General features: G+C 43.4%; 5 protein-coding genes and 3 long non-coding RNA genes across 13 annotated transcripts; 4 read left to right on the plus strand and 4 right to left on the minus strand.

The window, feature by feature from the left end:
* Positions 1-1,508: 1,508 nt before the first annotated feature.
* On the minus strand, positions 1,509-7,086 carry LOC140699317 (uncharacterized). The gene is made up of 2 exons (XR_012077375.1): positions 6,938-7,086; positions 1,509-2,142 (listed from the first exon to the last, which is right to left on the minus strand). It is a non-coding gene; the product is annotated as an uncharacterized lncRNA (long non-coding RNA).
* Positions 6,969-25,992, plus strand: NPFFR1 (neuropeptide FF receptor 1). Its single transcript, XM_072971366.1, has 4 exons — positions 6,969-7,455; positions 16,457-16,771; positions 20,662-20,761; positions 23,078-25,992. Exons 1-4 carry the CDS (start codon positions 6,975-6,977, stop codon positions 23,952-23,954), a joined length of 1,773 nt encoding a protein of 590 aa, XP_072827467.1. The 5' UTR covers positions 6,969-6,974; the 3' UTR covers positions 23,955-25,992.
* Positions 25,993-26,660: 668 nt separating this feature from the next.
* Positions 26,661-30,291, minus strand: LOC140699319 (uncharacterized). The gene is made up of 3 exons (XR_012077378.1): positions 29,485-30,291; positions 29,333-29,388; positions 26,661-27,824 (listed from the first exon to the last, which is right to left on the minus strand). It is a non-coding gene; the product is annotated as an uncharacterized lncRNA (long non-coding RNA).
* A 7,526-nt stretch (positions 30,292-37,817) lies between these two features.
* PPA1 (inorganic pyrophosphatase 1) lies at positions 37,818-61,872 on the plus strand. The gene is made up of 11 exons (XM_006212878.3): positions 37,818-38,014; positions 40,293-40,351; positions 48,728-48,781; positions 49,599-49,718; positions 51,669-51,755; positions 52,812-52,938; positions 55,299-55,426; positions 55,705-55,790; positions 59,821-59,890; positions 60,902-60,944; positions 61,534-61,872. Exons 1-11 carry the CDS (start codon positions 37,951-37,953, stop codon positions 61,563-61,565), a joined length of 870 nt encoding a protein of 289 aa, XP_006212940.1. The 5' UTR covers positions 37,818-37,950; the 3' UTR covers positions 61,566-61,872.
* On the minus strand, positions 47,939-48,359 carry LOC102536687 (large ribosomal subunit protein eL39-like). The gene has a single exon (XM_072972330.1). The coding sequence runs from the start codon at positions 48,092-48,094 to the stop codon at positions 47,939-47,941; it is 156 nt and encodes a 51-aa protein (XP_072828431.1). The 5' UTR covers positions 48,095-48,359.
* LOC116282348 (uncharacterized) lies at positions 61,053-74,215 on the minus strand. 2 transcript variants are annotated; one of them, XR_012077376.1, is made up of 4 exons: positions 74,082-74,215; positions 73,609-73,688; positions 68,548-68,725; positions 61,053-61,320 (listed from the first exon to the last, which is right to left on the minus strand). It is a non-coding gene; the product is annotated as an uncharacterized lncRNA (long non-coding RNA). The 2 variants fall into 2 exon arrangements; XR_012077377.1 differs by lacking the exon at positions 61,053-61,320 and adding an exon at positions 64,767-64,870.
* Positions 74,216-74,382: 167 nt separating this feature from the next.
* On the plus strand, positions 74,383-88,779 carry SAR1A (secretion associated Ras related GTPase 1A). 3 transcript variants are annotated; one of them, XM_072971370.1, is made up of 8 exons: positions 74,390-74,510; positions 74,904-74,981; positions 77,829-77,902; positions 78,029-78,148; positions 78,713-78,778; positions 81,809-81,912; positions 84,706-84,837; positions 86,282-88,779. In XM_072971370.1, the coding sequence occupies exons 3-8, from the start codon at positions 77,845-77,847 to the stop codon at positions 86,396-86,398; spliced, it is 597 nt and encodes a 198-aa protein (XP_072827471.1). In that variant the 5' UTR covers positions 74,390-74,510; positions 74,904-74,981; positions 77,829-77,844; the 3' UTR covers positions 86,399-88,779. The 3 variants fall into 3 exon arrangements, with proteins under 3 accessions (XP_006212941.1, XP_072827471.1, XP_015102165.1); XM_015246679.3 differs by having other exon boundaries at positions 74,904-74,964; XM_006212879.4 differs by lacking the exon at positions 74,904-74,981 and having other exon boundaries at positions 74,383-74,510.
* A 2,968-nt stretch (positions 88,780-91,747) lies between these two features.
* TYSND1 (trypsin like peroxisomal matrix peptidase 1) lies at positions 91,748-98,550 on the plus strand. Of its 3 annotated transcripts, none has more exons than XM_072971367.1 (4): positions 91,748-92,921; positions 94,660-94,790; positions 95,822-96,007; positions 97,605-98,550. In XM_072971367.1, the coding sequence occupies exons 1-4, from the start codon at positions 91,762-91,764 to the stop codon at positions 97,820-97,822; spliced, it is 1,695 nt and encodes a 564-aa protein (XP_072827468.1). In that variant the 5' UTR covers positions 91,748-91,761; the 3' UTR covers positions 97,823-98,550. The 3 variants fall into 3 exon arrangements, with proteins under 3 accessions (XP_072827468.1, XP_072827470.1, XP_072827469.1); XM_072971369.1 differs by having other exon boundaries at positions 95,822-95,910; XM_072971368.1 differs by lacking the exon at positions 95,822-96,007.
* The last annotated feature ends 4,404 nt before the right edge of the window (positions 98,551-102,954 follow it).

The raw sequence follows: 102,954 nt of genomic DNA on the forward strand, positions 1-102,954 counted from the left end.
GGACAGGCTTAGGGCTTGTGGGTTAGTGTGTGACTTGGAAAGAGTAGAGCTGGGGTTTGAACTGCAAGACTGGCTTGGATGGGAGAAATGATTGCTTTTTCCAACTCACAGGTTCCTTCTCCCATAACTTTCCTGTGAAGAGCCTCTGAGGACTACAAGTGCAGAAGTCTTCATTTTGGTCTTTCATCCCTCCAAAGCCATGGTGTTGTGGCTGGAGCTTTTGCTAAGTGGACTGGCAGGTAGCTAGTATGCATTACCTGAGAGAGGACCCCAGTCTCCCCAACTAGCCTGCCCCTGTGCCTGAAATCCCACCAGAAGGAGAGCATTGCTTTTGGTTAAGCATCACCTTCTCCCTGTGATCTTATTCCACCCCTAACAGGATTGCAAAGGGGGTTCCTATAGACCAAGTGGAGAGGTTGGATGGGGCTCTTGCTGCTCACAATGTGGTCATCGGATGAGCAGCATCAACAGCACCTGGGGGTGTGTTAGGCTAGAGTCCCTCCCTAGACTTCTGAATGAGAATCTGCATTTTAAGCCCCACCTGATCCATGAGCATGTTTAAGTTTGAGAAGCTTGACTTTTGAGTACTTTGAGATCCCCTCTCACCTTCTCAAAGTCCCTGTAATAGACAATGCCAGAGTGTAAATTTCAGAAGCGAAAACCATGAATCTTATAAATATAGGATGATCATGTGTCAAAGATTTTATTCACCTCATTAATGAATGAGGGAACCCAGAAGATGGTAAAGCTGGTTCCCAGAGTATCTGTATAGTCTTTTAAAAAAAGAATGTTAGAATAAGATTGCTGTTATGCCCAACACGGATCAGCGTCCTACAAGGCAATATATAGTCAATGTTGAGGGGTGGGGAAGGATAAATTGGGATTTGGGGATTTGCAGATACTAACTACTATATATAAAATAGATAAACAGCGAAGTCCTACTGTATAGCACAGGGAACTATATTCAATACCTTGTAATAGCCTATAATGAAAAAGAATATGAAAAGGAATATATATATGTATAAATGAATCACTATGCCATACACCAGAAATGGACACAACATTGCAAATCGACTATACTTCAATTAAAAAAATTAGTCAGCATTGGGGCTGACTTTCTTTTCCACTGGACAGAAATCCACGAGTTAACATGTAACTTCTCAGCATCAGTCCTTAACTAATAACAGAACCACAGTGGTACATTCCTGTGGGCAAGCCTATTAAACAGAGCCTCACACATGCAGTTACCACCATGGCTCCATCTCTCGGTTTTGGGTACTGTTTCCTAATAACAGATTCCCCTGGGAGGATGTTAATATTCCCAGGACCAAGTTGACCATCTGCTCTGTGTTTCTGTTGAAGGACAGGAAACACCCATAGCTTGAGGGGAGAGGCAGGAGCCAGAGGTGCACACAGGAGACCAGGAGATAAAAGCTGCTAAAATAAAATTTATGCCAGCAGCTCACCCTGTGTCTATGACTGTGCTGAGTGTTTTCTCCACAACAACATAGGCAGCTGCTGTTTTTATTTCATTTTTACGGGTGACACTGAGGACCGGGGAAGATGGAACCTGGCCAAGGTCAGACACTAATCGATGGGGCAACCAGGAACCAAACCAGAGTCCATGTCCCTCAGCATCAGTGTCCAGGGCCTGGAATTGGTTTACACGAGGAGCCCCACCTCGTCTGGAGGAGAGCTGTCCACCTTTCCTGAGAGGCTTCAGCGTCTTCCTGAAGATGTGTTCTTCTTGACACCATGGAGACTCACCTGTGAAGCCCTCACCCCCCCAGCCCTGGGTGCAGGACCCAAGCCAGAGAGATGGAGTTCCTCAGGGTGCTCCGGCCCCTCCTGAGGAGGGGACTTCTTCTTACCCTGGGTTCTCCAGAGGAGAAGGTAGACCTCAGAGAGAAAGTTCTTCTGGTCCAGACTTCTCCCATCCTATAGACAGGAACATGGAGCTCCAGAGAGAAGGTTCCAGAGGGTAAGTGGAGTACTTGCCCAAGGACGTGCAGGGGGCTGGTCACAGAATGTCCAAGTTTCCTGGCTCTGGCCCTGAGTTCCTTCTGGGGCCCTTGGTGTGTCTTGAGCTCGTCTGCTTAGCACTCACAGCCTCTCCTCCTTGGCCCCGCTGCCCTGGCTGTGCTGTGGAAGTGAGTCAGCCATTAGAACTGTCGCTTTTCAATATAAATGCAGATAACAACCCTTCCTTGAGGAGAGCTCAGTAAGACGCATTTTAAAGCAGTTCGAAGGAAGGAAGCGATCCTCACAGCCAGTTAAGAAGAGGGAGGGGTACCCAGGAAGGGACCCCCCTCTGTCCCAAACCTCAGCCTCTCTGCAGCTCCCCTGGCCTCCTCACTCTTCACAGGGACAGTCCCTCAACCACGACCAAACAGATGTTAAAAATGCTGGCAGTGTGCCAGGCACCTGCTTTCCAGGGGCTGTATTGCCAGTAGGCTGAAACCCCTTTCCCTTTCCTGTGGATTCTGAGTCTTGTCAACATGGTGGCAACACCAGTGGCCTTCCTGGCCCCAAAGGCCTGAATACATTTCCAGCCAGGGAGATAGAGACCAGGTCTCCCACTGGAGATGCTCGGAGATAGCCCACAGGGCGCTCTGCGGCTTTGTGCCAAACCTCCTCCTGGGCACCTACCAACTCCCTTAGGCATCTCAGAACACACCACAACCCTGCTTAGAGGAGAGGGAATGCCTGTGACAGGTCAGCACAGGCCTCGTGCATTCCACCCATGCCCAGGAAGGATGCTAGGATGGGCACACTGCAGCCAATGACAAGGGGTCTCAGCTCTTTGGGGTGGGAGGAGCGGTTATAGGCTCGATAGGGAGACAGTTGTGGGAAGAGAAATAGTACTTCAGTCTCAAGACGGTGGTTCTCAAACTTTGCTACACATTAAAATTACCTGGGGATCTTTGAAAAGTACTGATGTAGTGATTTAATTGGTGTAGGGTATGGCCTGACCATGGAGGGGTGGGGCTTAAAATCTCCCTGGGCGATAGTAACAGGGAAATGCTGGTCTAAGAGCTATTCTAGAGATGTAGGAGCAGAGGATGGAACAAGAGACAGGGTGATGGGCAGGTGGGAGGAATAAGGAATGGGGTAGCAAGAGATGGCCAGGCAGTGGGGACAGCACAGGCGAAGGCATAGTGCACCTGAAGAGGAATGGGGGATGCTCGGTGAGGAAAGTGTGGGTGATCAAGGACGACACAGGAGTCAGGGCTGTAGGTTGTGAGGGGTGGGCTTGTATGGCATGTGAAGTTTAGGTGTAATCTGCAAAGTACCTGGAAGCCCACAGGAGGGGCACAATTAGATTCATAATTTGGGAAGATCATTTGGAACAGTATGGGGGGTGGACCACAGGCAAAGCGATCATTCATTCATTATATCTCCTCATAGCTGACTGTGAGCTCTCTGAGATCAGGACCCTTGTGGAAGGCAAAAAGCCAAAGAGGGGCTAGCTGTGGGTCTCCACCTTGCCTGCGTATTAGAATCACCTGGAAAGTTTTGAAAAAGTACCGATGCCTAGGCCCTAACTGTCAGAAACTCTGATTCAACTGGTCTGCACTAGGATCCCAGCCCTGGTGATTTTTTTCTAAAGCTCCCTCTTGTGTGATTCTCATGTGCAGCCAAGGTTGAGAACCACTGGCCTGGAGAGATTTAAGAAGTAGCAAAAGGGCTCTGAGCTGAATTCAGTCCACAGATGTATTTTGTTTGGCCTGCATAATGTTTAAAAGTAATTTTGAGTTAGTTGCCCAACTATTTAAAATTGGGAGTTGAAATCTTTCATGAAAAATACCTGGGTTTCTGGCTTCTGAAAATTCGTAGAAGTTGGCAACCCTGAGCCTGCATTCCAATGGCAGTGATCTGGAGCGGAATGGCAGAAGCCGGACAGGCGTGCCCTAGGGGCCACACCAGGTCATATTCATTTATGCATCGGATCGCCTGCGCAGCCCCTGGGAGGCCCCTGGGTCTGCCACCTGCTTTATGTTCATGCTGTGCAGGTGGATATTTTTCCCTGGGAAGACAACACAGCAGGAGGAGAGGCCAGCAGGGGAGGGGAGGGATGATGAGCCCGCTTGGCAAGAGGTGGGACTTCCAGGTTGGTGTCCACTGAGAGCTAGAAATGTGGGTACTCGAAGGCCAGATCAGTGATTGCCAGATGATTTGCTTCTAATCCCACCTCCCTTTTCACATTGATGCCCAGAGAGGTTGAGCAACTTGCTCAAGATTGCACAGTAAGCAGAACTTGCTCTAGAACCGGAGACTACTGACTCCCAGACACAGTATCACACAGCCTAACACATGGCACACTGCCAGCCCTGGACCTCAGCCTGGTTGCTTGGCTATGCTTCACTTCCTCCAAATTCACCACAGCCCATTAAATTTTCCCTCTCTTGGGTGGCAGCTACTATTTTGTTTTCCCCAAGGAGAAGGGCAGTCCTTCAGTCATGTTGTTTTTCCTTTGACCTCCCTCAGTGCCACCCAGAAAACTCGATTCTAAGAAGGTTCCACACACCCCTCCCCACTCCCTTCAGACCCTTCTCCAAGCAGTTGTTCACGTTGATTCCAGTTGGCACAGGAAGCTCTCCTCCCTTCAAGGACCTTCTCAATCGCACTGCTTTCCTGCCACCTCCTGGCATCCAGCTTTCCAGGCGGACATCAATTTCCAGGAAGGTGAGGCTTTCTGTGAAAAGACTCCCTAGGCCACAGCACGTGAGCCTAGCTACAGCTGTTGGGGCTGGGGAGGTGGGATGGGGAGCAGCGCTCCTGAAGATGAGAGTGAGGCCAAGGTCTTGGCCAGAAAGGACAGAGCAGGAAGCCCTGAAGGGCAAAGAAGTGGTGGGGCTCCTCGAGATGAACAGGGATTGCTTCGGTGCCCTGGATGACTGTGCCCATAATTTCTCAGATTCTTCTACAGGGCCAACAACCTTGAAGTGGGGGCAGCAGGGCCAATGCCCTAGGATTCCAGAGAAATGTTCTGCTTCTTTCCTCCACTGTCCAGCTGTGCAATATTGGGTAAGGCATTAACATCACCTGTAAAATAAGAGCGATGATGCCCTTGCTTGGCTGAAGATTCAGGGCTGGGACATACCCCAACTGATGGTCAAGTGAACCTAGCGGGAAGGCATGATCTGAAATAGATCAGTGGTGGTCAGGTTTCCTGGGAGCCCCTTTGGAGTAGGGAGAGGAGAGAGAAGAGACACTTTTTAAATCTACATGGAAAGACCTTTACCCAATCTATCTGTTCAGCCTCCACTCATAACTTTGGGGATAAGGAAGGGCACTGTGTCGGGGGCACTTGACTTTTAATCCTCCCAGCAGTCTTGAGAAGATGATACATTCCATTTTACGGAGGTGGGGGGATGTACTTAGGGAGCTTAAGTGACTAATCCAGGGCCGCACAGATAATAAATAGTGGAGGCTGAATTCATATGCAGGTCCTTCTATCCATGGCACTTCCCTGCCTGCCCCTCAAAGGCGGGGGCACTGAGGTTGTTTTGAATGGTGCCAGGTGTACTCTGGCATAGTACAAAGTTTCTGATGGTGAAACAGAGAAGTCTGTAGAAGAGGAGGGAGAAGGAGGGAAAAGAGGCTCTATGATCCAGAACCATTCAAATAAAAATGATGGCAGGTGGGGGAATTGACCACAAGCTTAAGTTAATGCACTAGAATGATGTGGCAGCTGAAGAAAGAAGAAAGGGAAGAGGAAAGGAAGAAGGAACAACAAACAAACAAACAAACAACAAAAAGGTGAGACTAGACTATTCAAAGTCTAGTTCTCAAATAAACATAGCTCATAGTTACTGAGCACCTGCTAAGCCAGGCACAGTTGTAAGTGTTTTACTATATGGTAGGTACTATTATTATCCCTATTTTGTAGATGAAGGAAAACTGAGGCAAAGAGGGGCTATATAACTTTCTCAAAGTCACATATACAGTAAATGGCAGTGCTGGATATAGATTTTACAGCTGTGTCCTGAACTCTGCATTGGTCAAGGGGGTGTGATATGACCTGTCAAGATTTTGGGTCCTGACTCTCAGGGAAACTTCAAGAACTGTACTTCCACAGGAAGGTGGATTCGAGATAATAATGATACAATAAGTAACATTTATTGAGCTCTTACTCTCTGTCAGGCATCATTTCCAGTGCTTTCCATAGAGGAGGTCCCTTCATTTTCATAACTCCAGGGGACAGGAATTATTATTCCCATTTTACAGATGAAACTGAGACAAGTCACAGGAAGCAAAAAGCTCAAAGAAACTCAAGTGTTTCATTTGCAGAAGGGCAGACTTGAGAGGGCGCCCTCCTTTCTTCTGACCCTATGAAGGGTTGTCCCCCAGATAGAGTGATTTGAGGGCTGAAGTACCACTGCTGGCCATTAGCATCCAGGTGGCTGCCCAGGTCAGGGTTACGCTCAGTGACCTTTAAGGCCTTTCTGGTTCTGACTCCACCTAGAATAAACCCCTAAGCCCAAATAAAGGGAGGAATGAGCCATTGACTTTCTTTTATTTGCCTGGAACCTGGGATCTTCATTCATATAACAAAAGAAGGTGGCCTCCAATCCAGCTCAAAGGGCCATTTGTTGGGCTTCTACTACGTGCTGGGCAGAATCTTTGATATCATTTCATTTATTTCCCTCAAAGCCATTTCACAGATGCAGAAACTGAGGCTCGGGTATAGGTAAGACGCTTGCTCAAGGGTAAAGATCTGATGAGCGCCTGGCCCTCAATTCCAGATTCAGTGGTTATCCACTGACGTATTGTCCCCAGTCTCCTTGCCTTCCTGTGTATCATAGCTGCCCCTTTTCCCCTTCTCAGGAGGGCTCCAGGGTCCTGGACACCAGGGTAAGTGGCTGGGGGGCAGGGGGCGGGTCAGGCTGGGGTGAGAAGAAGAAGGGGAGCGGGGACAGGGGCACAGAATTACCGGTTATCATTGCCAGATCTGCAGTGGGCAGGGGGACATGTCCTCTACTTTGGAGGGGTACTCTGTCCCTGCTGAGGGAGCCGCATCAGGAAGGCGGCCCGGGTCGGCGTCGCTCCGCCAGGCGCGGCCGGCAGGGGGCGCTGCGGCGGCGCAGGTATGCCGGGTGCCATGGCGACGGCGCCGCGCGAGCCCCCTTCCTCTGGCCTGGGAAGGCGGGCGGCGCGCAGCAGGCGGCAGAGCCCGGAGTGTAGTTGCGCTGCTCCAGAGCCTTCGGCCCCAGCCGCTGCCCGACCGCCTCCGGGCGGCGAGGGGAGCGAGACTCCGGGCAGGGCTGGGGCCTGGGAGCTCACGCCCCACTGCCCGCTTCCGCCCGGCTCTCTTCGAACCGAGAGCAGAGGCAGGGGCGCGCGCCAGCAACCCAGCGCCGGAGACCCCCTGTCCCTTGCCTGCCGAGAGCGGCAGGCTGCCTCCCTCTGTCGAGACTGTCCCGGAGCAGGCAGGAGTGGGCAGCATGGAGGGTGAGTCACCCCGGGGCTGGGCTGGGGCTCGGAGAGGGTGGGTACTGACGGAGGAGCGGTGAACCAACGGAAAGGAAAGGGGCTGAGGTGTCTGTCGCCGACGGCTGTCCCAGAGCCCAAAACTGTGACACTGTGTGTGAGTTAGGGACAGCCAGACACTGAGAGAGAGCGAGAGGAAGACTTAGTGCTCTGTAGTGTGTGTGTGAGAGAGACAGAGACAGAGGAAGAAAAAGCCCTGGAAGCCTCTGTCCCTGTGTGTACAGCATATTCCCTCTTGCTTGGGCAGAGGATCCTTTGAAAGTAGGTGAGGACAGCTTGCCTGTTAGCTTTAGAGGAATTGTCATCGTCTTTGCCTGCTTGAAGGGATGGGCATGGTGGGGGAAATGGAATTCTAGACAAGCTCTCTATGCAGAATTTCTCTCCCCGGAGGAAAGGAGAGAGAACTATGGACCTGACCTCCAGGATTTTAAGGGATAGGGGCTCTAGGCATAAGGATGCTTGCTCCAACCTTACCAGGTGGGTTCACACCCCACTCTCAGCTAGTGTGGGCAAGAGAAACCATATTTAGTCCAAGAAACTGGAAGACTGAGGGTGGGTCCACTGGCTTGCTGAGTGTCTTTGCTGTGGTGTCTAAACCTCTCTGTGCCACTGGTTACCCATCTATTGAATGAAGAAACTTACATTTAGCTGGCTTCACAGAGTGGCTGCGAGGGTAAAATAAGACAAGATGTGTTAAACAAATTCATACCCATAAAAGAAGGCTGCTCCAGGAGGTAATGAAACCCAGAAATTCCAAGCAAGTAATTGCAAACATCGCTGGCAAAAAAGAAAAGGGAGTTTATAGACCATCATGTGCAGCTGCACTTGTAGCTTCCCAGTGAGCTAGGGTTTGAAAAGCACACACGCACAAGATGCAATGAGGAATGCAGAACCCAAGATGAATCTAGAAGATTGGCAGGATCTGGAAGAATAGTATTAGCACAGCACCAAAGCCTGAGTGAACAGAAGCCAAGGAAAATTGGCAAAGAGCTTTCAAAGTCTAAGTAAGGATAGCAAAAAGAAATCTGCTTACAGGAGACAATAAAGCAATCACACATCTCAGAATTTTTTTCAAAGGAGGCCGTCCTGTACACTTGCAAAGATATGTGCACAAGAATTTTCATCATAGTGAAAACTGAAAATCATCTTGATGGCCATAAACTAAGTAAATTAAATAATGAGAACACCTGCTATGGCTTGCTATACAGACATTAAGAACTGTGTTTAGAATTTTATTTACTGACTTGAAAATATGTTTACTGCCTACTGTGAGTAATTTTTTTAAAAACAGGTTTTAGAACATGTGCAGTATGATCCCCTCTATGCAAAATTACATAGGCTTATTATTGGATATATGTGTAAAATATATACAAAGAGATGATCACTAACATCTTTGTTTGGATGCTCATGCTTCCAAAAGCATACCCTAAGACAAGGAGCTGATGCCCAGAAGCAGAGGCAGAAGAGTGAGATGGGACAGGGGGAAAAGGCAAGAACTGGAACCAGGTGTGTGAAGGAGCTGGGTTGAGCCATGGGCCCTTGGGGTTCTGTCTTTCTGGACACCTTTTGAGAAAAGTGCAGAATGCACTGGAGATTTTCCCCGTTCGGGATGAGGAGAAGACTACTGTTTTTTTCCTCTCCGTTGGGTAGGGTTGTCCCACTCCCACACTTCTAGGTTGTTCCCATTGTGGCTTCAAAGAAAACAAAGCAGAGAGAGCCCTAGTGCAGGCTTGCTGGGGCGCTGGAAGTGCAGGGAACAGTTCACCCAGCCAGAACCTTTGGGATGTGGCTGGGAGCATCACAAATGCATCGGCCATGGGGGTCATCTCTGGGTGTGAAATTTCAGGGATGTTTATTTTACCTTCTTCTTTTGTAGTGGTCAGAGCTGTTTTATAGTAAGCATATTTTTTAAAAAAAAGCATTTTATTTTTCAAAAAGAAAGAAAATAATGCAGTGGTCATGAGGAGCCAATATTAGTTCTAAGAACAAATCAGGCTAAACCTACCACATTTCCTCTTACAGACTGGGTTCCTAAGAGGTAGAAAGATGAATTAGGACATTCAACAGGACCTTGCTAAGATCTCTCACGAAAGCCCTGTGAACCATCAGAGAGCTGTGGAAAGGGGGCTGGAGGACTGACAAACAGGGCTTTTATTAAGGCTTAAATGCAGCCCAGAGATCCCTTGGACTCTAACCTTGACATGACATTAAATGATTTAGAGGGACAAAAAGAGCCCTAAGACCCACACGGCAACAGATTCAAGATTTAAGATTAAGATTTAAGGGTATCTCAATAATCTGGAATGCTGGATCAAAACCAAGAAAATGAAATGTAAAAGTAAGTGAAATGCAAAATCCTGAATTTAGATCCAAAAAAATTAATTGCATACATTTCAAATAGGGGAGATCTGGCTTGTAATCTTGAGGAAAATTACTAGGGGTCAAAATGGATCGATGGTGAGATGAACCTAGAATTCCAATTACCAAGGAGACTGAAATGTTCAGGGTGGGAAAAAGGTGAGGAGGGGGAATGATCCTGGGGACAGGGGCTCATTTTTATTCTGTCTGGCTCCAAGGAGCAGAACTGGGACAAGTTGGGCGAGTTATAGTAGGACAGCCCAACTCAACAACAGGAAGACCTTTCTACCGCTCAGAGTTGGCCTAGAAACTGTGTCCTCACCAGGTCTTATTACCCATCCTGAGCGAGGAGGTCTGACCTGCTGGGTTACTGACTGGAGGGCAGAAGTGGGGATTCTTGGGTGGCTGGACCAAAAATATGGTGGGGTTTCTGAGGGCCCAGGAGCCTTCTCCCAACGCCTGCAGACAGACACTGCAGTCTGCCCAGCCTCCTGCAGAGATGCTGGGAGCAGCCGGCAGCCGCCTCCCAGGCCTTCCCCACTGGGCCTAGGCCGCCACGGGGTGCTGCGGGTCAGCCAGCAGAGGGCAGCATTCCCCACCCACTCCCAGCCAAAGCCTAGTCTCTCTCGTGGCTTCCTCAGAGCCCCTGGCAGCCTTCACAACTACCTGCTGGGCCCAGAGCTCTGCGGCTGAGGGAGGCCAGAAGCTGGCAGATGTCTGCTCACACTGCATGGAGGTGGGTGACTTGTGGGGAAGGCCCATGCAGGGGAAGGAGGTCACTGGGGAGAGGTGAGGAGAAATGAAAAGATTTCAGTGTAGGAGAAAGGGAAGTGCAAAAAGAAGCTTGTCTGGGGCTCCTGTTGGCTGCTCCAGGGGCTCCTCAGCCATTGGCCTCTGCCAACCCAACGATTCTCGGAAGGCTTGCCTGCTCTTACTGAGAAGGGGCTGGGCTTGCAAAAACCCGTGTTGCGGTGCTGGGTGCCTGGGATGTGTGGGCTTTAACCCAGCCTCCAGAAGGGGCAGAAGCGAGGTTGCAGGTCTCAGGAGCCTCCTTCCTCAGCAGTGGTCCTCCTGCACAGCCACCTTGCACAGCCACACTCTGGCCCTCACGGGGCATTTCTCTCTCCAATCTGAGTGATAGAAAGCTCACCCCAGTGTTCCTTTAAAATTGCATTTTTTTTTAATGACAAGTGAACTTTTTGTCTCATTAGCCATTTGTACTGCTTTCTATTGTGTTCTGCAGCCAGTCCCCAGTGGCTCTTGGCCCAGGCTGTGTTCACTCAGGTGGCTCTCAGGAAGTGGGTGCTGAATGACGAACTCAGGTCTCTAGTTTGGGGCTAAGCTCCCGTATGGTCCCAGGACAGACCAGCAGGTGGTGACAATGATGAGAGCTGTGAACACCAGGAAGTACCCAGACGGAGTCCGTGCTCAGCATCTTCATTTTGGTGTTGTTTTCGCTCTCACACATCTTTCAGGCTTGCAGGGAGGCCCACACCCTGGTATTGCGCAAAGTTCTCTTCACACACTTTCTCACTCACTCCCCAGCACAACCCCTTTTCAGTACGAGTGAGCTTATCTCCATTTTACTAGTGAGGACTCTGGTTTCCAGAGAGGTGACATGACCTACCCAAGGTCATAGCCAAGAACGGTCTGTTTCCAGTTTAAAGGTGAGAAGAGTAAGCTCCCACGCAGATGAGGAGGTGTCTTCGTCTGCTCGGGCTGCTAAAACAAAATACCACAGACTGGGCGGCTTAAACAACAGAAGTTTATTTCTTACAGTTCTGGAGGCTGAAAAATCCAAGATCAAGGTGCAGATCCAGTGTCTGGTGAGGGCTGCTTCTTAGTTCATACACGGCCATATTTTCCCTGTGTCCTCCTGTGGTGAAATGGACAAGGCAGCTCTCTGGGGTCTCTTTGATAAAGACACTAATCCTGTTCATGAGAGCCTGCCCACATGACCTAATTCCAGCTGACCCTTGAGCCACACAGGCTTGAACTGCCCAGGTCCACTTATACACAGATTTTTTTCAATAAATGTGTACTGCGATACTACATGGTCTGTGCTTCGTTGACTCCATGGATGTGGATCCTGACACGGAGGGCTGACTGTAAAGTTACATTTGGATTTTCCATTGGTCAGGGGTCAGAACTCCTAACCCCCATCCGTTGTTCAGGGGTCAGTGGTACCTCCCAAAGGCCCTGCCTCCAAATACCATCACACTGGGGACTAGGTTACAGCATATGAATTTCGAGGGGACACAAATATTCCGTCTATTGCCTGTAGTCACCAGGAGAGAGAGTTGGGACTTCCCAGTCTGTGTGTCCACTACCTCCAGGGTCTTTGGTCCAAGTCCTTTAGCTCTGCAGTTCCCAGGCTGGAGTGTGCATCGGAATCACCTGGAAGATGTGTTCAAACAGAGATCCTTGGGTTCCTGGTTCCCTAGATCAGGGGTGAGGACTGGGAATTTGCATTTCTAATGAGTTCTAGGTGATGCTGATGCTGCTGGTTGGGGACCACACACTGAGAACCAGTGCATCCCCATCTTCTCTCTGGCCCCAGATTTTCAGTGGCTCAGAGCTTGATCTCTGAGATCATTACAGTGCCCTGGAAGCAACGATTATTATATCCCAAGACCTCCAGGAGGCTCCCCTAGTAGGGAAATGGCTTAACTGGGTTCAGTGGATGAAATTTTCACAGGCTGTAATGTATCCACAAGGGCACCAGGCAGATCTCAGGAAGGAAAAGTCCAGAGTGTTAATGAAGTCCCCATCTGCCGGCACGGGGCCCACGTTGGGTAGAAGTCCAGGGGCGCTGCCAGGAATAGGAAGGAGTTTTTTCTCCTTAAGAAAAAAAATCAGTCTACAAGGCTGGAAATTGGCCTAAGTGTAGAGACTGATGTCCAGGCTTAGCCAAGGGTCCAGGGATGGGCGGGATTGCTCCCAGACACTGCTCAGGAATAGGCTTTGGAATATGAGTTCACTAAGCAGTTCCCTGAGCCTGGTGAGAGGCAGTAGGGGAAACAGAGAGACTGGAGTCTAGCCAGGCAGGTTCTGGCAACTTCCTCTACCCATCCACACCCTCAGATTTCCCCAAGTCATGGGGGTAGATTTTGAGGCTCAGCAAGGGTGACCTGTCTGGAGAGGCTCCCAACAGACTCTGATGGAGGTTTTTCCGGAGGACCCTGGAGAAGTCCTTCCAACACCAACAATGCCGGCTTTGAGCCAGACCCTGTCACCTGATGCCAGAATCCACCCTTCCTTCCTTTTCCTCTTCATACAAATATTTATCCACTCAACAACCATTTAGTGAACCATTTACAATGGGCAGGCACTGACGAGATGCTGGGGATATGGCCACCAACAAGAGAGGGAAGACCCCTGCTCTCCAGGAGCTGACTTTCAAAGGTGGAGGAAAAAACAATAAACCTGGAAAGAAATAAAATATTGGCAAATTGAAGAAAATAAACAGGATGCTGTAAGAGATAATAGTGGTGCACCTAAATTCAATAGAGTGATCAGGCCAGGCTTCTCTGAGAAGAAATAAAGGAGGGGAAGAGGCAGAGGGAACAGGAAGAGATAAAGGCATTGAGGTTGTGAAGAGCTACAGTGTGTAGGAGGCATTGCAAGGTGGCCAAAGCACAAAGGACAAAAGGGAGAGTAGCAGAGGGTGAGGCCAGAGTTATGGCAACAGGCATCAGACCTTGCAGTATAGAGTTTGGATTGTATTTGAGATGCAACAAGGAGTCTAGGCAATAATCAGTGGCTGCTGCTGGAAACATCGGTGAAAAGCTGATGGGAAACTTGACGGCGGGCGTAGGGGTTGGGGAATCAGGCTGACATCACGTAAGCTCACTGATCAAGCTTAGCATTAAAGAAGAGACCACCAGATACAATCTGGGCAGGCTTCTAGATCTAATTATCATTTCCAGAAATACAGGGGACAGAGAGTAGAATGTGTAAAATGACATCACCAGGGAGCAATCAGCAAAATCCTGTCTGCAAGAAATTTTACGGACAAATGACTCAGATATTTATATGATAAGTAAATTGCAGATGACAGAGAAACAGGAAGAACCTAGAAACTAAGAGAGGCTTAAGAACCACATCAATCAGAAGCACTGTGGAGATGGTGAAGGATTTTATAATGATGGACCCTCATGAATCGTGATTCCCTGTGTCCACTCCCTTTTCAGTGTAATGTTGCCACTCCTATCTAGAGGTGGAAACTGCTTCTCCTTTGGCTTGAGTCTGAGCTGGCTTAGTGACTTGCTTTGGCCAACAAAATGTGGCAGAAGTGATGATGTGAAAATTCTGGAGCCTAGGTTTTAGGGAGCCTGTGGCTTCTTCCTTTGCTCTGTTGGAACTCTGAGACACCAAGCTGTGAAGAAGCCCAGTGTAGCCTCTTGGAGGATAAGAGGCCATGTGGAAGAGAATTAAGGCACCACAGCCCCCCTATCACCAGTCATATGAGGGAGGTCATCTTGGACCTGCCAGCCCCAGTTGAGCCATCAGATGACCAGAGCTGCATGAGTGATTCCAAGAGACACTTGCAGAGGGAGCACCCAGGTTACTAAGCCACAGTGCCATGTCCCTAAATTTTGGGATGCTTTGCCACATAATAATACATAATAGAAACCGAAATCTTGTTTGGCTCCTCACTCAAACAAACCAATTATTTAAAAAATTCTGTTACCATCAGGGAATTTTTAATGCTGGTGCTGGAAAATTGATTATATTTTGACATAATTGTTAATTTTGTTCGGTGTGATAATGATACTGTGTTTATGGGGGGTTTTGAATCTTAGTTTTTTAGGGATACAATCTAAAATGTTTATGGATGAAAAGAAGTGATGTGATCATGTGCTTCAAAATAATCCAGAGAGAGGTGTGGGTATGGATGAAACAAAACTGGCTTTAAGATGATAATTGCTGAAGGTGGATGATGTATACGTGGTGATTCTTTATATTCTTCTCTCTTGTCACAGTTCGTTAACCTATATACTCTTGTATATGTTCACTATTACATTCTTGTCTGTACACATTTGACATTTTCTATATTAAAATAAAGACGTTCAGGTACGACTGCGTGCCGCTGGCCTAAGCGAGAGTGTCGTTTCTTCCTCTCACTGTGCACCAGAAACTTCCATCTATCCCCCCTCCACTGGCAGGCCCTCCGCCTGCCACCCAAGTGTCCCTGAGACCCTGAATGTGCCAGCTCATTGGCTTGTGGTCCCCCAGGGTCTCTAAAGCCTCCAGATCCCAAGCTTCCAGTGGGCCTCCGGGCCAGCGGCCGAGCTCTGGATGTGACAGGAGATTCTCCAAAGACTCTCCATCCGCTGGAACAGGCCACAGTCAGTCCTGGAGGAAGGCAGGAGGAGAGTTTACAAGACAACATCGTGAGTCACCACAACTAATGACTTCCCAGAAGAGCTGTGGTTGGACACTGAACTGCTCCCTTCCAGACATGTCTGACACCTGGGATGAATTAGGACACACAGAGCAGGGCCAGCTCTGTGGCAGACTCCTGTGCCCCTTGAGTGAGACATGGAACCCCTCTGATCCCAGTTCTCCCATTTCAAATGGGGCTAATACCTAACCTGTTAACCTCATGGGGTAGCTGGGAGGATTGGATAAAATAACAGATATGGAAGTGCTTTGTTAGATGCTGTTCAAATGAGGCAGCTGATACCACGATGGGAGGAGGTAAAGGGTGGGTTGTGACCTTGGCTTTGGATGGTCTTCCAGAGAATTTAACACATGTCTTTGCTCCTTAGCCCTAGTTCAGGATCCCCTTTCGTTCTCCCTTCCTCTACTGCTGTCTTGCCTTTGCCAACTAAATTCTGTGGGGGAGATGTTGACGAAAGATATCAAAGATCTCCCTTGAGGGTGTAATACTCAGGATCCCAAAAGAAAACAGGTGGTGCACTCAGAAAGCGTTTAAATGAAGAGAGTTGAATAGAGAGACTTTAGAAGGGGGCGGGAAGGGTAACAGAACCAGCAAGGGATGGTGACACACCCAGGGACTGGCAATCATAGGAAGCTGTCGGTGCAGAGAGGGAATGGTCACTGTGGTCCAGCAAGAGCTAAAGCCATGGAAGAGGAGGCACCCAACAGGAGTTCTGCCCATAAAGACAGCCCCACGGGCATACCTGGGCCAGGCAGGGAGGGAGTCAGGAAGTGAATACCTTGACCTCTCACTTCTCCATTCTGCCAGTCTCCTTCACTGCCTCCCACTGGCTGAACCCAGTCAAAGACCAGAGGGCAAGGGAACCTGGGTAATGTAGTCCTGAGAGGTCATCCTCTGGGGCAGAGTGAGCTGAGAAGGTTGGAGCCCAGATGGGCAGAGGGGAATAGTGTGCAAATGGAGAGTAACCAACATTGGGAAATGAGTCGTGGACAAGATGGGGTGGGAGGTGTGAGATCACAGTTTGAGTGACCATGGGTTGAAAGTCCTGGATCATCCAGTTGCAGTTGGAGTTGAGCACATGATCGGGGTACCAGGACATGATCAGGGTTTGGAACACAGAAGGATCTCACCAATGGTGAGAAATCAGTCTTCTCTTCTCCGTCTAGGATCCTGACCTGTGTGCTCCTTTGCTCCTAGGGGAGCCCTCCCAGCCTTCCAACGGCAGCCAGCCCCCAAGGCAGAATGGGAGTGATGCTGAGGCCACCCCAGCTGCAAACTTCACCTTCTTCTCCTACTACCAGCACTCCTCCCCAGTGGCGGCCATGTTCATCGTGGCCTACGTGCTCATCTTCCTCCTCTGCATGGTGGGCAACGCCCTGGTCTGCTTCATTGTGCTCAAGAACCGGCACATGCGCACTGTCACCAACATGTTTATCCTCAATCTGGCCGTCAGCGACCTGCTGGTGGGCATCTTCTGCATGCCCACCACCCTTGTGGACAACCTCATCACTGGTGAGTGTAGGCAATAGAAGCAGCAGGAGTACCCCTCTCCTCTAAAATCCTGGCTGGCCTGGTCTCTGGGCCAAGATGCCATTGTCTCAAACTCTCAAGACAGTCTTGTGGCTGAGGGATTAGACTAGAAGTAATAGTTGCAACCAATTAATCATTTCCTTTGTTCCAGGCATTGTGTGATATATTCTTCCTCACAACAGTCTGATAAAGTATGCATTATTATTACCCCCACTTTATGGATGAGAAAACTGATGCTCAGAGCAATTAAGGGATGAGTCTGTAGTTACACAGCTAGGTATCAAGTCCCACATTCTCACGTCCACATTTCTAACCACTACACCATGCAGTCCTACTCTCCCAGGTGGCTGCCATGGACAGAACTAGAAGCAGTGGGAAGTGGTAGGGGGGCAGGTTTCCTCTGAATAAGAACCTAAAAATCCACTTATTTGAGATGTTCTCTAACAAAAGAGAGTTCTTTCCTACAGATAGTGAGCTCCCTGTCGCTGAGAGTGTCTGTAAGTAAAGACTGGCCGACCATTTAGCAGGGAGTTGGTAGAAGGGATTCAAGCCAAACTAGACCACCTGACCTAAAAATTCTTGCCTGTTCATCCTGCACACATCAGAAAGATCCCAATGCCATCATCTCTCTGTCTGTGATTTGAAATTCTTGTTTCAGAATAAGGCTCCAAAGACCCCAAGACTCTGGGTGGGAAGGACTGGTTTCCAGAACTGTGGGGACCCTTAGAGGTCTGAGCCTGTAGGCTTTGAGCTCAGAGTTCCCAGGTGCTCAGCATCCAGAGCCTGGACAGCCCCGTTTGGAGTGACTTACCTGGCTTGAGGCAGGGGGAGGCACAGCCCATGTTTCTGTTGGTTCCGGGACCCAGGAAGTGGAGTCAGGGCAGTCGGCGTCCCCACAGCTCTGCTGGCTCTGCCTAGTGGGATCTTTAATCACTGCTGAATCCCAGGGTTTTTCAGGGCTGCTGAACTGAAATGGCAGATCCTTCTCCCTCCCAGCGCGTGTAGACACACACACACATGCACACACTCATGTGCAGAGATGCACACACATACAGGCACATACACGCTCACCAGTCAACAATGACATGGTGAGGTCACTAGTTGGTTAAGGTGCTGTCTGCCAGTCCTTTCACATGCCTAAATTTAAGAAATTGTTTGAACAGACAACACATTCATGTGGTTCAATAGTCAAAAGATACCAAAAATTATCCAGTGAAAAATGTCCTTTCCACCCTGTGCTCTGGTCTTCCAGCTCTCTCCTGGGAGGGAACCAGTGTTGCCAGTTTCTTGTATCACTTTCCAAAAAATATTTTATATAAGTACAAGCACTTTTCAAAAATATTTTATATATGTGCAAGCAAATTAAGGAAATGCTAACTTCTAATTAGTCATTTCTGCACCTTTATTTTTTTCTGCTTAAGAATACAGCATGTAACTTGTAAATAGGACACATTAAAATTAACTTACATGGAGCTATTCCATACTAATAAATGAAAGAGATTTCCATTCTTTTTATGACTGCTTAGAATTGCATTGTATAGAGGTACTACAATTTATTTAGCCAGTCTCTTTTTGATGGGTATTTAGCTTGTATCAGATAGAATCTTCTGCAATAGAATAAAACTTCTCACAGCTTCTTTTTTCCCTTTGGTTTTGTTTCTGTGTTCTGTGAGCACAAGTGCAGAGAGTTGAATTCCTTGTATCCACTGTTCGGGGTACTATGTGACTTCACTCTACTGGAAAGCCCCTTGTTTATTTGTTATTCATTCCCTTCTGTACCCTTACCCAACTCCAAATCCCCTTTCCCCACTGATGGATGTTCTATTAAATGTAATAGTTTGTAAACTTTCCTGCAAAATGTGCATTGTGCATGTGTTCATGTTACACATTTAGGTATTTTTGTTAAGGTATAATTTAATATACAAAAAAACCACCCTTTTTAGTGTACAGTTCCACAAGTTTTGACAAACATGTACAGTCATGTGAACACCACCACAATTTAAGCTATAGAACAACTTCTTTGGCCCAGAAAACTCTCTCTTGCCTCTTTGTGGTCAGTCCCTGCCTCCACTCTTTGGTACCATTGATCTGTTTTCTTGTAGGGACAGAAAATACTGTTTTGCCTTTGTAAGAATATCATATGAATGAAACCATATGGTATGTAGCCTTTTGAGTGTGGAGGGCTTTTTTTGCTTTGATTTATTTTCTTTAATTTTTATTTTGAAATGATTTTAGATAAATGTACTGAAAAGTTGCAAAACTGGTATAGTGTTCCTATATACTCTTCACCCACCTTCCCCTAATATTACTATCCTAAATAACCATACTGCAATGATTGAAACCAGGAAATTAGCACTGATACAATACTATTAACTAATCTGCAGACTTCATCTGAATTTTACTCATGTCCCCACAAATGTCCTTTTCCAGTCCAGGATTCAACTGAGGACCATACAGTGTATTTAATTATTTTTTGTTTGTTTCCTCCAACCTGTGACAATTCCTTGATCTTTCTTGATGTTCATGACCTTGACACATTTGAAGACTACTGATCAGTTATTTTGCAGAGTGCCCTGCAACTTGGGTTTGTCTTTTCTTATAATTAGATTTGGTTAATGCATATTTGATGGGACTACCACAGATGATATATTGATAAAGGCACATGATATCTTTATGTATCCATGGTGGTATTAACTTTGATCACTTGGTTAACGTGGTGTATACCAGGTTTTTCCATGACAAAGCTACCATTTTCCCATTTATAATCAAGTATCTTATGGGGAGATACTTTGAGACTATGCAAATGTCTTGTTTCTCACTATACTTGTGCCCACTAATTTTAACATCCACTTGATGGTTCCTGTCTGCAACAATTATTACTGTTGTATTTCCTCAATGCTGATCTTCCACTTATAGCATTCCTTCTACATTTATTCTATTCTGTGGGTTATAATCCAGTACTATCATTGTTTTGTTGCTTAAATTGCCCACAGTTTGACTATTGGGAGCTCTTTCAATTTGGCTCCTGTGTCCTTTCGACATGCCAGAAAGTTGCCAACACATGGTGTCAGGTAACTACGATGTGGACCTGGTTACCAGTCCTGAGAGCAGGTGGGACCCAGGTCTCATGAGAAAGCAGAAGCTCAAGGATGAGAGTGAGGATGTCAGGTAGGAGGGACTAGAGCTGCTTATATCTCCCCCCAACCTGAGAGTCAGGGTTGATCTATCCTAGTGGTTCTCAGCGTTGGCTGCCACTGAAATCTCCTGGGTAGATTTGAAAAATATGGTTGTCTGGGCAGCCCTTCTCTCTCTCTGTTCAGAGACGGCCCACACTCTGTGGAGTGTGTAATTACTTTTGATCTGAGCACCCAACCCCCACACCTCGTGGCCTTTCTCTTGCCTTTCAATGTATCTGTCTGAATAAATCTACCTTTTCTCAAAAAAAAAAATGGATGTCTGAGTCTTACCCCCAAAGATTCATATTGTAACTAGTCTGGCATGAATCTGGGCACTGGTTCTTTTCTAAGCTCTCAGTTGATTCTAGTGAGCAGCCAGGGTTGAGAACCACAGGCCTAGAACCTGGGGCAGGGCTATGGGAACAGAAAGCCAGGCAGGGCTGGATGGATCTACAGCTCATGGAGAGAAATCATCGATCAATATAAAGACTGTCTCTCTAATAGTCAGGACTGTCCACAGTGGTATGGGCTGGAAGGTCCTCACTCCTGAAAGTGTATAAGCTGAAGCGGGATCACCACCTAGCAGGACATGGAGGAAAGACTCAAGCCACTGAGGGAACTAGCCTAATGGTTCGAGATCTCTGACTCTTCGTGGGCGAGGCATTTCTCACTCTCCGGTGGCCTCTGTCATTGCAGGGTGGCCCTTCGACAACGCCACGTGCAAGATGAGTGGCTTGGTGCAAGGCATGTCAGTGTCAGCTTCTGTTTTCACACTGGTGGCCATTGCCATGGAAAGGTAAGAGGGTTCCTGGCTTGGTTGTCCTGGGCTGACTCAGTCCAGGCACCGGGATAAGCCGCTGTCTCCACTGCTGTGCCTGCCAGAAAGCTGGAGCTGCTCTGTGGTCAGCGGGCCTCAATCCAGAACCGCAGAGGGAGGGTTGTGGGGCTGACTGCCTTCTAGACTTGGCGGACTGCAGAGGATACTGCCACCTCCTTCTGGAAGGCCTGGAGGCAGCTCCTGAGGAGATTTAATAGGGACTCCTGGGCCCTAAGAGGAGCTAGAGGGCAGTGCTTGTTTCCCGAGCAGTAGGAATCCTGCCACCCATGAGTCTGAGCCGGGGGAGCCACTTAAGGGGTGGGCCTCACTGTGGCTGGAGGAAGTGTTTCTTCTCCTTCACTCCACCTCATGGCCTCCTTGCTGGTCCCTGACTCTCCCTCTGCACCATCTCCAGCTACATCTGGTCTTTCAGCCTCAGATTCCATCAGATGCCCTGGTAAGCATGGGTCTGCTAATGGAATGGAGCCAGGGACCAAGGAGGCTTTCTTTGCAAGCAGTACAACTGACCTAACTGCAGTAGGTCCTCTTCCCCTCCTCCCTCTCATGAGCCCTTTCAAGAAGGCTTCACACCACGTGCTTCTCCCAGGGCAAAGGAGGCTGGTAGGTAATCTGGAGGGCTGCCTAGGTGTATGACCTTGGGTAAGTCACTTAACTACTCTGAGCCTCAGTTTTCTCATCTGTAAAATGGTTAATACCCTACAGGGTGGCTGGGAGGCTTCAGTGAATTTCTGTTTGTAAAGCTGATACCACCACCTAGCACAGAGCCCAGATGTCAGCTAATTATTATTATTCGATTTCCTCCTTATACCCACACCCTCCTCCTTGTCCTCTTCCCAGTAGGGGCACTTACTAGCTCCACCCTTTCTAGAATCTAGTGTCCTTATCCTCTCTCTATCTGTGCCCTCATCCAATACAGTCTTTTGTGACCCAGTGAAGTAGGCATCTGGGGAGACAGGTAGAACTGGGTTCCTGTCTATGCAAGGCCACTAACTAGCTGGGTGACTGGGGTAAGTCTTTCTTCTCCAACCCTCATTTTGTTATCATTTTTAATGATATGTGAGTGGGCAACATCTCCCAGTGGTGTTTGCAGTATTCTTCAAGTTCCTGTCTCCTCCAGGCAGCCTTCCTGGTCTGTCCCGGGATTCTCTTCCATCCATTAAGTGCTGTTGCACTTATAGCCAGTACTATATGCTTTAAGAATTATTCGTTCCCTGGCAATGTCTTAAGTATGTGATGCTATGAAACCAGTAGGCCAAAGTCATGTAGGTTGAGGAAACAAGGCTTGAGACAGACCATGGGAGAAGCAGAAGACGCTGTCAAGTAGGGAAAAGGGTGGGGAGGCAGGAGAGCAGGACACAGTTTGGTGAAGTGGAAAGAGTACTTGGCTAGGAGTCAGTGCTAGATCTGTGTTCTAGTGCAGGTTCAGCCCCTGAATTGCCATGTGACTTTCCTTGACTAATTATATTGTCATCTTTGGCCAGGAGAACTGGGCACAGGTATTTTTAAAAATGCTTAAGGAGATTCTAATGCAGGGGCCTACAGCTGCAGGTTTAAATGCATAGTGGAGTAAGACAAATCTGGGTTCAAGGCTGCTTCTTGCTACCTGCCATCTGTGTCACCTTGAGCCAGTTGCTTAACACCTCTGAACCCCAGTTTCCTCATCTGTAAAGTAAGGGTGTAATAATAATCACTGCTGAGAGGTCCTAATGAGGAAATGGCGCAGTCCTAAAACTGTGGAGGAATTGTTGGAAGGACGCTGGCCAAGGTGACATGGAGACAATCTGTGATGTAGGCTCCACTTGAACACCCAAGATTTTCTAAAGAAGCCATAAACAGAGACAAACTGTTTTCTTTGATTCATCTATCCAGTCAGCCTACTCCAGGACAGAACGTTGGGGCTGATGGCTCTGCTAGCTGTGGGATAATCGGTTTATCCCCCAAGGTGCACAAACAGGATTCACTCTTACCCACACTGCCTGCAGTGTCCCCCAACCTCCATTCCCGACCTGTAGGGCCCGGGTTTTCTTGTTTTTGCTTTTTGCCTTTGTTCCTCGGCTCTCAGCTGAGGAGATGGCTGCCCCACGGGTGAGGAACCAATTAACCTACGAACAAAGGAACTTGGTTAACGTCTGAGCTGTTCTTCGATGCTGCCTAAGGTGCGATGACGAATGTAAAGTGCCCCCACCCCGCCAACCCTGGGTCAGAGTTAGCGCTCATCCCGGGAACCACTGGGATCCGCTCAGACCTCCGCTTCTCTTTCCTCCGCCGCCGCAGGTTCCGCTGCATCGTGCACCCTTTCCGCGAGAAGCTGACCCTGCGGAAGGCGCTGCTCACCATCGCGGTCATCTGGGCCCTGGCCCTGCTTATCATGTGCCCCTCGGCTGTCACACTGACGGTCACGCGCGAGGAGCATCACTTCATGGTCGACGCCCGCAACCGCTCCTACCCGCTCTACTCGTGCTGGGAGGCCTGGCCCGAGAAGGGCATGCGCAAGGTCTACACGGCGGTGCTCTTCTCGCACATCTACCTGGCGCCGCTGGCGCTGATCGTGGTCATGTACGCCCGCATCGCTCGGAAGCTGTGCAAGGCCCCGGGGCCCGCGCGCGCCGGCGAGGAGGCGGCGGGGGAGGCCGGGCGGGGGGCGCGGCGCCGGGCCCGCGTGGTGCACATGCTGGTCATAGTGGCGCTGTTCTTCACGCTGTCCTGGCTGCCGCTCTGGGCGCTGCTGCTGCTGATTGACTACGGGCAGCTCAGCGAGCCGCAGCTGCATCTGGTCACCGTCTACGCCTTCCCCTTCGCCCACTGGCTGGCCTTCTTCAACAGCAGCGCCAACCCCATCATCTACGGCTACTTCAACGAGAACTTCCGCCGCGGCTTCCAGGCTGCCTTCCGGGCCCAGCTCTGCCGGCCGCCCTGGGGCAGCCACCGGGAGGCCTACTCCGAGCGGCCCGGCGGGCTCGTGCGCACGCGGGTCTTCGTGGAGGTGCAGCCCAGCGACTCGGGCCTGCCCTCCGAGTCCGGGCCGAGCAGCGGGGCCCCCAGGCCTGGCCGCCTCCCGCTGCGCAACGGCCGCGTGGCCCACCACGGCTTGGCGGCGGAGGGTCCCGGCTGCGCCCATCTGCCCCTCACCACACCCGCCTGGGATATTTGAGTAGGACACGGAGGGCAGGCCCCTGAACCCGAGGGCCCCGACTGGACATGTGACACCTGGGCATGCTAGCAGCCAGGTGCGGTGTTAGAAGAGGGTGCCGCTTGCCTCCCTTTCAAACACAAGGCAGTGGGCGGCTGCTGGTGGAATCTTCTCCGCCACCTTCCCGTCAGAGACGGAGGGGAAAAGTTTCTCGGAAACCCTTCTGCGTGTTAGGAAACCCTTCTGCTTATTATCTCACTGAATTCTCACAACACTTTGGGAATAGGCGTTCTTTTTCCCCTTCTACAAACGTGAAACTGAGGTTGAAAGAGTTGAGGCTAGCCCCAACTCCCAGCTGTAAATCCTAGAGGAGCCTGTGTGACTCCAGTGCCTGGATGGTTTTTCCCATCTCCAGCTGTCTGCAGAATGGCCCCGTAAGGCAGACCACAGTGAAATATGTAAATCCTACTTAGGCAGCTCGGAAGACTCAAAAACCAAAGCTGGCCTGTCCATCTGATGCTTCGTATCTGTGTCCTGGAGTCCCGTATGTATGGCTGAAGCCACTCCCCTAACCCCTTCCCAGAAGAATATGGTGTGTCCTGTTTAGGTTTGTCTTGTTTGTTCCAAGAGGTGTCCAGGGCCATTCTCTTCTCCCCAAAGTACCATTAACAGGATTTCATGCCTAAGCAGCTGCCGAACAAGCCCTGGGGAGCCTGTGTCAGTTGCAGGTACTATGGGTCTTGCCCTCTGGGTCTGAGCCCAGAGAAGGGGTGTCTCTGTCCTTCTTCACCCCATAGGACCCACCACCATCACCCTGGCCTATTGTGAGATGAGGATTCACAGTGTGACAGGCAGCAGCAAGGCCACAGGAAGCATCAGTTTATTTATTCATGGAAAGGCGGACATAGCACCCACTTTCAGCCTTCAGAAACACATCTCACTGAAACTATAAGCACAAAGCCTTCCCCAAGATCTTTTCCCCTGCTCCCTTCAGGGGACTGCAGGGGACGGAGTGGGGGCAATTGGCCTATCAAAGCTAGGTAGCCCTCTGGGGCCTCTAGGAGGACAAACACTAAACATCTCCCCAGCATGGATAACTCGTGTACCCTAAAAAGGGTTAGGGACCAGGAGGGCCCTTGTTTGCTCTGGCTCTCACCCAGCACACCTGCATCACCTTCTCTCCAGGTGATAGGAGGAATTGGGATCGCCCTGTGATCCTTGCAGGGGGCCAATAATATGCATTGACTGGATATTTCCCCTCATCTCCATAGAAAATGCACTGTTGCCAGAATTTTATTGAAGGAAAAAAAATTTACAGGGCTCAGGGCAGAGAATGTGGTTCTGAGGCTCCACTTGTTTCCGTAATCAACACACAATGACTTAACCTTGTTTATACCTATACTAGATGTGGGGGCATAAGAAAATTCCGAAGCCATTGCACAGTGTGTTGTCCAAACATGCCCCCAGGCACTGTCTCATTTGATCCACACAGATGAGGCTGCAGGAGCTGTTGTTTCCATTTTACAAACAAAGTAACTGAGGCTCAGTGGGACCAAGGTCATGGGCCACAGAGGGGTAGGGTTTGGGTTAGAATTTGTCTTCTGATGGTTTCTTCCTATGCCACTTCTTCCCTCTCAAGGAAGATGGATTGGGCAGAGCAGGGAGGAGAGCTGGAAATTCCCACAAAGGCTTTCTGCCTGATGGTGAACCAGAATGCTCACGGAACCAGAATCCTCACCCTCAAGCTCTTGATCTGGGAAATGAGAATTTATTGTGTTTACTCGTGGCATATCTGAACTGGGCTATTTTGTGTAAACAGTATCTATAACCCATTGAGCAGGCTGCCAAGATCCATCATGACCCCGCCCTGGCCAAGGTGTCTGGGAGTGATGGATGAAGGTCTCAGGAAAGGGTGTGCCGTCCTGTCACTTATTAGCTAGTGCATGTGTGGGCCCCATTTCTGGTGCTGTATCAGTGTTATGTGTCACATAGGCCAGAGAATTCCCAGCTGCTTGCTGTAAAGAACTCTGACTCCAGGCTCTAAAAACAGATCAGGGAAAGGGCGATCTTAAAGCCAAATGCTTGTCCCTGTGGGCGGGTGGGAGGGGGATCTTTTGGGAGAGACCTGGTCTCTCCTCTGGCATGTGTTTCCCCCTTAGCATGACCACCTCAACCACAAAATCACAGCCTTTGTAGTGGGGGGAGAATGGGGCACCTACCCAAGTCAACCTTCCATCAAGGCCCCATTGTTCTACTTTCCCACGAAGATGTCATGCCTTGAAAGAGAGGGCCTACCAAAAAACTTGCACTAGATTGTAATTCATATATTTTGCTATTATTTTTATTTCTTAAAAAAAATCCATCAAAGTCTATGCCTGCTCATTCAGAGATCTGATTTGAATCAGGCATGACTTAATGCTTTCATGAGGGGTGAGGCCTTGTGGGTACCTGTGGAGGGTGTGGCAAAAAATATACAACATAAAATGTAGCATCTAAGTATTTTTAAGTGTACAGTTCAGTGACATTAAGTGCCTTCACATCGTTGTGTAACCATCACCACTATCCGTTTCCAGAATGTTTTTAACATCCCAACCTGTAACTCTGTACCCATTAAACAATAATTCCCCATTCCTCCCAGCCCTGGGAACCACCATTCTACTTTCTGTCTCAGTGACTTTGACTACTCTAGGTACCTCATACAAGTGGACTCATATAGGGTTCGTCCTTTTGTGATTGGCTTATTACACTCAGCATGATGTCTTCAGGGTTCATCCATGTTGTAGTAGGTGTCAGAATTTTCTTCCTTTTAAAGGCTGAATAATATTCCATTGTATTATATACCAATCATTATCCATTCATCCATTGATTGGCATTTGGGTTGCTTCCTCATTTTGACTCTAGCGAATAATGCGTAGAGTTTTAAGATGTTGGAAGTAGTTCCTGAAAATAGTGCCTGTGTGAACCTGAGGACAGAGACCCCGGGTTGGGAACCCAGGATCTCTCCTAACAGCGTTTACAGGTGATGAAGCAGAGGCTCAAGGGAAGCTGTGATTTGTCTCATTCCCCTCTGGCCACCCCCCGACCCCAACCCCAACCCCAGCTGCTTTGAGCTTCTGCTTTACTTCTTGATAGAGTGGCTAGAAAACTGTTTGCTCCCTCCATGAAATGATATTTTATGAAGCCATTTTATAATTATAGCTTTATTATCCTCACTGGAATCCCGTGACCCAACACCTGGCTCCTGTCAGGGGCCCTATACAGCTATCCCAAGGCACAAAAGGGTAAGACTTCTCCTGATGTGCCATCCTTTGCCCTCAGGCTGGTTGGGTCTCCTAAGGTGACCGCCCTTTCACAGGCAGCAAGTTTGGAAATGAATTGGATGTGTGATGGGGGAAAGGGCCAAAGGCCTGTTGACACTGAGCACCCCCACCCCAGAGGAGCTCTTGGACGGACTCGGTGTCCTGTCCTGCCATTTGCAGCATGAGCGGTCATTCTAATCATGGTCTCCACTGATGAATGGCCTGTTGACTTCACCAAGACCACGCAGGACTTAACAGACCAACATAAGCTGGAGGTGGATGCCCGGCCTGGACCCCACAAACCACAAGCTGCCCAGCCCTATGCTGAGAACTTTCTCTTGGGGCCTGGAGGACACTTGAGTTGATTTAGGTTGGAATGGAGGGCGGAGTTGGCAAAGTAGGATGAGAGCCCCCCTATCATTAGTCTACTGTGTATTCATCCAAAAATCCAGGTGAGAGCCAAGCCATGAGCTGGATGGACAAAGCATTGCTATTAAACTCTGTACCTCTTTGCATCCGTTTCCTCAGCTCACCCCTCAGAAATGCCACTGAGGAAAGATCGATGAGAAGGAGGTGACCCAAATAGGCTTCACTGCAAGCAAACAATGTTGAATCAACAATAGATTCTTTGTTAAATCACCCAATTCTTTATGTTTATGGCCTTTTATTGTTGGTTTTTTCTGTCTCTGGACAAACACTCCATTGTGAACATTTTACAAAATTTAGATTAAGCAAAGAGAAGAAAATAAAAAACACCCAGATCCCACCACGAGCTAAGCATGGAGTTATTTTCTATGCATATGTAACTATATGTTTTAAAATTTTGTAACAGCTTTATTAAGCCATAATTTGCATTCAGTAAAACTCACCCATCTTAAGTGTAAATTTTGATGAGTTTTAGCTATTGTACACAGTTGTATAAACACCATTATACTCAAGATATTTCCAGCATCCCCGCAAAATTCCCTTGTGCCAATTTGTAGTCAACCCTTTCCCCTACTCCTGGCCCCAGATAACCACCCATCTGATTTTGGAATGTCATATACATGGTACAATACAGTATGTAGCTTTTTGAGTCTGGCTTTTTTCACTTAGCATAATCCTTTTGAGATGCAACCATGTTGTAGCATGAGTCAGTAGTTTGTTCCTTTTTATTGCTGAGTAGTATTCCATTGTATGGATATATGATATTTTATTTGTCCATTCATCAGTTGATAGACATTTGTGTTGTTACCAGTTTTTATGAATTTATAAATTATGAATAATGCTGCTATGAACATTCATATACAAGTCCTTATATGTATATATATTTTAAATTCTCTTGGATAAATACCTAAGAGTGGGATGGCTGGGTTGTGTGCTAAGTGTATAGTTTAACTGTGTAAGAAAGTGCCAAAGTGTTGTCCAAAGTTGTGCCATTTTGCATTCCCATCAGCAGTGTATGAGAATTCTAGTTGTTCTTGCCAACACTTAGGCATATCAGTCTTTAAAAAATTTCCCTGATGACTAGGGATGCTGGGCATTTTTTCATATGCTTATTGGTTATTCTTGTATCTTTTATATAAAGTGTTTTCAGACCTATCTTTAAAAATATGATTATAATGAAATGTAATTATACAATATGATTATATTGTAGAGATTTTAGTACAAAAATTTGCCCTAAGTCTAAGAGGAAATTATCACCAATAGAGGATTTTTAAACCTATCAAGAATGGGTTTAAAGCACTATAGATCCTTTGAAAGGATCCTATGGATGGAATGTGATAGAAGGGGAGGGCTATTTTAATAGGTGATTAGGAATGGCATCTCTGAGGAGGTGACATATGAATACAGATATGAATGAAGTGAGAAAGGGAGCCATGTGAATAGTTGTGAATATCGTGTGCAAAGGCCCTGAGATAGGAGAGGGAGCAATGAGGAAGGAATGAATGCAATAAAAATGGTACTGAATTTCAATAATTATACTTCTGGTCAATGCAAAACATTTGCTGAGTGCCTGTGAAAAGCCAGGCACAGTACTAAGTGCTTTGTGTCTGTTATTTTTTTCTCACAACAGACCATAAGCTGTATGAAGACAGGAGCTATGCCTGTTTCACTCACCTTTGTGGGCCCGGATCTAGGATATTGCCTGGTACACAGAAGGCACCGATGAATGTCTGTTGAAGGAATGAAGTAGTTAAATAAACATGTGTTTCTTATTATTCTCATATTATAGATGGAAAAACCAGTCTCAAAGAAGTTAAGTAACTTACTGAAGGTCATAAAAGTAGATGGTACTGAAGCTGAGACTCAAATCTTGGTGCATCTGACCAGGAAGCCCCGATTTTTGCTACTCCCCCAAAGCTGCTATGGATTCTCCTTCCTATATATGCTCAGCCAATTCTCTCCTCCCCCTACCATGAGGGTAAGATAAGAGCTGGTCCCTCAGTCAGGATCCCAGAATAACAGACACGTGGAGCAGAGCCAAAGTAAATCTGTAGCTCTGACATAAAATCTGAGAAAGAAATGAATGTCACTGTAAGACTCTGTGGAGTCTCTGAGGTTCCAAATAGAAGAAAGAGGCTTGATGGAGGTACCATTTAATCCCCAAAATAAAACCAGCTAGGCACAGGCTCCAGACTGCTATTTTGGCCAGAAGAACACATTTTCATCACATTCAGTGGGTTCTAAAGATTTCAGATGGAATACCAACAGTTTAAGTAAAAGGTGTCCATTTAGTCTGATCCAGCACCACATCAAGCCTACATGGCAGCTGTGGACTGAAAGAAATCATCCTTTTGACCCCTCTGTCCTGTGGTCATTGATGGGGTGGAAGCTGCTGGACCGGCTGTTGTGGGCTGCCTTGAGTTGTTTGTGTTCTCTTGCAAACTGCAGTGCCCAGGCCTTTGAATCCCATCACCAACAAATGCTGCTGTTGCCATGTGCAAGCGACCAAATGAATGTGAGTGGAAAAACCCAAGTGTAATGATTTGGGCAAATTAGTTTATCTGTCACATAGCCAGTGGTGATATTAAATCATTCTGTTTGTGGAGTAATCACTCCCCACCCCACCCTGTCTTTCTCACTGCAAGGAGGTTATAACAGCCAAAGCTCAGCTGTTCTGGTGATAGAGCAATCTATGTTTATGTGTTTTGACCACCCTCAAGGAAGAGCATTTTGTGTGGTGTAGTTTGTTCATTCATTGTGCTATTTGGCAGTCCGTTGAAGCCACCTCTAATGATTATAACCACCTGCTTTATTCTCCTCTAGTCCATGTCTTTGGAAAATGATTCTATTACCTATGCTATAAATTATGGAGAATAAACTCTTATAAAAGAGTTTGGTGTTTACTTTTTACTTCCCATTGTATTAGTTTTCCCCCGTGCACATCCTCACTGTGAAGGAAAAGTTTCCAGACAAAATATCAAAATACCTACCAAAAAATATGGGTCGTAGGCTTTGTTACTACTGACATAACTGCAGTATTCCCATTTTACAGATGAGAAACTGAGTTGCAAAGAGGCCAAGGCATTTCCTTGAGGTTCCCACAGCTCGTAAGTGGTGAAATCAAAACAAAATGTCAGGCTTTGAGAGTTGCAACCTAGAATTCTTGACACTATGTCAAATTACCTACTTTGCTCCTTACTTTGAAGTGTCTGTAACAGTTTAGATAAAACCTAATTCTGGCATGTGTTCACTCAGCAAACTTAGTATCTGCTGAGTCTGGGTACATGGGCCTCCCCCACTCCAGTGAGCAAAGATAGAAAAGAGAAAAATCATACTGTGATACAATACTTTTTATGATAGAGCACTGTGATTGACCAAAGAAGCAACGGAACAGCCTGAGGGGTATCAGAAAAGGGTTCCCATAAGAGGTTTGAAATTAGTCTTAAAGACTGAATTGGAGGGAGGTGGAAATAGCTCAATGGTAGAGCACATGCTTAGCATGCATGAGGGCCTGGGTTCAATCCCCAGTAATTCCATTTAAAAAAAAAAAGAGAGAAAAAGAAAAGAAAAAAGAATACAATAAAAAGGAAATTAAAAAAAAAAGACTGAATTGGAGACAACCAGGTGGAGGGTTTGAAGTAGAGAAGTGATGCACTCACAGATCTTCATCTGTTAAAGCTCACGCTGGCAGCAGGTAAAGAATGACTTGGAGGGAGATGGACCTGATTTAAACTGGCTTAAACGAAAGGGATACACTGGTACGCAGAATACTAAGGGCAGATGATTTGCTGATCCAGAAGCTCAGTGTCATCAAGGACCCAGGTTGTGTCCATTTCTCTGCTCTGCCATCTACAGTGTGATCTCCACCATCGGGCTGGCTTCCCTCAAGGTGCAGAATGTGGCTATCAGCAATCAGAGCTACATGCTCTCTTGTTCACACACACACACACACACACACACAGAGAGAGAGAGAGAGAGGGACTCTCTCTCCCCATGACTTCTCCTAAGAGAGCAAAGTAATTTCTCAGAAGGAGGTAGGAAACTTTCACTGGTTCAAATTGGGTCTAGTATCCATTCGGGAACCAATCCTTGTGGCTAGGGGAATACCATGTTCTGGATCCCATGTTCAGCCAATTCTCTTCTCCCTCTACCATGAAGGTAAGATAAGAGCTGGTCCCTCAGTCAGGATCCCAGAATAACAGACACGTGGAGCAGAGCCAAAGCCAATCTGTAGCTCTGACATAAAATCTGAGAAAGAAATGAATATCACTGTAAGACTTTGTGGAAGAGAGCTGTCTGTTAACACAAGATTACCTAGAGAAAACTGACTAATAGAGTAATTGGAACCAGGAGCAGAAAGCTGTCCTAAAAATTTTTTTTGCCTTTTAATATAAGATTTGTTTTTTATCATTTCTGAGTGTAACATATTTCTTCTAAAAACGAGCTCTTTGATTGTTCTGAAACTTTTTTTCTGTTTAATGTTTCTCTCTCTCTTTTTTTTTTAATGACAGAGAGGTAATTGGGTTTATTTACTTATATTTGGAGGAGGTACTGGGGATTGAACCCAGGACCTCGTGAATGCTAGGCATGTACTCTACTGCTTGAGCTATATCCTACCTGCTGTTCTGAAACTTCTTAACCACTTGGAGGTGAAGGGGAATAAGGCTGTGATGATGCCAATGTTTCCTAGTCACCAACAAATTCTTCAAGGGATTCTGGATGCTGACAGCAAGGATGAGTTCATTTCAAATCCATGTCGTAGAATTTAGGGCTTGGTGGTGGGCAGCAAGGAAACTATAGCCTTTGATCACTTGGAAGGCAGATCATGTACCAAGGAGCTTTTGATTTTTAGGGCAAGAGGCTGGGAAACAGGTTATTACCAGTGTGCCTTTGTTGCTTTTAGCTGCATTTGACAGGATGCTACGAGAGAGATTAGAAGTCTAGGACCGGCAGGGTTAAGAGGCACAAATATTGTTCATCTCCAACTAGTAAAGGATATATATTGAGAAATGCTTTGAGTAACAAGGCTGATTAAGTCTCAAAACAGCCTTAGAACGCAGACTAGATCAAGGGTGTGAACAGTGGCTCCCAGTATGTCCTTTGTTGGATAACATGGCTCAGGGAAGATACACTAAGTGTGGCTCTCCAGTGGACACTTGATAAGTTCAAGTTTCCTTAGCAATTATGCCTAGGGAGAGAGGCATGTCTCAAAAAGAATTACAGGTGTGGTAACTGGCACATGGAACTGACTAGAATCAGATTGGTAAAACACTGTTTTAAAGAGAGGTGTACAGCAAAGATAACACCAGCTTGGGTTAAAAGATTAGGACTGCTGGAGAACAACTCTTCCCCATATTTCTGTGGGCACATTTCTTAGCTGAGAAAGCTGCTCAGCTCCCACGAAGTGTATATTTCCCAGATGTGGTCAAGAATGAGAAAGAAAAGAAAGTAAAGCCAAGAGCTTGAGGAACAATAACAGGGGCTACTTCCAAGGAGCTGAAATGGAACTTAGTTTCCTCTACCCAGCAGGATTTTGGAATTCTAAGAATCAGTGATGGTTGTGTGCCTCCATTCTTTCTTTTGATAAATAATAGTGTTTATTCTGTCCTTGTTTAAACATTTCATATTAGGTACAGATATGGGCAGCAGTAAATAACATTTGTTTTTAAGTTCATTAGTCTCTGGATCAAGAGGAGTCCTATTTGAACAAAATACAGAAATTATCATGAGATGCCATACTTTGACTCTGATGTCCTTGGTTGAGACTTTTGGATGTCCCTCTTTTTTGTAGGCACTGAATGTATTTTTCATGCAAAAAGGGGATAAATGAATATTTATGACTAAGAAGGTAGACTGATAAGACAGTATTATTGTTACCACTTATTTGCTGTTTTGCCCACAGGAGAATTACACATTCCTAGACCTGGTTACCCACTAGCCTGTCCCCCTGGCCTAGAGGTGGTATTGGCCTTCTGCTGTTGCTAATCTGCATTTGACTTCCCAGCTCTTCTATTACTTATTGACCAAGTTCCTGCTATAAAGTCTCTCTGTTTTAAACATTTTGAGTAGCTTTTGTCTGGTTGGACTCTAGCTGATACACTAAACTATGTACAAATTTTGGAGTAACTACTGATCACAGATGTCTCAGACTTTATGTGTTCTTTGAGAAAGAATATTTGACCATCTGTATATACATATTTTTTAAACCATCTTGACCATTTTTAAGTTGAGTGGCATTAAGTACATTCACTTTGTTGTGCAACCATCACCACAATTCATCTCCAGAAATTTGTTCTCTTCTCAAACTGAAACTCCATATCCACTAAAGAGTAACTCCCCATTCAGCCCTGACAACCTCTGTTCTACTTTCTGTGTCTATGAATTTGACTACTCTAGGTACTTCATGTAAGTGTAATCACACAATATTCATCCTTTTGTGTCTGGATTATTTCACTTAGCATAATGTCTTCAAGATTCACCCATGTTGTAGCATGTATTAGACTTTCATTCCTTTTTCAGGCTCTCAGTCTATTTTAGCCAAGATGCTTTGACTTCAAATAACAGAAAACTCCCAACTTAACTGGTTTAAACTCTAAGAAATTTATTATCTAATGCAATAAGAGGTTCAGAGGCAAAGTAATTCCAGGTCTGGTTAAGGCAATAGCACAAAGATATCTTAAGAACTCAAGTTCTTTCCATCATTTGCTTTGCTAATCTCTGCATGTCAGCTTGGTTCTCAGGCAAACTGTCTTGATGGTTGATGCCTCATAAGATGATTGTAGCAGCTTTAGTTATCTGTATTAGTCAGCTCTGACTAGATTATGCTGCTGTAACAACCTCCAAAACTTCAAACAACAAGCACCAGAAGTATACTCTCTTTTTAAGGTAAATCCTAATCTGGAATCAGTCTGGGCATGCTTCCTTTCATCCCACTGGACAGAATTGTATCACATTTGCATGCCTGAAACAAATACTGACAACTATGATTATTTTAGCTTATTTAAAATGCATTCCTTGAAGACAGTGGAGGGGCTGACTGCCCTGAAGCAAAGGAATGCATAGAGGAGTACATTTCCAAACCAATTCAGGATTCTTTTAGAAAGGAGGAGGTGATATGGCTATTGGGAAGGCAACTAGCAGTGTTTTCTATAGTATTCAAAACCAAAGTAATTATTTTTCTCACCTTCCATCCTAACCAAACTATCTCAGACACAGCATTCAGTTGTTACAGCCAGAAACCTAGAAATCATCCTCAAGTCCATCTTCCTCATCTTCTACTCTGTCCAACGAAAAAGAGCAATTCCATTATTCTACCTTGAACACAGCTCTGTAATTACTCATCTCTTTTGCTACCCAAGTCCAGGGCACCATCATCATCTTTTACCTGGGTCACTGCAGCAGCCTTCTCGTTGATCTCTCTGCCTCTGGTCTTGTTAAACTTCAACCCAGGCTCCAAGCTGCTAACAGCCACTTTTAAAGGCAATTCTAATCATGTCATTTTCCTGCTAAAAACCCTTTAGGTTTTTCATTGCTCTGAGGAAAAAGTTCACACTCCATATCATGCCTTCCAAGACCCTCCACCATTTAACTCTGACCACTGCTCTGTCTCTTAATCTCTTTCTGGCATCTACCTTGTCTCTTCCGCTTTATTAAACTTTTCTTGTCTTTCAGGTCACAGGTTAAGGATCACTTCCTTGAAGAGTTTCTCTGTTCTCATAATGCAACACCTTTTACTTCCTCTATCACTCTGCTTATGTGAACTTATTGTGTTTGTTGAAGTCTGTCTTCCCTTCAGACTGTAAGTTCTGTGAGGGCCAAGACCATGCCTTTCAAAGCACTATATCCCTACCACCTAGCACAGACAATAACACAATAAGTGTTAAATAAAATGTATTTATAGATTTGAAAGTTTTCCTGTTATAGGACCTATAGGTGGTAGCTGACATCAAATATATACATGAAGTAACCTAGGGAGAGGGTATCTCTAGAGAGAGAACATGAGAAATAAGAAAGTCAGTGATGATCCAGATGAAGAGATGAGTAGAAGGCTAAAGGAGAGAATGAGAAATGAGTGGCCAGAGGAGTAGGAAGGATGTCAGAAGAAAATGCAGCCACCAGCCAAGGAAGAGAGAGAACATCTGGAAATTGGAGGTACCTAACAGGGTCAACCACAGCAAAGAGGACAGGAAATGTACTGAAAAGTACCACTGAATTTGGTTACAGAGCAAGAAAGACAATGTTTGAGAATAGATGGGTTCATCCTTTGTCAAACTAATATACTTAAGAAGGTGTTTCTGCCCTTCTTTTAATCAATTCCTCTATCTATTGGTCCAGCAAAGACTCATTATCTTTGCTGGTAGTAAGATGCTACTCTAGACCAGGTACTGCACTAGGCCCTGGGGAGAGACACAAGACACAGAACAAGGTCCAAAAGGGCCTGTGGCGCTCATCACCGTTGCCTGCAGGGAAAGTTACAAAGCCCTGACTTGTGCCCCAGCAAAGGCAGGGCTTGGCTTTTTATTGGGGTTGGTACTAACTGGCTCTCTGAACATATTTGATAAAACAAAAGCTAGTGTGCAAGTCCAGAGGTCAGCAAAGTTATTTTCTTGCTCTGAGCTGGCAGGAGGCAAAAGGGAAAGTGTGTGCCACACTATTGCATCATTTCTGTCTGTCCACAAGTCAGTCACAGATGAGATTCTGGGATTTTCCAAGAAAACGAGCTCTATCTGCTCAAAGGCAGAAAATAGAGAGGGCAGTTCAATCAGAAGAGCATCCCTTTAAGAAACTCTGAACATGAGACTACTTAGTGTTCACTCTGCAGAGATTCCTTTAGCTCCCAGTAATGCTTTGTACTACTGGCTTAACTACTGCTCTACTATTTTTTTTCTCCCCACTCTTGTGTGTAAAACAGTATGGTGTAGTGTTTAAAAGGTCAGCGAGCTATAGCCTTCTGAAGATTAATGGGAGTCTGGGTGGAGACAAGGGAGGGACACTTTAACTAGAAAATTATCTTACAAGGTTTTCACTGAATAGAGGGAGCATCTCATTTTATATAATAGACACTGTTTAAAAAAAAAGGTTTAGATCAAAATGTCTTTAAGGCACATTATCTTTAATGTCCTAGAAAAACAGAATTATTTAAAGAAGCCCAGCCCATCACAAATTTTAAGTAAAATTTCTAGGCATTCTTTGACATAACTTTCTAATCAAAGTAGTGAATAATCATTGCCTAATTTGAGGATTTTGAAATATACATTTAAAAAATATATATAGAACTAGGGAAGTAAGTGATGCAAATATCTGTCTGCAGCTTCGATTAGACTTTGGGGTCTGGCCTGACACCATGAAACAGGAGTATAAAAACAAGCTCCAAGGAGCTTGCATCTGAGAGGAATGTCCTCAAGGGACTCTGAGCTCAGCCTGGACTTTCCCAGTGCTTCTATCTGAAGTCCTAGGGGACGTAGGGTGGGCTGGGCAAGCAGGGGGGCAGACTGAATCCTCCACTGGGGAGGGTGGTAATAACAAGTTAGACTTCCTGAGTTCTTATAACAGGACAGGCCCTTCCTTCAGCTCTTGACGTGTATCAACCCCGGTCATCATTCCAGCAGCCTGTGAAATCGATACAATGACTATCTCCGTTTCCCAGGTGAGAAGCTGAGTCAGAGAGGTTAACAGCAATTTGCCCGATGTCACAGGCTAGAACGTGGTGGAGCCATTATGGGTGTCAGTAATATGCCTCAACTCTGCTTAAATGAATCAGAAAACTGCTCACCTTTAAGACGGCTTGGCAGGGATTGCCAGATGAAGCAGCTGACTCCTAAACGTCTTTTGAGATAAGGAATTACTCTGAGAGGAAGGGTGTGTGAGTCAAAGGGGAGTTTCCAATGTGCGTGTGGGGCAAGAGGCCGGCGGTCAATTCCTAGCTAGTCCAAGCTGAGAACTTGTTGCCCTCCTCAGTCACAGCCCCAAAGCCTGCCAGCGGAGACAGATCACCGCCACAGGCGACCGCCAGCCACGTGGCCCAGCCTGGGAGCAGAGACAGTTCGCGGAGGCGCGGCCCGAAGGGGCGGGGCCGAGGCGCAAGGACACGCGGGTCCGATGAAGTACGCCTGCGCGAGGGTTGGGCTCGCGAGCGCCAGCCGCGTTAAAGGCGGCTCCCCGCCCCTCTAGCCGGCCCAGTCTCCGCAGTGCGCAGGCGTGGAGCTTTCTCCTTGTCAGTCGGCGCCGCGTGGGATCTTGTGGCTCAGTAGCAGCGGCGGAGGCAGCGGCGGCGGCGGCTGGTCTTCGGCACGATGAGCAGCTTCAGCAGCGAGGAGCGCGCCGCGCCCTTCACCCTTGAGTACCGAGTCTTCCTCAGTGAGTGTCGGAGGCCCGTGGCCCCTCCCTGCCTGCCCGCCCATTCATTCCCGGGCCTCGCCTCCGCTCCCGCCCTGGCGGCTGTTGGCCCGCCCTCGGCCCCTTGTCCCAGGCGTCGGGCTCCTCGGGCCGGTCCCCGGGGCCTGGGCCGGCCTGGCCCTCTCATTTCACACGGCCCTCTCGCAGGCAGGACAGCGTGGGTCGGCCTTACTCTTTCACACTCTCGGTTGGACCTGAACCTGGGCTAGGCTAGTTTTGCAGGTGTCCGGCTCGGGCAGTGTCTGAGGGAAAAAGGAAACCACTGAGTCACCCTAGAAAGGTGTCTGGGGGTAAACTAATCCCCGTAAGAGGATTATTCAATTTGGAGGAACGGGGGCGGGGGAGGTAATGGTGGTGACTCCCTAAGACCTTAATTCCTTCCTTATAGCTCAGATTGTGGGCACCGAGCAGGATCAAGTCCAGACCCTCGTCCTACAAATGGGGAAACTGAGGCCCGGATCAGGAGCGGTCAGTGGAGGACTGGACCCATCCCCCTGGGATCCCAGTAGAGCTCCTGCCTCCCTGCCGCATATTTTCTCGTAACACTGATGCTGGGAAGACGCCTTATGAAACAGAAAGCTGTTCGCCTTAAGTCAAACAGGTGACGTCAGTCTGGGAAGCTTGAGTAAGAAAGTGCCAAATCCTGTGCAAGGAACCGGCGTTTAAGGGGTACCTACCCCAAGTATGCACTTAGAGCCGAGGAGGCTGCAGGCTGGCGGCGCTCCGCTTTTCTTGGTGCACCACCTTTTTAGCCTTGCAGGTGGAGGAAAGCTACCTTGGGTTTATCTTTATCCTCTTACCCGCCCCCACCTTCGCCCCCAAAAGATTATTAGAGATAACGGAGGCGTTCGAGAATGTGTCACCAAAGGCGTTTCTGTTTTAAGTACTTAACAATTTTATTCGAAAGGAAATGGGCAGGTACCACAAATTCGTGTGTAAGAAGGGCCTTAAAGAGACGGGTACGGGGAAGAACAGCAATATTGAAAGAACAAAGCTCCCAGCGAAACGTAGCCTGATGCAAGAGAAAAAGGAAAGTGAACCCTAAAGTTACACAACTAGTTAAGTTTAAACTGCCATTTAAAATACAGGAAGGGTGGGACACCCTCTCCCTAACCCCTCCCTCCCCGCCCATTTTATTTAATTTCGGAATTAAGCAACAAGGGGCAGTGCAGGAACTTTTGACAAATAATTCACTGAAGTATTTTCGTAAAGTTGCTGTTGGCTCTAGAATTTCTCTATAGGAGGGATTTAAAGAGATAACTCTAGTTTGAAGGTGGGAGGATGATTAGGGTAATTGTCTTCAAGCTATACTTGCAGAACACACACAGATTTTACTTAGATTATGTATTGGTAGTGAGTACTAGATAATTTAAATTTTTTTAAAAATTAAAGACTTCTTAGCATCTTTCCTTATTAGGAGAAGATTTTTACCTCTATAATGTTACATTTGCCAGTCTCTTTAAAACTGGTAGGGGGTTGAACCACAAGTCACAATTGACTCTGAAGGGACCCGTATGACACTGGGGATGGTCACTGCTGAGTTTTTCCTATTACACTTTGATTTTTAAACATGACAGGATGCAATGTGGACTGACCCTTAGGTTTCCTAAAGAATAGTAAGGAGGTTTTAAAATTACTTTTTGGATATGGTAGTTAGGTCTTTAGAATACAGAAATTACCTGTTCAAGTATTGTTACAACTAGATTATCCTTAAGAAAAATCATAATCTAAGATGGCTCTGTCTTCCTGGAACATCACTTAAAGCGACATGGTTTATGATTTGGCAAATTGATCCCCTCCCTTCTCGCTGAGCCCAGGTATTTCATTAGTTCTGTAAATTGTCAACTGACATAAGATCAATCCAAACAATTTGATTGCCTTTTGTATACTGGGCCTTTCTAGGCTCTGGGGATACAAAGCTATGTAAGGCAGTCCTCACTGCCTTACGTAAGGGTTAGTACCTGTTGGACACCTAATGAACACGTAGGATAAAAACCTAACCTGATTTTGGAGGCATCAGGAAGGTGAAATATGCAACCAGTTTTTCTGGGGTGGGAATAAAATCTAGTGAGTGGTGTTGATAATGAGAGGAGAGGGTATGTGGTAAATCTCTGTACCTTCTCAATTTTATTGTAAATCTAAAAACTCTCTTTTTAAAAAGTCTTGAAAAATGTACTTCCTGCATCTGGAAATACAGTTAACCAAAAAAAGTAACAATTTTTTCTAATTCATTTTGCAGAAAATGAAAAAGGACAGTATATATCTCCATTTCATGATATTCCAATTTATGCAGATAAGGTAAGACATAGTCTCTTTACTCAGATCAGTTAGTCCCACATAAGAATTTTCTTAACATGTCTTAAGAAGTACTTAAGATGCCTCATTGTGCTGTGAGTTAAAGGTGCACTGATTAAGTAAGAGTCAGTCTTAAATCCAGATTATTTGGTTAAAGAAGCAACTATAATTGGGGAAGGGGTAGAGGAACAGAAGCAAATGTTTTAAAGCTGTCTTGTTAAAAAAAATTCACGTTGGTCTTTTCTGTATGTGTTTGGAACTAAAATCTTAGTACTTTATAAGTGATTTTAAAATTAACCAAGTGGCCAGCACAAAATTTGGGTTGTGGGATATTTATTATTATTATTAGTTTTATTTTTTAAATTTTATTATTTATTTGTATTTTTTAAATGGAGGTACTGAGGATTGAACCCAGGACCTCATGCATGCTAAGCACACGCTCTACCACTGAGCTATACCCTCCCCCTGCGATATTTATTAAACAGTAAACATTACATTATTCAGTGAATACAGGAAAATTCAGTACTTTCAATGGACTGATAGAGTTAAGATCTGAAATAGTGTTAGTAAAGGTTAGTCCATAGACTTCTAAAAAGAGATGTCTGTTCCTCTACAAACCAGTGAGCTGAAGAGATCTAACTTTAGCACAAATTGGTAAGAAATTTATTTTCTCCCAGGGAAAAATGTCCAGCTATATGCTTTAAAATCTTTGTGATCCTTGTGAGGTAGAGTTACTAGTGACTCTTTGTTTTTATTTTTATTTTGCCTTTTTCTATTTTCTAATCTTTTTACGAAGAGGGTGCATTGTTTGTACAAATTTAAATAGTTATTGTTATTTTTAAAAGCCATTGCTTGTTTTTTTTAACTTTTTTTATTGAGTTATAGTCGTTCTACAATGTTGTGTCAAAGTCCAGTGTAGAGCACAATTTTTCAGCTATATATGAACATACATATATTCATTGTCACATTTTGTTTTTCGCTGTGAGGTACCACAAGAGCCTGCATATATTTTCCTGTGCTATACAGTACAATCTTGTTTATCTACTCTGCATTTTAAAATCCCAGTCTGTCCCTTCCCATCCCCTGCCGCCCGCCATTGCTTATTTTAACTGACACAAGAGCAGATGTCTTGATTCTTTTTATCCCTTAAAAATTTTTTCTGTTCAGCCAAGAAGCTTGATCTATAATGAGGGCAAATCTTTATGAGTCATAAAAGCTTCATAGGTCACTGACCTTCCTTAGCTAGGTGTCGATACATAATACATGTGAATGTCACAGTCCAGTGCACATCTAGAATAATAAAGATGAAATCTTATCCTTGTGTGTGTTGAGTGTTACTGTTTTTCCGTGCTTGACTATCAGAAATCGATAAATTCATTGTACTTCTACCAGGAAGATTGCTACAGTTCTGTGCTGACACTGGACATTGGCAGAAAATCTAACCTGCTCATTGCTTCTGAGGAGTGTGCCTGAGCTGGGCTGTAACTGGTGGCAGTGGAGCAAACAACCTGAGGCTAATTATGTGCCACAGTTACAGGAGGGACCTCTAACTGGCATGTGTTCTCCTGTGGGATTCTCAAAGCTGTATTTATTCAGAAACTTAATTTGTTACATCTGATTTCTTGGGAGTTGATATGAACTGCAGAATCCTTCCTTCCCCTTGAATTGGCCTCATTTGGTTGGCTTGAATTATCCGTTTGCTGTATAATTAGTATGTATATCAAATTACTTTATAGTAACATCTGAGACCTCTAATGAAGAGGTATAAAATGATGACCTTCTGTTTACTGATGGTTCCTTGGCATACCATGTGCTGAGGAAGGAAAACATTTTCTTGACATACAATTGGGGTTTTTGTGTTCGTAAGTGTCTTAGCCTGTTTGGGCTACTACCACCAAATACCATAGACAGGGTAGCTTATAAACAGCACATGTTTATTCCTTTCAGTTCTGGAGGCTGGGAGTCCCAGATCAGGGTGTCAGCATGGTCAGGTAAGGGCCCTCTTCTGGTGACAGACCTCCGTGTCCTCATGTGGTGGAAGGGGCTGGGGATCTCTCTGGAGCCTCTTTTTATAAGGCCCTAATACCATTCATGAGGGTCCCACCTCCTGTTTTAAGCATTTCCCAAAGGTCCCACCTACTATACCATCACCTTTGAGGGTTAGGGTTTTAGCATACGGATTTTGGAGGAACACAAACATTCAGCCCATGGCTATGTGTGACTGGACAGTATCATAGCCCAGGACCAAAAGGATCATAGCACTTACGGCGCCTAATCTTATTGCCGCTACTGGCTACCCCAAAATAGGAAACTAAGACTACATTTTGGTGTTGTGTAAAACATCTTCACTCAGGTTACTCTGCAACTCCTTGAAGTCGTGTACTGGACTGCTTGTATCTATAGTCTGGGGTTGATTACCCAAGTGAAGACTCTGCCTTTGTACCACCCTGGACTGGCTCAAAAGCATAAGCTCTTGCAACAACTCTATTTCACCAGTGGGCCAGACCTCAGAGAACTTCAGCGCTTCAGACTCCTGCCTGAGAGGCAGGAAAGAGTTCTTTCGTTTTGTTTTTAAGAAAGTTTAGTCTATACAAAAACACAAATAAGGGTGTGGTACACATAAGTTATTTTGGATTATAGCCTAAGTAAAAGATCTGATTAATTCTCCTGGTTACAGAAGAGAGAGGTTTTTGAAAAAAATTTCATTGTGGTTATGTTTAAACACATTTTTGTGTGGGTGGTCATAAATTTTCTCCCTAATATGGTTGGTCATTTGAGGGGTGCAAGGGGGGAATGTGCCTTTAACACAATTCAGTCAGCTCTATGAGGAAAAAATGCCCAAAGACTTATGATCTACTCCACATCAGGACTTTTCAATGTGGACAGCATGTGATTTGGTATAGGTGCCTCTAGGTAATCAATCCAGCCAGTTCTGGAAATCCTTGTGACTCAGATACCCTACTTGGATTATTTCCAAATCCACTGGGTGAAAGAAGGCAAAAGGAAGGGCTCACTGGATTTTTTCTTTTAATTGTTGGGATGTCTTTTGCTATATTGGGATCAAATATAAAAGCACCTGTAGCTCAGGGTGTCTTCTGACATAAAACTTCTGAGGTAACAGGAAATTTAAACAGTGTGAAACACTGGGTAGATTAAAAGCTTTATCTAAATCTTAAAGTGCTCAAGTATCATGACTTGATGTTCTAATTTTAGAAGTTTGGTATTTTTCTATTCAATGTCTTAGACTTTGATGTTAAACACTAGTTCTAACCATAGAGGTTTCTATTTGTTTTTCAGATGACTCGTGGGAGAATATATAAATATGGAACTATGTTTCTTTTCTCCTCTTAGAGAAAAAAATCAAGCTTCTAGTCAAATAGGTTGGTGCTTCAGAAACTGAACAGAATATTTTCTGCTGTTGTGTATCATTCTTAACTTTTTAAAGATACTGTCTTACTGTACCTGAAACTTTTGTTGGAGATATACCACTCAAGTGGATGTGTGTTAGATTACAGTTTGACCCTTGACCAAATGCTGGGGTTAGGGGCCCCGAATGGCATATAATTTACAGCCGGCCCTCTTATCCGGCATTCCTGTCTGGGGATTGAACCAAACGATCGTGTAGTTCTGTGGTATTTACTACTGAAAAACATCTGTATATAAGTGGACCCACAAAGTTCAAATCTGTGTTTTTCAATGGTCAGTGGTACTCACTTTCTTACAGGCTTTGCTTTGTTTTGAATTTTTTATTTCTGTTTATAGGCAGCTCTATAAATGGAACTTTCAAAAAATGTCACCAAATTAATAATTTAAATACTGTCCATCTTCCTCAACTTTTTATGTATATAGAACGGTTGGGGTTTTATTCTGTGTTTCTAAACCAAAGTTAGAACTGGGGACACAGATGAGCACTGATAACAATTAAACCTAATTGGCATGTTATAACTAAGAATAAACTCCTATTTTTCCCCCTCAGATGAGCTTTAAGGTGACTAAATTTTGAAGACAGATATTCTAACCATAATCTCTGTGGTTTATCAACTTTGTCAAAAGGTTGAAGTTGTAAAACAACTTTAAAAAACTTAACAAAACAGAAACAGACTCATAAAGAGAAAAAACTGTGGGTTGCCAGAGGGGAGGAGGGTGCTCTGAGGGAAGCAGGTGTGGGAGATTAGGAAGCATGCTCTTCCAGTTATAAAATAAGTCGTGGGGATGTCCTGCACAGCGTGGGGACATAGTCAACAGTATTGTAGTACTTTTGTATGGTGACATGTGCCAACTAGACTTACCATGGAGATGATTTTGTAATGTGTATCATCCAATCACTGTGTGGTACATCTGAAACTCATACAATATTTTAAGTCAATTATACTTCAATCAAAAAATAAATAAAAATAAAAAGACAAAGTTATTTTTGACAGACTTGACTAAAAAAAAGTTGTGATGATTAGATATGCATGTTACGTACAGTCACAATGCCTGACTTATAAAGTGTCAATACACAATAACCAAAAAACTAAAAATAGGGTGATGATGTTGACCACGATGACTGGTTACATCTGAAGCTTTTCAGAGCTTACTTTATAAAGATCACTGAACCAGGAGTAAGAAATCTTAGTTGTAATCCTGGTTTTACCACCAGCTGGCTTTGCCACGTTGAGCAAGTTGCTTTACCTTTGAGCACTGTTGGTCTTAGTGAGTGTCTTAGATTACCTTTAGCACCATGCTAAAGCCCTTATGTGGATTATCTCCTTTAGCCATCATTCCAATCTCTGAGCTAGGTTTTTTCATTAACTTAACTGTCCAGGATTACCCACTAGAATTCATAAGTGGTAGTGGCTGGATTCAGAGCCAGTCATTCTGGCTCAGCACCTGTGGTGTTAGCCACTGAGCCACACTGCCTCGAGTGATGTTGGGTACATACGTGGGGTGGATTTTACTTTGTGCTTTTTGGTATCTTCCATAGAAAATATCTCTTTGATATTTACAAAGAAAAAAGCAGAGGGGAAAAGGCTTGAGCTTTTTGTTTTTGTTTTTGTTTTTAAGCATAGAATTCAAAGGAAGTGAGTAAGAACTTCCTTCACTTGGGAAGGCCATAAAGCCTTCCAGTCCAGGGATTCTTGGTGGCCCTGAGGCCCTGGAATACTCATCAGTGTGTTTCAGAGGTCATGAGATCTCTCTGAAAATGTAACTGGGTGTAAATGTGCATTTTTCTTGGAAAAGGTTCTATGGTTAAAATTCTTAGCCATTGCAAACTGTAGAAAAGGTTGACAGCTGGAAATGCAGACTTGTTTGATTTTATAAAGATAAAAAAGTAAAGAAGTTTTGGTTAGAATATCTTTTTTCAAAATTTAGTCATCTTAAAGCTCATCCGAGGGGGAAAAATAGGAGCTTATTCTTAGTTATGACATAACAATTAGGTTTCATCATATGCCACACGCATAGAAAGTAATAAAAATTTCATGTATGTATGCATTGTGAAATGATCCCCCCAATCGAATTAATGAACCTCTCCATCACCTTATATATTTGTTTTGAATGTGTGTGTGGTGAGAACACTTAAGATAAAATTTGAAGAAAAACAGTGGTGGAAGAAAGGATTTTCTTCTAAATTTATCTAGAGAGTAGACATAAAGCAAAAGGCTAGTTAAAAACAAGGGCACCTTGCCTTTTTTTTTTTAACTTCTAGAGTATTTTTCAAGTATAAAATCTCTATCAGAAGAGCTCACGTAGTCAATAAGGAAATGTTCTACTCCCATAAAGATGCTTTTGTAAAAAAAAAGGTACAGTAATCACTACAGCATCTACATACATATGCTAAACATTTGTTTTACAGACTAGTCTCTCACCTAGATTTGTGGACCCAGCTTTAGTCTGAGGCCTACAAGCTGAAATGACCTGGTTTGGAGATCCAACTCTTAGGGAGTTAAAGGAGCACTAATTCTGTTCGCTGCTAGTCTTCAGTGCCTAGAAAAGTATCTGACATAAAACAGTGGTGCTTAATAAATGTTTTTTGACAAAAATGAATGAATGGTCCCTGAGATTCCTTGCAGGATACACCTTGCTATTTTTGTCCCAGCTAATTTCTAATAAGTACCAACTTCAGGCTTTTGGAGCTCTGCTGTTTGCAGTAGGCTCTTTTTCTGAAAGATGTTTTCTTTCCATTATGTTGGTTCTTTCTCTTTTTTGCTTTCCTATTGCTTATGTAGGTTTGTAATATTAGGTAATGTGGTTTTGAGGATCTCTATGTATTTACCATGTAATTCCATTAAAATGTTCAGTATAGTTTCCAAACTTGGAATCAGTGATTGTAGCTCTATTTGCTACTTTTTTTTCTTGAGGCACTTTATTCATTTGATAGTTTAAAAACACAACAACAACAAAAACTAGACAGTTTCCTTGATTTTCCCGTCCCAGACGATCTTTCATGTAGTAACAGCTCCATCTTGTGGACCTTTCAGGTATTGCTGCTGAAAACTGACTTGTTAACCGTCCAAATCTTTGATGTTTTTAATACCTGAGGTGTGGTGCTAAATAGATGCAGGTTTTGTTCGAAAACTTACAATAAGTAAAATGATACTTAATCAAAGATGGGATCTGAGGTTTCCTACCCACGAGCAATGTGTTACTTTTTCTAAAACCATCCAGTTATGAGTTTATAGGTATACAGCAATTTATTCAGTCCTGGGTTTAAGTAATGTCTCCATTCTTTGTGGTTTTTTAAATGTTATGTATCAAGTAGCATCAGGAGGCTTGGAGCAGAAGCCGTGGAATTCTCTAGTCTCCTTTGGTTTGACCAGGAACATAAGTAAGTGACAGAAGTTTTAGCCTCTTAAATATAAATCTGTGTAGCTTTCTGCTTGGCCAAAGTAGTAAAAGGTAATTATTGGCTGAAAACTTTTGACTTATTCCCTTGTAGTTTTATCAATCCCTGTTTTTTGATGCAAAGTAGCAAAAAAAAAAAAGAAACAATTCTAAGAAGTATGTAACTAAGTGATTTTCATTTAAAATCAACTTTTAAAAATATACATTTTATAAAAGAATAATGGCAGATTTTGCTTCACGTGTGCCCTTTGTAGATGTTTGAAACTGAAAGACTACATTTAAAGTTTCATTCCTTGGTAAAAATAATTTTCTGACTACTTAAAGCTCAATTTTAATTAGAGAACGTATTTCAACTTGATATTTGACTCTGGTGTGCAAAAGGAGATAACTGACTTTTCTTTAATTGGATTTTTAATCAGTAAGCAGCTGAGACTTTTAAATATGTTATCCAATTTCAAGAAGTCAGTTTAAGGCTGTAAATTCATTACAATAGAACTGCCATTGGTGAAAATATTTTGGGAACTTTTTTTTTTAATCTTCAATGTCAAACTTGTGTTTTGAGGAGTACTTGTTCCCCCCCCAACAAACGGTCTCACATGTTTATTACTGAGCCAAAGCAATAGGACAGAAACACTGACACAAAGAGAAAAATCATTTTCCCAAACACATCCAGCCATTCAGGCAGAAGCACTGTCTTCAGAGTGAATGGTAAGATGCAGGTGACCTTGACACAGCATAAATGTGTGCCACCTCAAGTGCGGCTCCTTACAGACCCAGCGTGGTTCTTCTCCAGTGTCTTCTCTTGGAGTTGTACTTGATTTTATTACCAGTTTTCATTTGAATCCTTTGGGGAATGGGATGATTCTGCTTTTGTTTCTCGGCTAGAACTCCCTTGATCCTGAAAGTCTTGTGAGAAGACATGGCGAGGAGCAAACTCAACCACACATAGGATGGTGGAGAAGAGAGTACTTGATTTTTAGAAACAGCCAAATTGGGAGAATAATTTGGGTAATCAAGCTGATTGATTTTGTTTGAGGCTAAAACTAAAGTATGACAAGTAAATTGATTTGGAGTTTCTCTTATAAATCGCCTCTTCAATAAAAGTTCCAGTCCAGAACATTTTGAGTAATTGCACTGTCCCTAGAGGAAATGAATAGCCTTTGGAGATGGTTGCTTTGAAGATGGTCCTCCTCAGAGATACGAATTCTACTATGTTTAAAAATTGTTTTCCTTCTTTATAAAAACATGCTTCCTTCCCACCCCTCTTTTATGATGAAAAACTTAATGTTCATTAAAACATACAAAAAAGTTTAAAGAATTATACAGTGAACAACCATACACCCACCACCTTGATTCTACAATTATTTTGCTGTATTTGCTTTATCTCTTCACCCGTCAGTCTGCCTTATTTTTTGATGCATTTTGTTGACATTCTATTGACTTCAAGGTTTCAGTACAGCCAACAGTATAACTTTGGAAGAACTGGGGCACGCTTATTGAAATAAGAGAACAAATTAGCTCCTGTGACCGTCTCACCTTCTCTTTTGTTTTCAGGATGTGTTCCACATGGTAGTTGAAGTACCACGCTGGTCGAATGCAAAAATGGAGGTATGTTTCACCCTTGGCAGTCAGACATAGGAGATTCGTTTTGATCTAGTTGTACTGATTTGCGCAAGAGTTAAGCAGCTAAAGCCTCAGGTTGCCCTCTTTCTAGTCCTATTCTGTTTTCCAGCTGTGTCTCCCACTGCCCGCCAATCTTCCCTCTGTGCTGCAGCTAAACTCAACCACTTACTATTTGTAAATATGCTACAGACTTTCCTTCCCCACACCTTTGCTTCTGGCATTCCCAAAGCCTAGAATTATCTTTTTCTCCTTTTTTCTTCCCTTTAAGTCCATCACTGATTCCTCCATAGAGTCAACAGGCTTTCCTTAGTCACCCCAACCACAAATGATTTTATTATAATTTCTCTCACATTTTATTAATTTCTTCCTGATGACACCTAATGGATTTGGATTTTTGTTATTGATTTATAACATTTTCTGTCACTTAATTGAGCTTTTTTTATAACAACACTGCATGTAATAGACACTCAAATTCTGAATAATTTTCAATGCTTTAAAGGAAGGCTGAAGTCAGACGTATTGCTCAGATATTAGGATTTATTCCAACTAGTTTCAGTTTTTGCTTTCTGGAATTAGTGAATGTTCTTTTTCCCCTCTTGATAGTTCCTATATACCTCAAATACGTTTTCCACTTAAAGTCTGATTATTGAGAAACTTTTATTTCAAATTATTAAAGTGTTAGGAGTAAAAATATACCATTAAAGTGGAATTAGGGGATGTGCATTTCATAATTCATTTCGTTAAATCCTTATTTGAATAGTATTTCACATCCAAATATATGATTTGAAGTTTTAAATTTCAGATTGCTACAAAGGACCCTTTAAACCCAATTAAACAAGATGTGAAAAAAGGAAAACTCCGTTATGTTGCAAATTTGTTCCCTTATAAAGGATATATCTGGAACTATGGTGCCATCCCTCAGGTATGTCTCTGTGCAATTGCTGGAAATGTACCTTTTAGCTTGTAAAATTTAACCTACTACTGTTAGTTGAAAAGATTTAAACATCTTTAGAAAGTTTTTGCTATAGTAGATTTTATTTATTTATTTATTTTTGCTTTGTTTTGCCTTTTTTTGTTGAGGGGGAATTAGGTTTTATTTACTTATATAGTTATTTATTTTAATGGAGGTACTGAGGATTGAACCTAGGACCTCTTGCATGCTAAGCATGTGCTCTACCCCTGAGCTATCCTTTCCCCTCTTCTATAGTAGACTTTAAAAACATAAGGGGTAATTAACTCATTTTATTACTTCCTCGAATAATTTAACTTCAAGGTAAACTAAAAGGTAAATATTTACAGTGTTTAAATTGACATTTGAAAGTTTGTTCTTTTCTGAAATATTTGTTTTTCTATAAGGATTGGCTATAAACTACATTCTTTCTTTACAGAATGAGTGGCAAATCTGTTTAGAGAGACAGTGTAGACTAGTGCTTAAAAGGGTTCAAATCCCAAGTCTGCCGCTTGCTGGCAACCTAACTTGCCTCTGCTTCTCCCTCCCTGAGGCGTCGGTATCTCCCCCTGAGACATTACGAGGCCACAGCTCATGTGGCTATTTGAGGAACGAAGCACTTAGTGCCTGGCACGTGTGAGTTCTCACAGCTGTTGACTTTTATGTTTCGGGTCCTGGTTCCTTCTTCTTTGTGCCGTGCTCTTTGTGGTAAAGTAATAACGGGATTCTGTTTTCCCAGTCAACCCTTTGAAGAGGGGGGATGTCTGCAGTGTTTACCAGCTTATCCCCAGCACAATACCAACGTGTAGTAGGCTCTTACTTGATATTTGAATGAAGAACCACTAGAATCATGTCCATTATGAGTAAATGTATATTTAATTCTGATTTGGCAAGCTAACGCTGTGGCACTTATGATTTTTAAATAAAATATTCAATTTATTTTCTTCCTGTTCGGTTGTTTTTAATAACCACTGAGCCTCTTGAGAGGGATTTACTGTGAAACAAGCCACAAGTTATTAAAACAAAGGCCAAACTCATCTAGCTCGCTAGGCCATCACAAAGCCGTTTGCTTTAATTATAGCACTTCACTTTGTACTTGAAATACGTCCCCTTGGGAGAATATTGCTGAAATAGTTATTCTTCTGTAAGTTGGATTTGGCTTTGTCGGCTCCGGTCTTCCTTTTCCCCCTTCACTTTTATCTTTTGCCCTTACTCCAGCTGAGTAAGCAAACAAATCCAAAAAATATGTTCTGAATTGGGAGAGAAAAGAACCAAAACAACAGCTACACTTTAAACCTAACTTCCTGGCAAGCACAGACCATCCCTTCTTTTGTGAGATGCTCGGCAGGGGCTCCGTCTTGCAGTTCAGCAGGGAAGAAGCCCAGGAATTTAAAGCTTCAGAAAAAGCCTGATGAAAGTTTTCACTCTTGGCTCCTGTCAGCAGTGACACTTTTGCCATCAGCACACATCATTTCCATTTTAATATTACTGCCTACCTATCTCTGCTTTGGAAATTTATTTTAAAGAAAATCTAGTTAGTAGAAGAGAGTAAGGACTAAGAGTTCATCAAAGCAGTTTTCTTTTAATATATTTTTAAAGTAAACATCTGAGTCTGCATTTGTGTTTGCATATTGTCTCAGTTATTAGATAGTTGGGTTTTGTTTATTTAAAACGGGGTCATGATCCATTTTAAAGATTAAATTTGGTTTAGCATTATCTGCATAATAGGAGCCCAGCATTTAATTAAATTATTATAGGTAGTTAAGATTTTTAGATGTGAATAAAGAATTTTTTAAATGAGAATAAATAGCTGAAGATTCATATTTTTGCAGAAAGATCATGTTGTCTTTTAATGTCAACATGATCCACTTTGTCAGTAGCATGTATAGGAATGATACACTCTAAGTCTTATTTTTTTTTCAGACTTGGGAAGACCCAGGACACAATGACAAACACACTGGCTGTTGTGGTGACAATGACCCAATTGATGTGTGTGAAATTGGAAGCAAGGTAACAGAATCTGAAATATTTTTCTTTAGTGTTGATATCAATAAAATATACAAAGTTCATACTTTTAAAAATATTGTAAATAAAATCTAACAATACTGGTGAAATAATGTCTCTTTGGGTGATAACTTAAAAGCTTCCATTCCATTCTAAGCATTTGTACATTAAAATTTGTACATTTAAACCTAGCCTAGGGAAAAATGTATATATGTACGTATGTGGCGGAACTGGACACGTTCTGCGTTGTCTTGGAAGGCAGATGAGTATCAATAGATGCATTCCTTCCTTGTTGAAGGAAGCTTGTAATAAACCAGTCACTTTTGAGTTCATTAACAATTTTAATCTTTATCCTGTGGCCTTGCTCAGAGATTCATTAAGGGTACCTAAGGAAACGTTCCAAAGAGAATGTACTACTAATAAAATCTTCTTTAAGCCTAGAAATTGAAAAAACAACAACAACAACAAAAAACACTTCAGCAGGGTATCAGGAGGCAAATTTAATCAGTACAAGGCAAACCTTGCCTAAAGATTTGGAGTGACCAGTGAATTGGCCCAAGCTAAATAGCCCCACGAATTGGAGGTTTATGGTAGGGATTCATTCGTCAAGTGGAGTTGCTCTAAGATTCTGACAATACTTATTTTCTTTATGAGCTTTCCCAGGCCCAAGGAATTAGTAAACAACTGAAAAGAAAGTTGTCTTTCAGTTTCTTAAATCATAAAGTTCATGCACATGGTATGACTTACTTAACTCAGCGACTCCTATAAAATAAAAAGTAATGAAAGTAGATTAAAATATGTATTTGAAACAAATTATTTCTTACATTTTGAGACTTATTCTTTGGCACAATCAATGACAGTTTAAAAAACATGAATTACTCTGAGCTCTGATAGGACTAATGGACATTTACCTGTTTAGCTTTTTAAAAGCTGAAAGGAACAACCTTAGGGTAAGTTTGCAGAAATGTGGCATCTTCCTCATTTCCTGTTATCCACCAATAAAACTGTTCTTTTAAAGTTTCATTCTCTAGTATTGACCTGGCTGTGGTTTTTGACTCTCAGGTATGTGCAAGAGGAGAAATAATCAGGGTGAAAATTCTGGGAATATTGGCTATGATCGATGAAGGGGAAACCGACTGGAAAGTCATTGCCATTAATGTGGAGGATCCTGATGCAGCCAATTATAACGGTAAGAAAATTTGAAGGGTCTGACATCTTTATACCTGAATCTTACGCACCACCACACTTAACCTGTACTGACAGAGTTGAAAGCCCATGCCTTAAACTGTTAAAGAACGGAGGAGCAAAACATTGGACAAAGCATTCCTATTTCTACTAGTGAACTTCCGTAGCTAAATAAGTAAACATTCTCCTTCATTCCAGGAAAGAAAAAATCTGGCAGTTTGTGTTTACTGTTTTCTCCTTTCTTTCCCCACGTGCTAACATCCAGTTGCTCTATTATTTAAAAAAATTTTTTTTAATTGAGATATAATCCACATACCAGAAAATTCACCATTTTAAAGTGTACAATTCTATGATGTTTGATACACACACGAGACTGTTAACCATCACCACTAATTCACTACTCTGATAAGAAACCCCGAATCCATTAGCAGTCACTCCCTATTCCCACTTCCCTCAGACCCTGGCAGCCGCTAAGCATTGTCCATCTTTATGGATTTGCCTATTCTGAACATTTCACATAAATGGGTTTGCGTGGTATGTGGCTTCTTTCACTTAGCATATGTTTTCAGGGTTCATTTACATTGTAACATGTATTAGTACTTCATTCCCCTTTTTCTAGGTGGTAAAACAACTATTAACACAAAATTCAGCATTTTAACTATTTTGAAGTGTACAATTCAGAGGCATTTAGTACATTCACAGTGTTGTGCACCCATCACCACCGCTATCTCATTCCAGAATATTTTCATCCCCCCAAAGGGAAACTCTGTGTATCTCTAAGCAGTCACTCCCTATTCCCTCCTCCTCCCAGACCCTGACAACCACTAATCTGCTTTCTGTCTCAGTGAATTTGCCTATTCTGGTTATTTCATATACAGGGAATGTAAAATATGTGCACTTTTGTGTCTGGTTTCTTTTAGCATGTTTTCTAGATTCACCCAAGTTGTAGCATGTACCAGTCTCATTTTTTAAATGGCTGAATTATGTTCTGTTGTATGGATATATATCACATTTTGTTTATCCATTCATCTGCTGATGGACATTTGGGTTGTTTTTGTCTGTTAGTAGTAATGTTGCTGCTGTGACCATTCCTGTAGAAGTTTTTGTGTGGACATGTGTTTTTAATCATCTTGGGCAAGTTCCTGAGTCATATGGTAACTCTTACACTTAGCCTTTTGAGGAACTGCCAAACTTTTTTCCAAAGCAGCTGCACCATCTTACAGTCCTGCTGCCAGCAGTGAATGAGGGTTCTAATTTTTCTGCTTCCTTGCCAGCACTTGTTGTTTATCTTTTTTTATTATAGCCATTCTAGTGGGTGTGTCTTTTTATTGTTGGAATTATATGTTTCAGATACTAGACTTTTATCAGATATATGATTTGTCTGTATTTTCTCCCATTTTGTGGATTTGTGGATTGTCCTTTAATTTTTTTTTTTAAGTGTCATCCTCTCTTAGAAATCTTTTTTAACTTCTTTTTTTAAATGGAGGTACTGGGGATTGAACTCAGGACCTCATGCATGCTAAGCATGCACCCTATCACTGAGCTATACTCTCCCCCTGAGCTATACCCTCCCCTACCTCCTTTCATTCTCTTAATGCTGTCCTTTGAAGCACTCAAGTTTTTCATTTTGATATAGTCTGTTTTCTTTTATTGCTTGTGTTTCTGGTATCCATATCTAAGAAACCATTGCCTAATTCAAGATCACAAAGTTTTAATTGAAGTTAGTCGATTTACAATGCTGTGTTAGTTTCTGGTGTACAGAAAGTGATTCAGTTATACATATATTATTATTTTCAGATTCTTTTCCATTATAGGTTATTAGAAGGTATTGAATGTAGTTCCCTGTGCTAAACAGTAAGACCTTGTTTATCTACTTTATATATAGTAGTTAGCATCTATAAATCCGACACTCATAATTTATCCCCCCAGCTTTCCCTCTTAGTAACCATAAGTTTGTTTTCTGTCTGTGAGTCTGTTTCTGCTTTGTAAATAAGTTCATTTGTGCCATTATTTTACTTTTTTTTAGATTCCACATTATATGATATTTGTCTTTATCTGACTTATTTCACATAGTATGATAATCTCTAGGTCCATCCATGTTGCTGCAAATGACATTATTTCATTCTTTTTTGTGGCTGAGTAGTATTCTATTATATATATACTCCACATTTTCTTTACTCAATCTGGATGATTTCCTTTTAATGTGAATTTGTGTTCTCTTCTCAACAAGGTGTTAGCTCAAACATTATCTTGAACTTTTTTGATAATCCATCCCATAGTTCTCTCAAAGTAAGAACTTGATATTTCTACTGAATGTGTAAGTAATTACATATACACCTTGCAATCTATTTATTCTCTTCTTAGATATTAATGATGTCAAGCGGCTGAAACCTGGCTACCTGGAAGCTACTGTGGACTGGTTTAGAAGGTACAAGGTTCCTGATGGGAAACCTGAGAACCAGTTTGCTTTCAATGCAGAATTTAAAGATAAGGTAAGTGTGTCACTGCAAACTATAGCTTTAGTTCTATTTGTATTGATTGAGACTTATAATTTAACCATACTTCTTACCATCTAAAAACTATATGATAATAAAACAGATGTCTAAAGACAAAAGACAGCCTTAATGTTAATTTATTCATTTAAATGTTTTCTTTTTTTGACATAAGGAAGTGATTCAAAAGAGAGAAAGTTATCAGGCTTTGGGGAAATGTTGATAGTAAGGAAAGAACATGTTTCTGTCATTCTAATGCATATCTCTTCAAATTATAGGACTTTGCAGTTGATATTATTAAAAGCACTCATGACTATTGGAGAGCACTAGTGACTAAGAAAACTGATGGAAAAGGAATCAGTTGGTAAGCATTAGTTCTTTTTTGCATGTTTAATACACAAAGCAGACCAGGTTGCTCCAAAGGTTTTAATAACCAGGACATACTGTACTGTTATGTTCACTTAGGAGAGAGGTAACTGGTTTTGTCAGTGCTCAAGTCAGTAAGAGGTGCTGACTGAAAGAAAAACCCACAAGGTAAAAGTTTTTAGTTAAGTTTTATTCAGGGACCTTACTAAGAACTACAGCCCAGGAGACAGCCTCTCAGATAGCTCTGAGGAACTGCTCCAGAGAGGGGAGGGAAAAGCCAAGATGTATATGTAGTCAAGCATCAAAAATTTACTGCTAATCATAAAGAAGAGACATCTCAGGTTAATGATTTTAGTGCTTTTCTATGTAGGGGAAGAGGCAAGAATCTCGGGTCATTTGAAATTTTTCCATAGACACACATCTTCACTATCTAAGGACCAGTATGTCCAACTGTTTCCTATTTTTCTCCATCCTGAATTCCCCTCAAGGCACTGTTGGTGGAGGCTGCAGTGGCTAATGGCTTGATCCTTGCAGAACTGGAATGACAGGCAACACTGTTTTCCTCTTCAAAACGTAGCTGTATGAGCAACTGAAAAGTGCCACAAGATACTCTCTGAATAAGTACAGACCAAAACTATAAAGGGGACAGACTGCCTCGCGTCAGGGTGCTCACAATGTGATGGGTATAATCAGGTTGAGTGTTAGGGTTAGGATTCTCCGATGTCAATATGTAAGATTCATCACAACTAAAGTGGGATCTACCGTACATGCTGAATTTACTACTGCTGATAATAATAGCTAGTATTGATTGAGCAGTTAATATTTGCTAAGCATGCAACAAAGATGTAGGGAGATTTTACTTAACCAAAGTCACACCACAATAAGTATCAAGTCTGTCTGGCCCCCAGTCCATTTTCAGTGCAATACACTGGAAGATTTTTTTAAAGATTTGTAAGAGAATGCCCACTATTACCACTTAACTAGTGTTGTTCTGAAGATACTAGTTCATGAAGTAAATAAGAGAAAGAAGTAAGATCCAGAAATATTGGAAAAGAGGAAGCAAATGATTGCAGATGATACGAGTGTGTATCTGGAAAACCCTAGAAAAAAGAGAGTTCAGCAAGGTGACTGATCATAAAATGGGTATATATGTACATTGCTAAGCTTTCTGTGCAAACTGTGACAGAAACTATAATGGAGGAAAAGATCCCATGTAGAATAGTATTAAAAAAAAATGCAAACAAGAAGTCTGAAGGACCCAGGAGAAGAAAACTGACTCTATTAAGAAGTAAAAGATTTTAAACAGAAAGTTTTGCTGTGCTCATAAGTAACATTCAATTTCATCTAGAAAAAATTTGCATGTGAGAATAGAATAGCAAGGGAAATTCTGAAAAAAATAAGGGTAGTGGTGAGTAAGAGTGTTCGTTATTTTGGTATTGTTTAGTAATATTGTCTTACTAAGAATTTGATACTGAAGAAAAAAGTCAAATTATTTGGTTCTGTTAGAATTTGATAGACCTAAAGATGTACGGGAATTTAGTTCATAATAAAGAAGGTATTTTAAATGAGTGGTTTGGACCCACCAACGGTTTAGGGAGAAAATAAGACTAGGTCTTTATCCTGCTGCGGACGTCCTGTAAGCCAGGTGTGTGCGTTGGCAGCCACCGTCATGTGGTGGCTGTTTGATTTCTGAAACGTGCTGTAACCAGGCAGGTGCTCCACAAGTGCCCTGTGCAAGAAACCCAGCACCAGTTTTCTCACCTCCAGGTACTTATACCCACATGTTAATTGGGTGCTGGCTGCTGGCATTCAAGTTTGCAACCCTTGTCTTAACATCAGTGTTTAATTACAGACAGATAAATTTTTTAATGTTAGAAAATTCTAGAAAATGTATAGATGAATTTATTAGCTTGTGGTAGCTTAAATCCCATAAAAGATTTACTTATGATATTTTTTTAATCTATCAGAAGACAATTTTTCCCAATTTTTTTCTTAAACAATACATGACAAAGGGCTAAATTCCTTAATTTATAGCTTGTTCAAGTTGATAAGAAAAAGACTAATAATTCAATAGAGAGAAAAAGGTAGGGAAAGAAAGTTTACATATAAAAAGATGCATAGTCTCACTTTATAATTTAAAATGCAAGTCAGCAAGATAGCATTATTCCTCATTAGATTTGCAAAACTTTTGTAAATTAGATGATAGCTGGGGGTGCCAAGAATATACACACATATATGTATAAAATTGGTGACAGTATAAATGGGTACAACCTTTGTGAAGGTCAATTTGACAATATGCAGTCTCAAAATTTTAAGTGCATGTATTTCTTTGTAGCACCACTGCTAGGAATGTATCCTACAGATATAGTCTCCAAAGTTCACCAAAATATATGTATAAGAATGTTCACTGCAGTGTCATTTATAATAGCAAGATGTTGGAAACAATCAAAATGTAATGGCTCAGCACATCCATATCATAGAACAGTATATGGCACATAAAAAAAAGTTCTATATATGTTGATGTGGAATAATGTCCAAAATATATTAAGTGAGAAAAGCAAAGTCCATAGTACTATATTTAATATGATCCCATTTATGCAAGGTAAAATACACACACACACACACACACACTCACACACTCACACACTCACACACACCCCAGCATCTATTTATATATTTTTTCTGGAGGGAAAGAAGAACTATCGATAATGATTGCCTTTGAAGACATCCATTTGGAGAAGGGAGGGAGGAAGGCTTTCATTTTATGACTTTCTGAATTTTCTAACTATATATGTGTATTACTTTTTTTTTTCAACATCAAGTTATCTGGGCAGTAAAATTTTTTCTGAGTGTGAGAAAATCCTAATGTAAAAATAATTCTCAAGAATCTTCTATTCTGTAAGTAAGGATAATGTGCTGTAAAATGAAAACACTGTCTCTTCACAAACATAAGAAAAACTGAGCACATTTTCACACATGTGAAAATGTATAATCATTGAGACCTTGCTTTTAATAATTTCTCTATTTGATGGTGTCTTATTGTTTCTATGGAAATGGCCTTAATGCACATTAAAGAACAAATAACTGTAGATATTTCTTTTTCATTTTAATAGGATATTTCTGATCATACTCATGCTATAATAATATACAAATAATGTGTATAAAATTTTGAACTATAGATAAACAAAAAATGTTTTTTTAAGATCACCTTAATCACAGTTTTTCCATAGATAACTCTTACTAATGTTTAGAGTTTTTTTTTATAGTCCTGTGTGTGCATGTATAATACTTTCCAAAATAATTAGGATCACATTGTATATACAACTTGTTTTATGGGTTAAAAAAATGAACATTATAAGCATTTCTCCATGTCATTAAAAATATAGTATTTTTATACTATATAACATTTCATATCTGTACAATATTCCATGTCATGGATAAATCATTTTTAATCACCCCTATTGTTGGACATTTTGGTTACTTCCAGCTTTTTACTGCTATCAGTAATGAAATTATGAAACTGTGTATGTTGAACATCTTTGTACATCACTGTTTAAATCTGAGTTTGGAGAGGTGGAATCTATCAAAGCATATGAGCTTTTTAAAAGGTTTTTAGACACATTTTACCAGATTATTTTTCAGGAATATTGAGCCAGGTGTTACTCCTGCCAGGAAAGTCAACCTCAGATGTCAGCACTGACAGGAACTGGATTTTTTGTTTGTTTGTTTGTTTTCATTTTATCTAATTAGGAAAGATATGTTTCTTGTTTAATTTGCATTTCTTTGCTCTTTCTGTCAGAATTACAAAGCAATCACAGATTTTAAAATCTGAACTTAAGATATTTGAGTAAAATTAACCACAAAAATAGCTGTACCTTGCCAAAATAATTAGAATATTTACTATAGGTGAGAAAGCTTTGAATCTAATCTAGCCTACCACCTTCAACTTGTTATTTTTAACAAGAAAGAGTTAATAGGAGAGAAGTTTTGTTACTGTGATGTGTGATTACTGTCACTTTGTTTAACAGCATGAATACCACTGTGTCTGAGAGCCCCTTCCAGTGTGACCCTGATGCTGCCAAAGCCATCGTGGATTCTGTAAGTTAAAGCTTCCCTGAAAAAGAACATAGCTGGTGGCCAAAAACCATGGTGCTCAATGGGGAGGGAAGTACTTCTTTCAGTAAATATCTGAGGATGTTCTATATGCATATTGTGGTATGAGGTCTGGAAATTACAAACCATAAACACATATAAGACATCTGACTGAGGGGAAAGCTGCTGAAGGTCCTAGTCAACCCTAAATTGGGCAGACAGCAAAGCAGTACAATTAATAAAAGTCAAAATGAATGTTCCAAGTAACCCAAGTGCCTGGTACCTATCAGAAGCCATTTTTCACAAAAGTACCAATGGGTACTTATTTGACTTGGTCATAGCAAGGACTGAGAAAGTTACCAAATTTCAGGTACCATTACAGAAGTGGTTTATAGTCCTAGTAGAGACTTCTATTTGAGGTAGTAAACCATCCATCAAAAAAATAATTATCTGATTTGGATTAACCTGAAGACAGATGATCGTCTAAAATTATTCTCATTTACAATATTAAATACGGAAAACAAAAGAGTCTGATTCAACTGCCTTGTAAACAGTGTAGTACAAGGAAAAAGGACAACTTAATGATGAAGCCAATACATTTAGATTTATCTTTATATATGAATCTTAACAAAGTTGAGATGAATAAGATACATTGGAAGGGAAAAGCTATTGGTTAGCAATCATAACTCTTTGATGAGAACATTCTGCCTATATTTTATATATACACATACACACACACACATATATGTTGGGTTTTTTATTCTTTATTAAAAAAAACATTATTTTTATTATTTATTCTCCTGTGTGTCATTAGAAGCCAAGAGGCTTGAATTTGTTAGCATTTCTTAGGAGTAGAGCAATCTGTGCGTTGTTCCCATCTATTATAAATTATTTTTAGAACCTAAAAATTGGGATAGTTGTCTTCTGTTCAAATTCTTTTCAATTTTTATATCAGTATAACTTTTTAGCTTATTTTTTCCTGGGATTAGACTAATACATTTTAATATTTTATTTTAGTTACCACCACCATGTGAATCTGCCTGCACAATACCAACAGATGGTAAGATCTATATTCTAGTAAAATTACATTAAACACTACATACATGTGGGAAAATTACATCTATGTCTATAGAAATATCTTACGTACCACATACATACAGAGAAAAAGGACAGGGAGAAGAAGCATTTTTAGAGTACCAAAGCGTATGTGGGAAGAAAGATGCCTGAACGTACCAGTGTTAGTGCCACCCCCTGTGACTGCAGTTTCCAAACCATGACCCGACTGTCCTGAGTTCTGGGTAGATGCCTCGTGGAGGTCAGAGTGGGCTGGACTCCGCATCCCCGTCTGGCCACAGGATGCTTCACCCACTAAACAGTTCTCTTCACCTTTAGATGATAGGATTCTCCGTAAGGTTCTTCTGGTCAGAACTGCATGTCTATAGGATCAGCAACAAGAGTAAGGAAGCCCAAAAGAAAATGATAAATTACCTGTTTCTGCTGTAGTGAAACTTTGCATGTATGTAGGTTTGTTTTAATGTAATCCATAGTAGGACACATTAAAGCAAGTACATTATTCATTGTTATATGTTGGGTATAATTTTGATTCTTAACAGAGGATTCTAATTTGTTTTTCTTTTCTCTGACTACAGTGGATAAGTGGTTCCATCACCAGAAAAACTAAGGGAATTTCTCTGGAATACAAGCTGATATTGCTGCATCTTATTTGTCTGAAAGCATTAGATGTAAAAGTAGTAGCTTTAAATTTATAGAACTAATCTAATTAAATTCTTCTGTGACCAATCCAATATAGTCATAATGTTACCCATCTAAAAACATTTTTCATATCTTAAGTAAGAAGACTTTTAGTACATGCTTAAATATCAAGGCAATTGTAGTTTGGAAGTCATCTGTGAATAAATGTGCAAGATAAATACATATTGGATGTATATGTTTGCCATGTGTTAGTAAATAAAACTATTTTGCTGAAATGTGGTTTATGATATTTTTATTTTGATCTGAAGCCTGACACTACCAAGCAGGCTTGGGTGCTGTTTGTGAATGATCTTATAATTTAATTTTGTAATTATTAGACTAAGACTGACTTTATTTTTAGGCACCTAAGAATGAATCCCTTGTATTTACAGTAATCTTGATACTATGCTCTTACCCAATTCCTAGCATACTATTGTAAAGCAAAATTGAAGTTTTTAAATTTATATCATATTAGAAAAAACCACAACCCTGCTCACCTTTTGAAATGATAGTTACTTTTTAAAAAGCTTCTCTAATCAACTAATTGGACCCCTAAGTCATTTATATAATATTATGAGTCATCAGCCAAAACACCTTTGTGATTAAGTTCATGGGCTTTGGAGCCATGCAGACCTGAGTTTTTAAATCTTAGTCCACTGACTTTATTAGCTCTGAAATCTCAGGTCAGGTCCCAATCATCTCACTTCAGTTCCCTCATTTGTAAAAAGAGATGGTATTTATGTAATGGCATGTATTAAGCATTCAGATTTTTTAACTGGAAATTTTACTGAGATCATTGTAGATTCACATGCAGTTGTAAGAAATAATAGAGAGAGATTCTCTCTATAACCTTCCCCACAAAGGTAAGAGTTTGTAAAACTAAAGTATAATATCATAACCAGGACAGTGGCTTTGATGCAGTCTGCCCATCTTCTTCAGATTTTCCAGTTTCACTTGTACTCATCCATGTGGTGTGTTGTTCTGCACAATTTAATCTCCTATGTAGGTTCCTGTATCCTACAAAATACGGAACAGTTCTAACATCACAAGGATCCCTCGCATTGCCCTTTGATAGCCACATCCACCTCATGTCCTCCCCACCCGCCCACTCTTAATCCCTGGTGTGTTTCTGTTAGTGATTTCTAGTTTGATTCCATTCTGGTCAGATAACACAGTCCATGTGAGTTCAATTCTTTTTAATTTGTTGAGGTGGTTTTATGGCCCAGGATGTGGTATGTCTTGGGGAATATTCCATAGGTGCTTAGAGAAAAAATTTAGATTTTGGTGTTTTTGGGTGGAGTATTCTATGTATCTCAACTCAATGAATGCTGTCGATTGGTAGTGTTGTTCAGATCTTCTGTATTCTTGCTGGGTTTCTCTTTCTGAGATGTATCAATTGCTGAAAGGAAGATGCTGAAGTCCTCAGTTATAACTGTGGCTTTGTCTTATTTTATCTTTCAGCTCTATCAGTTTGTTTTTTTCATGCACTTTGAGGCGCTGCTGTTTGGTGTGAACACATTTATGGTCTTTATGTTTTACTGGTGGACTAGATCCTTCCATCATTGTGTAAAGTTCCTCTTTGTCTCTAGTAATTTTCTTGGCTCTGTAGTCTACTTTATCAGATATTAATAAGCTACTCCTTGTTTTCTTTTTGATTAATGTTTCCATGGTATATCTTTTTCTATTCTTTTACTTTTAACCTACGTATGTTGTTGAATTGGAAGTGAGTTTCTTATAGGTATTCTTATATGTATTTTTTTAAATCCACTTTGCCAATCTGCCTTTTAATTGATGTATTTAGACAACTTACATTTAAGAAAATTATTGCAATGTTAGCATTTTATCCTATTTGGGGTTTGCTCAGCTTCTTGGGTCTGTAAGTTTGTGTGTTTCACCAAAGTTGGGGATTTTTCAGTCATATTTCCTCAAATACTCTCAGCCCCAACCCCACTCCTGTTTTTCTGGGACTCTGAAGATATGAACGTTGGATCTTTTGTTACTGTCCCACAGGTCTGTAGGCTTTGGTGGTTTGTTTTTTTTTTCCTTCTCCCAGTCTACTTTTCTCTTTTTCAGACTGGTGAGTTCTGCTGTTCTGTCCTCAAGTTCAACAAATCTATCCTCTGTCTTCTCCACTCTAATAGTGAACATACCCAGCAAGTTTTCCTTCTCTGTGCTTGTATTTTTCAGTTCTATGATTTCCATTTGGTTTTTTTTAATAACTTCTATTTCTTTGCTGATATTTTCTATTTTTAAACTTATTTCAAGAGAATTTGTAATTGACAATCTAGTTGCAGTTTTAAGACAGTTGCTATAAAGTCCTTGCCAAGATTCATCTCGGTGTTGGCATCCATTGCTTGTGTTTTCTCATTCAAGTTGTGATTTTCTTGGTATGATGGGTGATTGTTAATAGTATCCTTGCCAGGATTCATCTCTGTGTTGTCTATTATGTTAGGGGATGCTAGTACCCATTTAAATCTATTTTAGCAAGCATCACCCTATTTGGGGTTAGCACATGGGTCTTGGCCTACTTTTGTGGACTGTGGTTTCAAAGGCAGTTTAATTCTCAGCAACTTCGCAGTGTTATTTTGGTTGGCTTAGTTTATCTGGTGCCACTGGGTCTTCTGATTCCTGCTGTGCGGTATCTCTGTTGGTTCCTGAGGGGTCTGGGTATCTCCTGGTGAAGGGATGTGAGGGTCCCCTGACTGGTTCTCCCAACTTACCCTTCTACCCTAGTGTCTCTGGGTTGGAAAGAAGTCTTAGGTTTATAGGATAAAGAGGCTTCCTGAACTGGTCTACCTGTTACAGTTGGATTTCTCCCTCAGGCTCAGCCCACCCGCCCACTTAGGTAACTCTTGGTGGAAAAGGGGAGTCTCAGACCCTGTGAGGAAGAAGAGTGCCTCCCTGGTGGTTTATTTCTGCCTGGGCTCCCAATTATCCCCCTTGCCAGGTGGTGTCTCACCTACCAGAGGGACCCCACTCTGGGGAGGAATGAGTCTATCTGGACTGCCTTCTGTTGCTAGGCTAGGGGTTGGAAAGGACTCTCCTCTTCCTCCTGATGGGTGCTAGGATGCACATGTCCTGTCACTGTGCTGTTCCCTGATCCTGGGGTCCCAAACCAGCTCACCTTCATAGCACCTTTCAGAGGTCTCCTTTGGTCATCTCTTTTGCTATGTCCAGGTTTATAGCTGTGCTTAGCAGGCAGAAGCAGGGAAAAACAGGTCTATGCCATCTTGTCTGGACCAGAATCAGAAATGTTAGCATTCAGATTTTAATATTTCTCTTGCTCCTTTTGTAAGGTCTATTTTTTAAATGCTGCCTCAGTCATTATAATGTGTGATTCTGAAGTGATTTATTTGCTAGGGTGAGAAATATGTTTTCTAAAGAAAGATTATACAATGTGGGAGATTTCACAAGCATTGGTCCAACAAATAGGAATCACCTGCCCAGCATGATGGAAAGGAATGGGAATAGAATACTAGCCAGAAGACATGCCAGCAATAGCTCTCCCATATGAGAGCCTCCAAAGAAAGCTACTTCTCCTCTGTTAAAGCAAAAAAGTGTAAAATACTCTTGTATTCGCTTGCTAGGCCTGCCATAACCAGTGCCACAAACTGGATGGGCTAAACAACAGGGACGTGTGGGCTCACAGTTCCGGCGCCAGAAGTCCGAGACCCAGCACCAGCAGGCCCAGGCTCCCTCTGAAGGCTTCAGGGGAGGAGGTGTTCCAGGGCTCTCTCCCTGCTTTTGGTAGTTCCTGGCTTGTGACAACATAACCCTCATCTTCACAAGGTGTTCTCCTTGTGTGCTTGTTTGTGTCCAAATTTCCCCTTTTATAAGGACACCAGTCATATTGGGTTGGGGCCCACTCCACTCCAGTATGACCTCGTCTGAACTAATTACATCTACAACGATCCTATTTCCAAACAAGGTCACATTCTGAGGGCTGGGTGTTGAGACTTCAACGTGAATTTCTGTGGGACACAACAACCCATAACAACGCCCAAGGAGAAGCTTTGGGTATTTGGGGGCTCTCTTCTTTCTTCATCTTCGGTGCTGGATGAAAGTTATCTGCATAGTAAAGCCAAAAAGAAACCCTAACCCCTAGGACAACAGTCATTCTGCAAACATTTCTTGAGATCTGACTTTGTGCCAGGCACTGTCTTAGGCCCTGAGGGTACAGTGTTAAGCAGAGAGACAAGGTTATTCTCACAGTTGGGATAGCCCTGTGGTGTTCAGCAGTCCCCAGATCTCAGTGGCTTAAGAAAACAGAAGTTCATCCCTCACTCCACACAAAGTCGGCTCTGCCTCTGGGCAGCTGTCCTCCACATGACGGCTCAGCATCCTGCCTCCCAGGCAACACTTGCTTTCTCATGTGGATCACTGTCTCAGAGGCAGAAAGTGTGGGAGTCTGGCACTAGAGATTAGATGCCCAGAGTGACACACATCACAGATGTTCTTGTTCAATGAAATGAACAATAAATGATGTTCAATGAAATAATTGGCTACTGCAGGTCTCATGACCACGCCTAACCATGGAATGAAGTGTTATTATTTACATATGATGGGAATGATAAATACTTTGGAACATTATCTTATTTATACACAGAAGAGTAATCTTTTTTTTTTTTTAATGAGAAAAAAGAGACTCAGAAAACCTAAGTAACTTGCCCAAGGTCACTCAGATGGTATGTGGTGACTTAACCCAGTCATCTGACTTTGAAACCAGGGATTTCCCACTATTTTACATTGTTTTCTCGGTCTTCATCATCATTATTAACAGGTACTTAAAAATCCATCAAACCGATTATTAGTCATTTCTCTTTTGTTAATCTTTGTTGTTTCTAATGTTTAGCTCTTTGTTATCTTTGGGCCTAATATTTTGGGATTATTTTCTAAGGATAAATTCCCAGGGGTAGATTGCAAGATCATGGAATATAGACATTTTTGTTCCCCTTATTTTGTTTTCTGCAAGGCTTTTGCCAGCTTTCAACAGAGCATATGATGTTTTTTTTTCCCTCCATGGGCTTGGAAGTCAAACCGCTGACTGCATTGCCATGGCTAAATGACTTCACCTATTTGAGCAGTAGTTCCCCCATCTGTAAAATGGTGGTATCACCATCATCACAGGGTGGAGGGAATGTAGGTGAAGGACCCAGTCCAGGGCCAGGGTCACAGTAGGTGCTCAGTGAAGACTGGATGTTCATAACTGTAATCTCAGCAACACTGCATGGTCAATGCATTTTGTCAGATAAGGGAATCTGAAGCATTGTATCAAGAGCCCGAATGGGAACTATGACTGGAAATTCAAAATTCATCCTCACCACTGCTGAGCCCGTGCTGTAGCTGTAATGGCAATTATGCCCTATCTGATCGGCATATTTGCTACACACGGGCTTACTTTGTGCTTTTGCACAAAATGTTCTTTACATTTAGAACAGGTGCCCTTACTACTTTCTGGGAATTTGCTTTTTACATTGACCAGAATGCTGTGCAAATTGCTTCCTGATGGCAGGTATTTACTGGACTTACTAGCTGGAGTCGATTGCCACAGAGTTTATTGCTCCCTCTATCTCTCTTTGGGATCTTTCGCTTAGTTATTAACCTTTAACAGAAAATATTCACCAGAATAAGACTAAGCAATGAAAATCACAAGGGTATGTGGCAATCTGAGTTTTTAAAAAAGGCTGAGAGAAATCTGGCAAGCTCTATCAAAATTTCAAATTCGTCTTTCCCCTTTGAATCAGCAATTCTGCTCTAAGAATTCATTTTACTTGACTAAGAATAGTCACCCAGGCACACAGTCTATGGCAGCTTTGTTCAGTGCAGCAAAACCTGGGAAAACACCCAGCAGTCCAGTTGAATGGCTAAATATCTATACCCTGTAGCAGTTAATGGAATCATTGCATGGGCTGACATGGAAAAGATGCTCAAAATATTTTAAGTGAAAAGAGAAAGTTGCAGTACTCCACAGCAGCCCACTATGGCCTGTGGGCCAAATCCAGCCTGCAGCGGTGTGGTGCATAACATTTATTGGAGCAGTCACAGCAGTTCATAAATGAACGTGTGTGACTGCCTTCCAGCTCCAAGGGAGAATGCAGTAGTTGGGATAGAGAACTTAGGACCTGCAAAGTCGAAAATATTTACTACTCGGCCTTTCACTGAAAACTTTCGTCAATCCCTGCCCTATCCTATTATCCTACTTGTGCTTTTTACAAATGGAACAGTGAAGGGAAGAGATACAATGATGGATATGCTATATGGGGATAGATAATTTCTGGGAACAAACAAGACAAACCACAGCTAACAACGATTATCTCGGGGGTGAGAATGTAAAGTTAAGCGTGGAAGAAATCAGGCGAAGGGAGTTTCCTTCCACTTTATAAGCTTCTATGTTCTTTGAGTTGATTTTTCTAAAAGCAGGTATAACTTATTTTAAATGCATTTTAAGAAAATCAAATGAAGCAGGAGGAGGTCACCAATGGACCATGCTCAACCCAGCTAGTGGTGGGGGACTCCTGGCTACTGAAATATATAGATATCTCTATATGTTAGACCTACTGAATTAGAACTGGGAGGGCCTAGGGCCTGGAATCCAATTTTTAACCAGTTCCCCGGGTGATTCTAACATACCCCAATGTCTGAAACCCCTGCTCTAGTCATAAATCTCAGCGGCCAGGAAAGATTTCTCTGGGGGTTGTAGTGTACTCGCTGTGAGATAATCCAGCGAACACCTACCAGAGGAACGACAGCAAGGATAACAGCTCCCATGCATGAGCACTTCCTAAACGCCGGGCCCCGTGCTCTAGGCTCTATAAGTCACGGGCAACGCCGAGCCAGGGAGGCCGAGGGACCTGCCCGAGGCCTCTGAGCACCTGGTCCAGCGGTGACAAGTTAGGTGAAAGAGCTTTTACCTGGCGACCCACGTAACGTCACGCTGGTTGCACTCTGTGAGGTGGTCTCAAGAGACTAGCCTGCTGGTCACCTTTGGCACACAGCTCCCCCACGCCTTCAGGGGGCTTGGCTGGATCCCCTGGAAGGCCTCTTCCAGCTCCGATGCCCATGCCCGCAGCTCGAGGCAGCCATCGTTCACTGCGAAGAGAGGATGCTCCGTTGTGCCATGCAGCTCCCTGGGCCGCACCGCACACCTGTGGCCATTCTCCTCTGGCCTGGCCTGCATCCTGCTTCAAGTCTACTACCCCAGCATCACTGTCTCTCCTCCCAGCTCATTAAAACACATCGTGAGCATGGAATGGGGATCCCTCAACAGCCTGCCAATGCCTTATCGGCAGAGGCGCACCACAGTCATGTTATTCACTGTCGCCCAGCACAGCACCGAGTCCACAGCAGTTGTTCAGTAAAAACCTTCTGATTGCTTCTCGAATGGCTTTCCAAACAGTCAGAGACATAACGCTTTACTGTACTCTTCAGGCTGATAGAGCCAGCAGCTGGTGGTTGCCTGCATCCACAAAGTGGAGGTTATATACAGATATGTATACACATAGCCATATGTATGATGACAGCTGATCCTCACTATTTCTTTTTATTTACAAATTCATATTTATGAATTTGCCCCCTCACTAGGATTTATTTGTAACCCCCAAATCAATACTTGCAGTGCTTTCATGATCCTTTACAGACATGCCCAGAGCAATGAAAAACGAGTCGCTTGATGTGCATGTTCCCAGTGGGGAAAGAAAGATTTATTTTGTTGCATCCTTAACACTTAATGAGTTGACTGGGGACCTCAACTAATGCTTTTTAATTAAGAACTATTATTAATTTATTCTATTAATATTAAGGTAATATGTCGTGGGTGTTGGGTTAACTCTGTAACATGAACAGATGCAAAGTTACCTGCTAAACCTGTTCCTCCAAAGCCAGAGCCCAAACCTGGAAGGACGCCTGCCCAGAGGGAGAGAAGAGATCCAAAGAGAAAAATGGGAAAGCCAGTGCTGGCAAGGATGGGAATAACCCTGCAGAAAATGGAGATGCCCAAATAGACCAGGCACAGATAGCTGAAGCTGCTGGAGGTCCATGTGAAAAAAAACCAGGTCTTTTAATTGTGGTAAAGTACACATAACATAAAGTGTAAACCATCTTCACCATTTTTAAGTGTATAGTTTAGTAGTGTTAAGTACATTCACAATGTTGTGCAACAGAACTCCAGAATTCTTTTCATCTTGCAAAACTGACTCTTCATAACCATTAAACAACTCCCTGCTTCCCCTTCCTCCATGGCCCTGGCAACCACCATTCTACTTTCTATCTCCCTGAATTTGAGAACTCTAGTTACCTGGTATAAATGGAATCATATAGTATTTGTCACTTTGTGACTGGTTTATTTCACTTAGCATGTCTCCAAGGCTCATTCATTTTATAGCATGTGTTAGAATTTCCTTCCTTTATAAGGTTGAATCATATCCATTGTATGTATATATCACATTTTGTTTATCCCTTTAGCCATTGATGGACACTTGGGTGGCTTCTACCTCTTGGGTGTTATGAATAATGCTGCTGTGAACATCAGTGTACAAATATCCCTTAGAGACCCTGCTTTCAAGTGTGTGGGTTATATACACAGAAGAGGAATTGTTGGCTTATATGGTAATTCCATTTCCAATTTTTGAGCAACCCCGACATTGTTTTCCATAGGGGCTGTACCATTTTACATTCCCACCAACAGTGCACAAACCGGGGAGCATACAAATACTTTAAGAAGAATTAAGGTTTTCCTAATTGCACTCTAGATTGTGTCAAAGGGAGAACATTTAGACTTTTACTTCCTCAAATTTTAGATGGATTGCATTTTAGAATGATTTTTCTAATGAACATTATATGAAATCCTTTCATTGATAAAAGGCTAAACGTTTACTTTCTTCTCAAGAGTTGAATGAATTTTTATGTATTAACACAGATGGCATCCCAGCTTTCACTATGCTGAGCAGGAAGGAATAATTCATTTTCATCATCCATGCCCTTTCTGCTTCCCTGTCTCTCCTCTCCTTCATAGCCACATTTCTAACGGCATTGTCCAAGGTCACTGCCCCATTTCTTCCCCTCCCAGGCTCTCCTTAGGTCACTCCAGTCCAGCATTCAACCCCATTATTCCCCTGAAACTGTATTTATCAAGGTCACCCATGACCCCCATGATCCAATAGATGCTACGATGGAGAATTTTATGTGTCAACTTGACTTGACCAAGAAATGTCCAGACAGCTGATGAACATTATTTCTGGGTGTGTCTGTGAGGGTGTTTCTAGAAATGATTAGCATTTGATTCAGCAGACTGAGTAAAGAGATGCACCCTCACCAATGTGGATGGGCATCACCCAATCTGTTGAGGGCCCAAACGGAACAAAAACGAAAAGAAAGGGCAAATTCCCTCTCTCTCTCTCTTATTGAGCTGGGACATCTACCTTCCTGCCTTTGGACATCAGAGTTCCTTGTTCTAGGGCCTTCGGACTCCAGAACTTACACTAAGAGTCCCCTGGTTCTCAGGCCTTCAGACTCAGACTGAATTACACCACTGACTTTTCTGGTCCTCTAGCTTGTAGATGGCGGACTGTTGGACTTCTGGGCCTCCATCACTGCGTGGGCCAATTCCTATAATAAATCTCCTGTTATGCATATCTGTACATCCTATCGGGTCTCTTTCTCTGAAGAACCCTGACTAAGACAGATGCTTTTCAGTCTCCATTTCAGTTGAGTACCTGTCTACCTAACATTGGGCATGTGTAGGGGAGTAATAGAGTGGGGAGAAGAATTACACAAAACTCCTCTGCTCAAACCTTCCATCTCCACATCATTCACAGTTTAGAAGCTAAAGTCCTCACAGTGGCCTACAAGGCTCTAAATATCTGCCCCCATTAGGAAATAATTCCCCACCAATCTCTTACATTTTTGCACTTCCAGGAGCAGAGGTACTGGATACCTTTATTTCCACTCTCTTTTCAAGGATGTTTATATAAAGAGTAGCCTTGGAAAAGAATCTCCACCTGGGGCAGGGGAGGTTTGTCTGATGTCCAGTGTAATAACATCTCCCTCTGGGTTAAAAGTCAGCTAGGCTTGTTTGCAGAACATTATGAAAGACTTGGGTTCCCTAAGCTCTGGTTTCTCAGCTGTGATGCAAACCCATTACATGGGCAGACTCCACCTGGGCTGCTCTGCATCACCCCCAAAGGACCTGGCAGGGGGCAAATGCAAAACACACAAACACGAAGCTCACGCTACTTGCTATGCTTGAGGTAATAAAATCCTTTGTCTCTGTCCCAGGAGTCTCCTATCTGCCAGCATCCACAGAAGTGTACATGGCTAACTCATTAGCTTGCAAGCGAGGTAAAGTCTTAGAACCTTCTCAATTTTAACCGCCTATCTCACAACTCTCTCGCCTCATCTCCTGCTACTCCTTCCCTTGTCACCCTGCCTGGCTATATTCATCCCTTAGATGTTCCTGGAACCTGCCATGCACACTCCTGCCTCAGGGCTTCTGCACATGTTCCACTGTCAGCCTGGAATATTTCACTCCCAGGTATCTTTCAGGTCCTGTCCAAATGGCACCTCAGTGGGGCCCTCCTTAACTACTCTTTACAACAGCCTCACCGCAAGTAAACAGGTTGACTTTTACCAACCTGGTGGGTGAACATGGTATCTCAATGAGTTTTAAATGTCTTTCATTATTTTCTACATCTATTTCTATTATTAGTTTATTATGATTAACATATATATTTCTTTTCCTGATAACTGTCTGATTCTCTCCTTTGCCTGTTTTTACAACAACAGCCTTTTTCATATTAATTTTTCACTTGTCTATGATGTGATTATACATATCTTTTCTCAACTTGTCATCTGTCATTTGAGTTTATGGTATCACCATTATTGTTGTTTTGCCACATAAAAGTTTTCTATTTTTCTGTGGTTGAATTTATCAATCTTTTCTTTTATGACTTCTCGATTTTCAATTACAGCCAGAAAGGTCTTCTCTATTCCAGGATTATAGGGAATTCATTCATACTTTTTTCTATTTTTCTAGTACTTTTATGGTATCATTTTTAAACATTTATATCTCTGAATCATTTGAAACTTATTTGGTGTAATATGTGACTTATAAATTCAACTTTCAGGTTTTTTTGACAGCCCAATTGTCTCAATCCTTTTATTATTTATTTATTTTAAACACATAATGGATACACTTATTGAAAATATACTCTGGAAAAATTGCTTACATGCATAACAATACCTCTTTCACCCATTTTAGAGGTGGGTACACTGTGGTTTGGGGCATTTGTCAGCTAGGCCAAGGGCACCCAGCTGGTAAGTAAAGTTTGAAGCTCTCCTGAGAATCTGCCTGTGTGCTCCCTCCTTCCTCCCGAGCCCTCCAAGCCATCCTTGTGGTTTGGGAGCCTCCCACTTGCAGCCAAGCTTCCACGAGGCCCAGCAATCCAATGCATTCTGTGCCTCCAGGGTGCACATACTGGGGTTCCAAGTCCTCTGGACATGGTTCCCCTGGTTTAGCCAAAGCTGGTGAGACGCCTCATAACATACCATGACCCCTGTGTCTGAGCAGGATTCAAACTGAATGCAGAAGACCCACAGGATTAAAGAAGGGCGGAAGGTGGAGAGCTTGCCCATCCAGCCCCCTCTGAGTATTGTTGGAGTTGTCACTTTAATTTTATTTCTGCATGTATTTGAGTCTATATCTGCACTTTGTTCCATTGGTTACTTTGCCTTCTTGTCCACTAGCACCAAGCTGTTTTAATTACTGAGGATCTGTTTTAATATTTGATAGTGCTAGATAACCCTCCTTGTTATTCTTTTTCAGAGCCTGTTTTCTGACTATTCTTATTTATTTTTCCATCTGAATTTCAGGAACAAATAGGGTACTTAAAAACACACACATAATAATTAATCCTATTAGTACATTTTTTCCCTATTAATACTTTTAAAAGAATTATGTTACTCATAATTTTACTTACAGAAAATTGAGATCTTTATGTTACTGAGTCTTCCCATCCAAAAACATCATCCATCTTTCCATTTGACCCAGTTTTCTTATCTGTAAAATGGAAGTAATAACACCAGTCTCATAGTGTTGTCCTCAGAATTAAATGAGAAAATGCATGTGACGGACAGTACAATAGGAACCAATGTGTTGCTCTGCCACTTCCTAGTCTGTTAACTTGGGCTGGGTTACTAGACTATCCTGAACTTCGGTTGTCTCATTTGTAAACTGGGGATAATAGTACCTGCTTCACAGGGCTGTAATGAGAGTCAAATTAGATGAGACATGCAAAGTACTCAGTGTACTGTCTGGAACATAGCTCGATGAATGTTAACTGTTCTAGAAGACAGCTATCCCAGGGAACTGTGACTTAAAGCAGAAGCTTGCTGGAATCCACCTTAGGTCGAGGACTCTCAGGTCAACCATTCCTTCCGAGAGCCTACCTACCGGCTGGTCGCCACTTCTGATTTTCCCCGAGTGTTTGGGAACACACACGGATTTAAAGCCGCGATCCGGAGCGTCTAGGTGCACCGCGAGACTCCAAGATCCCGCCCCACCCTCCGGGCCGCGGCAATGCCACGTCTGGCGGTCCCTCGCTCAAGGCGAGGGGAGGCGGGGTCAGCTTGGGCCCGCCCCCAAGCGCGCACGTCGCGTCTGAGGCCCGCCCCTCCGCGGCTCGAGACGATAGTAGGGCGGCACCGAAAGGCAAAGCGCCGTGACGCCACGAAGGGGCGGGGCCAGCATACGTCCGGAAGACCCTGGGGAGGGAGTGTTACGTATATCCGGCGAGTAGCTGGCGGTCCCGGGTGCTGCTGGGTTGTTCGCCGTGAGGGAGGGTCCAAGCCGCCCGCTGCTGCCGGAGGAGCTCCGTGGGCCGTGAGTCCCGGGGTCGCGGCGACGAAGGGAGCGGGGTCGGAGGGGCTAGGGCTGCTGGCGGCGAGGGCCGGGGCAGAGGCCGGCACAGGCGGGGTTGGGAGGGGGAAGTGACACGCAGGCGGTTCTGTGGGGCCGTGGGGCTTGTTCTGGGCGGGGACGGGCCGGCTCGGCCAGGTCTGCTCGGTCTCCTGCCGGCCTCTGGGGTTTCGAGTCCATCTGCATTCCGCTCGGGGGTCTTGCAGCTGCTGGGCGCGATAACAGTGTTCCTGTCTGTTCTGTGCGCTCCGGTTTACTAATTGGCTTCACATCCCCTCTATATGGGGTGAGCCTCACACCTTTCGGTGGGGTGGATTGGAGTCCTTGATGATTATCCTTTTTTTTTTTTTTTTACAGACTCGGGGACTAAGGCCCGCCGAGGCACAGTGAATTGGCCAAGGCCCCGCAGATAGCAAGTGTGAGCGTTCGAACCAGGTCTCCTTGCTCCTAGTCAGGGCTCGCCCCACCCCCACTTCAGCTGTGTGTTTTCATTCTGATATCTTGGGTCGAACCTCATATTTTCTCCTTCCACCTCCCCTCCCCTTTCCCTCACTCTTCAGTGCTTGGAAAAATTCTCTGTGTTCTCCTTCGCTCCAGTCTTTTCTCCTTTACCTCGATGTATCTGCTTAGGTTGTGACAGGGGGCTTTACGGAGTTTTGCAATGGGGCTGACCTTTGACATTAACCCTGCAGCTAAGCAGAGTTTCTTAGCTAAAAACTGTACGCTTGCTACCCTAGGCCTGTCTGGAATGATGTCTCAAAGTTGCTCTGAGTATGTGTAAGAAGTCACGAATATGTATAAGATGTGATGTATAGATTTTGGGGGGGGGGTTTGGCCAATCGTCAGCCTAGTGCTCCTCCTTTTATTTATTTGAATCAGCCAGTCCTGAAATTTGCAAGTTTTAGTTTTGGGTATCTTGGCAGTGCTTTTGTTGGTAGAGCCCTTAAATTTTACAGTAGTCTAATTTGCCGTAAGATGCCATAAAGTGGTAAAGTGGATCAAGGATAGAAAAGAAATAAAATGCTAGTTGTTAACATATTCAAAAGTTGTGATGAGTTGTAAGGAAGAAAACTTTAGATTATCATTTGTGTAGTGGATGGTTTAAGGAAGCTTTTTTTTTTTTTAAGTAGTTTGTGATCTGCACTGGAATTTTATGTGATGTTAACAGGAAGAGCTTTGGCTTTTGCATTAAAAGAGGAGAGTTTAAATCCTGGCACTGTTACTTTTGCAGCTGAGCAGTCTTGGTTAAACTAGTTAATCTAGGAGTGTCAGCATCCTCATCTTGTTAAATGAGGCCAGGGATTTCTACCTGTGGGGTTAGTGTGAGGTTAAAATGAGATGTATATGCAGGCACTGGATAAACTGAAAAACTATTCATGAGGAATACAGCCTAAGATCTCAAGGATGAAGGTGATATCAGAGCCATTTCCTTAACTTTGGGTGGCAATACAATGGCACTCTGTGGGTCTAATAAGAGTTTTTATAATTTTTTAACATCACCTGAAGAGTTTCTTCAAGCACTCTCCATAGATTCATTTGGAGGGTAGAACTATAGGACTTTTAAAGCAGGGATGTCAAAGGAAAATAAATTGGAAAATCAAAGTAGTTCAGTTAACCATGAAAAATTCCTTAAAATGGGGTTTTTCCCCTTGTCACTTTTGGGGAGTTTACCTAGTTGGGAATACTTCTAAAATAATGTAGTACTTTACAACGAGTCTATAAAGTACTGACTGCAAACCAGTGTAGTACAAATAAATATATATGTGTTGGATTTTAAAGGCCAAATCAGTAGGAGTGACCTTGATGAGAGGTGCTCTCTAAAGGTGAGCCATGCTTCTTCAAGTGGTAGACTGAGAAAATAGGGAAGGATGACTGGTTTGATGGGGTTACAGAGGAGAGGCACACTGTTCTTTTACTTACCTACAGTGGAAACTTAAGCACAGTAACTTTGTAATTGTATTTAAGTCATTGGATTTCTTAAAGTAGAGACTGAATTTCCCAACAAAACTATTATTTAGCTTGCTAAATTTGGTCTTTCTGGCAAATACACTTTGATGTTACTGAAAATGGCAAAAAAAAAAACCCAAAACCCTTATTATATATATATTAATATATAGTGTTTCCATTTTTCAATCTCTTCTTCATCTAGCATTCTTTGAATGAAGAATATAGGTGGGTTTTTGTGGCTAACTCTTTTACAGTAAACTTTGGTTTACTTTTTCGAAAAAACTTCATGAAAGTTTTGTTTGATAGCAGTTGGTCCCATCAAGTATAAAGTCTTGTGTTCATGTGTTCTTGCTGATGGAGAGGAGTGAAAGTGGGAGGTTGTTCTTTTTTTCTGCACCAAATCTGAAATATTGAGGCAAAGGTTCAGTGTAATCAGGAAATGCTGACTCTGAGAAACCAAGGCCCCCCCCATTGGCTCTAGAGCCTACCTTCTTAACATTCAGAGCTCCTCTTACTTATTTCCAAGGTATGTAGACTTTTTAATAGCTTTGGGTCATCTTTTGTCTAGACTTACAGGAAACAGTAGGGAAAGTGATGTTAATAACAGTACTGGTTAAGGTATATACTTGGCTAGGAACCTACATCTATGCGCCGAATGAGTAGTCTTATTTTAAGAAAATCCGTATTTGTAGAATGAGTTAGGTCTTGATTATTCACATTATAAGACTCTCTTATTTCTTCATGGCTCTTCAATATAGTGATATCATCTCTTTTTCTAAGTTGAGACCCATATCTGTAAGAGGGGTTAAACAAATACTGTTGAAGAAGAGGTAGCATTGGTAAATGGAGCAGTGCAAATTGTGCCAGCCGGTATAGGATTTTGGTGACTTTGCTTTTTAGAACTGTTTACAAGGATAGGTTAATATGCCTTTTATTCTTGCTTTCTACTTAATACATCAGTGTGACATTTTGATCCAGATGATTGATGGGGCTGATTTCCTAGAAGTTTTGCTAACTGGTAGACAGCGGTGGTGTATCTAGGGAATGTGAATGAGCAGCTGCTTGAAGGAGTGAGTCACACAGTAAAAGAGGAAAGTATATCTTTAACTCCTAGTCCTCTGAGTATCATAGATTGAAAACTGTTAGAAAACCAGGAGCTTGTGCAGCTCTGAGGACCCCAGAGACTTCCCTCTAGGGTTCAGAATCCTTTGTTTTCTTATACTTCAAAACATGGGACTGTAAATGTGCATCAGGGCCAGGGAATGAGAGTTAACTTCTTCAGAACTGTACTAGCATTCAGAAAGCTAACGTGTGCTGCTTTCCTATTTTATACAGGTAGTAAGCATTAATAATGTCTTTCATCTTTGAGTGGATCTACAATGGCTTCAGCAGTGTGCTCCAGTTCCTAGGTAAAGCCATTTTCTTGAAATATATCATCGGTTTCAAACTTTGTGCATTTTCTCAAACAGTTTAAATATGAGTAAGCTTTGGTGTGTAGAAAGCAAATTATGTTAATGTCTTCCCCCCTCTTTTAGGACTCTACAAGAAATCTGGAAAACTTGTATTTTTGGGTTTGGACAATGCAGGCAAAACCACTCTTCTACACATGCTCAAAGATGACAGATTGGGCCAACATGTTCCAACACTACATCCAAGTAGGTTTGAAAATACTGGGTGACCTTTTGACATTTGAGGGTCAGTGTCAGGGTTGGAGGGTGAATCCCCAGTTGATGCAGTTCTTTTATTAACTGTAGCCCCCAAAGACAGCTCACTTGAAAAAAATTCCATATAGGACACACTCAGGTTACATACCCATGAATCTAAACCTCTAGAACTTTGTCACTATCTGTTCTCTCTAGTCCTGTAATGGGACACATCTCCCAAATCTACTTCTAAGGACCAGCAAACACCTTGGAGAAAAAGAGACTTGGCTTTTTAGAATAATTTAAGAATGTTTTCAGCCTTGTATCCTTTTCTATGCAAAGTGAAAGTTTCATTAGGTTTTGCATTTGTTTTGTGTTTTTTTGGGAGGAGGGCAATTTGTTTGTTTGTTTTTAGAGGAGGTTCTGGGGATTGAACCCAGGACCCTGTGCATGCTAAACATGGCCTCTACCACTTGAGCTATATCTTCCCCCAGGTTTTGCATTTGTAGTGGATTACAGCACTGATAGCTGGGCCTTGTTGGATGGAGAGGTTTATTTCTCTCCTTTATTTTTCAGCATCAGAAGAGTTGACAATTGCTGGAATGACTTTTACAACTTTTGATCTTGGTGGGCATGAGCAAGGTAAGAGATGTTTCTGTGAAAGAGTAGTATTAATTTATGGTTCATTTTGTTCCCTTTCTTTTTTAAAGCAATGTGTCATGTTTACATTGTAAGCTGCTTGCATTTAGGATTGGGATCTTATTTAATGGAGTTGTTTTATTAACTTATTTTTAACTAATTCCAAACTTGCCAAAATTGCATAAATAATACAGAGAACTCTCCTCCTTTATAACTTTTGCTCAAATTGGTTAGTCTCCCTTTCTATATAATACATGCTAATACAAATTTTTCTTGAACTATTTGTGAGTTCTTCATGCTTTGTTACTCCTTAATACTTTAATGCATATTTCCTAAAAACAAGACTATTCCCTTATATAATCTAAGTAGGTGTCAAGCTCAGGAAGTTTTATTTATCTACTGTATAGTATATATTCTCTTTTTGGTCATTTGTTCTAATAATCTCCTTAATATCATTTTTCCTCTTAAACAAGAACCAGTACAGTATCACATAGTGAATTTAATTATGTCTCTTTTGTATTCTTTATTCAGTGGAATGTAAACATGTAGGAAATTATTTGTAAGTAATTGTAAATTTGTCAAAAGCTACAAACTAGTACAGTGACTATTTGTGACTGCTGTGATCTGAAATGATATTTTGTGTACTCTCCCTATCTGGGGTGGTTAGTGGCACATTTTCTTCTGCCTTCTTGTTCCCAGTGCTTTTTGCCTTACTCAAAAAGTAAGGCTGCATCCATTAGGTTCCCAGATTCCTATCCGGTGTTTTAGACATATGCAGAATGGGACATCTTCATCTGATGAACACTCTTTTTACATTTTGCAAGACTCTAGGCTTAGAAGTAGAACATTTAAGATGTGGGGGTAAATATTCTGGGAAGGTAGAAAAGAGAAACTGTTGAGATTCTGTCAGGTTTACTCATTTGTTATTGAGTTGAGAAGTCTCCTTTTGGAGCATTATGTTATTAGGTTGAATCTAATACAGGTTTTTTTTTTAAGTTTAGTTAAAAAAATAGAATATTGGTAATTTTAATCATTGAAATAATTTTAGCCAAACGGTTGATTAGAGATCCAAATAATTTTATAGTCAATGATTTCATTAATGTATAGTTAATTTATTTTATTCATTTAATTCTTACATCCTACAAAATCATATATTAGTGTCATCACTCATGCAAAATACCTATACAGAAAGAAGATTGAACAAAAATTTACAGAAATATTAGCAGCAGCTGTGTTTTGATGGAGAGATATAGATTAACTTGTTTCCTTTTTTTCTATAGTGAGCTTGTATTATTTTCATTTGGGGAGGAATGGGTGTATGGATGGTATCTTTTCTGCTTCTTTCAAAAGGATTTGTAACTGCTTACAAATTTAACTTCAGAGGTAATGCAGTTACAGAGTAAACTGAGACCATCTGGAGAATGCAGAAGGAGTAGGAGTTTTTAGACACCTGAACTGGGAATTTGTGTTATTTGGTGTGATAAATTCAGCTTTCAGGTTTTGATAGAGTGAGAAGGGAAATCTCTTGATGGTCCCCAACTTAATGATGGTTCCACTGAAGAGTTTTTGACTTTACAGTGATGCAAAAGTGATGCACATTCAGTAGAAACCGTATTTCAGATTTTGAATTTTGATCTTTTCCTCAACTAGTGATGTATGGTACCACGGTCTGTAGTGATGCTGGGCAGCCGCAGCCCCGGGTCAGTACGTGATCACAAGGGTAAACAACCAGTGCATTTACAACCATTCCATACCAGACAGCCGTTCTGCTTTTCACTTTCAGTACAACATTCAATAAATTACATGACAGATTCAACGCATCATAAAATAGGCTTTGTGTTTGATGATATTGCCCAACTGCAGGCTGATGTATTCTGAGCACATTTAAGGTAGGCTAGGCTAAGCTATGTTTGGTAGGTTAGGTGTGTTAAATGCATTTTCAACTTAATGATATTTTCAACTGGTGTATTTATAGGGACATAACTGCATTGTAAGTTGAGAAAGATCTGTACATAGTTTGTTTTGTTTGACTGAGAAAGATTTACTTAACAGAAACACTTTTTCATAACTTTGCTGATCTTTTACAGAAGTTACTAAAAATGCTGTACATTTAGCGTTGGTGGTATAGTGGTGAACATAGCTGCCTTCCTAAAATGCTGTACATTTGGACGTTTCCTTTTTTTTTTTTAATAACTTAAAAAACTTAACTTATAAAAGGAGTCCAGGCACAATGTAACAAATTCAGTATACAATCAGTATACAAATGTGAAAGGAAAAAGTGCAAGTTCCCCCAGCCTCTCTTTCTCAGTCCCACTCTTCAGAGGGAGTCATTGTTAAATGTTTGATGTAGAGATGCTTCCTTAATCATCCCATTGAAAGGACTAGAAATGAGTGACTTAGAAATTATAATACAATTAAAGCTTTACTTCCCAAACTATTATCATGTCATTAACAAAAAATAAAATTTATAGGCACATGGGGTTAAATGAGGAGACTGAAGTAATTGGCCTGGAAACTTCAAACACCTGTCAAGCTCAGTCTCCCTGAGGGCTGAGTGGAATGGACAGTCAGTACACTTGCACATTGGTTAGTTGGGAACTAACTTGGGACTAAAGTTTTATGGACAAGTAATCTGCATCCTGATAAATGAGTGAAATTGGGTATAAGACAGCAGGGAGTGGTAGAAACTTTGGCAAACTGGAGAACTCAGACCTCATCTAAAGGGGCAGCCACCGCTCAGTTCCAGCTGGTGATTATCTGTCCCGCATGTGGATAGATAGGCATGGAATTGCCGGATGTTGCAGTTTTTCAGAAAATCAGGCAGAAAACCCTGATTTTTGAATTAAAAAAATCAGATTCAGTTCATGGACCATCAGTTTATACCTTCTATTCTGACTGGCTAAGACTGGGAGGATCTATATGGAGTCTAATGCTATTGAAACTGGCCAGGATTTGCCTACTTAATAGACCATTGGTTGTTCATTTTCAGAATATATTTTTTAAATTGATGCAACTGCAAACTTTGTCTTTTAGCTCGTCGAGTTTGGAAAAATTATCTACCAGCAATTAATGGGATTGTCTTTCTAGTGGACTGTGCAGATCATCCTCGACTCATGGAATCCAAAGTTGAGCTTAATGTATGTTTATATTTTTTTCTCTTCTTGGCTTGTTTCTTTTAAGGCATACAGCTCAGTAGTGCCAATACTTAAATCATTCCAGTTAACATTTGGTGAAAGTCCTGGTTACAAGAAGAAAGTGTTTAAAATCTGAGATGGTACTTTTCAATGTCCTGAGGAAACTCTGCTTGAACACGAATAAATTTATTTTGTTTATCACAGGGAGACTCTATGTCCAGTTTGCTCAGGACACTCCTCAGTTAATGCCTGTTTCCCCAGCATAATTAACGTCTTTCCCTTTCTCATCTCATGTATGGTCATTCTTTATGAAGTGTTGGCATAGTGAAACCTAGAGATATTAGAGTTCTTTACACTTCTGAGTCTTCATTCTCAGGTTGTGCCTGCCCACACTTGCACTGAGTGACTTGCCACACCTTAACAGTCTGGTCTCAGTCTTTAGTTTCCGTCACGTGTGGTGTTTGGTAGCTAGGACTCACTCCAGGTTTTCTCCTTTCTCAACATTGCATTTTTTTAGCTTGATAATTTCTATAATGTTGCCTGTGTTATCCTGTGCCTCTCCTTTCTCTTTTATAACTGTCTCTCTGCATTCCTGTCCCTGGCAGGTTGAGCCTGTCTCAATTTGTAAGTAAGTTTCTTGAATCTATAGCTCTACTCTCATGTAGAATCACCTCCAGGGCAGTCTTTCCCTTACGTGACCCCTTGACACTGGTCATTCTCTTTCTTTAAACTCCCCTTTTCATTCTTGGTTTTGGTGCACTCTCTGGCAGATACAGCTCAGACTCTTTCATGAGCATCAGTTCCCCTGCTTAGCCCTTAAACCCTGGTGCTCCCCAGGGTCTGTACTTCTTCCCAGGTTGGTCCAGGCTTCTCCTATTCTTCATTTGCAGCCCACATGCCAGTGACTCCCAAATGGATTTCTCTTGTTTAAACCTCTCTTGAGCTCCAGCCTCATACATAGTGCTACTTATTAGACAACTCTCCCTACCAATTCTGTTCTCCCAGAATGGAACTATTCATCTTCCCCATTATCCACCTGGACATGCAGTGAATTACTGTAGACTCCACTAGCACCCTGCCATATACTATAATGCTAGAAGAAACTTTCTCAGACTTGTCTTTGCCCTACTTAATATCTTTTAATAGATCTTTTACCACTTGTAAGGTAAAATCCAGTCTTTTGCATAGCACATAAGATCTTTCACAGTCTTCTATTTCTCCAACTTCTTTTCTCTCTGCTGCCTACCTTGAACTACATTCCAAACACAGAGAATAACTTGTCCTCCCTTAAGTATGCAGAAGTGACTGTATCTACCTGGTTTTCTCACCTAACCCTTACCCCCTTTTGCTGGTAAATTTTGAGATGTCCTTTAAGAGATCTGAGTTCAGGTATGACCACTTCTGGGAAGCCTTCCCTGATCTCTGACTTTTAGACTCTCCACTTTATCAATGTCTGCTGTCTTTACTGATTTTCTTACAGATCTTTCCCACTGGACTGTGAACTTAGGTGGCAGGGACCATGTCTTATTTCTTGGTGAAACCCCTGTAGTTAGCAAAGCATCAGATACATAGTAGGCACTGTGTTAGTATTTAATGAATGAATGACATCCTTACTCTGATTTTGTCTAACATTTCCGAGAACTTAAGGTGCTCAGAGTAGGTTCCCCTTTATCCTTTCAACTCTACTCTCCTTTTCTAGCTTTTCCCATCAGTGAGAACTAGATTCCCAGGCTTGACATCTCTACTGGCTTTCACCCCTGTCTTATATCTGTCTTATCATTTAGACATCAGTCTCTTCACTTCTTTCTCTGAAATTCCTGCTGCACTATCCACATGCTGCTATCTTAGGCTGGATCATCATCTCTTACTTGAGCACCACAGATGGATACTATTTGTGAATTCATTGTACTAAAAGTAGAGATTTTGTCCAATAATTTCTGGATTTGGGGTCTTTAGGCTCTATTGCGGCTAATTTCTGAGACTGGCACCATAATGTTTGTCATCTCTTCCCAGCGCGTTTATTCTGTCACTACCTGTCAGTGCACATGCTGTAGTGCATCCAGGCGGCACTCCATGCGGCTTCCTGAATTCTTTTCCTACAGTAACGCCATTGCTTGTATTCTTCCTTCTCCTTTCTCCCATCCAAATCCAGCCCCTCCTTCAGAGTCCAGTTTAGTTTCCATGTCTTTGCTAAGATTTTCTTCAAGCCCACATTTTCCTGTATGTATTTTAATATTTATATTCTCTTTCTGTTCCTTGTGACATTTAATCATCCACTTGCCTTGCTTTGTTGACAGATGAACATAGAGCGGGGATTTCTGGAGCCGGGGATGTGCTGTACCCTTCCTTTTGTATTCCTTAGTGTCTGAGAGAGCGCTTTGCACACATGGGGCATCTAGTGAATACTTGGGGATTCCTGCAGTTCCTCTCTGAGGCTCTGTAGCCAGAGCTTCGTTCTTCTAGGACAGTGCTCAATAGATAGCTGAGGATGGCCTGTGACTGAGTGATTTAGGTCAGAGTTAAGGTTGGGCAGTTCTGCTGCCTTGTAAAGAGACACAGCTTTAAGTTGTAATTGTCTTGAGGCTGTTAGGGGATTTTTACTAATGTGAAGGTAATTTTAAGGGCTTTTCACCTAATGTTAAAGGTGTTATATAATGTCAAGATTAACTTTCAGTTAATCACTCAAGTATAAATAGCAGATTTTTCACTTACAGACAACTGAAGTTCAAAGTTGTTTTCCTTATCTGGTAGGCTTCTATAGATGCTTCACTTAACTCTTCTTTATCTTGTCTTTAGGCTTTAATGACTGATGAAACAATATCCAATGTGCCAATCCTTATCTTGGGTAACAAAATTGACAGAACAGATGCAATCAGCGAAGAAAAACTCCGTGAGATATTTGGGCTTTATGGACAGACCACAGGAAAGGTAAGAGAAGATCTTCAGGGGGTGTATTATAAAGGAACTTCGCAGCTTTTGAAATATTCATGTGTTGCTACCTAGATTTTACTTGTCTTTCAGAAGTTTAACTGGGCTTAGGATTCGTTTTACTGGAGGTGATTTCTGGGCTCTCTGAAGGCAGGAGTGTCTTTTTTAACTGCTTTCTAATGAGAGTTTCCTCAGGTATACGAGGATGAAGGAAATGGTAGAAAAGGCAAACTTAATCATTTTGAGAATTTTCTATCTTTCAAGTCCAGTTCTCAGAAATCGCTTTTGAAAGAGGCTTTCTTAGTTAGAAATTTTTCTTGACTGGAAATCTCAGTTATGAAGAGTGATCATTTATACCACTTGCCAAGCACTGAAATCAGTCCTGGATTATCCTCAGTGCTCCTTGCTAGAGAAGTAGGATTGCTACCCCTGTTTTGAAGATGAGAATACTCTGAGAGAAGTTTGTTCAGGTCTACACAGCAAGTAAGTCAGTGATAAAACCAGGAATAGAACCCAAGTTTTCCAGCTCAGTAGGTTATGCTGTCTCCAGTAGGAAGGAGAATGCTGTTGCAGAAAAGTATGCTTGTGAGAGAGAAAATCTAGATCAGCTATAATTAACAGCAATCCTGGTCTTTTCAGCTTGGAGTTTGGGCATATTTAATTTTTAAAAAATTTCTGGGATCTATAACTTTCTGACTTTTCCTTAGTCTTGTCTCTTCTCAGTTATCTAGTTCTTTCTGAAAATGCTTCCTCTAATTAATTTAGTTTTCCCCCTTACACACACATGAAGTTTTAATTTTCTTGATATAACCTGTTGTTAGTGTATATTTCTGAATGCTTGGGTTAATGAGAATATCCTTATTCATAAAAAAAAAGTCTTGAATTTCTTTTGTCCATCAAAGAGCATGCTGGTTCTCTGGGCCCCAGTGGCCTCTTTCTTGGTTTGCTGCCATAGCTTTCCAGATGAATGTTGGTGTGTTCAAAGAAAGGCTCTTCAGGGGAGGTGCCAAGATGGCAGAGTAGAGAGCATCACAGCTCGCCCTCTCCACCTGTGATGGAAAAGAATATGAAAAGGAATGTATGTGTGTTCATGTATGACTGAAACATGATGCTGCACACCAGAGATTGACATAACATTGTCAACTGACTCTAATTCAGTAAAAATATGTACAAAACATATATACAAATAATAAAAACAAAAGATAAAAATTTTTTTTAAAAAAAGGCTCTTCCAACGAGAGAGAGAATCTGAGAATAGAACTGCTTATCTATCCTGAAAGCCCAAACGCTAGGGAAGTCATCTGTGTGGCCTTGACCACATTCTGTAATTGCTACCTGCCAAATTTACTTTTGAGAAATGGAGAATGAGATTTTTGTCGTCATCCTTTCAAGCTTTTCCACCATGGAGACGCTAACGGGCCTTTCTTGGTTTTGCCTCCCCTAGGGGAATGTGACCCTGAAGGAGCTGAATGCCCGCCCCATGGAAGTGTTCATGTGCAGTGTGCTCAAGAGGCAAGGCTATGGCGAGGGCTTCCGCTGGCTCTCTCAGTACATTGACTGATGTTTGGACAGTGAAAATAAAAGAGTTTTACTTCTCTGGACTGATCCTATTCACAGCTTCCTCATGAACTTTTCTAATAGAACAAGGAAAGCTCTCCAACCATGTCTGGCGCTGAGAAGCCGAGAGTCTCTGTCAGCTCTCTCATCGCCCAGTGGTGACATGTGCTCTTCTCCACACTGTTGGGAGGTAACGTTGCCCCACGTGCTGGTGCAGGTCAGCATCCCAGGACTTGGAAGGTGGCAGGATTTGCCGAGTAAAGCTGTGTGCCATCGTGGGGCACCTGGAAAGAAAAACACGTCTCACCACTGTGGTTGATTTCAAAAGAAAGTGATTCTATTTTTTAAAGAAAGTGTTGTTAATGTAATTGGTATCCCTACTAATAACTTTTTGAGTTCACAATTTACTTGGTCCAGAGTTTTCTATTCCTTTTTTTTTTTTAATCTAGTGAATGGCATTTAGATACTTCATAAAATTATGCACAGATACACATTGGAGGCCAGAGCTCAGTCAAGTGAACTTACTTGTGTTGAATCAGCAGGCTGGTGAGGGAAGCCCCCCTGTCTCTGACTGCCTTGTGTGAGGTGGCACCACCTTGTGCACAGGGAGCTAGGAGAGGGCAGAACCCTGGCCTCGCAGTTGAGGCTGGTTTTCACTGTGGCAGGCTAGGGTCAGACTTCATTGTGGCAGGCTAGGATCAGACTTCATTGTGGCATGTCTAGCAGATTGTTCACTGCAAAGGATTTAATTATAGAGTGGGTTATGGTTATTTTTACTTAAAAAGTTACAAATTTCAGCCAGTCTTTGCTTTTATGCAGTTGTAAAATTTCGTTTTTCTCTGTAGCACCATTTTCATTTTCAGTTGTAAAAGTGACTTTCGCCTCATAAAAGGTTTGAGAACATCTCCCACATTGTCACACACTGCAGGTGTGTCTGTCATTTTTGCAGATTCTAGAGGAAATTTTTCTGAATAGGAGAGTCACACAGGAGAAAGTTAACAGCTTAATTAAGGGCTCTTAATTCTCTGAGTTGAGAATTTAAAAATCTGGTATTATAGCATTTCTGAATATATGGAAGATTTACTCAGTGATCTTTAAAATTGCCACTTGCAGAATTTGGTCTCTTACTGGACTCTTCAAGAACTTTGTCTTTTTATTGGTTATCAGTTTATTTTTGGTGTGTAAAGGTTAACATCTGTAGCTTTTCCAGATTTTTTTGTTTTTTTAGCAGGGGGTAGAGGAGTATGAAATTGCCTTTCTCCAGTCCAGAAATAATCTGGGGAAACTCTAATCCAAGAACTTTGTGTAGAGCTGTTCCCTTTAAGCCAGCATCGCTTGTCAGTAAGCACCCATTATAAAAGCCTCAGCATCCCAAGTACAGTGACGAAGGTTATTTTTATAGCATTCCATTTTCCTAATGCCATGTGTGAAACTGGATTTTCATGATCTTAACAATATTCTACCCTTGTAGTAATAGATGAGGAGATAGGAGATGGTCTTAAGCTGGGAGGATATCTTCAAAATTCATTTTTCCTTTAATGAAAGATGAGAGTTATTTTCCTCAAAACTGAAAGTTGTGATGACGATGCTTATATGCAGAGGATTGAACTAAATTCAGTGGATTCTTCTAGTGTGAGCGCAGGGAAAGTGTGGATAACATATTCTTGGGATGAGAGTATTGTTCTTTAGTTGGATTTCCCATTGTTAGTCTTCAGTACTGACCTGTTGGGAAAGCATACTTTTTCACTGCTAGGTATCAGATGCAGAGGCTCAATGAAGTGTAAAGCTGGAAAGAGCATGCCTTTCATTTATTAGCAAGCATAGGTGGTTTGGAAAGGGGTTAAAGCCTTAAGTTAACAAATCTAGCTAATGGTGAATGAACTAGGTAGTTAACCTGCATACTTTTGATTTCCTTTGGCTAAAAGGTAACCCATACTTCTCTATCCAGAGACATGAGGGGTATGATTGCTTTAGTGTTAGTTTTCTTTTTTTTTTTGTTTTGGTCCTTTTTTTTTTTTTTAGTCCCCAATCACTTTGTATCAAGCTAGGAAACTATGGATTCTGCACCAGGCAGCTCTTTGTGAAAGTGGTTTATTTTGGCCACTGGAGAAAGAGTCAAGATTGAAAAAATCAAGTGGCATCTGTCTGTTTCTTGCCCCACAGAAAACACAGTTCCTATATTAAGATAGAGGAAAGAAACAGCTATGACGAGCTTGGCTCAGTTAGGATCAGAGCTTTGTACAGGAACTCCCATGAATTGAAACTTTCCATTCTGTTTTATCAGAGTGCATATATGTCCTATTTCAGGAAAAGTTAAATAGTCATTTACAAAAAAAAGTCAGTCTGTATCCTAAGCGTTTTAATAAAAAGTTAAAATAAACTTAACTATCTTGCTCTTTTTTTTTTCTTTTTTACATTGATTTGTTCTGAGTTTGAACATACTATGACATTTGTTATTGGGCGCAGGGAAGCAAAAGTTCTTCCCTACCTGTGAAAAGAAATATTTCCAATGGACGTGAGAGAAATTTTGCTATGGGGCGGAGTGGGGGAAAGCTAGGCCAGTTCACACATTGCCCTAAAAGTAGTAAATTTACTACCGTTTGAAAGCTTTGGGACGTGCGGTGGTCCCAGGATTGGTAGTCACTTCTGCAACAGGATGGACATGGCTGACTTGAACAAAATCTCATATTAACAGCTAGCAAGGTATGGAGATTCCTTAAAAAACTAGTTACCATATACTCCAGCAATCCCAATCCTGGGCATATATTTGGAGAAAACTCTAAATTCAAAAAGATACATGCACCCTAGTGTTTATAGCAGCACTGTTTACAATAGCCAAGACATGGAAGCAAAGTAAATGTCCACTGACAGATAATTGAATAAATAAATTGTGTATATATACACAATGGAATAGTACTCAGCCATAAAAAAGAATGAAATAATGCCATTTGCAGCAACATGGATGATCTAGAGATTATCACACTAAGTGAAGTAGATCAGACAGGGAAAGACAAATACATGATATCACTTACATGTGGACTCTAAAAAAATGACACAAATGAACTTATTTATAAAACAGACTCAGAAATAGAAAATAAATTTATAGTTACCTAAGGGGAAAGAAGAGGGGATAAATTAGGAGTCTGGGATTAGCAGATACAAATTACTACATACAAAATAGATAAGGTCCTACTGTATATAGCACAGGGAACTATATTCAATAGCTTGTAATAACCTACAGTGAAAAAGGCTATATGTGTATAACTGAATCACTATGCTGTACAACAGAAAATAACATAATACTGTAAATCAACTACACTTCAGTTTTTTTTTAAAAGGAAAAAAATACTCAGCAAAGATTGCTTCCAGTTTCGCTGTGGTTTCACTCATCACTTGATATAAAATTAGAGCAATTGAGTTAAATGCTACATTTGGCAAAATAGGGGAAGGAATGAAACCTGTGCTCGTGCATTTATTAGGCTTGTAGGAAGCCTTGCTTAAAAAAAACCCCAAATGAGTTTCTAAAACCAGAATATTGGGACAAAATAGGATGGGAAGCAAAACAGGTTCTTTTTGATTGAGTATTAAAATTATTGGAGGCATCTTGTGATTGAAACTAATGTCCCCATTACAGTGAAATGATGCCATGGGCTTTTCATTTATATAGGTTTGTGTCATTGAGTGGAACATGAAAATTAACGGCCAATTCAACGTGGCCAGCACTCAGGGGCATCTCACCTTGGCTATTGGCTGTGACTTGGGACTCTACTGTGATGTGCCATAAACACAGAAAAATATGACACATAACAGTTCATGCTGGAGGCTTAAACATCATTAAGGGAGAATCACGGGACTCTAGAGAATAAGAAACAATTACTGTGATTGAGCCATCTTCTGTGTCGTAGAACCAAAAGAAGACAGTACGTGCTATGGGAAGTCTGCTAATTTCAGTCCTGTCTCATACCATAATGGATCATTTCCCTTTCTCAAACAGGTTTGTGTCACTGGAAGCATTGTGAGCATTACCCTGTGTTGTGCTGGGCATACACCAAGTAGCATTAGTTTACTAAAAAAAATTGAGGCAGAATGTTTATGTAATTTAAGTAGTAACTGAATTTTTTTCATTAATGCTGGGGTAAATACATACTAAAATAATCTTAGTGGAATTAATGTGTACTTAAGTGATATTGTGATAAATAGACCTTTGTAAAATGTCTAGCTTGTAGTGACTGTTTCAGGGATATCCTGCAGCCCCCCAAAACATACTTGTTCATGTTCCTCTGTCCTCAGGGAGACTCCTTGGAAAGGTATGGATGTTTTATGTTAGCTTAGATCAGGGATGGCAGACTACAGCTTGTGGTCCAGATCTGGTCTGCTGCCTGTTTTTGTATGGCCTGTGAGAAAAAAAAAAGCAATTTTGTGCCATATGACAATTACATGAAAATTTTCAGGATCCATAAATAAAGTTTTATTTATTCCTTTAGTTTTTGCATGCTACAACAGCAGGGCTGTTTATCTGAGACAGAATATATGCCTCACAAAACCTGGCCCTTTACAGAAAAAGTGACCCCTGACCTAAGATAGATCCTGGGTGGTGGTTATACATGTCATTATGTGAAATGTGCATACTTCAAACTATAGAGTTGCGTAGTTAAAAACTTTTACTTCAGCTAATGTTCACCGTAGTTTTAAAGGGCAATTTTATTTGAGCAAATACAGTTTCCATGGGATATGCAGTGTGGGGCTTTGGCATCATAAGACCCTAGGTGTAATCTTGTGGGCTACATGCCCCCTAGTGAATTGCTGTAGGGTTTACTTACAAAATTTTAAAATTCTAAATCAGGCCAAGGATTTCTTGCCTGTATTATCCTAGGGATCAGAGGCTGGATGTCCCCTATACCTGGGCAGATAACTGACAGATCCTGTCATTGCCAGGACAATATAGCCATGTTAGCGCTCATTTCTGTTCCCTTTCCTGCAGCTGAGCGAACAGAGACGAGTCTAGGTTCCGAGGGACCAGCACCCCCCCTATCTACGAGTAAAGCCACACACCACCTGTTACTCTCCCGGGGCTTGTCAACCAGTCCCGTTTCTCCCTCTACGTTGCACAGGTGGCCTGAACCATCTGGGGCGGGGAAAGGCGGAGTCAGCCTCAGCAGCCAATCAGAACTCGGCCTCAAGCCCAGCCAATCGGGCCGGGCCAGTTGGGGTTTAGCCTATCCGGCCGGATGAGGAAGACCTGAGACAGTGTTTGAGCCTCTCGCTTCCAGCTTTGGGTGGCGCTGCGTGGGGTCCCCGGGTCCCGGCCGCGGTCCTTGCTGTCTCGCTCGTTCTCCGGGAAGCCCCGGGTGCGCCGTCCCAGAGGCCATGGGGCGGCAGTGGGGGCCCGCCATGAGGGCAGCCGAGCAGGCGGGCTGTGTGGTGAGCGCCTCCCGGGCCGGGCGGCCCAAGGCTGGCTCGTGGAGCTGCAGCGGGGTGATCCTGAGCCGCCGCCCGGGCCTGGTGCTGTGCCACGGGGGCATCTTCACTCCCTTCCTGCGAGCCGGCAGCGGGGCACTGACTGCTTCCGGCGCCTCCTTCCTGTCCGGCGACAGTTGCGGTGACGACCTGCGTCTGAACGTGCAGTGGGGCCCAACGGCTGCGAACCCCGAAAGCCGCGCGGAGCAGAGCCGCCCTGGGCTGTGCACGACCCAGTGCGCCGGCCCGGAGCCCGGCCGGTACGCCCCACCTCGCGGGAGGCCGCTGCAGCCTCCGCGTTCCGCCGAGCTGCTTCTGCTGCTGAGCTGCCCGGCTTTCCGGGCCCACTTTGCGCGCCTCTTTGGCGGCGAGGCGGCCGAGCAGTGGCGCTTCGCGAGCGTGGCGCCGGACGACGAGGTGTCGGAGGAGGAGGACCAGCTGAGAGCTCTGGGCTGGTTCGCGCTGCTGCGTGTGCGGCCCAGCCTGGAGGAGGAGGTGGAAGAACGCGGGCCTGTAGTGGCCGTGACGCCGCTCGGGGCCCTGCCTAAGGGTGCGCCTCTGCTGGCCTGCGGCTCCCCGTTCGGGGCCTTCTGCCCGGACATCTTTCTCAACACGCTCAGTCGCGGCGTGCTCAGCAACTCTGCCGGCCCGCTGCTGCTCACCGACGCGCGCTGCTTGCCGGGCACCGAGGGCGGCGGCGTGTTTGCGGCACGGCCCGCAGGGGCGTTGGTGGCGCTGGTGGCGGCGCCCCTTTGCTGGAAGGCCCGCGAGTGGGTGGGCCTTACGCTGCTCTGCGCCGCCGCCCCTGTCCTCTGCGCTGCTCGAGCGGCTCTTTGCCACCTGCTCCCAGGGGCCGCTGCTCTGGCCGACCTCCTACCGCACGAGATGGGGGCCCCGTGGGGCCTGCCCCTTCGAGACCCTGGGCCCCCGTGGGCAGCTGCGGCCGTGCTTGTGGAGTGCGGTACCGTCTGGGGCTCCGGGGTGGCCGTGGCGCCCCGCGTCGTGGTGACCTGCCGGCATGTGGCCCCTCGGGAGGCGGCCAAGGTCCTTGTACGCTCCACCACCCCCAAGTAAGGCCTGCAAGGTTGCCCAAGTTCCAACCCCCTCACCAGGTCTCCGTTGTGTATCCTAGGCCTCAGGTCATAATCCTGAAGATTATGGAGGCCTTCTGGCTTCATGTTCATGTCTTGGCGGTGCAGTGTGGCTAGAGACCTGTGGCCCTCCCCTCATCCTAGGCACCTAGAACCCCGGAGTAGGAGGTTCTGGGCCTCCTGGTAGGGGTTGAATGGGGCTTAAGCAAGATGCCAAACCCTGGGTTGGGGAACTGTGGGGTGTCCCAGCATTCCTGTCTGGGCATCTGTGAGCTCCCTCTCCCAGTCTGAATTCCTTCTAGGCAACTTCTGTCTTAGCCTGGTACCCACAAGTAGTCCTTTTGAATGGAGATTTCCTAACCCTGCCTTCTCTCCCCTGAAGGTAGTAGGGAAGTCCCAGGGTCCCAGGATGCCGCCCTCCTGGAGTTAGGAGAGGGGCTTGTTACTCTTACTTGATTTATATCTTAGATCTTAACCAGAACTTCCCTTCTGGATCAGAATTAACACATATAGGGTTCCACCAAATTAGAATGTGGGAGTGAGACCCAGGCAGGTAGATACACTGTGAACAGTAGTTGGGTGATACCAGCAGCCAGGTTGGGACTTCAGTCATTTGTTCCCTCTGCAGGAAAAGCACTCTTGCAGTTCTTTACTTCCACTTGCTCTGACAATGGAGACAGCAGCCTTGGCTTCCTGGCTTGATTTTATAATACGTGTTCTTTCTGTTCCCTCTGTAGTCTCAGGTTCTTATCTTAGGCCAAAGCAAAGCAGTATAGCACCTGATGCCTGGTGTTTTCCTGTACCTGACTCAACCCAGCCTCTCAGCCCAGGCATTTCCAAATGCCTCTACTGAACTTTTGACATTAACCCAGCAGACCTTTGACATGGAAGTCGCCCCTGGCGGCCAACAGGGCAGCCATGGCTTTATAAGAATGATTGATGACGAGAATTTTCCTCTTGTGTGTAGTCCCCAATTCCTCACTCCTCCGCCCTCCCCCACCCCACATACTCTTGCTTCTAGGAGACCTACTGGGTCAACTGGAAACTACCCCTGCAGAGTGGGTCGCTGGAAGCCCTTGTATAATCTTATGGAAGACGCTTGATCTGTCTAATCTGTCTAAGCTGAGTTGACACAATAAAGTCTTAAAACAGCCTGACACTTAGTAAGAGCTACAGGAGTGCTAGCATTTATGTAAACAGAGACCCAGAGAGATGAAATCGTATCATGTCCGCCCCACCAACTGACAGGATTATTGGTAACAAATGAGGCAATAAAGGAAAATGCTTAGAATGTTTGCCCTGGCTCCTATCACTATGTGACCTTGGGAAAATTACTCAACCTCTCTGGGCCTCAAATGTGCCATCTAAACTAGAGATAATACCAGTGCCTAGTTCACAGGGCTGTTGTGAGGACTAAATGAAATGATGTCCATGGAACGTTGACACCAGGCCTGGCCCACAGTGCTCCCTAGGTGTCAGGGGTTTATGATCATGGTGAAGTACAGCAAGCTTTATGTAGAAGTACTCTACTGTTGAGAAACAACACAGTATGGTTTACAAACAATATGCCCAGAGTTGTCTGCTGGTAGGTTTCAGGGCAGGCACCAAATCTTTTGAGTCCCAGGTCCATGACTTTTACTATCACTCATTATTTAGTTTCCTCCCAGTGCCAAAGTTCTGGAAAGCTAGCCTGTCATTTTGTTTCCCTTGCTCGCAGGAGTGCCATAATCTGGGGACATGTGGTATTTGCCACCCAGGAGACATCTCCCTATGACATAGCGTTGCTGAGCCTGGAGGAGGACCTAGATGGTGTCCCTATACCTGTGCCAGCTGAGCATTTCCATGAAGGTAAAGGCCAAAGGGGCCCTCTGGTCTGGGGCGAACCTCGGGAAGGAAGTCAGTGTTAAGCGCGCTAACCCTGCACATTGGGGCCAGTCCTCCAGGTCATCTCCCTTCCCCCACCCCCTGCTTGAATAATGAGTCAGGGTGCCATCAAGCTGGCATGAAAGCACCCTGGTTACAGTGCTTTGGCTGGAGTTGCTCTTGTAGGACTCCCTGCTTGTGCTCAGCATGCCCAGGGTCCTGAGGGGTGACGGGTGGCTGGAATCCTCGCTGAAGGGTGAGGACACCTCTTTCCTGAGGCCCTGAGGCAGTGAGTGTGGAGGTGCTGGGCCCAGGGGGCTCCTTATAACACTGCAGGCTGGTCTGAGAGATGTACTTTTGAGGCTCCAATGGCATGATTTGAGTAAAAGGTTTTGTGATGCTGCCACTGAAGTACCCAAGGTCTCATTTTGTGGATGTGGTGTGATGTGGCAACAGGGATGACAAGCTCTCTGCGTTGGCATCTCTTCTGCCTGTGACTAGCCCTGTGTCCTTGGACCAGCAACGTAATGTTCTCTGCCTCAGTTTGCACATCTGTAAAAGGGCGATAATGCTCCCTACTCCTGGGCATTGTGAGGAGATGTTGCCTGTAAAACACTTGGTGAGGGAAGCTGGAGGACACCTTATAGCCATTATCACCATTTTATTTTCACCCACAGACTTCTTAGTCCCAGGAGATGGGTGTTAATTCCACAAATATTTATTGAGCACCTCGCTAGGTGTTAGGAATCCTAAAAAGTGACTACCCAGTCCAGCAGGGGAAGGAGGGCTGGAGAACAGCCAGATGCTGAGAAGAGGCGATTGAGTAGATACAGTGCTGGGAGCTTGGTGGAGGTCCTGGGGAACTCATGGAAGGCTCTCTGGAGGCAAGAGTATCTGAGCAGAAACTCAAAGAGCAGAGGGTTTGGCACTTTGGAGAGGGCAGGAATGGAATTGGGGAATGAGTCCTGCCAGACTGAGGAGGGTCCCCACCTTCACATTCCTTCCCTCCCTGACAGGTGAGGCAGTCAGTGTGGTGGGCTTCGGCGTCTTCGGCCAGGCTTGTGGGCCCTCAGTGACCTCGGGCATCCTGTCAGCTGTGGTGCAGGTAGATGGCACACCAGTGATGCTGCAGACCACGTGTGCTGTGCATGGCGGCTCCAGCGGGGGACCCCTCTTCTCTACCTGCTCCGGGGACCTCCTGGGTAACCAGCTCCTTGGCTCTCTCCCAGCCTTCCCCTTGCCAGAGCCTCAGTCCCATCCAGTGAGCATTTGGTGTCCAGACCTGGGAGCTACCCTCTGGAAAGTTGGTGGGCCTTATGCCCACAGGTAGTTAGCCAAGGTTTTCAAGGTTGTGCTGCTGAGGGTGGAGAGGGATGGATGCTGAGCTTAGAGGGAAGAGATCTGAGTTCTGTTGCCTTCTGTGCCACCAAGCCACAGCACAACCTTATGGTAAGTCACTTAATCTGATTTGATTTGTGAAACTCAGGAGTTGGATTAGTCCAAGGGTCACAAACTCAAAAGCCTACAGAGGCTGGGTGGCCAGAGTGAATGGGTGAGTGAGTGAGGAAAGATAGCAGTGAGTGAGGGTCAAGGGTGAACTGGGGTGAACACCACTCAGCTCCAGTGCATTATTGCCTCATTACAGAGCCATGTGGGCCAAACCTGGCTGACTCTCCAAAGTTTCACAAGAAGCCGTGAACCTTTTTTTTTTCTTTTTTAAATATGTGGTTGTTAAATCTTTCAGTTTTTAAAAATTTGGTAACCAATTCAGGGTTAAAAAAAAAAGTTCTGTTTATTTAAAAAAAAAAAAGCCAACTGTGAGTCCACGTGGATACCTCCACCTTCAGTCCAGCACACACAATTCATGCAAGCCTTCCCCCTAAGGGAATATTTCTGACCGCTTTCTCCTCCCAAAGTGAGAAATCCTGCCTTGCTCTTGCTAGCTACAGTGGATTTACTTATTTCTTCCACTGTAGTGTACAAATAAAGTACTTCCAGAATTCCTAACCCACACCCCTGTGAGAAAAAGATTTCCCAACTGGAGTGCAGCTTTGAGCATGTACACTTCTTTTTATCTTTAGCCTTAAAGTGTCCAATCATAACCGTGTTTTCCAAAGTTTCTTAGGTCAGCTCCTTTCTTGCCCTTCCCCTTCAGTGTAGTTATGTGATTTGTTTGAAATACAGTTAGGTACACTTGTCCCAGTCTGCATTCCATTTCTCTCCTATATACTGGCTGACTTCTAAAACTATATATACAGATAAGTTGATACAGAAATACAGACATGTGTATGCCTGAATTAGTATGTGTCTACCAGTATAATCTTCTAGCTCGGTCTGCTGAGAGGGGCAAGAAGCGGTGACACCCCAGTTACAATGATTACACCGAGAGCCTGAATCTTGGTTTCTAAGAGCCATTCTCTAATAAAAGGAACCAGGAACTGGTTGATTCCAGGGCTGGCACAGGGAATATCCAAGATGAGCCTGGAGCACCTTGCGGGTACTGGGGAGACTGCATGAATAAAACAAAAGTCCTACCCTCCTGGAACTGACATTAGTTGGAGACAAAGATAACAAAATAAGTGAAACACAGTATGTTAGATGCTGACAGTGTCAGGGAGAAAGTAAAGCCAGAAAGGAGGACTGGGGTGTGAGGAGCTTGTGTCCATGAAGGAAGCCTGGAATCTGTCACTGTGAGGGGACTGCAAGCCCCCAGCAGGCCCAGGGCCTTCAGGATGGAGGTGGGCCTCCCTTCCCTGTCCCCTGGCTCACACCTTCTTTTCCTCTCTGACCCCTCAACAGGCATCGTTGCCAGCAACACCCGGGACAATAACACAGGGGCCACCTACCCCCACCTGAACTTCAGCATCCCCATTACCGTGCTCCAGCCAGCCCTGCAGCGGTACAGTCGGACCGGGGACCTGGGTGGCCTCCGCCAGCTGGACCACACTGCTGAGCCAGTGAGGGTGGTGTGGCGGCTGCAGCGGCCCCTGGCAGAGGCCCCACGGAGCAAACTCTGAAGCTGTGTCACCCCTCTGGAGACAAGAGCAACCATTTTATGCCATGGGAAGTGCTGATGCTGGCGGCCTCAGGACCCGGACGTGGCTCGCCCCAGCCAGGCCGCCTCTCCATCGTACCCACCTTGTTTAGCTCTGGAGTCTGGGTCAAATTTTTCTTTAGTCCCCAGGGGTCTCCAACTTGGCAGCCCATTTTGGGGTGCTTTCTTGAGCCCCCATGTTTCTCTGCCCCCGACACTAGACTCAGCTCTGTTTTTTTCCCTCCTGTGGAGCCCAGTACAACCGTACAACAGCCCTGGTCCTGACAGACAGATGCTAGCTGGAAGCCCTGGTTTTGAGTCTGTTCCCTGTCTCCTGATGGCCACTGGCTGCCTGGAACAGCTGCTTCCCTGAGGCCTTGGCTCCTCTCTACTCTTGGGAAGAATTGGGCTGACGGAGCGCTGGGGCTTCCTCAGAAAACCTCGGCAGATAGGCCCCACTCTGAAGACGAGAGGTAAAGGAAAGAGCGCCTTCCTGTTCTGCTAGACCAGCGGGGAGGTGGAGTCCTTGAAAGCCAGGACTCTGGGGTCTTCATATGTCAGGTGTCCTGACCTACAGGGGCACTGTGACAGGGTGCCTTAATTTTCCAGCCCATAAAATGGGCCTCAGGGATCTTGGAGGGAGTGGGTAGAATGTGTCTGGTTGGGGTTTGGGAATAAATAGGACCTACAGGAGACGGACCTACTTCTATATATCTGATTCTCTTTTTCCTTTCTTTGTTTTGAGAGTTGAATGGGGAATAGGAAAACACCGGGCACAGAAATACGCCTTTCCTGTCCTGTTTTCTCAGTGGGGTGTGATCTCATGGGATGTTCTTGTGCCAGCCAGCCTAGTCCGGGTAGCTGGTCATGGTGCCAGTCAGCACTGGGTGGGCTTGCAAACCCCAGTAGGTGGTGGTCTTGGCCTGGCAGCTAGTATTTACAGAGTGCCCAGGATGTGCCCTGGCCTGTGCCAGGCCCTGGGGTGGATAGGAGCTGAGGATTTCAAAGGGGAATGTGGCCAAGGCAGCCCCAAGGAGCTAAGACCCACCCTGGGAGTCAGGAACATGCACTGTGTGCCCAGGGCCCTGCACAGGTGGGCCCTCAGGAAATGATAAATCACTGACAGGTTGAATGCCACGTTTGGGAATGACTGGAGGGCTAATCCAAGCAAAGAGACTCGCTGGGAATACTTTGTCACATCTATTTGTTGAGCACCAGCTCTGGGCAACCAAAGAACACTCCTGAGATGGTGGGTCTCCCTCGTGTGGATTAGGAGTGGGGCCAGAAGGCAAAATTAGCTTGAGAGAAATCCCATAGTAAATTAATGGAGGCAGGGAATGAGGGCTGAGGTCTGACTTGGCTGAGCGGGAGGGGGAGGATTTATTCCAGCCTGTGTGGGGAACCAAGGAGCTCAGGCTATTATGGGGAGACTGGTGTGTCAGGCTGTTCGTGTGTCGAGCTGGGCACTTCTGTCCTGCTCAGATGGAAGACCATGTCTGGGGCCCCTAGGAGTGGGGATCAGGGAAGGCTTTATCAGGTGACTCACAAACTGAACTGAAGGGAGAGGAGGCATTTACCAGGTAGGCTGGAAACAGGGAGGATGTTCTGGGTTGAGGACAGCGGGAGCTGGGGGAAGTGTGAAACTGTGCGTGTGTCTGGCCGTGCTAAGTGGAGAGAGGATTGGAAAGGAGGCTGGAGAACCCATTACAGCAGCCCTAGTGAGGGGGAAGATGGCCAAGGCAGGACTGTGGGCACAGAGAAGATCAAGCATGAACCCAGGACTTCATGCATGCTAATCATGCACTCTGCCACTGAATTATACCCTCACTGCCTTCCTGCTCTTTTTTAAACAATAATTTCATTTGGAAACAGTTTCAAACTTAGAGAAAAGTTGTAAGAATTCTCACACACCGTTGGCCCAGACACCCCATACCACTTTTGCCAGATGCCCCAGTGATGTTCTTTGTAACAGAAAGGTCTCATTTGGGATCATGAGTTGCACCTACTTGCCATGGCCCTGTCCCCCTTGACTTGCAGCAGCTCCTACGTCTTTCCCTGAGTTTGATGCTGTTGACCTTCCTGAAGAAAACAGGGCGGTCATTTCCTAGAATGTGCCTTCCTCATGATTAGATTTGGGATGCACATCTTTGGGATAGCACATTAGTGTTGTTTTCTTCTTATCATCGTGTCCTACCGGGTGTCACACACATGATGTTTATTTGTCGAATTACAGATAATAGCATTGATCTTTTGAGTAAGGTGGTACCTGCTAGTTTTCTCCACTATAAAGTGTTTTTCTCTGTAGTAAGTATTTGTGTGGAAATATTTTAAGACTATATAAGTGTACTGTTCCTTATCCCACTTTCACCTACTACGTTTATCACCATTAATGTCCCTTGGCTGAATAACTTTAATGTTGGCCAAATGGTAATTTTTTATTTTCACTTTTCCTCCTACATTTATTTGTTGGCATTCTACTATAGGTAAAAGCTTTCCCTTCTCTCTATTTAATTATATCTGGGTGGAATCATGGATTCATACTATATTTAATGGATTATAATTTACTATTATTATTATTTTGATACTAAAATTGTCTCTGTTGGCTGGTGAGAGCTCTTACAGACTAGCTTCCATGTTCTTTTGGCATCTCCCCATCATTCTTTGAGTACTTCCTTCAAAGCAAATGTTCTAGACTTACCTTGTACTTTCCCTGGAATCAGTCATTTCTCCAGGGTTCTTTTTAGTGGAGAATGGTATTTAGAAGCAAAGATCTAGGTACTAGGTGTGCCTCTTACACTGAGGTGTTGCTGTTTCTAGGCCCTTTCAGTAGACAGACCTTACATCTATATTTATTTCTATCTCTATATTGTAAGCCATGAGTTACCACCAATCTCCCCTTCTCATATTGGTATCTCCTTCCTGTCAGTGAAACATAGCTCCATTATCCTCAATATGTTAACTGTTCTGCAGTGTGACCAATCTTCTGACCCCATCAGGCTGCCCCTGCCGCCTTGCTCTGACGCCCTTCTTATACGGTCCACCATTACTGCTCCGCACAGGCCTGCCTCGTGATTTGACTTCATTAAGGAGATAGAAGTAAGCCACCGTTGCTTCTTAACTGCTTCAGCCCAAAAGTAACACATGTTACTCCTGCTCATGTTCCTTCCATGAGAATTTGGCCCCAGCCAGAAGCAAGGGGTGGGGCAGGGATGGGAAATGTAGTCCCTGGCTGGACAGATGCTTCTCAGTAGGACCCCTATGCCATAGAAGGGGAGAATGGTCTTTGTGGAGAGCTGGCTGGCTCTGCCAAGCTACATCGCTCATATTACTGAAATAAAAGTAGCTTTAGTGTTCAGACCCTCCTGGACAGGTGCCAGAAAGCTCCTTGACCTGGGGAAGCTCTGGGGCCAGTAGGTGTGAGTGATGACTGAGCATCCCTCTCTGCCTCGTTCCCTCCCTTCTGGCCTCCTGGGCACTCAGAGTCTCTCCTTCCTCATAAGTGCAGTTTGCATTTGGCCATCTGGACCTTTCTAGCCCTTCTCTCCATGACCTTTTATATCTAGCTCTCCTTATCACATGCCTCATTATCAGATTTCCTCAGTAAATGCCCAAGAGAGCAGATATCTGATTGTGCGCACCACCTTCTCATGCCTTGCTCCATCGGGGGCTGCCCCTTCAGAGGAGCCGTCCATGGTCAGGGTGGATTCATTTAGGCTGGGGGAGGAGCTCCAGCATGGTCTGGATTGCAGCTGAATCTGGGTGCTGTCAGCGGAAGCTGTGGAAGTGGGTGCAGTGAAGGGCCTGGGGCCACCAGTGTTTAAGGGACAGAGGCAGAATAATGGCCTGCAAGGGGGCTGAGAAGAGCCAAGCAGAAGCACAGGAAGAAAACCAAGGAGAAAAGTTTTCTAAGTAGAACCTAGGTCATCAGGAATCTGTTTTCCTCTCTTCTTTCTGGGCATATATTAGACTGCATCTCCTAGCCACTGGCACAGTTAGGTTTGTCCTTGAGTTCCAGCTCCAGGGATGAGAGCAGAAGGGAAGTGTGCCACTTCCAGGCCTGGCCTGTAAGAACCCTCTACCCGGTTTCCTGTGCCCTGGTGGGAATGGAGGCAACCCTTAAAAGAGACCTTGGAAGCCACTCGTTAAAGCTGGCCTCTGCTGTCTGGTCCCTGGGTAACTGTATGGCACGGGCAGCAGCATTAACCAGTCCACTGGCCTGGTACTGATACCCAGGCAAGAAAGGCGCTTCTGTTGTATTTTAACCAATTAGATTGCAGGCTCTATTTGTCACAGCAGTAGAACCTATCCTCATGGATATAGTCTTTCCCTAGCTGGGAGCACTATGCCATACCACATTTCAAGGAAGAGAAGAAGAAACGGGGATTTTCCCCTGTTGTTTGAGGCTTATGAATTTAAGCTAAAACTACGGATGGAAAAGGAAAACACCAACCAGGCCCTTCAGATGAAGCTGAGTTGTCTCCTCAAGCAGGGATACTGCCTCTCTTTCTCTCGGCCCCTGAGTTGATCCCAGTCCCCTGGAGCTCCTCCCACCCCTGGGAGCCAGCAGCAGAGTCACCGGCTGTCAGGGAATGGCTCCGGCCTGGTGGGGCTCTTCATGGCCGACAGCCAGCAACACTTCCTCCCCTCAGACTCTGTGATGTTAGACAACCTGCCTGCCATTCCTCCTAATCTTTAAAGTTCCATAGAACTACCAACGTTCAGCATCTGAGCTGTACCTCCCTACCACCTCTGGCACCTGGAAATTCAAAGACTAAAATTCCTTACTAGGCACAGAACCCTAATTTTCAGTCCCACAGCTGTGCACACTATTGAATGGGAAGACAGGAGTGTTGTGGGGTGAACTGTCTCGGAAGGGGCCAAGAAGGGATGCACTGAGGCCCTCTCCCCTCTCGGATCAAGGGGTCCTCTGGTTGCCGAGAAGGTGTCAAATGACAATCAGACACCTTCCCTGATTTTCGTGTTTTGGGGCAGGTCCTTAACAAGCCATGCCTCGAGCCCAGTATGGGCCACTGCACACCTCTCTCCCCCCTCTCCCAGCTCCAGGTTTGTGCTGCAGTGTTTCCATTCTTCCCCCCGCACCCTGCAGATGGGAAT

Source organism: Vicugna pacos, chromosome 11 (assembly GCF_048564905.1).
Source record: "Vicugna pacos chromosome 11, VicPac4, whole genome shotgun sequence".
Classification (NCBI taxonomy): Eukaryota; Metazoa; Chordata; class Mammalia; order Artiodactyla; family Camelidae; genus Vicugna; species Vicugna pacos.

Bases quoted from the DNA above. Each gene is read 5' to 3' on its own strand.
- PPA1 (XM_006212878.3), top strand. From the start codon at position 37,951: ATGAGCAGCTTCAGCAGCGAGGAGCGCGCCGCGCCCTTCACCCTTGAG. The intron at 48,782-49,598 runs GTATGTTTCACC...TTTAAATTTCAG, and splicing joins GGTCGAATGCAAAAATGGAG to ATTGCTACAAAGGACCCTTT. The intron at 52,939-55,298 runs GTAAGAAAATTT...TTCTCTTCTTAG, and splicing joins TGATGCAGCCAATTATAACG to ATATTAATGATGTCAAGCGG.
- LOC102536687 (XM_072972330.1), bottom strand. From the start codon at position 48,094: ATGTCTTCTCACAAGACTTTCAGGATCAAGGGAGTTCTAGCCGAGAAA.
- NPFFR1 (XM_072971366.1), top strand. From the start codon at position 6,975: ATGTCCTCTACTTTGGAGGGGTACTCTGTCCCTGCTGAGGGAGCCGCA. The intron at 7,456-16,456 runs GTGAGTCACCCC...CTTTGCTCCTAG, and splicing joins AGGAGTGGGCAGCATGGAGG to GGGAGCCCTCCCAGCCTTCC. The intron at 16,772-20,661 runs GTGAGTGTAGGC...CTGTCATTGCAG, and splicing joins TGTGGACAACCTCATCACTG to GGTGGCCCTTCGACAACGCC.
- TYSND1 (XM_072971367.1), top strand. From the start codon at position 91,762: ATGGGGCGGCAGTGGGGGCCCGCCATGAGGGCAGCCGAGCAGGCGGGC. The intron at 92,922-94,659 runs GTAAGGCCTGCA...CCTTGCTCGCAG, and splicing joins GTACGCTCCACCACCCCCAA to GAGTGCCATAATCTGGGGAC. The intron at 96,008-97,604 runs GTAACCAGCTCC...ACCCCTCAACAG, and splicing joins CTGCTCCGGGGACCTCCTGG to GCATCGTTGCCAGCAACACC.
- SAR1A (XM_006212879.4), top strand. From the start codon at position 77,845: ATGTCTTTCATCTTTGAGTGGATCTACAATGGCTTCAGCAGTGTGCTC. The intron at 78,149-78,712 runs GTAGGTTTGAAA...TTTATTTTTCAG, and splicing joins TGTTCCAACACTACATCCAA to CATCAGAAGAGTTGACAATT. The intron at 84,838-86,281 runs GTAAGAGAAGAT...TGCCTCCCCTAG, and splicing joins ATGGACAGACCACAGGAAAG to GGGAATGTGACCCTGAAGGA.